Here is a 144,179-nt window from a genome sequence, read left to right as displayed (position 1 = left end):
GTAGGTTGAAGAAAGCCTTGTATGGCTTGAAGCAAGCACCCAGAGCATGGTCTGACAAGATAGGATAGTATCTTGTCACTATTGGCTTTCAGATTTCTAAGGCAGATTTCTCACTTTATGTGAGAAAAATAGAGAAAGGTATTATGTTGCCTATCATTTATGTTGATGATTTGATCATCACAAGTGATAGTGATGAAGATATCCTTCATGTGAAAATGCTATTGAAGCAGAAGTTTGAGATGAAGGATTTGGGAGAGCTGTGTTATTTCTTGGGCATTGAGGTGATTAGATCCACAAGTGGGATATGGCTCTTGCAGAGGCAGTATGGATTGGACATGCTGTTGAAATATGGGATGACAAGCTGTAAGCCTATTTCGGTTCCTTTGGAGCAGAATGTGAAGCTGAGCACAGATGCAGGTGAGCTTCTGAAAGACCCTACTATTTACAAATGCATAGTAGGAAGTTTGATTTATATGACTATTACCAAGCTAGATTTGAGCTATGCTGTTGGGTTGGTAAGTCAGTTTATGCAGGCTCCAAGGATGCATACTGAGGTATGTGAAGTCCACATTGCAGTATGGACTATTTTATAAGGGTAGATGCATACTGAGGTACGTGAAGTCCACAGTATGGACTATTTTATGAGACTGGGAATCAGATACATTTGCATGGATACACTGATGCTGATTGGGTGGGTAGTATTTTTGATAAACGATCTACCAATAGATATGTATTCTCTTTTGGGAGTGCTGCAATCACTTGGAGCAGCAAGAAACAGCCTACAATTGCCTTGTCGAGCATAGAGGCTAAGTACAGGGGTGCAGCAATGGTTGCATAAGCTACTTTATGATATGCATCAGTCTATAGATGGGCCAGTTGTCATTTATTGTGACAACATGAGCAGTATACACTTGGCAAATAACCCAGTCTATCATGCTAGAACAAAGCACATTGAGGTGCATTATCATTATTCATGAAGGCATTGGGTGCAGAGAAGCTACGCAATTGGGTGCAGAGAAGCTACGCAAGTTTAGAGACCTGCTTGGTGTGCAGGAATTGGGATTGAGCTCAAGGGGGAGTGTTGAGATATCGAGTTCCACTCATGATATGCCAGGGTGATCGTTGTGCATTTATGTCACCGACTTGTTAGCTGCAGATACGGTTGGTACACCACCCATGAATAATAGCTAGATGACAGCTATCTTTATGTACTCTAATTAGTGGCTCAATTAGTATGCCACCTTAGTTAGCTAAGTTTGGTTTGAGACCCACATATAGGGTTCACCTATTCCTTTTGTACTAAGAGAGAGTTCTTTTGGATTTCACAACTAAGAAGAGGAAAATTGTTTTTAGCCTCCACCTTTGTGTGTATTTCCCCCATTGTGTTCTCTCCCACTCTCTTCACACCCCTTCCCCCCCCCTTCCAATCTTTCCCTACCTCCCCCTCCTCCAACTCCACCCCCCCATCTCCACCCCCCATTCCCTCTTCCCCCCCATCTCGACCTCCACCCCCCATTCCTCCCCCCCCCTTTCCAATCTTCCCCCCCCTCCACCTCCACCCCCAATTCCCTCTTCCCCTCCATTTCCACCTCCACCCCCCATTCCCCCTCCCCCCTTTCCAATCTTCCCCCCCTCCACCTCCACCCCCCCATCTCCACCCCCAATTCCCTCTTCCCTCCCATCTCCATCTCCACCTCCACCCCCCATCCCCCCCCTCCCTCCTCTCTCTCTCTTTCTCTCCCTCGCTCCCTCTCTCTCTCTCTCTCTCTCTCTCTCTCTCTCTCTCTCTCTCTCTCTCTCCCCCCCTAACATTATATATAAGGCAAGATTCAAAGGCCTTAGCTTTGGTAGCATACGGGTGTCCAGTCTGTAGAGCCCACGCGCCACATGGTGATGCCCGCCAACAGCAACGGCGCCTGTGTGGTGCCCTAGCCACCCAAGGCCCTAAGGCCCTCCATCAACACTCCTCCCCCCCGGTCCTTTCACACCCCCTCTGCCTCCTACATCTCCAAAAACGACCCCCCCTCCACCGTCGCCCCCCCCTCTCTCCAAAAAAAAACAAAAACAAAAAAAAAGAATAAACTAACCCTAAACAAACTAATCGTTAGTTAGGTTAGTGGAACTTAGGTTAGGTTGGCTGACCAGTTGGTTGATTATAGGTTAGGTTAGCTATCCAAAGGGTTAGATTAATTTAATTGTGGATCAGTTAGTATTTAACTTTAGTTAGTTAGACTAACTATAGGCACACGAATTGATATAGTTAGATAAATTAGGTTAGGCTAAGGACCAGTTACAATAACTGAGTCCCAACTAACTAGCAGTTAACTCACAACCCTAGTTAGGTCAAAGGTCTAGGACCATTCACACTTGGACCTAAAGACAATAGGGCCCCTAAATTCCCCTAACTTTGAGGGTCCATAACTTGCTTATTTGGGGCCCGAATTGGACCCAGATTGAACCACAAATTCACAGACATAACCATTGAGCTATGAGAACTTTTTCCAACCAATCCCACTCCATTTAGGCATTCATAATACACGTCTATTTGTGCCCTCATGTGGGCCCCTTTTTCATACTATTTTGCTCATAAGATTCTGTCGTGACCTCCGATTGACAATCCATCAGCATCTGCATATTTTCCCACTCACGTGGGGCATTCCTAGGCACATTTTTAACACGAAGGTCCCTAGGACACTAACGCATCTCTAACCCCCCTAATAATTTTTACTCCTTTTTTGGGAGCCCATATCTTGGCCGTTGGAAGACCAAATCGCACCCAGTCTGATGCCAAGCTTCACTCACGCAACAACAATCTCAAACGATAATTTTCAAGTCTTTTTACCATCATTTTCAATCTCGATAGTCACCATTATGTAGGCACTATTTTTTGACTCATCGATTGCATATTTTTTGCCATTATCGAGCTACGAAGGTCAAAATCAAATGTGCATTTCAAAGTCAGAGGCACTCATTTAAAGGACACACTTAAGCATTGTGTATGCACCTCAGATATGGATGAAGACTAGGCCCTGCATACTTTCGTGAGCTCTCTTTGGCCCTCAATGCTCTTCAATAATTCAACCTCTCACCATCGACAAGCAGCATGGACATAATTATTGAAGAAGAAATAAGTAGCGGCGATCAAAATCCATCAGAGCACCTTAAAGAATAACCCAACCACAACAACAACAACAATGACCAGTCAAATGAAACCAAAGCCGCTTGGTTCTAGATGGCCCTAACCAATGAGGCTTTGGAATGGTACCTCGACCTTATCGTAGAGGAAAGAGCCACATGGGCACTGCTATCTGTGCAGTTCAGAAGAAGATTCCAAACAAAAACGCTGCAAGATGACCCAGCATTACAACTAGGCAATATAGATATGTGCAAGAAAGAAAAGGTTAGAACATACTTAGGAAGAATGAAAAGATTAATAGCAAAGTGTGATCCTCGTCCAGACGACAAGTACCTCATAGCATGGTTCATCTCTGGCCTGAAAAAATCCATTCGCAAGGACATGAAAAAAGTTAGCAACTATGCGCATTTTAGCGATGCTCATGAAGCTGCAATTGACATAGATGACCGCATGACAGATTCTGATAGCGACAGTGATAGCTATAAATCAAGTCAATGCGACAAGAAATCTTTGAAGAAGGGAACTTCCAACAAAGATTGCACCACCAAACACAGAGTGAAAGCAATGGCCCTAAGAGTAAAAGATGAAATGATGCAGGCCATTGAGCAAAAGCTACGTGTCTCTCAGCCACCACAGTTCCCACAAAGAGAAAATGTTTGGTGCCCACAGTGTATGGCCAACCATACAACCAATGAATGCCCAATCTTAAGGAATAAACTAAACCCACCAGAAGTGGCTCAGCCCCCATAGTTATGGTGTCCCATTTGCAATGTTGCAGGGCATGATGTAAATACTTATTTCTACAATATGAGGGTAGCACAACCCCGGCTCCAATAATACCAACAGCCACCAATCCCAGTGTATAGACAACCGGCACTGACACCTAATGCACAAGTGCCATGTCTCAACCCACTCTTGGGTGAGAGCACAAGTGCCTCAACTAATGAGGAATCCGAATCCTCCACAATATCCATGGGCTCCCAATCTTGCTCTAGTAGTTCTGGTGCAACAACTCCAACCTGAAGAGCTAGAACCTCACTATGAGTATGAAACAGAATACCCTATGTACTACATGTATGGTGCCGAAGGACTCATCCTGGTGTATGCTAATCAAGTAAGGCCCACCACATATCGAACACCCATCAAGTGTTTTAGTTGTGGAGAAAACCACCACATAGCAGAATGCCCACACAAGGGTAACCCCATTATATTCCAACCTATATGTAGGGAATGCAGAGTTGGGCATGCTTGCATCGATTGCCCACTAAGAACAAAGCCTCAACCAACCACAAAAGTAAAACCTAATGGACCCCTAGGAATGATAAGTGTGAAAAATCACATTGTGGCAACAAAGTGTGGCATCACAGCCAGTCTTGATCATAATAAGACAACAGAAAGAAGCGGCACGACAAAAACTCCTTTCCTCTCAAAAAGGAAAGAGCCCTCTAGCAAAACAAGCCATGCCAATCCCACAATACAATGAGACCATGCCTAGCACATCCATGGAAAGTGCCACCCAAGGAGCCAAGGAAGCATACCCCAATGCTGAAGCTGGAAAGACGCGTTACCAAGCCTTGAAGCAATGGGTACAACAAGAATAAGAAAATTTGAGGTAGACAGGATGGTAGCAGTAGAGGTCAGAGCACCATCAGCACCCAGCATTGACACAGTGATTGATTCCAACAACTTCCAATCGGTAATAGAGCAATGCAAAACATCCCTAATTGGATGGCACCGCACTAGCAAGCTTGATAAGCTGTCGAGTCACAATGCCAATTGGGACCTTATTAAGAAATTGCCCTATAATGTGGGAAAGTTTCAAGGGATGGATCTTCTCAATACTTCCCCCCACTTGAAGAAGCAGAAAAGGTAATTTCAGTAAAATTCGATGCTAAGGATGACATAAAAAAAGTAACCATCCCACTAGACCATAAAGCCTTTCATCAATACCCAGCAATAGTAGATGGCAGAGCCGGAGTAAACATTCTGGCAAGAGAGCTATATGAAGAATGGGGCATACCTCCAATGCAGAAGGCCACATTTAACATCTGCCTAGCTGACCACACGAAAATGAAGCCATTGGGTATCCTTGACAATGTGTCAATGAAAATTGCTGGAGTAAGATTCACGCTCTAGTTTACTATCTTGGATCTTCCCAAGGGTGCCACAACATACCAGATATTGTTGGGAAGACCATGGCTTCGAGAAGCATCGGTACTCCATGATTGGAGCACTGATAGGATCACTTTCTAAAATAGAGAATTGTCACGAAAAATCTAGGAACAGGGGAAATCAAACCCACTATTCCTAGAAATGTTGAAGACACTTCTTCCACTACAGCCACCAGTCATGCATCCCCTGTACCTACCAATGCACTAAGGCCCATAGAGGGGGATACACAAAGTGACATCAATAATTAAATACAGACGTTGGCTACAATAGATAATTGTAAAACAACACATCTAATGTTGCCATATGTTCAATCTCATAAATGAAACCAGCATCCAATAATTTTTCTAATTCTTCATAGAGACATGGGTGCCATACTTGGGATTTGTCCTGTAAGGTCAACATACCTTTGGTTTGGATCCTTCCTTTATTGGTATGGTATGTACTACAACTTCTAGGGAAATCCCTTTCATTTCTTTGTAGGACCAAGCCATGCAATCCCTATATTCCATTAGCAATGATTTCAATTCTTTTTCTTCTTCTAGATGAGTGTTTACCGATGTATACAGGCTTTTCTTCTTCTCCATCCAAGGCAAAATTCAGTTTCCTTGTCTTGGTTGGTCCATCTTCTCCGTCCAAGGCATGATTCAGCTTCCTTGTCTTGGTTGGTCCTTCATAAACTTGGGTATCCTCAATATTCTCTGTTTCTTTGAGCTTTGATTCCCTGACTGGCCTAGGCATTGCTATTGTTGCTTCTCAATAAAAGTTTCAAAGATGAAAATTTGAAAAAAATACCTGGAAGAAAGTTGAGATTGAAAAGTACGGCTGTCCTTGCTTTTACTCTTGCTCCTCCTGTTGCTTCTCCTCTTGCTCTTCCTTGTTGAAATGGGAGAAAGAATAAGAGGAGGAGGGTATATATGAGAAAAGCTAAGGTTTAAGTGCTCTCTCTCATTGGTCCCCTACATCTCATTCTCTGTTCTCCCATTGGCCTCATCACATTATCTCCTCTCCCATTGGCCCCTCCATCCAACTACCTCCTCTTCCATTGGTCTCTCCTATGCTCCCCTCCCGCACCCACTCCCACTCCCATTCCCACTCCCACTCCCACCTCCCACTCCCCCTCTCCCACTCCCACTCCCTCTCCCACTCCCACTCCCACCTCCCTTTCTCCCACTCCCACTCCCACCTCCCACTCCCATTCCCACTCTCCCACCTCCCCCTCTCCCTCTCCCTCTCCCTCTCCCACTCCCACTCCCACTCCCACTGCCACATCCCTCCCTTCCCACTCTCCTCTCTCTATCCCACATCACTTTGTTCCCTCTCCCTCTCCTCCTCCCATTCCCACATTCCCACTCCCACTCCCACTTATCAATCCGCATGAAAACAATTACTTAAATCAATGAAAACTATTACTTAAATCCCTATGCTTTTGTCCTATGTGCTTGTCATCGCATATGTATATGATACTTTGCACAAGCACTCATAGACTTATGATTTAGGGTTAAGGTTTAGGATTTAGGGGTTAGGATTTATGATTTACGATTAAGAGTTTAGGGCTTAGGGTTTAGGGTTTGGGATTTAGGGTTTGGGGGTTTGGGTTTAGGGTTTAGGGTTTGGGGGTTAGGGTTTAGGATTTAGGTTTAGAAGGCTAGGACTAGAGTTTGGGGTTTAGGAATTAGGGGTTAGGATTTAAGGGGTTAGGGTTTAAGGGGTTAGGGTTTAAGGGGTTAGGGTTTAAGGTTTAGAGTTTAGGGGTTAGGGTTTAGGGTTTAGGGTTGAAAGGGACAGGATTAGGGGTTAGGGTTTAGGGATTAGGGATTAGGGCTTAGGGCTTAGCGTTTACGATTTAGGGTTAGGGTTTAACAGTTAGGATTTAGGATTTAGGAGTTAAGGGTTTAGGGTTTAGGGGTTAGGGTTTAGGGTTCAAAGGTTAGGGTTTAGGGTTAGGGGTTAGGATTTAAGGTTTAAGAGTTAATGGTTTAGGGTTTAAGAGTTAAGGGTTTAGGGTTTAGGGGTTAGGGTTTAGAGGGCCAAGATTAGGGTTTACGGTTTTAGGATTAGGGGTTAGAGTTCAGGATTTAGGATTTAAGGTCTAGGGTTTAGAGTTTAGGATTTAGGGATTAGTGTTTAGGGTTTAGAGGTTAAGGATTAGGATTTAGGGTTTAGGGATTAGAGGTTAGGGTTTAGGGTTTAGGGGTTATGGTTTAGCGGTCAAGGTTTAGGGCGGTCAAGGTTTAGGGTGTACAGGTTAGGGTCTAGGGTTTAGAGAGCTTAGATTAGGGTTTAAGGTTTGAGGGTTTGGGTTAAGGATTTAGAGAGCCAGGATTAGTGTTTTGGGTTAGGGGGCTAGGATTAAGGCTTAGGGTTTAGGGGTTAAGGTTTAGTGTTTAGGGATAAGGTTTAGGGGTTTGGGATTAGGGTTTAGAGGTTAGGGTTTAGGGATTAGAGTTTATGATTTAGGGTTTAGAATTTAGGTTTCATGGCTTAGGCATAGGGTTTAGGGTTTAAAAGGCCAAGATTAGGGTTTTAGGTTTTAGGTTTTGGGTTTAGTTTAAGGGTTAGGGATTAGGGTTTAGGAATTAAGGGTTAGGGTTTATGGTTTAGAGGGCTAGGGTTAGGACCTAGGGTTGGGGGTTTAGGATTTATGATTTATGATTTACGATCAAGGGTTTAGGGTTTAGAGGTGTAGGGGATAGGGTTTACGATTAAAGGTTTAGGATTTAGGGATTAGGGTTAAGGGTTTATGATTTAGAGGGCCAGGGTTAGGATTTAGGGTTTATGGGTTAGGTTAAAGGTTAAAGGTTTTGGGTTTTGGGAATAGGGCTTAGGGTTTAGGGATTAGGGTTTATGGATTAGGATTTAGGGTTTAGGGGTTAGGTTTTAGGGTTTAGAGAGCCAAGATTAGGGTTTAGGGTCAATTTTTTAGGTTTAGAGGGTTTGGGTTTAGGAAATTACCAATTAATGAGTCTTAAATCCTTTATTAAAAACTCAGATTTCTAAATAAGACCACCCATATTTCTAAACAAGATCGAGATTTTTAAACAATTAATGAAGTAGATTTTTTAAAAGAGACAAATGTTCTTTATAGTGATTGTTACAGCTTACTTGCAAATGAAGCTCATAAAGGAGATGGGTACAAATTTTATCTCTGTCAAGCCTAATAGCATTAAATAGAGTGATTGGGATGACATGGATGAGCAAGCATGCTCTATCATCTAGTCATCACTCTCGAAGTCAGTCTACTTGCAGGTACAGGATGGTGTACAGGGTGTAGACTGCCATGCATATGAGTTCTATACTCATATATGCCAGATGTATGACCATGATAGTGTTATGTTATAGCATGATGGGTTGAAATGCCCTAATGTGCTGAAATACAGCCTTGATATGCACTCCAGAGGTAGATCTATTAGTAGAAACAAGTCATCTTCAAGGGGGAATTCCAAGAGCAAGTCTAGCTCTCGGACTTGTGTTAGATGTTTCTATTGTGGAAAGTATGGCCACATGAAAAAGTATTGCTCGAAATGGCTAAGAAAATGCAAGAAGAAGAGCAAGGTTAAGAATGACAGGAAGAAGGAGAAGAAGCATGTTGAGCTTCAAGGCGTGGTTGTTAGGGTTTCCATTGATAGTAGTAGTGATGAAGGCATTCTTTTATCTATGTCTGACACCTCCTTCTTGGCCACTGATGTACCCATTCTTGGTGATTAGATGTTAGATCCATGTGCTTCATGTCATATGACTCCTCATAGGTCATGGTTCAGTGCATATCAGGAATGCGTTGTGGAGAGTGGTTTGATGGGCATTGATCATTCTATGGATGTCTATGGTTATGTGGATATCCACCTTGTTATGCCTAGTGGCTCTATTCTTGTTCTACAAAGGGTTAGACATATACCAGGACTTGCTATGAGCAAGATCAGTACTGGACAGTTGGTTGAGGTAGGTTATCATGTCTCTTTGGGTGATCATGCATGGAAGATTGCTAGAGGCAATCTGGTTATGGCTAGGGGATCATAGGTTGGATTCTCTTATGCATTGCATGTATCAGGTGTCCAAGATAAGATGCTTATGATTAGTAAGGAGCCATCAGTTAGTTTATGGTATGCCAGACTTGGACATATGTCTACTGCAGGTATGGAAGCCCTTACAACATTGAGATACATTCCTGTTATGGATGTCTCTCAAATTTTATGTCATGATTGTGATGATGATTAGCAGTCAGGATCCTCTTTTGTGAGGAAGACAGCTAGTGAGAGGTATGTTGAGCCATTGCAGTTGGTTCACAGTGCAGTTTGTGGGCCTATGCCTACCGTTTCATTAGGTGGCGCCTCTTACTTTGTGACATTCATTGATGTTGCTACAAAGTACATATGGGTATATCCGATTCGGCAGAAGCATGATGTATATGATACATTTTAGCGCTTCTTGAGTAATGCTAAAAATCAGTCAGGAAAGAAGCTATTGAGCTTGATGACTGATGGTGATGCAGAGTTTACCTCTCCTAGATTTCAGCATCTATGTGATACACTTGGTATCAGGAGGGTGTTGACCACTCCTCATCTTTCTGCTCACGATGCCTTGGCAGAAGGCATAAATCGGATTCTATTGGACAGGATTAGTAGCATGCTACGATATGCAGGTCTTACCGAATGCTATTGGCCTAAGGCATGTAAGACAACTGCATACTTGCTTAACAGGTCACCTAGGAGATCTCTGAATGGTAGAGTACCATTTGACTTCTTGACAAGCAGGGCACCATGTTATGAGCATTTACGTGTGTTTGGCTACGAGGCTTATGCTCATGGTTCTCGATCAAGGAGGTGTATCTTCCTTGGATACAGTGAGTCCAGTAGGGACTACAGGTTATGGGATTCTTCAACTAGAGAGTTGATACGTAGCCATAATGTCTATTTCAGAGAGGATGCTATGTTTAGATAGCCCAGGACTGTGGATAGCAGGAGAGTGGTATTCCAGGAGGGTGTAAGTGCACTGATACCTCCGAATTCTTTGCAGGGGCAGCCCATATCCCTTGGAGTGGGAGGTTTTTCCCATGATGAGTAGGTTATAAAGTTGGGATAGCCACGATTACTTCCTGACTTTTCCCATGGTTATAAAGTCAGAGACGGTCAGATGTTTCTAGTATTCCACAGGTTTATACTCCTATGGAGATTGTTGATGCATCTTCTATGGGGACAGTTACAGTTTACTCCCAAGATGCAGAGTGCCTCTTGCAGATGAGGATGAGGCTATGCATGGTGAGGAGGACACCTTGGCTAATGATGCCCGGTATGATCCATTGGCTGGTTATGCCAGGATAGATGTGGTTTCTATAGTTATTGACTCGGGTCATATTGCGCATGGGTAGGAATCATTGATATGTTTGCTTCGTAAGTGCCTCCATGGCCAGAAGCAATCCCCTCGAGCTTGGCTTCATAGGTTTGATACCGTTATGGGAGCTCAGGATGTGATGCACAGTGAGACATGTTATGGTCTCAGTATTCAAGAGGTTACTATCCTTCTGAGGTTACTTGCCAAATGGTTCCTTATGGACAGGGATGCTTTGCAGTGGCAGCTGCATGGTCTTGATGATGTTTGTCAAATACTTAGTTGTTTCAGTATGGAGAGGGGGAAGTTACTGAGTACTCCATTGCCTGTATTGGCTCCATACTTGAAACACAACAGGTTTGACGATCACAGATCAGTTGAGCAGCAAGTTATGGTTGATATGGCAGCCATAGTACCTCATGCATCCATGACTGTGTTGAGACTTGGTTCTCACATGTTTGCCATTAGGGCTACACTTCCGGTTCTTGCTTCCATTGTAGTGGGAGTTGGTAGCATGATTATGGTAGATTTTGGCAGTAGGTAAGCGGTTGTGGACATTAAATCCTTATGCTTCCAGGAGCAGCATGCAGGTGATGCAGGTTGGGTAGACCATCAGAGGTCTATTGTAGGGCATGTGCTTATGGTCACAAGTGGTACAAAGACATTTTCTTTGCACAGTGACAGTTCGGGTGCTATGGACTTAGCACAGGAGCACGTGGTGGTGAGAGTTCACTCTCCCAGTGAGACCTGGCATGAGATCTTGGAGGCATCTACAACTTGTCATTTTCTATCCTGCAAACCTGATGTCTGCTAGCAGCTTATCCTCTATGCACTTTGCACATTGTAAAGTGCCGACGGGCATAGGATGACAGTCTAGTCATCTTGTTTTTCAACCTATGGCTGATTGTATTATATGTGTACTATACTCCCTTAAAGGCACACCGCCTTTAAGTGGGAGGTTGTTGGGGTAAAGGGCAGTGTGCCCACCCACTTGTACAGTGCCCATGTATACTCATATATATATGATAGAGGAATAAGTTGGAGTAGCTTTTGCTCCACCACTTTTGGTGTCTCCTCTTATCCCTTCCTGAGTGCTCCCTCTTCCCCCACATGAGATGCTTCAACCATGTTATTGAAGTCATTTGCTCCTCCTAATTGATCTCTTCCTGCTATAGCATGTCTCAATTGCTTGGTGAGTCCTTTGCAAAACTAGTCACCAAATTGTTCATCTATAGGCCTTTGTGGAGCAGCTAGCCTCTAATTTAGATTCCTGAATTTATGTGCATAGTCCTCCACCAATATGTCTTTATTCAGATTCTTGAATTTATGTGCATAATCCTCCACCAATATGTCTTTTTGTTTGATATTCCGAAGCTTCTTTAGAACTACTTTTGGTGATTTTTTATTTTCTAAATCTACTTAGGAATGAGACTTTCAAGGCATCATAATCTGCAAAATTTGCAAAACCATATTGCATAAAGTGTAGCTACAAATTGCTCTTTCTTTACTGCATCAAGTATAGCTCCAAATCCGCTAGCTTTCCAATGGGTCTCAAGCCGTCCGATATGACTATCTAGATCTTGTCATTTCTTCCCCTTGAACTTTGCTACTTTGACTAAGGGGTTCTACATCCTGATAGCTTGGAGAACATGTGCCTTCTTTTTTGGCTGAGGTGGCAAGGGATTGAAGTTGATTTGTCTTCTGGCTACAATGAATAAGCTTGCAGCTACACGTGTTCCCACGGTGGTTCTGAGGAATGTCTCACTAGGTGTTGAAAAAGCGACACCTCAAGTTCAGCTACAGCTTCTTGAATATCCGAGCTATGAGCCAAATTTGTTGCAGAACTCTCCCCACTTGGTATATAGTCAGGATCATGGAAGATGTTATCAAGATCTTGATCTAGCTGACTGTCCTCAACTCTAGCTCTAATCCTTGTGAAGTAGATGCCTTTGATCCGGTTTGGTGAAGGTGGGCGTTTAGTTGCTTCCGACATTCACTCAAAGTGCCTCCATGAACTATATAGAAGGAGTCGGAATGACTTTTCCTTCCGTCAGTTGTATTGATACCCCTGCTATTTGGAGATGACAATGGGAGTGTTGTTGTGTGGCCTTGATAGTGATTTGTTGGTGCTTATGGTCACCAACCTTCCTGAATTAGCATCCTTTCTTGCTTAAGATCTTGTGCTCCATTGTCAGTGACTACTATCTAGTCAGGCGTTGTTCCACCCGGTTGTAGCTTGTTGCTTGAAATAATTGCTCAGCACATCTCGTAACACATTTGTAGCTGTTTCAGCTTGTCCATCATGGTTTGGAAATGTTGCAGCAAGTTTCGTTAGCTTCGTGCTTGTTTCTTTTAGTGGCTTGGAGTCTTTGCTCATCTACTAATAGTGCCGACTATTGTCTGATTGCTTGTCAGATCTCTGTCGGATTTGCTCTTTCCTCTTCTTTTACTTGTCAGATCTCTGTCGGATTTGCTCTTTCCCCTTCTTTTGCTTGTTGATTATCGACTCGTCCACTTCTTGAGTCGTGTTGCTCTTTGGCTTGTTTGCGACTCTCTATGCGGCGGATGAAGTCGTATCTTTGTTTCTCTTTTTTGGTCTTGAGTTGGTGTTGTCATAGTACCACATTTCTTCTTCTTTCCATGCTTTCCTTGTCTTGTAGTTCTGCAATTTGTCATTCTCGTCTGTTTTTTGCTCATTTTTTGTGGTGAAGCTATCTTTAGTCACCTCGCTCTATGTTGAATTGGAATGTCGCCCGATTGTCGTCCGCTTCCTTTCCACACCAGTCTTCTCAAGTTCTGAGTTTGAATGTTGAGAGGACTTTGAGTAGGATTGCCAAATCTGTTCCCGATTAACTCACAATGCACAATACTTGACTAACTTTAATCAGAAGCAATACAATAGTACATAGTCGAAAGCATAGCAGATAACGAACTCAAAAGAAGACTACAAATAGATTTCCAGATATTCACAAGTACAAGAGAGCTAAACACAAAAGTTTCTCTTCTTGATATTTGCTTGAACAACAATTGAGCTCAGCTTAAGCCAAAAACAGACTAAAACCTCAGTTAGACTGGAGCTCGGGCTACATACATCATTGTAGAGACAAAATCCAAGAGAGTGCTTGGAAACAATTATAATTGCTTTTCAGTTACAAACTATATTCTATTCTTGGAAGTGGTGGCTTAGTGGGGTGGTGGAGTTGACCCTCAACAAAGATGTTCTATAGAGATGCATAATTTGGAAATGTGAGGCGTCTTGATAGCCTTGAATGCCCACCTCCACACCATGAATCATGGTTTCCAGACCTTTTTATCACTGCCCATTGGTAGAGACCACATGTTCGTGGGAACTAAGACTCTCTAGCAACTTCAACTTCTTAACTAATGAATAGTTTAAGAAACTATGTGTTATGTGTTGCGCTATCATCGACCATATCTCTTACTTTTTTCCCCTTAATCTTTCCATGCATCCTCATCAAATGATGAGGACCAAAGATGGGATGCCACATTACTGATGATAGCTAGCACATATGGGTGATGTCCTCATGATAAACCTCTACCTTCATGTACTTTTCAATACCATTAAGCGATAACACCTACACTGCATGTACTTGCTTTTGTGGAGGCTTATTTGGGGTTTAAGCTCTTGTTTGTTTGTTTCTAGGGAAGATCCAAGCAACATGATTTTTGCCCAAACATTTGAAGCAAAGATTTTCTTGCTTAACTTTTTCATAATCCTCCTTCTTCAAGAGGGGATATCTTTGTGTTTTAGGTTTCTTGGGCGGGGCCTAAGAAAGCTTCCTTCGTGAAGTGACCCTTCCTTTTTAGATTGGGAAATTTGTTGAACTTAGGAACAAAACCAGTTTGTTTTGAAGTTCCAACTTTGGATTTCCCCGTAGTGTTGTCATATATTTGTGCATATTTAATTGCTTCTTCAAAGGCCTTGGGAGAATTTCTTCTCACCTCAATCTTATAGGTGTCTTTCAGACCTCTCATGAAACCCCTTATCTTTTGGAATCCATTGAATCCCTTCAACTTAAGGACTACCTTCCTATAGTTCACTTTATACTGGACTAAAGTGTTCTTACCCATGCTACAATTGTTCCAAGCTTCCCAAGCTCTTTCGAGATCGTTTTTAGGTAAAAACTCTTTTAAGAAAGACTATTCAAATTCATCCCAATACCTAGGGATCCTATCATTTTCCTTGAGGCTCATCCACCATTTATAAGCCTTATTTCTAAGAGAAAGACTTGCTTCCATGACTTGATTTTCAGGAGGGGTGTTCCTAAGTTGGACGTCTTGCCATTTTTGCAAAAACGTATTTATCGCATCCTTGTTGCATGATTTTTCTTCCCCATTGAAAATTGGTGGTTTCAAGTCCTTAAAAATGTGAAAGGTTTCTTTAGGTCAAGACGTAGACCTCTCAACATGACTTGCAGGAGGCAATGATTTTGCCATAGGAGTTACCGATTAAGAATCAAATAACTTAGATATGGCTTGAGTTAGGGTCTTCAATGTATTATTAATCATCCCTAATTGCATTTTTATATTTTGTGTACGAGTTCTTCTTCGACAATAGCTTTTCCTTTTCTAGCCCCTATCTTATTTTCCCTAATCCTGTCATTCCTTTTTGAACTCATAATTTTTAAAATGAGAATTTTTGAGATATCAAAAAGCAAAAAGCTTTATAAGAGAGCGAAAGATACAGTGCCCACTTCCCTTATATTTGTTTGAGGCTGTGGATATATTTTTAAAGCCGGGTCGCTCCTTTGCTTTATGATCTCGCCTTTTAGTCCCACTTTATATTCGCCTCGATCTCCAGAATCTTGTTCTATGATCCTTTTACTTAAGGTTGGGAGTATAAAAGGTGAGAGCTTCAACTCTTGGAGCGAGGATGGCTTTAGGGACCTTTGGAAAAAAAGGAGCTTTAGAGAGGAATATAAAAGGCTATATTGACATGAATTTTTTTAATACAGAGTTCTTTGATCTTAGGGCAACATGGCAGTTCTCTTCTTTTTGTAATGATGTCAAGGAATCTTCTTCCTTCCACACAACCTTCATCTAAGATAACTATCATTCAAATTGTAGCCTCTGTGTAGCACCACACTGTGTAGATGATGCAACATTTTAGACACAGCTATGCCTTGGGTGACAATTGTTGAACAAGGTTACATGCCAAAGCATAAAAGAAAAAATGGCAGGAAGACAAGAAAAGAAACCAAACATGCTCCTCATAGATGCAAACAACCGTTCTCAGTACATATGGAAATCCTCAAGTACTACCACCCAATGTTGTATGTTGCTTTTGATAGGTGCTGTAAGGGTCCTTGGTTCGTGAAAGGCGTTGAGTGCAATTTTTCAAGTCTAACTATACAAGAGGAATTACTGCACAAGCAAAAGGTGAGGGGGCATAACCTTAGACAGAGAGAAACCCATCCAAAAAAGAAACCTATTCGAAGCTCTCTCAAGAACCCTCCCACCTTGTCCAATGCCTCCCTAATGCCCGCCATGTGGAGTCTTCATAGTGTGCCATGTGTTTTAAAGTGACCCTTTCATTAAAGCCCTCTCAAGGGCTATCTTACAATCAACCTCCTTGCCCATAGATTCCAACGCTTCACCCTCTAGCTCTCTTGTCTATCACGCCTTCCCTCAAACTCTATGGAGGGATGTGAAGCTCTCTCGAGAACCCTCCCACCTTGCCCAATGTTTGCCCAATGCCTGCCATGTGGACTCTTCATAGTGTGCCGTGTATCCTAAAGTGACCCTTTCATCAAACCCCTCTTAAGGGCACTCCAATTGCATCTTCTAATAAATGCCTAGGCTTAGGAATAGTCCTAGACCATAGCCCTTTACTCCACCTATGTAGCCATTGTCTAGTCCTCTTCATTTCCCACCTCATATCACAGCCTAGATATTATAGTTGACGTAATAGATTTGCTAGTTGCTGATGTGGTACAACTGGTTTTTGATCTAGATTGCATGATGTGCCAATCTGGTTTGTGATGATGAAACCTTACGTGATAGGATTAGTTTAGTTAGTAGTCTACAAGGACCAAGAGGGTCTGGTAGGTCCAGAGGATCTAGATAGGAAGCCTTGTTACAAGTAGGCTTGGAGTATCTAGAGATGCATAGGAATCTAGGTAAGAATCTTGATTGGCAATCTAGGGACAAATGAGGTGTTAAATCTGGTAATATGAATCCACATGAATGATGTAGTAATAGGAAATATTGGGGTTATCAAAGATGATCATGGGGAGGTACTAGCAAGACTAAGGATTTTGAGTTTTATTCCAATAACAAAGTAAAGGGGGATTTTGATGAATGAATGATGAAGGGAAATAAGGGGAGTGTTTATTTTCTATCCTAAATCAACAAATGAATTCATAAGACCTATGGGAATAGGATGGTGATACCCAACTTTATATCTCATCCATTAACCTACTGAATCCCTTAATCTAATGTATGGACCAAGGAGTGTCAAGGTAGCTTTGACAAGCTAGTAAAGCATGTGTATGCTTGGTATGTGTGCATGTTTCACTACAATGATGTTTGGTTTGATTCATCTCTATCGTGGATATACTTTTCCTCTCACAAGTCCCTAGGTGAGAACCCCAATTGAAGTGAGGCATGGGATGTGGTTATGTGAAACTTTCTCTATGTATTCATAGTGAAATTCATTTGGTAACAATTTGTATCTGAGAAATATAAGTATGCAAGTTATAAAACAACTAAACATCTAATCAAGGACAACCCAATGGAACATGTAGGGGTAATGTTGTTAACTCTCATCTTCTACAAGTAGGTGGCATCCTATGAATGAATAATATACAAGTAACTTCTCTCTCATAGATAGACACCTAACAAGATAAGGCATATAATCAAACCCATGTCCTAAATGCTCCTTATATGCATAGTTTGTTATTTCTTTGTCTCCCATAGAGCTTTTTACTAATCATGCAATGTTTCCTTGTGTATAAATCCTTCCATCTACATAGATATGACCACCATAGCTTGCTCCCTCTCCCTCTCCCTCTCTAAGCAATGCACAAATTATACATATGCCATGACACCTAACAAGATAAGGCATATAATCAAACCCATGTCCTAAATGCTCCTTATATGCATAGTTTGTTATTTCTTCGTCTCCCATAGAGCTTTTTACTAATCATGCAATGTTTCCTTGTGTATGAATCCTTCCATCTACATAGATATAACCACCATAGCTTGCTCCCTCTCCCTCTCCCTCTCTAAGCAATGCACAAATTATACATATGCCATAGGTCAATAAATTGAGAATATAAGTAGATAGAAGATGTCAATCACCCCCCATGAATACTAAAGGCCAAAAGACAATATTGATGTGACAACATGGTTACTCATATCATAACCTTCCTGCAAAATCTATAATCCTCAACTACTAGTACTTTGGTAGTAGATGGAGCTATCATGTACCGACAAGCCCAATAAGAGAACTCCTCATGCTCATAAGGGTGATCATACTATAGCCAAGTAGCATATGGTGTATGATCATAACTCTCAACAAATTCTTTTAGCTAAGAATGAAGTAAACAGTCATTAGAGATCTCAGCCACAACTTATCAATACTCATATATGAGTTGCCTCTACTAATGCCTCATTGTAGCATGCCAATAATACCACATTTTAGGCATGCAATTGCATGCCTACAATGAGTCATGGGTCCACTAGATCTGCTATGCACCTTATCATTATCACGTGATTTGTTTTTCCTCCTCAATTGTGATTAGAGATTGAATCATCTCTATAACCTAGAGTATCATCCATTTATATATGTTTCATAATTAAAAATCATATCAATAAAGAATGAAAAAAAGTAATATGTGGGAGATAAATATACCGTGGGTATTAGTGTAACATTTGTTTTGGGAAACCTAGCCATCTTCCTCTAAACATCCCATGCTCACCAAAACTTATGCTAGAGTAGGTCTTTGCAATCCACACACCAACAAAGTGCTCTCTTTCTCAAATCTATGCCAACTATTTCATGGACAATCCTCTAATGATGATGATCATTGTAACCAAGGGACATAGTCACTAGAGCATACATGTACTAGTGTTGTTGTTAGCATACCTTATGAATCACTCCCTAAATCTATCTCTTGTATAAGGGAAAAACACATGATTCTACTTATGTCACAACATAGGCTCAAAGTCAAATTCAACTCTAATAATATGGTACATGAGCCATGTCATGAGCTTTCTTAAAATTTCCTATTCACTTAATTATTATTGTATATTAAAGTTTTGTAACTTGAAATAATTATGAAAAACATATTGTTATACAGGTGAATGTCTTTTATGCAAAGTATTCTTCTTAGCCTTGTAGTATCGTAACAATTTATAAGTTTTCTATCATGAACAAATGCAAGAAAAAAGCATGTACAAAGATTCCCATGAGTATGAAAGGCCTTGTGGAGTATATTTCAAAAAATAGATCTAAAAAGGTAATTTAATATAGATTTACTTTTATTATTTTTCAACATAGCACATATGCATGTTGAAAGTCATATTATTTCCATAGATCATAGACATGTTTTTTCAAACTTCATCGTCATATTTGTCACATTAGCAAAAGTACAAACATGGACAATCCAAATGAATACAATACAAAAAGGCATGCAAAAGAGAGCAATGACACACTTGGGTGAAGGAGGAGGGCACACCTTCATTGTTCAATTCAGAAATATAAGTATTGTTTTATGTTTCTTATTTGATTGGATCATTTATATTAATTTGAAACTAATATATTTTGACATAAGTACAAACAAAAGACTATGGCTGAGACTCCTCCAAGAATGAGAGGAGCAATCTTACCCTCCTAAGATGTTCAGCTCTTTAGAGAGTCTATGAGAGAGAGGTGTGAATCCTTTAATGGAGGTATGTCTTATCTAGACCGATCATCATTTTGATTTGGTTTTATATATTGCTTTACATGAATTAGTTTATTCTATATTGGGCTTTTCAAGAAGTAGTATTTGATTTGTCATGCTTGAATATAACTAGATTTGTTAATGTCTATTCTCACTTTAGTAAAGATGATTCTTTAGTAAATATATGTATATTGGGGCTTAATATCTATGATGTGGATACATGAGGAGTAGAGAGGGATTAAAGGATGACCACAAAGACTCTAGTCATAGGAGTCACCATAGTGCTAGTAAATCAATTGGTGATCATTGGGACTACTATTGGAATATAGGACGAGCGGTTTGAGAATTGGGGAAACGGCACTCGTCGAGAGAAGATATGGATACAAATTTGTATTTGTGGAACAAGGATGGAGACGATTAATATTATTAGCTAGGTATAATGAAGAAGACATGAACAATCCAAATGATAGGAGATGAGAAAGGTTGGAGAATATCAAGGGAAATAAGGGAAATTAGGCTTGGGAAAGATATCATAGAGTTGCTCCTATTTGCTTGCATTAAAAATTGCTATAACTATCAGGAAAAACCAACCAACCACTTACATATCCAATAAAAAAGAATGTTGAAGGCACCTTTGAATGGTGATGGATCCAATATGACTCCCCAATAATGCATTTCTAGAATTAAACTATGCATATTTGCATAAAAATAGAGTCATTGCATGTGCCATTCTATAGTAGTGTTTGACTTTGAGCCATGGCTTGATTCATTCATCCCTTTGCTTAACTCATTGCCTCATTGCTGACACCTTCATTTTGGGATTCCACAAAATGCAAAAAAGAAGAAGAGCAGAACAACTCAAAGAATTTCCCAAAAAATCACACCTCAATTTGGGAATTTGAGATGTTAAGGGGTATGTAGAAAGAGGTGAGCAATTGTAACAATAAATTATAACCTCAAAATAGGCCACAAAACAGAGGACGGGGGAAGAGGGGCAATAAATTAAGTATAAACTCCCCTCACACTTGAGGGATGTAGTTGATGCTTAGAAAGGTCCATGTTGTCGTTGTTAGTGTACATGGGGTGTAAAGGATTGTCTTTTGAGACAAGAGTAATAATATTTTATTTTTTTGCACTAGAATTTGTACCAAATATGACCAAAGGTTCTCTTCGCAATTTCATTGTTAATGTGTTGTATCTCAAGTTATGTGGCCTTTAGATCATATATTCTTATAATATTGCATATTGTCCCATTTGGTGAGATTTCAAAAGTTAAATTTTAAGGTTCTTTATATCCTTAGACATCTTTCCTACAGAGTGATCCTCACAGGATCACCCATGTTTGATCATTAAAGAGAGAGAAGCTTCCTTTTAAGACAAGGATCCAAGAAATGTAAACATGTAAAATTGTGGACATGTGATTGGTACAAGGAGACCAAAGATATAGAAAGCCTTCTCATGGCACTAAAAAACCATTTGATGCATATACATGAAGACATGGATGCATGGATATGAACTACCACATGTAAAAGCATAAACAATGTCTTCAAAGTATTATCAAAGAAAGCGAAACATAAATATTGTCTATTAAACACAAAGATGATGTGTGGATGACTACGAAACTAAAGCACATGTGGATTTATTGAAAGGTGCGATATCACTATTTGCATGTGAAATCATTATTCATTGTGAGAAAATATCCGTTTCTTTTTCAAGGAAAATTTTTACATTTAGCCACAAGAGACATTTTCTAGCATTTTGAATCTAAAAAGATCAAAGTAAAGAAATGTAAGATGTTGAAAATCATCAAATAATCCATTCAAATGCTTAGGATTAATAATTGTTGACAATCAAATAAACTTTAATTCCTGGGTTCCATAAGTATCACTAAAGTGAAGCTATTTATGTGTCACTAAAGCATACTATGTAAGTATCACTAAAGTAACACATGTGCCATAAAGAAAGTTCATTGTTCACATTCTTTATAGTCATGTGTATTGATCCTAAGCTTTTAGTTATTCTTTTGTAAAATTCATAATTATGTAACTCTACAAATGTCATACCCAAAAGAAACCCAATGAATGCATGAGGCTTGAGCCTATCCATCAAATCCTCATGAAGGTCCTCATCAATTATGACCATGATACATGTACCTAGACTAGAAGGAAGGAGGAGATGATACTTTTGAATATTGCTGCTCTTAGAATGAGGTTCTCATGGATTTTCTTGTGAGCCTCATTTAGGTGTTGGCTTGTGCATCATGCACTTCATTCTTGCTATTAATCTCACCATTGGGTGCTTCTAGTGATGCAAAATCAATTTCTTGGGAATGGAAAGAGAGAGGAGCACATTTTGCATGGGTATTGGCTTTGTTTTCTCTTTAAGGCATTATTGTTAAATATGTGTGTTAAGCATGTAACGTCAAACATTTATGCATGTCATCATGTTGCCGTTTAGTGAATGTCCTCAAAAAGTTGTGTTATGCTTAAGGAAGGAATGATAAGGCCTAGGGGTTGTCACTCTTTAAATACTCATAAAACATATGCAAGGAAGCACACATTTAAAATACCCCTATATTTGAAAAAATGTAGTTTTTTGCATATTAATTTGTTTATGCCTCTTCCATATGTATACATATTGTAATTTTGACTTTAAACGTGCCCTCTATACATGTACATACCCTCCTATCTATAAATGGATCATTCCCCAAATTAAAAATCCCCTTCCATTCATGAACGCACTATGTTACATGCAATATAGAGTACACATCTTGAGTGATAATGTTGATATAGATATACAGTTCATGTCTAAAGTAAACTAATGGCCTTTGCTCCTTGTCTATTGAGTGCAATTATACAATGTATGAACTGAATAAAGTTGCATAATCTCTTTGACCGTGGCATTGCATAAAAGCCTTCCATGACATATAGAATCGTTATGGTTTCAATGATGTTGGTGACTCAATGGTGAATATGCATTATCACTAACATTATAATTACCTATTGTTTTAAACTTAACATGACATATAGAATCACTATGGTTTCAATGATGTTGGTGACTTAATGGTGAATATGCATTATCACTAACATTATAATTATCTATTGTTTTAAACTCAATAGGTAGCTCTAAAAGTATTGATACAAGTGGACATAGAATGAGTATAGTTTCAACAAAGTTTGTGACTCAACGGTGAATATGTATTATCACTAATGTTATAATTATCTACTATTTTAAACTCAATAGGTAGCTCTAAAATCAATGATGCACGTGCATGTACAAAGTTTATAGTTTAACAAATATCTTAAAATGAAGGATTTTTTTTGTTTAAGGAAGGAATGAGATATGGTTGGTATGGATACATCTTCATGTCTAGTGTAACATAATGGTTCAAGCTATAGGCTCTTTATCTCTCATTTAAAAGCCCATGCATCATAAAATGCCTCATTCACTCCAATCAAGACATTGTATCAATTTATTAATCATTACATGACACACAGAAAGACTATTTTCAACAACATTGATGACTCAGCTGTGAAGTGGATGTATATCTAAGTTTTTAGGCAATAAGCTTCATTGAGAGCATTTTACATTGAAGTTACATTGGGACAAGAGTGGGTCAATATCTTCCTATTCTTGAAAAGGTACCTATGTCCTTGTTTGTCTCAATCTCACAAAACATGTAAGTAGACTTGATCACAAACATCACGAAAGTAATAATTGCCTTTCTTTCCCATCAAATAATTAATTTATTATATCATTATGTATACATCCCAATCTAGAAAAATTTGCACACTTATTCCACATTCAAAAATAGATGTGATAATACAAATATAAAGGACTCTTCCAATGGGTGTAATATAATATAAATCCTCAAGAAACCTCTAGCATGGTAATCTACATTAAAGATTACGCCCCCAAATACTGAAAAAAAATTCAGCTATGATTTGAATGATGTTTTTTTAGTGGAATGTTTTGAGTGAAGGTATTGAATTAGTATCACCACTAACAAGGTTTACAATTGCACTAAGAATTGTTTAGAGCATTCCAATCCACCATAAATAGCACCTATAGACGAAGATACAACCATTTAGAGCATTCCAATCCACCATAAATAGCACCTATAGACGAAGATATAACCATTAGCAAGGTTTACATTTGCATTGAGGTAACTCGCTCATCCTTAAGGGCCTATGTCATGGAAGGGCAAACAGGGGGAGAAAGGATTGCTATTTTGCATGTTTTTGGTTGGAAGAGCATATTTTGGATGTTTTTCCTAGACATAACGATCCAAGGGAAAATGAGAGAGGGTGATAAAGAAATGTCACATGAATAGTAGAGAAGTGTCAAATCAAGAGTTCTCAAGGGTAGCGGCACCATGACGTCTAGAGCATGGGTGCTTTTTCTAATGGTCCCCTCTATTTCCTAGTATTTCTTGTGTATTTTGCCTCTATTTGGTTCTTAAGGGTAGGGGAAATAGCACCATGAGGTCTAGAGCTATTTCCCAGGTTCCCCTCTATTTCTTGAGCATTTCACCTCTATTTGGTTCTCAAGGCTAGGCGAAATAGCACCATAGTTCCCATGGTCCCCTGTATTTCCCCTCTCTCTATTTCTCGTGTATCTCCCCTCTATTTCCCCTCGTGCATTTGCACAATGTAAGAGGGCATTCCCACGGTTGCGAGGTCAACGTTCTTAACTTTTCGACTCTTACATTGGAATTCCCAATCCTTGTGCCATGGTTCTAGGAGGTGTCGTTAACATCAGATAATTTCTAGAGAATAAGCGCAGAATTCGGATTTCCTACATTTTTCATGACATCAGAATATCGCGCTTCACCTGAGAATTTGCTGCTACAATCCATTGAAGATAAACTATGCTACATTCGGAAGTCCCTTTCGAGAAGCATTGAGGCTGAGAACTCTCATGAAATGGCTCTAAGGGAAGTAGCTCTCTGGTTTTTGTAGGGAATGATGCAACAACCAAGGAAAATGATTATATATAAACCGTGCTGAAATGATGCCACGTGGCTGGAAAATAAACCATAGACACAAAGATCATTTAAACGTTTAAGTAGACACCTCCACCAGAAATACTTCTGTGGAGTGTAAGAACGAGCAAGATTGAGGCAAACACGACTGTGGAAACGCTTTCTGAAAGACTCAGGGAGATTGACAGAAGAAGTAGAGCTTATTACAAGCCTCAGAAGTGGCAGTGAATCATCTCCAGGGATCGAGAGATCACAGACCAACATTATTTCACATCCTATGTGGAATCAGCACGCCATTCTACATGATTTGATTTAGTCGCACGAGATCGGCGGCTTGGATGCTTGTTGATCACATTGCACCCGGCGGAATTGCGTGCATGCAGGTTGAAATGCTCGAGAGTTCAGAAGATCATTTTTGTAAGCGACGTTTTTCTGGCTGTGATTCAAGCATTTACTTCTTTTGTGATTCTTCTGCTGTAAGGCGATCGCTTGCCCCTTTTGCCAGCTCCTTCAACACACACAACAATGCTAAGATTCGCCAGCGCTCACGAGCAGTAGCTCCTTGCCTCAATGAACATTTTGGCTTCTTGTAAACCCAAATCTTCGAGCCGTTAGAGCAGCTTGAACGATCCTAGTCTCTTAGACTTACCTTTACAGATGGTCCAGAAAAGATAAAAACCAGGTAGAAATGAGCTCGGTAAGCTCCGTAGACAGATACCGGTCTTTCTTTTGGGTCGGGGAGAAGAGATGTGTTATATGTTTGATGTAGCTCGCGTTACCTTAAAGAGGTGGCTCAGCGGCTTATTACGTAGGCTGGATAATGTGCATCCTCTTTATCCATGCTTTCGTATCGCAGTCCTTTCGTCGAAAGGAAACAAGGGATGCTATATGGAAGGCTTCTGGCTGGTGGGACGAGCATACCGTCATCTTGTGACGGATATTTAACTTGAGAAGATGTCACATCGTCCAGAAAGATCGGACATAATCCCTTCATAAATACACCACCCCATTATGTTGAAACTCGAGTAAGTTGTCGCTACTCACTGAAATATATTGCAATGATACCTTGAGATGCAATTGTGCATGTTGAAGAGCTGAGATGACCTTTTGATGTTCTGTCTTCTTGAACTCTGAAGTAAAGCTTCTTCAATCTTGGCGTCACACGGTTGGGCATCTCCTCTCGTCGCAGGGCTTCTTAACTGGAGGCGTGATCTGTAGATAGTCGCCACCGCTTGATCAAACTGCTGGGCTTTCGTCTTATGTTGTTGCTTCTGGCTCTGATACCAGATTGACAAGAGCTTCTGGCTCTCTGTTGCCCTTAGTGACTCTTGAATAGCTCGTGCGTACAAGTGTTTCTCTTAACATAGTGACAACATCAAAGCTAATTAAGTACCATTTCATAGAATCAAATTGGAAGCAGAGACTCTCATTATGAACAAAACAATATTAAGGCACAAAGCTAAAATGGTTTTTTGATTCGATGGTGGGGAGAAAAGGGGGCTAGATGTGAGAAAGAGAGAGAGAGAGAGAGAGTTTATTAAAGTCTTTGGAAGACTGATGGGTCTATGAGACTGTGAGAAACCTCATACAACCCAGCTGAAAGGGTGGAGCTACTAATCGAGCATCCACACCCCCATAAAAGCAGAAACCATATCCTACATAGTCATATCAAAATAGTAGTCATGTACAACATCACTATCATCAACAGAGCGATTGTCATCATAATACAAAGTGAAGTGTGCTCCAAGCCCCCCCCTCATCAAGAGTGAGGGAGCGATAGCATGAAATCAGATCTAGAGTCCGTGGCTCCCTGTGGATGCAATCCTACGCTGTCTCCTGGTCATACGTCTAACAAGGGCGATAGTCACCCCAGTCGGTCGGGCTCCCACTCTGAACATGGAAGGAATGTCCCCAAGTGTAATCTATCCATCAACCGTTAGCCTGAGCTGTTGTGTCACCCGCTCTGAGTCCTGATCATGCCTAGGGCCTGTAGGAGGGGAGTCTATGTGGTCCGGCTTGAAGAACTCCGTGATCATGCTTTGAGAAGAGTCTACAGGGATACCATCCTCCTATCTCTGAGATCGGAGTAGGCGCTCACGATGCCTAATTGCCTCATGAATGAACGTGGCCAGGCACCTCCGATCTAGAAAGAGAAAAATCAGGATAACAACCCGGCGCTATCTCTGAATAGACAATAAAATCGTCTTCTGAACTCATAGTAAACCGGGCATTTGAAGATGAAATGTTCTTCCGAGCCTCGTGTAGGCCACACAAAGTGCATAGCGTGCTCCTTGGGTAGACCCTCTACATGACCACTCTCAATGTAGAGTCTATGTGAAGAGACCCAGAACTGCCCAATGGAGAGGATGCCACATAAAATAATGAGATAAGTGCTGACTTATATAGCTCCCTCCTACAGACCTCTTTTAGCCCTATCTCGCTAAAATACCCCTAGTACCAATAACGCTTACCTCCGTGAACTATGCATATTTCTACCCTCTATTACAGCCATTGATTCCCAAAGAAATTTGCTACAATGCTGAAATAGAGATCTCAGTCCGTGAAGTCTGCCCTTCAATCTGCTAAGAGGTGGGGGTGCTCCTACACAATGCTTTTGGCTGCTGGGATTTCTGCTTTGGTGGGAGGCCTTTCCATTTGACATGCTACTCTATGTAATTGTTGTTACGTAGGACCAGATCTCTGACTATGATTCACATATGGACGTAGAGATGTGATCCTCCTCATCTGGACGTAGTAGCTTAGAGAAGACTCGTAGATTCTCACCCCCCTGTGATTTAAGTAATGCCGTGTGAAAACATCATGAGGAAAATCAGCAGATCTCGAAAATCTGAAAGTCACTGCATGTCATATCCTCCAGAAGGGAAGGTCTGTCCACATGTGACTCAACTATAGTCTATAATGCAAATAGGGCACTGTGTCTCTAGTCAATGAGCTTTAATTGTACTTTCAGCCAAATCTTAAAAGTACTTGCTGTGTGTCAACATCCCCCTTTTGGGAGTTCTGCCTTGCTAAACTATAATGCATATAGGTCGGTGTTGGAGTAATATTGGAACATGTACATCTAGCTGAAGTACATCTAGTAACTCTTCCTGTCTCCAGATCAATACTTCCTGTGAGCATTCCTCAAGTTCAGATCATGAGTCTTGCAAGGTCATATCTGTAGTCTCCTTGTGCTCTCCCATCTCCAGCAAGAAGTCTTTGACAGAGTCTGCTTTGTAAATCTACAGCACATGTTAATTTTCAGAAGTCTAAGCTGCTACCTTTGCATTCCAAAGACTGGCATAGTCTATTATGGCCTGGGGATATCATTCCACCGACTCAGTTTGTTTTTCATCTTGGTTACCCTTTGGGGTGGGAACTCACTCGCCGACAACAAACTGATTGGGTTTTGGCTAAGCTTCGGAAAAAGCTTGAGTATTGGAAATTGGCAACCTGGCCTTTGCACGTTCATCTTCGAATAGTGCAATCCATCCTTGTGGCATATATTCAATTTTACTTGCCATTGATCATGTTCACTAAGGCAGATCTTACATCTTTCATGTTTGTCTTTATGGAACTCTTCTGGCGATCCAAACATGGCAGAAAGAGTCTCAAGCTGCTTTCGATGCATCACATTTGTTCTCCCAAGATGCATGGTGGATTGAACATCACGGATATTCATGTGCATATTCTTGCCCACAGGGGGAAAATGTTGTTGCAATTTTGGCAAGGTGATCAGCCTTGGGCTCTTATGATTAGGACTCTGGTCACTCATATCAGTATTTCTGCGTTTGGTCATTGGCAACTCGATCATTGGGATTTCTTTTTTGGCTGCACTGATGGCACTTTGCGTGGATGTCCTTTTGTCTCCCGCTTGCTTCTTGACTGGAAGCATGTTCTTTCTCATCTGGAATGGAATGGACGGCAATCTTTGCTTGGGAATTCTTTGAGAGCTGAAAGCATTCACTGGTCGAAAGTCTTTCAGCCTCCCTTGGCTTTACAGGAATCTCGACGTTCCTACTTTGTCTCGTTTAAAGGCATCACCTCGGTTGCTGATGTTATAGATGATGCTGGTACTGTGCTTCCCTTTTCTCTAGCAGCCACTACATATGGATTAGGCTCTCATTATCGTCCTTTGTGGCGACAAATTACTTCTATGCTTTCGTCCTTTGTTCCGATTCCTCCTTTGGAACTCCAGGACCGACTGGAAGATTGGACTTTGATTTCTCCAGGGTCCTCTTCTCGTCCTTTGAGGCTATCTCAGATTACTGTACGTGCATTGTATAAAATCCTTTTGCCTCAACCTTGGGTTTCAGAGGGAGGTGATTCTGTTTGGCGAATGCATCGCCCAGCCAAGTGGTGGAGGAAAAGATTACAGCAACTTTGGGCCTATAAAGTACCGCTTCAACAACAGGTTTTCTTTTGGCGAGTTCTTTTGGGAGTGTTTCCATTTGGACAGCTATTAGCTCATCGACACATTGCTCGTGCACTTTGCCATAGATGTTCTGCTCCTTCGGAGATTGTGCCTCACTTGTTTTGCATTATCCGTGCTCTCGTGAGTTTTTTGATCTGCTTCGACAGCACTTGCGAGCGAGATTCCCATCTGTTCCGTTTGGGAAGTTCTTCTGGCTATTTGGGTTTCATCCATCCAGATCGGAGTTTCATCTTTTCTTCGTTTGGGTTCGCTACTGGGCACTATGGACTTTATGGACATATAGGAATTGTAAAGTCTTTGGTGATCCTACTTTCTCTCTGTTTGGCTTTTGTAGGCGTTCTCTGCAGCAATCTTTCTTTGATTGCTTGCAAACCCGCTGCATAGATCATGAGGTCTTTTTAGCATATACTGAAATTTTCAGTTGATGTAATTGTAGCACCTTTCTTTGAGGTTGCTACTCATATAATATAATCAATCAATGATTTCACCAAAAAAAAGTATGTGTCACTTTTTACTTGGCTACCTCATGACTTTTGCTGTGAGGTTTTACTTGTCAAAACTTTTTCCTTGTACTTATTGGTGGGAAATATAAAGATTTCACTACAAAAAAAGTAAATCTACAGCATTGTGCAACTGGAACATTTTGGTTAGGCTTCTTTGACAACCATCTTTGTAAGCTCTGTGTCCTCCAAGGAGTCCACATCACCCACTCTCTCAATCATCATGCACAAGGCATCACATGCCTCTAGTCTGAAGCTACCCTCTCTGTTTGTCTGGCGGTCTCTTCCTGTCGAGAACTCTAGGACAACCAAACATTCCAGAATATCTTACTGAACTCATAACAGAATAATATGAATCCTTACCTGGATGAATATCATCATGTTGTTGCATGCTATTGCAGCAAGCATGGCACATTTCCTGAGTGCCATCCTTCTGAGTCATGCAACAGCCTTGGTCATCTAACCTTGAAATCTGCACTCTGTGTGTACACCTGCACCTACACCCTCAGTATTGAACTTCAAGACTCTAAGTTCATTTTCTCAAATATTACATAAGACTTACCAATTTAGTATCATTAATGATTGTTTGTGAAGTACTCCTTGGAGGCATTATCATCCGCATCTTCAAATGCTACTCCATCTGTACCTCCTCTGCATTAGCATTATCATTATTTCCCATCACTATTACCTCTTTTTCCTTCACCTCGGTCTCAAGCTTTATCTTTGAGTGACAAATGCTGTCCTCTATGAATTAGTGCACCAGAACTCAATGGTTGAAACATTCTTACAGTCATCTCACTGCAAATACTGTCTCTGGAGTGTTTGAGGCAACTGCCAAAAACAACTCCTTTTTCACCACATTGGTGGCTGGTTCATCCTTCTCAGGCTGGTCCTCTTTCCTCTTTAGTTGATTAGCGTTCTTCAATTTGCAATCTTTTGCTATGTATCTAGGCTTGTCACTGGAGAAGCGTTTTCTTTGTTTCTTCTTTCTCCCAATTTCTAAATGTTGGAATGGTCACCTCCCCATCTGTAAGCCCCCATATGAGGAGAGCGTGGGGGAGGGAGACCTAGGGCAGAAGATGCCCTGAGAAGAAAGAGGGAGGGGGCTGCCACATGGGCAGCACCTCACACAAAGAAAGGAGGGTACCTGGGAAGTCGTGGAGCTCCTGATGTACGGGGCAGACACGTGGACATCAGGGACCTGCAGCAGCCTGATTGCGCAGGGATTTCCAGCAAGGACAGACGGCGCTTCAGTACGGAGAAGGTACGGGATGCATACGTGGCTGTATGGGGCTGGTATAGACCTGGCAGGAGGCAAGGATGCTGCAGCAGAGAGGCACAACCATGGCGCTGCAAACAGGGCAGGCTGCCAGGCTGGAGCCTGCAGGAAGGCCCGCAATATGGCGCATATGGCCTGGGCCAGTGGCGCAGTGCCACGTGGCAAGGCGGGTACAGATGGGCCAGCAAGAGGGCCCTTGTAGGGCTGGTTGGGCTGAGCCAACAAGGTCGGTTGGCCAGCCAACCTAGCAGACCAGCCAGTCGGCCCATTTAGGGCTGGCTGGTCGGTTGGTTCAGGGGGGGCCTTTAGCCCTATAAAAGGAGAGGCTCTGGGCCTCATGTCACATCCAGCCTAGCAGCTTTGGGAGGAGCAGAAAGGAGCAGCATATTAACCATCTTTGGGCCTCTACACAGGAAGTGAAGGAGAGAGGTGTTGCTGCAGACTTAGCTCCAGGGAGAGGCTGAACCTAGACTGTCTGCTAGGGCAGAAGGTTGCTGAGATCATTATCTTCTGGAGCAGCCATTCAGAAGCAGGTTGGAGCAGTGGAAGAGCTATCTTGGGGTCTACATTCAGGAGGACCAAGGGGACCTGTGTGCTGCAGACAAAGCTTGGCAGGGGCTGCCCACCTAGGCTGATTCACAGGTAGTAAGGTGGAGGAGAACACACTAGACGGAAAGTCTACAGACGCTCGAGGTGGAGCACGCGGGCTCGAGTCTAGAGATAGCCAGCAGATAGGAGAAGTACCTGGTGGTAAGATCAGAGGACCACACCATTGGTGGGACTGTGGATCTATCTCTTTTGTATTGTGTCCATAGTTTTGGACGGAAATATATTATTTTGGTGGTTTCTCTATCTGGCTGGTTCATTGTCTATTGACGAGTCTGCACATCGATTTTATGCACATAAGTTAAGAAGTTTGTGATTCCACATCCCACACGCACACTGTGTGAGCTCCTGGGTATTACTATCAGTCTTCCGCTGTGCGTACCCTCTGTTGGGTCATTTCTATTGTCCTGTGTCTCTTTTGAAGAGTCACCATCAGTCTTGGGCTTACCTTGTCTTGGTTTGGCTTGTTTGCCTTTCGTTTGCTTGTTGTAAGCAGGGCCTTTTCCTGCATGCTGTCGTCCCTATATTTCTTCTCCTTGCATGAGCGTTGGGCCCAACTCCTCAAAACTGTGTGGTTTGGATTGCTCTGCAGCGGTTAGTGTTGTGATCAAACCTCTGGAGCTCTTTGGGAAGCATATCAAACACTAACAACACAAGTTGATTTGTGTCGACCCTTCTGACCTACAGTTGCCAGTTGATCTGTGACAACCTTGACTTTAATCAAATGCTCACATACAAGATCTTCCTCCATCTTCATTGTAAATAACTGATTTTGGAGCGTAAGAATCCGGCTAATGTTGTTTGTCTTTCAGTATGGTGTAGGCTTCCACTCAAGTATCCGTAAACTGAATGTGAGAAATCATTGCATTTGACATCGCGGGAATAAGAAGAGATAACGCCTCCGTGTCTCTCTTCTCCATTCTTTTACACTATATAGGTAAACATATTTCACCATCTCATCTGCGGGATCCACCAGATTCTCCGGTTTCGGATCTTCCTCTATGGTGGCTTTCCAACTCTTTCTAGCCACTATGTAAACTCCTTATCTTCACTTTCTAAATTGGGTAGTTGCTCCCATCCAGCTTGCCATTGTTCCCAAAGTTGGGTAATGGCATATTTGAAGTCTTGAAAGAAATTGGAACATAAACTAGCAGATAGTAAACTCTGATCACCATTTCCTTTTCTTGAAACACAACCTTTTGAGTTGATCTGAGCTCAAATCACCTTCCTTGGCTATCACACCTCTGAATCATTTTTGTTATGTACATGGATGCCAATCCTCGGATTAGGTTATTAGTGGACTCAATCCAGCAGGGTAGGGGGCCCAAGGATTAAGGGAAGTAGGGTAACGTGGGGCTAGATGACTTGGAACAATAGCAAAGGGCTTGTTGGTTATATTTACTAGGACTTATTATAGAAAGCAAGATGCTCTTCTTTATAAGAGTAGCCAATGTTATTGGGTTGGCATTTGGTGTTTTGACACCATGGGAAGGTTTGGTCTAGATCATGAGCCTAGACTCCTGCAGTTGGAATGGTGCCAGGTATGTGTGCTTGTAGTCAAAGAGTTTCTGCATGTTGCTGAAGTGTTTTGAAGGGTGAAACAGTGCGAATTTATGAAGTAGGATCTTGGGAACTGTTCGCAGTAGTTATTGTGCAAGAAACCCCAAAGGGGTGTTGGAGAGAGTTTGCAGCCGTTTGCCTTCCAAAATCAGGTACGTTAGCTTGCGTGTCAAATGAGGAGTCCAGCTGTGCGTTTCTTATTGGCAATAGGTGGGCCACATGGCCGGGCACTGGTATGCCGTCACTGCTGTGGACATCGTGTAGGAGGGAGAATTGCTGTTGGATCTTGTACTGTAGGGTGCAAATGATTACTGCCAGACTGGGTGCACTGTGAGATCTGCAAATGGTCTGTTCTCGTTGCTGCGGATGAAAGGGTTTTGGCAGGGACTGAAGTGAGGGGTGGTTAGTTGCAGATCCAACAACAGAAGGGTACAGCTGATCCTTACAGGGGTGATTGCTTGAGCCCTCACCGGCTGAAGGTCTCTGTAAAATCAGGGATTACTTTTTTGGGGCTTTTGAGAAAAGCTATCCAAAAGCAGGCTGCTTTAGGGAGCTTTTAGGAAAGTACTTTCAGAGGCAAAGAGCTGGGCTGGTCATCAAAAACCCCACTCTTTTTTTGTTATCAGCCCTTACCATTGTTGTAGCAGACCCAAACCAAAGAGACACTCCTACAATGATTTGCGAACCAAGAAGGGTGCTTAGCAGGTGGATTTCGACTTCGAATGCCTCCTTGGACAGCAGCGAACCAGCTTCCCTTCACTTCGAAGTTGAGCAGACAGGGGGACCTGTTTTGACAGCAAATGGCCTCTACGAAGCCATTCTCTTCCTCTCTTTTTTTTCTCAGCATCTGCCTCTGCGCAGCAAGCCAGATTGTTCTCTCTCTTCCCCCCCCCCCCCAGTTCTCTCATCCGCTTACGGAATTTGCCCCGGCCCCTCTTTCATATCTTCATATCCGTCTCTTACTATCCCATAATGGCTGAAGAAACTCTGCGCGCGTGAGGCCACAAGCAGTGTACCTCCTCTTGAAGAGCCTCAAGGAGAGGAAGGCGATGAGCTGGATTATGGAGCAGAAAGTATTGTAACTAAGGAGCAGCACAGAGAACTGAAGGTCCATTTCGATATGCAGTTGAAGGACTTAAAGGGCATGATGACAGATTAAACGCAAGATGGTTGTGTTCCTACAAGCCACAGTTATGGGCTTGCCAGCGGAGACTAGTGGGACAATTCCTGTGGTACCTTCCTTCACACCCACAGTTATGGGCTTGCCAGCGGAGACTAGTGGGACAATTCCTGTGGTGCCTTCCTTCACACCCGAGGCATTTTCAGAGGTGAGAAGAAGGGAAGAAGGTTGTTAAAAGTCTTCGAAGGACCGAAGGGTCTATGAGACTGAAGAGCCTGATACAACGAGTTGAAAGGGTGGAGCCTCTAAGCGGGCATCAACCCCAAGATGAACACAACGTATTTGTAATCATAGAGATATCAATACATAAGAAATCCCTCTGATCCCTTGGAGAGGCTGTGATGTGGCATCAATGTGATGATCATCCGGAAGCTGGCAGTGGGGGCAAGTCTTTGGTACCATGTTAGAACACACAGCGGAAAATCGAATCGCCCACAAGCTCACGCCTAGAACTCTATATCCTACTCAGGATGTGCACACGTACATGTAAATGTCAACCACGCTCAGATCTGGAATATACAACAAGATATGACAACCAATACAAGGATGTTGAAGAAAGGACACAGAATGTCTTACAAAATGGTGTACTCACAAACCACACTAAGGGTGTGCACACTAGTGTTGGATTTGTGTAGACTAGGGCAAGCAAGGGAAGCTCAAGGAATGAAGCAATGGAGTAAAAAACGAGCTGCTGTAGTGAATTGCTGCAATGATGAAAAGAGTACAAAGTACATCCTATATGATGAAACCCTAGGACAAGGTGTCCTAGTGATACTAACTGTACTAATGGGTACATGTGCTAACTGTACCAAGTGTCCTTGAAGCAATGGAGTGAAAAACGAGCTGCTGTAATGAATTATGAAAAGAGTACAAAGTATATCCTATATGATGAAACCCTAGGACAGGGTGTCCTAGTGATACTAATTGTAGTAACGGGTACATGTGCTAACTATACCAAGTGTCCTAACTGCACCTAACTAGGCCTACAAGGCACATACCAAGGAATGAGTGGCACCTATGGATAGCCCATAAAATGGCCTACAAACCCCCCTTCATGGTATGGGCTGAAGTATCCTGGACACATCTCAGAATATCTGAAGAACTAATGTTATGGTTGCGCATGTTCATCTTGTAGGATATAGATAGTGCATAACAAATCAAGTTACAAAAGGTACTAAGTTCAAAGCTTGCTGAAAAGCTTCAAACTTAGGTCGGGGAAGAGCCTTCGTAAAAAGATCTACCAAGTCGTCTTGAGTGGGAACATAAGACAACTGAATATCACCTATTGATAATCTCTCTCTGACATAGTGATAGTGAACCTCAATATGCTTTGTGCAGGAACGGAAAACTGAATTCTGTGCAACAGCCAAAGTACTTTGACTATCAGTGAAGATAACGGTAGGTACATGAAGATTTGTAAGTAACTTCTAGAGCCAAGCACACTCCACTGTAGCTGTAAAAGTTGCTTTGTACTCAGCCTTATAACTAGAAGTAGCGATTGTAGTTTGCTTCTTGCTGAACCAAGAGATGCATGAAGTACCAAGCATGAAATAGGTGCCACTATGTGACACACAGATGTCGGAAGAGCCAGCCCAATCACTATCAGTGAATCCATGCATGACTAGTGAAGAATTGGCCTCATAGAGAAGGCCCAAATGCTGAGCCCTTTGAGGTACTTGAAGACATGCTTCATGGCCTGCCAATGGTGTTTAGAGGGTTTGTGCATGTATCGGGTCTGGTATGGCATAAATACATCAAACAACCAACTTCCTGTTGATAGATAGTGACATCACATGCACCACTGCCATCCTCAGATGAGAAGTGAAAACATGCTCTAATGGTGTGGATACTGGCTTGCAATCCTCAAACTGAAAAAATTGGAAAAGTTGTCCAATATACTTGGATTGTGACATCAAAATACCCCCCTCACGCTAGCAAATTGAATGCCCATATAATAATGCAAAAGACCAAGATCGGACATAGCAAATGTCTTCTACAAGTCAAAAGCTGCAGTTTGCTCAGTATGTGTCCGAGTCACAAGCATGTCATCCACATAGATGACTAAAATCAGCAAATTTGTCCTACTCTGAAGACTCATAAAAAACATCCCTACGAACAAAAACCTTGCCCGTGTGGGGCTAGTAGAGCTTGTAGCCCTTGCTTTCTGAGCTATATCCAATAAAAATGCATTTGACAGCTTTATCATCCAACTTTGTTTGTGTTTGAGAAGGCACATGTGCATATGCCAAGCAACCAAAAGTCCTCATGTGAGAAATTCTGGGCTGATGACCTGTCCAAGCCTCATAGCCTTTGTGGGACATCTCTTCAAAATATAGTTTGCACACATAACAGCATGCAACCACAATTTGTTAGGCAAGTGCTTGCCTTTTATCATACACTTGGTCATCTACATGACCGAATCCATTCTTTCTCTCAGCCATGGGATTTTGCTGAGGAGTATAAGGCTCAGTGCATTGATGATGTATGCCACGTGAGACCCAAAAATGAGCAAATTCCTTTGATGTATATTCGCTCCCCTTGTCTGTATCGATGTGAGCTGTAGAAGCATTTCTATTAACACGGCTTTGTTCCTCCTATAATAAAAGGGCAACCAGCTGGTCAAAGGAGTGCTGCCGGCAACCAACCTCAAAGTAGTAGCAAAGCCGTGGTAGGAATCAGGCAATCCATCAAGTGTCATGGATACAAGCTGAGCATCAGAACTACCTCATCAATATTTGCCAAGTGCTCTTTCAAAGCCTTCACACTGGTAAGATAGGCATCCATATTACCACCCTCTTCAAGCTTTAAATCATTCAATTGCTTGCGAAGATAGGCAATTCTAGCCTCATTCCACACTTGATATAAGGAGGCAAGTTGATCCCATGCTTGCTTAGCTGTCTTGCGTGAACGGATATGAGGGATAATGACCCTTTTGATTGAAAGAGCAATCAAGGCATGCGCTTTGGCATCACATCCATCCCACTGAATTTGCTCCTCAGTAGGAGGCAAAGTACCTGTAGTGGAAGAGGCAGCTGCACATTAGACCCATCACCAGATGAGCCTGAGGCAGCACCAGATGTCCTAGAAGGAGCAGGTCTACTGGGTCTGACTTTAGTGCTTGTAATACAATAGATTCTTGGCAACCAAGACATGCCCCATCATATATGCCCACATGGGGTAATTTGTGCCATCAATTTTGTCCTTAGACCCAAGCATCCCAAACAAAATCATCCTTATTTCCAGCCATACTGCAAAAATGCAAGGCAAAAGCACCAACTGACAATGCAAATGAGAGGAGTGCAATCTCCCAAATCCAAAAGGCAAATTACTGCACAAGCTTCAAAGCTTTTCACTGCAAATGTGTGGCTGTCACAAGGTGTACGTACTGCAAAAAGACTACCAAAGGCAACATGGGGCCTTCCAAGGCAACACGGGACCTTTCCAAAATGCCAATAAAGCAAAGAAAGGACTGTTTTGCTGGAAATGAAAGGAATCAATGCAGTAGGAGCTTACCAAGTGATGTAGACCAGAATTACAGAAAGAAAATGGCTGCAAACTTGAGCACAGGTAATCGCCCTTGGAGGAGAGGTGAAATGGACAGCAAATGGCAATGAAGGGTGCCAAAAGAATGCTGGAAAATGGAATTACAGCAAGAGTGTGCTCCCACAAGCAAGAGAAGACCTTGAAATGAGTGCAGCAGCAACCAGAGGTAAGAAGCTCTCAACCCAAAGTGAAAAACCAGCAAATGAGAGCAAGGTGGCTGCAAGAGAGGTCTCTAGATGGCAGCAGCAAGCTCCAAAGGTCAAGTTGGTGGGTGTGGGCACTCCAAAATGCAGCAGTAGGCCTCCAAATCAGCAAGTCGGCTGATGTAGATGCTCTAGAAAGCTGACACAGTTTACACGTGTGAAGAGGCGGCTGTTTTAGGCCTTGAATCAGCTTGGGGTTGGCTGGAACAGCTCCGAAATGTGCAGGTCAGCCAAGTAGAGTATTGCCTACAGCTGTGTGGACCACACGTGTGAGAGACGGCTGTAATAAATGCTTCAAAATGCTGTAGTAGGGCAGAAATGCAGCACGAAGGTGGTTGCCTATGCAGCAACGGCCCCAAAAAGCGTTTTCCTGCGACAAAAGTCCTCCAAATGGTGTAAGGTGACCACATGTGTGAACACGCCTCGGGAAATGGGCCGACCAGCAAGAGAAATGAGCTGACCAGCAGTAGAACAGACCGCCAACAGCTCGGGGAAGCTGTCAACGGCTGAGGGGAAAGGTCCCTGACCTGCTCTGATACCACTGTAGACTAGGGCAAGCAATGGACGATCAAGGAATGAAGAAATGGAGTTATAAATGAGCTGCTGTAATGAATTGCTGCAATAGTACAACCTTTATGGTGAAACCCTAGGACAGGGTGTCCAAGTGGTACCAATTGTACTAATTGGTACATGTGCTAATTGTACCAAGTGTCCTAATTGCCCCTAACTAGGCCTACAAGGCACGTACCAAAGGAATGAGTGGCACCTATGGATAGCCCATAGAATGGCCTACAATTTGAGGCCACACAATGTTTCCCTAATATGTTGCTTGCTGCTCTTGCTGCATGCCTCTGTCAAGGATTTAAGTCGTCTATGATTTGTTCACCACCTAAGCTCCTCACAAGTGCTAGGGTGTGCTGCTAGTGACTTTGCTGTAATCCACTGCTGCTGTAGTCTGCAACCTCTCTAGTGCCTTTGGTGCACTTCTAAGGGTTGGATCTACTGGCAACATACAGCCTTTCTCTGCCTTCTCTAGTGCCTTTGTGCACTTATGGAGACCAGAGATGCAGCCTGCATCTGCCTGGAGTGAATGGCTTATGTCCCCCCAAGGGGGCCCTTTTATAGGGGCTGAAATGCCACCGATCCAGTCTGTAAATCTGGCTGACCCAGTTTGTGGAGTGGCTGACCAGGGCAGGCTTTGGGGACCTATAAAATCCACTCAGGCCTACTCAATTCCTGCCCATTGACTGAGCTGCATTCCTGCCTATATGCAGGCCTATGTACTGACTTACCTGCTGCTTGACAATGCCTATTTGTGGCTCAAGGGACGGCCAGCACCTGGCTGTCCTTTATGGGACAGGTCTGCCCTAAAGGGAGGGTTGTATGTAACTATAAAAAGGGATGTCTATATGTTGCCCATGTGGCAGCCTGTGTGCTGCTCACATGGCAGCCTCTTTCCTTGAATGTTCCACCCATCATTCCACAGGTCAATCCCCCATGCTTTCCTCATTTGGGAGCTTGCACAGGGGGAGTTGACCCTAATTCTGTGACAGTTGGTTCAATTCTGTGGTCAATTACCTTGCTGCAATTATTTGATTTTGTTTTGAAAGACCTTGCATTGCCATTGGCTTGCCTTTGAGTGAGGAGTACAGAATCAAAGTTAGCCTCTTGCAAATGAGTAATGATGTGTGAGTCGTCAAGGCATGCACAGTGTAATTGGCTGATTGTATGCTTTCCATTGGCAATCTAGACTCACAATCCTTGTGGCTGCAGGCCCCCACCCTCTCGAAGTCCTTGTGTTCTCCCACTGTTCACTAACATGTGAACAATCTTACCATTGGCTGTGTCCTAAGAGTCTGAATGTCTTGGTGATTGTATGCTTTCCGTTGGCAATCTCGACTCGCAATCCTTAGGACCAGTTCTGTACCACATGTAGACATGGAATTGACGAGCTTGAAGTCACTGGGGGGGCATGAATACAGACATACACAAAGGCACTTCTAGGGAGGTACCTGGCTTGCTCCAATGGCAGGCAACCTCAAATTGAGTTTCCAAGATATATATCCATAATGTGCATCATAGTAGATTGTTTTAGGTATTCTCGGTTGTATGGAGAATGAACGGAGAAAGCCTTTCATACAGAGATAGAGGGTTTTCTCATTGCGGAGGCTTTGATGCCGATTGCAAGATTATCCTTGAGATTAGTGACAAAGGCTTCAGCAAGTTCCAGTTGTTGATCAATGGAGATGATCATGAGGCTTCTTCAGGCAAGCCCACTTGCATGACACTGGAAGGACCAAATGAAGATCCTATGAAAGAATTTATGGTGGAGATGTGGAATCTGGAAGATCAAGGAGAGATGATCGTGCCCATGGAGGACCACTGGGTGTCAGTATTACTCCTGAGATGGCTGGAGGGGATCGAAATGTACCATCCACAAGGATCTCGTTGTGCACTGAATCAAGGACCAAGACGCAGATGGTGCTCAGAATCTTTGGTACCTTACAGGGTGTGGTCTGCTCCTATCCAAATAGTCAGCAGCATGAGACGCAGTGGGTTGAGGCTTCTGAGGGGGCTTGGACCTAGGTGGATCGAAAGAGCCTTCTCACTCCATTTTCTGCCGGCAGTTGGGGGTTTTGCCAGGGCACATTGCCACGGTCAATAGCTGAATTAGTGGGCTGGTTAGGGCCTGGTAAGAGGGTCCAGTTATTGCCTGGTTTAGGCCTGGTTAAGGGGCCGTTAGGGCTGGCTATTGCTAGCTGGGTTGGGGCCAACAGGCCTGCCAACCACCCTGACCAAGGTTGGGTAACCCGACCAGACCAGGTCTGGTCAGCCAACCAAGACAACCCAGACCTGGTTTGGTCAAGTTGGCCAGGTCAGCAGCATTTCCCCTCCTATAAATAGGGTCTTCTGGCCCTTGTATTTCAGAGTTTGTAGGCGCAGTGTCCAGCCTATGTCTGGTGTCTTCTGAGGTGCAGATGTATTTCATATTTCAGTCATCCAGAGGCACAGTTCAGTGCTTGGATTGTATTCATCAATTGGAGGTTTTCTCAGAAATAACACATGGTGTTTTCCCTGAATATCTCTTGCAATTCTTGCCCAGTAATCTTCTCTCTAGTTGTGAGTTCTTGTTATCCACTTTTCTTGGTGGCATGGCAAGACATACTTCTTGTTGTCCACTTTTCTTGCCCCAGTCATAAGCCTTAGTCACACCCTTGTGACTTGCTGTAGGGGAAACATGCAATATTTTTTGAATTTATTCTGGTCAAGATGGCATTTGTTTATGTTATGTCTACCATGTCAAAGTGCTGTTATTGCACTGGTTTTGTATTTAATAAGGTTTTCCTTTATTGTTTGTTTTATATGGACATGAAATTTGTATTGTTTGCATATATATTGTGGTTTCCTGACACTTATTTTTTTTTTCAGTTTGATAAGGTGGTTCATTCTGTAGAGCCCGTGTGTTTTTGTGGGCCTCAAATGGTCTTCCTGCTGCAGTATTATGTTTCTGGCAGTTTGATCAGGCAGCTGATCCTGTATGGTACATGTGTTTACCTGGTGTCAGAAAAGGAGGATAAACATGCATGGGAGAAGTGTATTTACCTCATATGATGTTGCTATCTCACCTGTATGATACAGTGATTGAGAAATGTGACTTCACCTCTTTATAAACATAGAACATTTCACTAGTCCTAATAGAATACAGGTTGTGTCAAAGATTTGAGCAAAGACATTAGATACTATTTCTGGTTAATATGGGCCATGAAATTCATACGGGGGTGTCTCCAGCACATAGAAGAAGTCAGAATCCAGTTTCACCGTCTGCATCAATCTTCAGGAGGTCGGCTAATTTCTTGCGGGACGAAACAGATCTTTCCTGGATAGCTGTGATAAAGCGGCACCGATTTCTCTTACTTACGCTAGTTCTGTTGACTTTCCTCTGTTCTATCTACCTGTATTTTGCAATCACATTTGGGGCAGATGAATGTTCTGGCTCAAGTGGGAAGGAAGAGACTTTGTGCCGTTTAAAAAGATCAAAGGCGAAAATTTCACATGGACACAGATCCACACGAGGGCTGCTTAGCATTCAACAGTCTATTGGGCCTTTCAGCCAGAATCACATAGGGCCAGAAGTAAGTTTCTTCTGTTTTATGGTGTTGCTTGGCTTCATTTTCATGTAATTTTGGACCTCTGCAGAGGCATGTCAGGTGTGTTCATTGAAGGTATCTGTTCTTTTGCAGAAACAGTGGATTGCTGCTTTATGGATGGAGTATCTGTCTGTAAATCATGAGATTCACAGAGTTCTGAGTCTAACCTGCAAGGAAGCAGAATTGACTGAAAGTATGGCAAGTTTTTTTGATCTTACCATGCCAGCTTTGGACTGCAGGGTGAGCCTAATGCTCTAAAATTGATTGCAGCTTTGGAAATTCGCTTCTTTTAAAAATTGATTTTCTGGTCTCTGAATTTCTAATAATTACATTTCGAATAACCTTACTGATGGGTTCATGGTTCTAATACAAGTTTTTTGAAGATGATGGTCTGTTGCCTTTGGTCTTAGTTGGAGAGAGAGAGAGAGAGTTTGTTAAAGTCTTCGGAAGACCGATGGGCCTATGAGACTATGAGAATCCTGATACAAACAAACTGTGAGGGTGGAGCTACTAAACGAGCATCCACACCAATGCAGAATGCAAAAAGCTAGTGCTAGGTACTACATAGTCATGTCAGAGTGATCGACTACACATCAGTAGCATCATCCTCCTCCTCCTCATCATCAGGTCATCCTGGTGGATGAAGCATGAAGTCGGCGATAGAGTGCTGTCAGTTGCTTACGGGCGTGGTCCTGTGTCGTCTCCTGGTCATAGCTCTACGCCTAACAAGGGCTACAGTGGCCCTTGTCAGATGAGCCCCGACTTTGAATAGAGAGGGGATATCCCAAAGTGTAATGTGTGCGTCAACCCTCTGTCTGAGCTGTCATGTCGCTGGCTTTTGATCCCAATCATGTCAAGGCCTCGTAGAGGTCTGCTCCTGTCTCTGTGATCACAGTAGACGCTCGCGGTGCCTAACAGCCTCATGGATGAAATCTGCCAAGCATCTCTGGTCTGGATAGGAGAGAAACCGAGACCACACCCCATAACAGTCTCTGAAGAGGCAGTAGAAGCATCCTCGGATTTCATAGTAAACTGGGCATCCTCGGATTTCATAGTAAACTGGCAGTAGAAGCATCCTCGGATTTCATAGTAAATTGGAGAGCGGTTGAGTCTTTGAGCTGAGTGGCTTTTTGTTGGAGTTGTGTGTGTGTGAGAGAGAGAGAGAGAGAGAGAGAGAGAGAGAGAGAGAGAGTTTATTAAACCTTTGAAAGACCGATGGGTCTATGAGATTGTGAGAATCGTGATACAAACAAACTGTGAGGGTGGAGCTACTAAACGAGCATCCACACCAATGCAGAATGCAAAAAGCTAGTGCTAAGTACTACATAGTTATGTGAGAGTGATAGACTACACATCAGTATCATCATCATCATCATCATTAGTTCATCCAGGTGGATGAGACAACAAAGCATGAAGTCGTGGATGAAAGCCGCCAAGCATCTTTGGTTTGGATCGGAGAGAAATCGAGACAACATCCCAAAACTTTCTTTGAAGAGGTAGTAGAAGCATTCTTGGATCTCATAGTAGACTGGGCACGTGAAAATGAATTGCTCCGTTGACTCGACCTCTTGTGTGTCACATAATGTGCATATGCACCTCTCCTGGGATAGACCCTCTGCCCTGCCACTCTCAATGTGTAGTCTATGTGAAGAGACCCGAAACTGCCCAATAGAGATCCTCAGTGAGTGGAGTATGTGGATCTGCGTGCATCCTGGTGGGTCAATGAAACCCTCCTTTGTGTGATATGTAAATATTGATCCCTGTAGAAGTTGAGCTTCACTGGAATCTCGCTCGGTCTCAACCAGGTCCGGAATGTGTGCAGCTCTAAAAGATCCTCGCGGATGAATTGGTTGACCTCGTGTGACAAGAGAGGAGAGAATGTCACGGCCATGCTGTACTAGAAGGGAGGGAGTCTGTCCATGTGGAGCCCCAATCACTCAAAGCATCTCTCTGTGCATGCATACCAACATCTCTGGTCACCTGATGCTGATAGTGCCATAGAAGATGATAATGCTAGCCATGGTAATCTGCTGCCCCTAGAAGTGCAATCCCCCTATAGGTAGGTGATAACTTGAAATACTGCATCTAGCTGTGGTGGGGATGACCCAAACTCAGCCTGAATAATCTGGTGAGGGACGGACGGCTTACCGCGGATCATCCGTGAGAGCATGAGAATCTGTAGTCGCTCCACACGGACCCACTCTATATCTGACAGATCCGGCTCCCAACAAGGGTTGCCGTACATCCCCGTTGGATGAACCAATGAGTCAAACAGCAATCCCTTGGTTTGCGGATCGTGAAAGTGTGAGCGGAAGCATTATCTTTTTAATCTGGCCAATGAAGCGAATCCCCTGCTCAGGCGTGCCTGCGTAGTGGGTCTCATAGTGAAGATAGGTCCAGAGAAGATAATCCCAAGGTATGTATATGACAAAACAATCTCAATAGGCGACCTGTTAAATGTGAATTGCTCCCGGTGAATAACGGCTCAAGATGTATTGAAGATCATGACCTTGGTTTTATCAAGGTTGACCTTCAAATCATGGGACTCATAAGAGGTCTGCAGTGTATCAAGGTGTCTTTGGAGGCCCTTCGCGGATGAAGACATAAGTGCCACGTCATTTGCTTATAGCAATATCCGGATCAACGTGCCAACTAGAGAGCACCCATCCCCCCAGTGTCTGCATCATGTGGCAACACACATGGCCTCAACTTGTGACTCACTCCTAGGACTTTTGGTTTACAATTGGAGGATTGGACAATGACTATGTATGAAAATACCCATGGGTCCAACAAGGTAAAAACTCAAACAAAGGACTAACAATTATTTAAGGGGGACATCCCATGGTAGAGAACCTTATTGACCACACACATAAACAACTTAGAAAACATATGGGTCATCACCCTTGTCAAGATTGACTTGGGTGGTGAAAGCAGTGAGAGCTTTAACATCCTTTGGTTCTTCTTCTTCTTTTTTTTCTTTCTCTGCTTCTGCTTCTTCTTTCTCTGCTTCTTCCACAAGGTTTGCTGAATATTTCTTCTTTGCATGGCACTCTTTCTCAAAATGTTCAGGTTTTCCTTAAAAGTTACACTTCATCTTGCTCTTGCTTGTGGATCCCTTGAAGTTGCTTTTAGCCAAGTATGCCCCATGTTCTTTGCAGTCATTCCTCTATTTGATTTTCCTTTCCTCTTTCAAGAGGGATGCCTCAATTTCCACCAAACTAATCTCTGGTATATTGGTGAGAGTAGTGACAATAGTGCTATATTCCTCAGTGAGGCTTTTGAGTAAGATAGCAATTATAATGTCATCATCAAGATTAAACTTGATGCTAGCTAACTGAGTTTAAATGTGAAGAGATGGATTCTCCTCTATGTTCATGGAGTTTAAATGTGAAGAGATGGATTCTCCTCTATCCAATTTCAGATCAAAGAATTTGATGAGCAAGCTAAACTTGGAACACTTCCCCTATGCTCCAAAGACAAGCTCAAGATGACTCCATGTAGCATGAGCAGTTTCACAGCCATCAATGTGGTTGATAAACGAATCACTTAATCCAAGAGCAATTATGGCTAGTGCCTTTTCATCCTTAGGGAGCCATAAAGCTTCTCCTTCCCTAGTGGTTGGTTTCTTTTCTTTTCCATTAGCCACATTCAAGATCCCCTTTTTCATGAGAATAAATTTCAGTTTGGTCTGCCAAGTATGAAAACCCTCTCCCTCAACTTATGTATCTTGGTTTTGGAGGCCATACGGAAGGTCTTACCACTGATGTGGCACTGTCTAGTTCCTTACAAAGATAGCATTCAATTCAAAATATATCATAAATGCATCATGAGCATTTACCAAAACTGTCAAACTACAAGACAGTGCTCCAAAGATCAGACTGAAAAATGCCTCAGATCACTTCCAATGGTCAAATATCTAAAATCCCAAAGATAACTGAGATAATGATGAAACTTTCTAGCATTTAACCATATTCAAGGCTCAATTAGAAGAAAATATCACTGTCACCCCCAAATTGAATAGTCTAAATTTGGAGGGTGCAATTGAAGCTGTAGAAGCAAGCAATGAAGGGGCTTTTACAATGGAATGAAAGCTCTTTTACCAGAGAAGAGCCCCTAGAGAAAAATTGCGCAATACAGTGCTAGGTCGTCAGAGAGAGATGTGCCATTTTCAATTGGTTTTTTCACCAATACGCCTCAATTACTGGAGCATTTGCCTTCTATGGATAGCTCTTGGTGTCTCCCAGCCTCCTCTAAGAGGAATTACAGAAATGTAACTCCAGCAGATCGCATTTCAAGAAATGGCGCGGATTGTAGATAGTGTCGGCACGGGCAGAGGAAGCTACTATTTCCTAATTCTTCCTAGTTAGGGATTCGCCCTAACATGAGGATGCTTCAGCTCAGAGGACATGGGAAATGGCTTAGAGAATGGAGAGAACAAGCCTAAGCAAATTTAGTGGAAGAGAATGAAGAAAAAAAACTTCATTTGGGGAAGATGATGACATGGCACTCAAGGAGGGCTCAAGGAGGGTGAACCAAGCTCTGATACCACATGATGGAACAGCATGAAGGATTCAGCAAATGGAACAAATAGAGTAGTTTATTCAAGAGAGGAGAGGTCCTTATAAGGGCAATTGATATAATGCATGTGCCCCAAAGGAGAGCATTTCCAGATCCACAAATCACTCCACTGATCTCTCAATCAAGCCCATGAATCTCTCAATCACACCTAATAGAACCTTCTACCACCTAACCTAGTCACACTAACCACCATTTGCTGACACACAAACTCACACAAACCTTGTACCCCTAGGTACACCCCATTACATCAATTTGTCCTTCAAAATCGGCATACAAAATTGTGCTGAGACCACTGCCCTATCTATGACATGTGGGAGATGGAACTATGCTGCGGAAATAGGACAGCCAAACATCGCACATATGCGGACTGGAAGTGTTGCTGGAGGCTGGGAGCTGAGTCCTTAACTGAGGAAGGCTGAATGAGTGAAAATGGGGGATCAAGGCCCCTTTTATAGGGCCGAGAACCAGCCAACCTTGGGCCAGCACAACCGACTGGCTGGTCGGTTTTGGCCAACCAGGTTGCTGTCCCTTGCCTATAAAACTAGGCCCTTTTGGGCCATTTCAGGAAGGCCTTGGGGCTGCGTATGCAGGGTGCCCCTCTTGCCCTCTGTCCACACTCTGTGTTGCCCTTGGGAAGCTCCAAAGCTTGCCAGATATGCTGCAATTTGCTGACTAGGCAGCCAGTTGTCACTGCCACTTGGGCTTGACCCTGGTTCATATGACACATCGACACCCATGTTGGATACAAATGAAAACCAAAAAGTCCTGAACATAGCGGCAACAGCATCTAGAAAGAGAAATCTCTGGGCTCTCGAAATGGCAGCCATTTGGGGCATCAACTTTGGGAGGAGGGCGTTGATGTGCAAGGCTGATTTTGATGGCATGTAACATGTGATAGGTCGCTGGTGACTCTCCACACGTGTGGTCCGCTGTGGTCTCCTGGCTATAGCCATGCGGCGGACAAGTGCCACTGTCACTCTTACGGGTCAGCCCCCTAGTCCGGTGAGCATGGAGGGTTGTTCTCCTAATGTGATCTGTGCCGCAGTGCACTGGCATATCTCTAACTTTGGCTTGGGTCCTCTAGGCCATTGTTTCTGTGGGTCGTGCTGGTCAATGCTGTTTGGCTGGAAAAACTCAATGATCGTGCTCTGAGTGGGGTCTTGCTGTGTGTCCAAGTGGGATCTGGATGTGTGTTAAAAAACTGAGAGAGTTTATTAATATCTATGAAAGATTGAAGGGTCTATGAGACTGAAAACAATCCAGATACAATGAAAGCTAAGGCATGGGACCACTAAACTGGCACCCACGCCCAAGGTTGGTGTTTGATACGAGAAAGTAAATACATCGCGAGAGAGAGAACCCCAAAGCAAAGGACAAAGAGGGAGATTTTGTACCATCATCCAATTACCCAAGAAACTCCGCAGGTCTTTAGAAATTTAGTAGTGATGACGACACAAGTGTTGCTTTGCTTGCTAAGTATGTCTTTCTTTTGTTTTTCATAAAAGTTTTTGTTTACCTCATTTTTCTTCTCTTTCATTTTCTCTTTTATTTTTTGTGTAGATTTTTGGTCTTTAGAACAACAAAAATTCTAAATTTGTATGATTGGACATATTCTAGTCTTACAAAGGTATATAAACTATCCATGTGAATGGTGGGACATGTGTATGCTGTTTGTGGAATCCATTCTATCGGTTGGTTGGGGATAGACAAGTTGAGCTCATCCATCCGTGGCTCTGGATTTGGGGAGGGTTTGGCATCATTGAGGAATGAATTTAGTAGTGCGACACTGATAGTGCTCAGCATGACCAGTCTGTCCAAGTCTCTCCCTCCTCTCTGGGAGGCAGCTTGTCGTCTAATACATGGGTAGCAAAGGAGGATGGGGTGGTGATGAGGGGAGGGCAGGAAGTGAGAGTGACTGCAGCACGGGGGGGGGGAGGGGCTGAGAGGGGGGAGAGAAGAGACTGGAATTATCTCGCCCTAGTTTTGATGTCAGAGCTGTGCACATCTAGGCGGTGATTGTTTGGAGAAATCGCTCGAGAGCATAAGGCTGCAAACACTTACAGATCAACTGACGATAGTAGAGCAGCTGTGATTGGTGTTTATTTGGGCATGCCAGCCTTGTTAACTGTTAGCATTATATGCATCTCCTGTCTACAGTGTACTTGTGTGCACACTGCTCTGAGTGAGGGCTTCTTTGTGGGTGTGCCCGCCCCTCGTGAGGTTCTTTCATTCCCGGTTCTACACTTGTATCTGACACTATTTTCCATCGGTCGGAGGCTATTCCTACACACAGAGGGGGCACCCACGAGACAGGGCCGAGGCTGGCCGACCAGCTCCCACGCAGCAGGGGGGCCAGAGGGGGTAGGCTGGCCGACCAGCCCCTGGCCGACCAGGCTCTGGCCGACCAGCTGGTCGGCCCAGTTGGCTGACCGACCAGGCTGGTCGGTCTAGGCCATCTGGCCGACCCCCTCCTGGCCTTCCCTATAAAAGGGTCTTCCCCCTTCCTCACCTCTGCAGATCTTCTGGTGCAGCTCCTTCAGCCTCCTCGCTCCAGGCTCCTTCAGCCTCCTCGTTCCTAGGCTCCAGCCTCCTTGTGCCCCTATCCTCTGCTCCAGTTCAGCCCCTTCTGCAGCTCCCGTTCAGGACTCCTTGTATTACAGTTGCTGCCCTGGTTTATGGGCTAAGTTACAGCAGATCTGTTTGTGGCACATCTTGTAGTCTCTAGTGTTCTCTGTGTGATTCTGTAGCTTCAGTTTGCTTACATCTTCCGCTGCCACTCTTGACATGGTATCAGAGCACTAGGTGCTCCCCATCCTCTTGGTTACTAAAGCATCCACCAACACCTGGGTGATTTCTTCTAGGCATCACTGCAGGCTTCTAGTTTGCTGGTCGGCATCTTCCTAGGCACATGTCTCTTGTTGGTCGGCAGTACCTCTTGTGCACCAATTTTGGTCGGCATCCATCCTGCCCCTGAATCCAGGTACATCTGTGACCTCGACAGCTTCTCTAGCATCTCCTACCCCGAAGCCAGGCACCAGTCGGCATCTTGAAAATCGGTTTTGTGAATTTATATTTTGAAATTTTGCTGCCGTACCCCGGACTATCAATAGCAGCCTACTGCTTCATCAAGAGCCTCTCCCCCCCTTCCTTCATCGCGCATCGGGTCGGCTCCCGTCTTCACCCATACGACTTTATTCAGGGGTTTCTGGCAGAACTTATTGGCTCTTGATCTTTGGGTTCGATTGCTCTCTGTTTGGTATTGAAACACATGGGGGGCCTCAGCCACTCAAGAAATCATCAGTCCTATCTAAAAAGTACGGATCTCCACACCCAGATACAGATCCCAATCCTTCCCCACTTCTCTGAAACTCAGAAGTTTGATGGTACTAACTATGACACGTGGAAGGATAACATCGTCGCAGTTTCAGAGGGGGACAGACATCCTCTTCTCCATTTACTCTCTCGTACAGGTTCCCATCTACCGGATTCTCTTCACCGACAAACCTTCCTCATTTGTACTACACTCCGAGTCTTGGTGTGTTTCTTTACATGGCCCCAACCGGGAACATACTCTCGAGGGGGACTCTCCCGTTCACCATCCTTCAACAGTCCGGCTCGTCATCGACAGTACCAGCTTCTTGCGGACTCACCCAGCTCCCTGCTTCTTCGACAGGAGCTGAGAGGGGGTGTTAGCATTATATGCATCTCCTGTCTACAGTGTACTTGTGTGCACACTGCTCTGAGTGAGGGCTTCTTTGTGGGTGTGCCCGCCCCTCGTGAGGTTCTTTCATTCCCGGTTCTACACTTGTATCTGACACTATTTTCCATCGGTCGGAGGCTATTCCTACACACAGAGGGGGCACCCACGAGACAGGGCCGAGGCTGGCCGACCAGCTCCCACGCAGCAGGGGGGCCAGAGGGGGTAGGCTGGCCGACCAGCCCCTGGCCGACCAGGATCTGGCCGACCAGCTGGTCGGCCCAGTTGGCTGACCGACCAGGCTGGTCGGTCTAGGCCATCTGGCCGACCCCCTCCTGGCCTTCCCTATAAAAGGGTCTTCCCCCTTCCTCACCTCTGCAGATCTTCTGGTGCAGCTCCTTCAGCCTCCTCGCTCCAGGCTCCTTCAGCCTCCTCGTTCCTAGGCTCCAGCCTCCTTGTGCCCCTATCCTCTGCTCCAGTTCAGCCCCTTCTGCAGCTCCTGTTCAGGACTCCTTGTATTACAGTTGCTGCCCTGGTTTATGGGCTAAGTTACAGCAGATCTGTTTGTGGCACATCTTGTAGTCTCTAGTGTTCTCTGTGTGATTCTGTAGCTTCAGTTTGCTTACATCTTCCGCTGCCACTCTTGACATTAACCTCCCTGTTTCACCACATAATTTATCCTCTATGGCTAGAGCAGGCCGAGCTAGTAATCGTACTCCGACGTTAGATTACTCCCTCATTGAATTGGAGAATGAGGCCATCTTGCAACTACGGCCTTGTGAGCCTGAAGTAATTATTCGGGAAATAATGCGCTTGCAGGACGAACTGAAGGCCTCCTTAGGGCTTCAAGCCTGAACTATTCCTACTTACTACCTATTTAATCAGCAGGAGTGATGATGACATGGAGGATGAGTTTAGGTCTTTTGGGTGGAGTGCTATGTCTGTAATTATGATTCTTTTGTCACTTAAATTAATTACAGCTTGCTGTCCATTATTTTATTTTCTATCATTTAATGTTCTCTTATGAATTCATGTTCAATATCTGACATTTTGTGAATGATTAGTTGTGACTTGACTAATCGACCATGGAAATGACTGGTTACATCACCTAGGTGATGGGGACCTGAATAGTGTGTGGTTGTCTAGCCTGTTAATTAAGAAATCTGGTGTGCTATCGTATAGTTGTGCAAACAGAGACTTGAACCTTCACTTGATGACATGGCTATGTCGTTCGGGTGAACCCTCAATCAGCTTGGTTGTTTTGGAGTGAGGACTCACTCGAACGACATAGCCATGGAGGGGGGAGAGAAGAGACTGGAATTGTCTCGACTAGTTTTGATGGCAGAGCTGTGCACGTCACCTTTAGGGTGGCTACTAGTATCGGACAGCCAGTCTAGGCAGTGATTGTTTGGAGAAATCGCTCGAGAGCATAAGGCTGCAAACACTTACAGATCAACTGACGATAGTAGAGCAGCTTGTGATTGGTGTTTATTTGGGCATGCCAGCCTTACTAACCTCCCTGTTTCACCACATAATTTATCCTCTATGGCTAGAGCAGGCTGAGCTAGTAATCGTACTCCAACTTTAGATTACTCCCTCATTAAATTGGAGAATTAGGCCATCTTGCGACTACGGCTTTGTGAGCCTGAAGTAATTATTCGGGAAATAACGCGCTTGCAGGACGAACTGAAGGCCTCCTTAGGGCTTCAAGCCCGAACTATTCCTGCTACCTATTTTATCAGCAGGAGTGATGATGACATGGAGGATGCGTTTACAAAATGGTTGAATGCAGAGGAGAAATCAGTTCAACCCAAGCCTAAATCTAAATAATGAGGTCTTGATGTAAAGTAACACCATTTTGTCTTTTGGGTGGAATGATACGTCTGTAATTATGATTCTTTTGCCACTTAAATTAATTACTGCTTGCTGTCCATTATTATTATTTCTATAATTTAATGTTCTCTTATGAATTCATGTTCAATATCTGACATTTTGTGAATGATTAGTCGTGACTTGACTAATCGACCATGGAAATGACTGGTTACATCACCTAGGTGATGGGGACCTGAATAGTGTGTGGTTGTCTAGCCTGTTGTTCAAGAAATCCAACTCCCCGAATAATGTGTGGTTGTCTAGCCTGTTGTTTAAGAAATCTGGTGTGCTATCGTATAGTTGTGCAAACAGAGACGTGAACCTTCACTTGATGACATGGCTATGTCGTTTGGGTGAATCCTCAATCAGCTTGGTTGTTTTAGAGTGAGGACTCACTCGAATGACATCTGAATTGTGAATGGAACTTCTTAAACTAAGCTCCTCTAGGGCTTTGGATTAAGCTCAGGATTGAAACAGGGATTACCATTGAACTATTAATTCTTGCATCCTTTGCCTGGATTTGGCAGGATGGATACATGGAGTTCTTGCTTCACAAAAAGTCAAGTAACCTTGTTTGGCTAGACATGGATATACTTCCCTATTGTAGAAGCAAGGTAAGAAGTAGACTCCCTGGTAAAGGATCCTCTCTAGTAGCAAAGAGGTAACTCTAGCAAGAAAAAACATTATGGAAAGAACCACTCATGTTTGAGGGGCATGAAGAAGTCGAGTTGCATACTTGACATAGCTTCTAGCCATGCCCCTCATGGCCATGGTATTTTGATCCAGGTTTGGGATCCCTTATCTCTAAGGGAGGGAGAGAAGAGAAAATCTGAAATGATTTTCTAAATCTAGTAATAGATTCATGGATCTTGGAAAGGATTTTTGTAGACCTTGATGTGAACTTGGATCCTACAAAGGTCTATACTTAATGATCCAAATAAGTCATCTCAAGGGATGGTCCGTAGTGGTATGGGGCACTACAGATACGATTTTTGGATGCATTAGAATTTTTGAGTGGCGAGAATTTAGACCATTACAAATGCGTGCTTGACATTAATAGTTTTGATAAAGGGTCAAGATCTGATAGCATTAATAAAGCTGATCACTTTACTAGAGGTAATGGAGTTCTGGGTGAGAATATCAGCTGCATGATATCTTGTAGTATCTTTCATTACTTTTGGTGATACACAATGGGCTATATTAACTCAAAGGATGTTTGGGTAAGGTGATTGATAACTTACCAAATGACTTTTGATAAGTCAGTCACATTTAACTTTTTGCAAAGAAAGTTATGTTAGTGATGTAATTTATTACATTATCTTCCAAGAGCACGAAATCTTCTCACTTACCTACGAGTATTTAGATGGATTCTTAGGGATGTCCGTACATATACTATCTTACAGATACTTTATAGAATCCAAATCTGAAAGAGGATTTAGTATATTTGGCATGACATTGCAAGACAACACTAAAACTGATTTTGGGGTGAATCAAAATCTGGATATATACATATTTTTTTGGGGGCAGACAAAATCTGAATATTCAATTGGATGTTAATGTAACTTACTCAAACCTCAGATGAGAATTGAGTAAGTCGGAATCGATTTCTGAGTTTACTCAGAAGATTCTAAAGCTGATACTTCCTTAAACAATTCTTGATTCCAAAATTTCTTTGAGAAGGATACCTCACATATACTATCTTTGGGATCGGACATTGGAATGAGAAGTATATTTTGTTGGACTGAGAAGTATATTTTGAGAATCATTGGTTCGCCTTTGCTATCTTGATTTATGCCTCCATAAATCTACTTTAAGGCTGGGAGAATGTTATGTCCGTAACAGGACTAACAAGGGCCTAGGCTTAACCAAATCCAAGGCCAGACTAACCTGGGATTTTGGTTAAGATGTAAAGTTAGAGCATGGTCCAACTCAGGGTTAGGAATGACCTAGGATTGTGACGAGCTAGCATGGATGAGGTTTAGATCCCATAGATTGAGCTAACCTGCGTAAGGCTTGGCTAGATAGAGCTAGCCTATGATTGGCATGGCTAATCTTAGCATGGCTGAGCTAAACTTGGCAAAACATGCCCCCCCCGCGTGAAGTTAAGTTACCTTGGGCATGCATGCTAAAGTTAAGGCTCATTGCTAAGGGTAGCTAGGGCCTGGCCTATAAGTATGGGCCGAGGGCTCTGTATCAGGGGTCCTGAAGAGTGCTCTCCTTAAGACATAGACTTGTTGGCCTTGGAGCAGTAGCTAGAAGAAGAAAGCGCATGTGGTATAGGACACATGTTTGGACTTCGAGGCTGGCTGGCTCTTTGCAGTCTAGACCTCAGGCATAGGGGTGGCTTGACGTGTTGAGTGTACGGCTGGGAGGTGAACTGCTAGCTCCAACCCTTATGGGTGTTTGCAGGTGTGTCATGGTTCTGTTGGCAAAGTAGTACCTTACCAGGGTTTGTCAATTGCAAGACCTGGTTAGTTGGATGTTTCAATCTGTATAAATGTTCCCAACTATTCCTTGCATATAGTTTTTTGAAGAGTTTTTCTTGGGTTTCCCTTCAGCTATTTGTCAGGTCTTCCAAATGTCTTCCTTTCACGAGCTCCTCTACTTTTTCCTAATCAGGCCATGTATGCATTTTCCTTTATTGGTTTTTCCTTTGTTATTGATGATTTCAATATTCTATCTCCTAGTGCCTTTGTACTGTGTGTTGTATCAACTCTTGTATGGCATCCCTTTGCTCGTGTCTTTGTTTCTTTTGAAACATGCAAAGCTATTTTATTTATATCGTTTTGCAATGGTTGATATCTCTATGCGATTTCACACATTCTCAAAGCTTGTTCCAACTTTGGTCTATACACGTCGGATTTACCGTAATCTAACTCCACTATGGGAATGCTTTGTTTATACTAATTTTGTTGGGGGCAAGAACACTTGATGTCAATTTTGAGCTCTTTCACATGGTAGGCTACATGTCAACTGATTAGAAGGTAGTCAAGTACAATAGATTTCTTTTGAGTCATGCATGAGTAAGACTTTGTGCTTCTTAAAATTTGAATGCTTAAACAATTGCAAAGAATGAGCAGTTGCCCATGGTGGTGATATTTTCAAAGACTATGCCATCGTTTTGCATCCGCATTATGAATGCCATGTGCCCATCCATGTGAATTCTTAACTTCCACTGTTATGGACCTTGTCTGAAACTTGTTCCAGTATTGAGAGCTCACAATGATAATTACACTTTATTTGGAGTTCCCTTTGAATGTCTTTTCCAAATGCAAAAGAAGATCTGCATTAGAATGTTCCCGTTGTTCTTGTAAAGTAGCAAATTAGGGACATGCAAAATAACAAGCCATGAGACCTCAACCTCTTTTGGATATTCTACCACAAATATTGCATGTTTGGATCCTTGTTAGTAACGGATATCGCCCTCTACTAATGTAACGAGCTATCTTGCTCAATCGTCTTCCCCCATGTAGTCCTTTTTTAATTCAAAATTCAGATTTTGGTGAAACCTTAAGGGTATGGGATCTCATTACCTTCTTTAGAGGTCATCTACTCCTATTTAGTTTTGGTTTGTCCCGAATCCCCAATCCCCTCATGTTATTATTTATTAGTAAATTTAAACTTCAAATAAATCAATATATAAAAAAGTAATGATAATAATTGTTTCCTTGTGTTTGTGTTGTTGTTTCGTTTGTTTTATTATATGTGCCTTGGTTTATTTATTTTTCCTTGTGTTAGCATTATTGTTTCTTTTGTTTTTGATATTTTACTGAATCTCTCTCTCTCTCTCTCTCTCTCTCCGCACGGCACCCCTTGACGGGCGCCAGCATCCAATCACTGGCTATGCACCAGCCAGGGTGACATGACATACGGAGGATTCCGCTCCGCTCAAGTCTTTTTCTTTTCATTGTTACATTGAGATGTATTTGATTATGTATGATCAGACCTAGGATTCAGCATAGGTGATGATGCTCATTTCAGTAGCTCCACCCTTACTGTGATTTGTATCAAGTTTTCTTTCAGTCTTATAGACCCATTGGTCTTCCGAAGACTCTAATAAAGTTTCTTTTTTTCATTCTTTCTCCCCTCCGCCCCCCCCACCCTCACACACATACACACGTTTTTTTGTAAAAGAAACTTTGCATTAAGAAGAATGTACATTCATAGCTGACCTAGAGTGGGACAGCTACTATTCAAAACTAAGTACACACATAAGGTGTCTCAAAGTGAGACAGCTACTACTCATATGCTAAAAAGATGAAAAGAAAACATATGATAGCTGCTCCAGTAAAGAATAGCTAGTACAGGAAAGCTAAAAGCAGTGAAAGAACACTTTCAGCTGGGCTGTAAGAAGATCTCGCATGAAATGCGTGTTCTAGAGGGAGCGATGCAGGGAGGAACAGAAGAAACACACACACATTTTCATGATAATTTTGCCTTTATATTATAAAGTCAGCATCCCAAAGCAGGATGTGCTGAAACGAACGCACGCACACACACGCACACACACATACACTTTTTTTGGTGAAATCTTTGATTGATTATATTATATGAGTAGCAACCTCAAAATAAGGTGCTACAATTACATCAACTGAAAATTTCAGTATATGTTAAAAAGACCTCATGATCTATGAAGCGGGTCTGCAAGCAATCAAAGAAAGATTGCTTCAGAGAACACCTAAAAAAGCCAAACAGAGAGAAAGTAGGATCACCAAAGACTTTACAATTCCTATATGTCCATAAAGTCCATAGTGCCCAGTGGCGAACCCAAATGAAGAAAAGATGAAACTCCGGTCTAGATCGATACGAGAGTCCTAATCATAAGAGCCCAAGGCTGATCACCTTGCAGAAATTGCAGCAACATTTTCCCCCTGTGGGCAAGAATATGCACATGAATATTTGTGATGTTCAATCCACCATGCATCTTGGGAGAACAAATGTGATGCATCGAAATCAGCCTGAGACTTTTTCAGCCATGTTTGGATCGCCAGAAGATTTCCATAAAGACAGACATGAAAGATGTAAGATTTGCCTTAGTGAACATGATCAATGGCAAGTAAAATTAAATATATGCCACAAGGATGGACTGCACTATTCGAAGACGAACGTACAAAGGCCAGGTTGCCAATACTTAAGCTTTTTCCGAAGCTTAGCCAAAACCCAATTAGTTTGTTGTCGGCGAGTGAGTTCCCACCCCAAAGGGTAACCAAGATGACGAACAAACTGAGTGGGTGGAATGATATCCCCAGGTCATAATAGACTATGCCAGGTCTTTGGAATGCAAAGGGAGCAACTTAGACTTCTGAAAATTAACATGAAGACCTGTTGCCAAACCATAAACAGAGAGGGCCTGCATCAAGGCACCAAGATCATGGGGCGTATTCTTTGGGGTAAAGAAAAAATCATCAGCATAAGCTTGAGCAACCATGTTGCGATTAGCATCCCAATTCCAAGCCATAAAGTGATCCTGTAGCCATAAGATGATCAATATATTGTAGCATAGGATGAGTAGCAATGGCATACAGTAAAGCACTGAGAGGGCATCCCTGGCGGACCGAACAACGAAGAGTCCACTCATCAGAGATATCCCCAGAAAGAATGCAAGCCGCATTGCTATCTCTGTAAAGCCAGTAAATAACTTGCTGCATTTTTGGTCCAAACCCCAAAGCTCGCATAGTTTGCGAGATGAAATCCCATTGAACTGTGTCAAATGCTTTTGCAATATCTACCTGCAAGAGTAGAACATCATGTTGCGTGTATTTGGCATATTCAATCCTAATATAAGCATTGGCAATGTTATTTGTGGTATGGCGACGTGGAACATAGTCATATTGGGAGGGATGCAACCCATTATGCAAATAACCTTTAATCCGATCAACCACCATTTTGGCAATGATCTTGTAAATGATTGGCATGAGCGTGATTGGCCTCCAATCACCAAGTGAATCACATAGCTGCTTTTTTGGAATCAGCTTGAGAAGACCCTTTTTCCATGACATAGGCATCTGCTGATTTCGCCATGCTGTATTTACCTTTTGCAGCAAGGTGAATTTAAGAAGATCCTAGAATGTAAGAAAAAATTCAATAGTGAGACCATCCCATCTTGGAGATTTCCATCTGCCACAGGATCTCAGTGCATCAGACAATTCCCTTTCAGTGAAGGGATGTTCAAGTTTCAAAGCTTGAGCATCAGACAGAATTGGATGAATATGCTGCAAAAGAAGCTGATGTGCAGACACGACCCGAGGAGAAAGAGTATCCACATGCCCAAAATGAGTGGAGAAGTGCTGCACACATAAATCAGCAAGCTCTGAACGAGATGTTGACCAAGAACCATCACGCATCTGGATTTGACAGATATTGGCAGATATTGGCAGCTTGTCTTTTGTAGTGTAAACTCTTAAAAAATTGCTTGGAAGAGCAGGCCTTATCCAAAAATGCCAGTTGTCTGGATCGAGTTTCCCATTTAGTAAGCTTTTTGCGATCATTGGATTGAAGAGAGAATTGAGCCTGACATAAGAGCATGCTTTCCTCTGAAGACAAAGGGCGAAGATGAGCAAGCTCAGTCAAACTTTGACAAGTAAATTTGGCATGTGCTACAGTTTCCCTTGTGGTTTGCATATAGGATTTGCCATAATCTCGAATAACTGCTTGCCTCCGAGCAACAAAAGCCTGCCAGGCATAATCCAAACCAATTTTATCTGGGGAGAGAGATTTAATCAACAAAAGCCTATTAGTGGGAAATTCATGTAAGAAAAGCCTCAACCAAAGAGGAGCATGATCCAAATGTGTGAAAGCATGATCAACCCAAATTTGACAAGTAAAGGCATCACAATGCTGTGGATCAATTTGATACCATCTGTCCAAGCGTGCCTGATAAGAAGATTGAGCATTATGCTGAAAGGTTTAGCCCGAAAGCATGGGTTGTAATTCATTCCAGAGATCAACCAGGCGCAACTGAAGCAAAAAATCAGACCATGCTTGTGTTTCAGAAGCCAACATATGAGTGTGGCCTGAGGTATCGTCACCCGATTGAGGGGCATTATTAAAGTCACCACAAATGAAGGCATGTTGTAGCCATGGATAAGTATGCATGGCAGCCGAGATCAAAGCTCTATCACAAGAAGATTGGGGGGCATAAACTAATGCAAATTCAAAAATTTCCCCTTGAACAAGGCATTGAACAATAATCCATGTACCATGGCGATCATTGAGAGCCGCAATAGGTTGAAGGTCGTGCTTTACCAAAAAAGCCACACCAAAAAAGGACTGCTCTCCAGCATAGAAGATATCATAACTAGCAAAATGGCCTATTTGACCAGCATACATATGCTGATTATGCTCTTGCAAAGCAACTATATCAGGCTGCAATTGCCTGATATACATCCAGACCAGTTTCCATTTGCGACCATCACACATTCCCTGTACATTGAGAGTAACACACTTCAGATGATCAAGCGTATTTACAATTATGGGACAGGTATGTACAGCAACTAACGGGTTGTCTACGTCTGCATTTCCACCTCAATGTCTGGGCCTCTGCCTTGGGATGAAGCATCAGCCTGAGGAGAGGAGAAAAGTGCAGCAACTTCTTCTTCAGGAAACAAAGGTCCGATTTGTAGTCACACCAGCCCAGGTCAAGCCAACACCAGAGTTTTCAGCAGGTGTTTTCCCATGAGAGGATGCACCACTCCAAGTCTGAGAAGGCAAAGGTCGCCTAGGGGGAGATCACTTTGCGAGGAGTTTGCCATCCATTAGTCAAAAAATTTCCCCCCTTCCCTTGAGGTGAAGAGGACAAAGGCACAGGAAAAGCAGCATTACCATTTGAGACAGCCGGGGCTTTGCCTTTGTCTTGAATAGAGAAAAACTGTTTGACCCCTTTGTTTTTGACCACAGAAGAGACATTTGCATCCTTATTCAAAGGCTGAACCATTTCAGCTTGCACTGGCATCCGTGGAGCTCGGGAAGGGCATTGTGAAGCCATGTGCCCAAATTGCTTGCATTCAAAGCAAGCACCTGCAAACAGCCCCCACTTGAGCTTGTAAAAGGCACTCCCCATGGAGACATTTGGGTCAAGTGCCTTTTACATGAGTAAAAGGCACTCCCCATTGTAAAAGTGCCAAGTAATTTGGGCATATGCCAACTTTGAATGCAAGCAATTTGGGCACATGGGCACAATGCGAATTTCCATTGGGTCGCAGTGGAAATACCACCTTACCAAGGGAAGCTGTAATTTGAGTAAAAGGCACTCCCCATTGTAAAAGTGCAAGTAATTTGGGCACATGCCAACTTTGAATGCAAGCAATTTGGGCACATGGGCACAATGCGAATTTCCATTGGGTCGCGGTGGACATACCACCTTACCAAGGGAAGCTGTAATTTTAGGTACAAGAGAAGACAAGCATTGAGGAAAATCCATGACTTCTACCCAAACAAGGCAACGATGTCGAATCAATGCCTGATAATCCCGAGTGGGAGACCAGGGCAGGACATGGACCATCTGCTGGCCATAGAAGAGAGGAGAGTGCTCCAGCAAAACCTGATGGTGCTCCTTATCAGCCATGATGATCTCAAAGCATAATGAACTTTTTTGACATAAGAACCACCTAGGGTTCGAGTCAACCAATTCCCAACATCTGCTGCAACAGGCATTCGTCCTGGGAAGAAAATTATAATGGCATGCTTTGCATATTCCTTAACTGGATCAAATATATCATCCACTTCCACCATAATGCCAGTGGTGGAAAGTGGGTCTTTCCAACCTTTGCGGGTGTCTTCAAACCCTTCGTGCAAACCTCATAAATAAGCTAAGCCTCAGTAGAGTGACGAGTCATGAAGGGAATCATCTGAATCCATTACCTGTTTTTGTTTCTTGTTGGAAACCGACTTGTCTTTGTGAAAGGTTTTCTCATAGGAATAATCCGCCATTCGAGTTAAGGAAAAGACTTGGAAGCAGCAACGCTTTACAAGGAGGAAAGCACAACAGGTACAAAATTGTACGGATTTTTCATGGCTGTAAGGACAAAATCGTACGGATTTTTGACAGGACGATTTTTTTTTTTTGACATCAAAACTGTATGGACTGTACGGACTTTTCTTGGCTGTATGGACAAAATCATACAGATTTTTGACAATACGAAAAAAAATTTTTCCTCCCGAAATTTTTGACAGAGCGTACGGACACAAAACGGGCATCAAATGGAACCTCAAGGGCGTCAAACTGAGGGAGAAACAAGCAGCTGCAGCGTGGGAGCACGAGGGCTAGCACGGGATCTCTCTCTCACACACCACTCTCTCACTCACACCTCACACGCACGCACACACACACACGTTTTTTAAAATAGGGAAAGTAGATATTTATATTTGCTTCCTCTCTCTCTCTCTCTCACACACACACACAAACCACGCGCGCACACTTTTTTTTTTGGGTGAAATCTTATATTTTTGTGTGGGAAACCCCAAAAAGGGCTAAAAACCCACCAATAAGTACAAAGTAAAAATTCACAAGTCAAGCCTCAGAGCAAAAGTCATGAGGCAGCCAAGTAAAAAGTTACAAGATTCAAATTGGAGGAGGATGAAAGACAACATCCTTTAGTTTCAGATTGTTGCTTTTTAAAAATTGATGCAGTGAAGAAACTGCACCATCAATAAAAACCACCTGTTTTTTGCCCTTGTGATTCTTCTTTATATAAGTTGGGAGCTTGAATTTTTGAATCACAGGGTCAAAAACCTGTTGCAACATAGGATGAAAAGACTCCAGAGAAAAAGAGACATTTGCATCCTGAGAAAGAGACTCTGGCATAGTCTTCACAAGCAAAGGAACTGGAGCAATGTCTGCACTCTCTGACGGAGGAGCTGCATCAGATAAATCAGGGCTGATCATATCAGCTTCACTTAGAGTATCAACCGGAGAAATAGCAAGCACATCATCTTGTATAATGCCCTCATCAATGGGCACATCCATATCCTGAGGAGGAGGTTGATGATGCTCAATAGGAGTCCGATCCTGAACTTTCGTAATAGCAGAAAGATTGGCCTGTGACTTATCTACCTTTCTCCAATAGTGCTTCGGAACAGTAAGAGAAGGCTTCTCCAGTGAAGCCATAGCAGAAAGCGGAGGAGAAGGGAGAGTAATCTTGACAGTTGAGGAAGGAGCAGGGGGAGTGGCCTTGGAAGCAGAAGAGCAATCACGTGCAAAGTGATGAGCCTGGTGGCACCGATAACATGCTGTAGGAAAAGAGGCGAAATGCAGCCTGATTCGCATCGGATGAGCAAATCCCAAATCAAGATCCAGAGTAGAAGGCACGAGTTGCATCATATCCCACAGAACACAAAGTCGAACATCCCGAGTAGCCTGTAGGAACTCCTATCCCGGAATATGCAGGGGCCTCCTCAAAAAAGCTGCAAGGGTAGGAAGATGCTGAAGAAGAGGCATAGGCAGCGCTTTGAGGGTAATCCAAACCGGACAATACGTCAAAAGGGAAGCAGCCGGATCAAAAAGTGGATCCTAGGGCATCACATAGGCAAAGAAACCTACACCAGGAACCTTAGCACGGCTAACGAGACTCTCCACCACCTCAGTTGTAGGACATTGGGCGTAATAAAACCCTTTGCCCATAAAGACAAAGGAAGAAATAATATTTGGGCCCACTGCAGCTTCAGCCTCTTGACGGAGTTGTGCTGCAGAAAGAATCCTACCCATAAAAAAGAGACAAACCCCAACCTGTTGAGCCTGTCGAAAACCGGAGACCAAAAGGGTAGAATCCAAAGACCGAACAAGAGGTGAACCCGAGGAGGGAACTTCTGCAACAGAAGCAGCACATAGCTGACGAAGAAGTTCCAACTGAAAGGGAGAAGAGGGACCATCTGCAATATCGAGTTTCGCTGACTTGAGCAAGCGCGAAGAAGCCAAACCACCATGCTTATGCCGAGTGAAGACACGCGCAGGAGAGGATAGGGCAGAAGGAGGGGCTGAAACTTTGAAGACAAAGGAACCATCAGATGAAGCAGTAGGAGGCTGCTGTTGCAAATCAGATACAAGCTGTTGTAGATCTGAAGTAGAAGACCGAGGTTGTACATAATGCTGCAGAGTAGGAGCAGTCGGTTGCTGGAGAGAAGGGATAGGTAGGGAAGAATGTACGGACGGAGAGGGCAAGGGTACGGATAGAGGTATGGTAGAGGCTGAGATGGGGAAAGGCAGTTGTATAGTAGCACAAAGAGGCTGTACGGAAAGGACCGTGGGCTGGACAGGAGGATATGGTTTCTGTACGGAATTGTACGGGAGCTGTACGGAGGCGCACGGGGAAGAGACCGAAGCCTGCACGATCGGTATGGACGCAAAGGCTGAGAAGAAGGGAACAGAAGGGGACGAGGGCCGTACAGGCATGCATGGGTAGGGAACAGAGGTCGACAAGGGTACAGACGAGGGAGGAGAAGCAGCATAGCTCTCCATCGCAGCTACACACCGTACCCCCCCCCCCCCCCCCACCCCCCCCCCCCCCCACACTCACACACGCATGCACCAAATTACACGCGCGCGCGCACACACACACACACACTTAAAAAAAAAAAAATAGTGAGATCTTTATATTTCTGTGTGGGAAACCTCAAAAGAGGTAAAAACCCACCAATAAGTACAAGAAAAAAGTTTTTACATGTAAAACCTCAGAGCAAAAGTCATGAGGTAGACACACACACACACACACTCTCTCTCTCTCTCTCTCTCTCTCGGGTGTTGTTTGGGTTGGGATTTTATAGCTTAGTAAGCTCTAGGTTTACCCAAGAGATTGAGGAATCTTTTGAAACCTAGATGACAGCGTATAGTCGGATATCTCAATGAGGACATAAGTGTAGCTTCTCTTACTAAGTTATTTTTATTTTTGTCTTTCTCATTTACTTTTAAGTTTATATAAAGTCGCTTACAAACTTCCTTGTTTCCTTTGTTCTTTCACTTGTTAATAAAAAATTTACTTTTTAAGATTGAACATATCTCATTATCTTCACGTTCTCATGATTGCGCTATGACATCAATTTGTGCAAGCCTCTTGTCTTTGTTAGTAGACCCTTCACATTCCCGTCCTGATCTTGAGAGTCCCAATTCCCGTATGCTTTGTCCTCCTTTTCTTTTTCTAAGTCATTATTATGTTTTCCTATCACTAACATAGGCCTCTTTTCTTTTCTTTTCTTTCTTTCTTTTTTGGGGTGGGGCCTGGACCTCAGCCCGCCTCTTGGAGTATTGAGTATCCTTATACCCAGGTTGAGTGCCCCTTATGCTTTGAAACCTTCATCCCAGCGTGGGAATCTTGGAATTGCAATCTCAGATGTCTTGGTTTTCAGCACTTCTTCCCACTCTAAAGACAGAGATGTGCATGGTGGCCAGAAGAGTCTCATTAATGTTCTTATTTTCCTTTTCTTCTAGATCGAGTATCTTGAGATTGAGGGATCCTCTATCCCATGCCGACTGTCCCTCCTAGCTCATTCATTCTTTGAGATTGCTTCTCCATTGGATCCCTAAACTTCCTTACCTCACATGAGCCATATTTTCTGGTATCTCAGATCCATGTTTTCTTGCTGGAGCTTTAATCGGCTTTGATTTGGTAAATGCTTTCCTGAATTATGTACATTTCTTGTAAGCATCATTTGTCTATGATTTCTTGTTATCATCTTTTTGCAATTCCGTATGTGTGAGAGAACCTCTGATTTTCTGCAGGGTTTAAAATCTTTGACTACTAACTCTTATTCATGCACACTTCTACAGTCTACTCAGCCTTTGTCAATTCAATTTCGCGCAGGTTTTAATGCCTTGTGGAGTGCATTCCTGTGTGATTCTCATTCCAACACTTTCTCTGTCATTTATATATTTACTATCTCAATAATGCAGTGTCCTGGCAAGACCATGCAGTCTTGGCTATTTGATATCTGATTTTATGCTGTTTTCCTTCAAGTGTATATCAAGTACAAGTGCTTAAATTATTCACTGCATGCATTGACCATCCCAGAAATGAGCTTCTGTATTCTTAGATGCTCTTTGGCGCTCAGGCTCTTAGGACCCTCAAGTCTAACCAAATGTGTTCCCTCCTTTCCTTTTAGTTGTCACTTTACTGCTTTATGATTTTGACAATCTTTTTGTCAGTTTCCTGTATGAATATGTATGTCGGCAGGTGCGTTGAGCATTTGTGCTCATGTAGCGTCCCGATGCATCAAATAATTGGCTGCTTGACTGCTGTGCATGCTTTAGCCTTAGTCTTCTGATATAAAAGCTTGGCATTATTTTTAGACTTGAGATCTTGCTGGATTTCTTTGCATGTGCAGCTGTACTCCCTTGCAGACTTGCATAATGACATTGACATATATTCTAGAAAAGGCTTCACTACCCATTCCTTATCTTTCCTAATCAGTTGGATGTCATGTGCCATAGACTATGTGTCTCCCAGTCTCTGCGTGGACAGTGTCTCCCCAATATGAGTTGGACTTATATAAACTTGATTCGCATGTTGGACCTGCATCATGTGTTGACCACACAGAAGTACGCACACGCATGTGCGTACACACACACACACACACACACATTTTTTGTGCGCTAAAAGTGAAATGCCATTCAGTAGGAATTTACATTCAAAGCTGTTCCAAAATGAAGCAGCTATTAGTCAAACTCAAAGCAATAGTGAAAAACTTCTAACTGGGTCAAAAAAAGGTCTCCAAGAGAATGCGCGTGCGCCTGCACATGCACACACACACACACACACACACACACACACACACACACACACACACATATATATAGACAGAGAGAGAGAGAGAGAGAGAGAGAGAGAGATCTTACTACCTCCTTGGTTTGACCAGGACAAAAAATTGCTGGACAAAGGACTTTCTGAATTGCACTTTGATTGTATTCAGAAGAGGCTTGGGCATCCAGTTGCTCTATTTGATTTGATTGTTTGTAATGACTGCAGTATGCTGGATCTGGCATTTGGTAAGATGTATTCTCATGCATGTTGCTTGACCCTAATGTGGCATGGGAGTGATGGTACTGTGATTTAAGTCTTGAAGGTCTGCTCATTTGGTAAATGAATATTTCCACATAGTACCTGCAACTTTGTGGGGCTTATCTTATTGAATACTTTGGTTTATAATACACATGAAATATGTTTGTTGGCATAATGTGTTTGTTCGTATAATAAGAGACTATGTGAGTCTTTAGAAACCCATTATAGCTGCTTATGCTTGGGCACTGGCACTGATGACAACATTAAGTGTTGCTTTGCTTGCTGAGTATGTCTTCCTTTCGTTTTTCAAAAAAGTTTTTGTTACCTCTTTGTTCTTCTCTTTCATTTTCTCTTTTATTTTCTGTGTAGATTTTTGGACTTTAGAACAACAAAAAATCTAAATTCGTACGATTGGATATATTCTAGTCTTACAAAGGTATATGTTTGTTGCATAACATGTTGATCAATAAATGTACGCAAAAAATGACATGGTTTTGCTGTTGATGTAGAATTTGAGGCCCCCATATCAGGAGAAGCCATAGAGCATTAGAATAAGTGAAGAACTCACCATACTTTGGCTGAGGTACGTGCATGGCATATTTCTAGGCGTTGGTGGAACCTGGAAGTGCCTAACACAAGCACTAAAAAGTGCTGTATACTGATACTATGTGAGGGGGTTAGAATTCCTGAGTAGTGGAATTTAAAACCTATACCAATAAATGATTGGGATCTGGCGGTTAACTTTTGATGTAATGAATCTCTGAATTTGAAAGTTTGTACTTTAGAGAGGCAAGAGTCTTATGACTGGCTTGCCTAATTGAGAAGAATAGATATTCTTGAAATCAGTTGGCCAGTGTTTTGTAAAGCTGATCACCTCACTAGGGCCACAACATAGTTTTACACTCTTGAGAGTGATTGAAGATGAACTCGACTGGTACAGACTTCTTATTAGGAAGTTTTCATGTATGGGAAACTTATCCTGAAGTCTTTCTGCAAATTACTCTTACAGTTCAAGTGAAAACGTACAATGTCTTTGTTTGCTTTCAGCAGCAAGTATTGCCAGTGATATGATTCTTGAGTTAGGGATACCAAAGGTAAACTGCCATAAGGGCATATTCTGGTAGTCATGCGTAATAGATCTATCTAGATTATATCTCTCTGGTATGGAACGGCAAGATATACGGTCTATGAAGGATATTGCTACATTAGCTATGAGATATGATCATGCATGGGTTCAGCCATCAATGATAATGTAAATTTCAAACTGATAATGTATAAGGATAAGTATCAGTTATGAGTGTACTAACACTTCAGTTTTGTACGTGGATTTGTGCAAATATTTTGAGTTCTGTTTCTTTTATTGTGTGGGAGTTAGGGTAAATTGGCTCTAGGATTGTGGGAAGCAGAATCAACAGTAGCTCAACCCCATTTGTCAAAGTGTGCTGAGCGGCAGTCGTCGTAAAAATGTGCTACTTGAATTGCCTCATGGTGCACCAAAATATGAGTTAGTAAAGCCATATGTTTTCAACATGACTTAGGTGGCAAATCTCCTTAATATAGTGGTGAAATGTTCCAAATTGGGATAATGAGAGTAGAGAAAATGTAGATTGTGTGACAATACAAGAGATTAAGCTAGAGGATCTTTTTAGTTTCAAATGTCTTATTCAAAATAAGGTATGTGGTAGGTCTCATTGTCCCCCTGAATTCATCCAAGCTCCACTTGGTACATTTATTTCCTATTAAACTAAAGACAGCTTCCATTCTCTACATTCATGGAGCCTTTTGCCATAGAGAGGATTTTCTCTACACAGATGATTTTGTTGCTTACTATCAAAGGGTCTTCATATATCACCCTTATTTTCCATGGTCCTTGGTTGATCGTACAAAACATGGTACTAGACAATAGAGATCATCAGATCCATTTGATTCCTTTGTTTGGTGACATCCCTCGGGAGGAGATCTAGCAGCCCTGGTTGGATCAGGGCATTCCGAAAGCCTCAAGGCATTGTCCAATGTACAACAAATCAAGTGTCTCATATGATGGTGAAAAAGAAGCACGGGCTTATGTAGAAAGTTAAGTGCGTCTGGAACACCCAGAGGACCTGGTGTGGAAGGATGTTCTTTTGTACGGATGGTGCTCTCCATTTTCATCTCAGGGAAAGGGTCTCTTTGGCGCATGCTCGTGGGTGGCCTCGCCATGGGTGACCAACTGCGCAAGCGGCGAATTGCTTTCGGTCATTGTGTGTTTTGTACTACGAACCTTGAAACTGTTGGGGTAAAGGCACATTGCCAACCCTTCATTATAAGATAGGACACCTATGACTGTCTTAAGACAGTCATAGGGTAAACCTAATCCTAATAAAACACAAGTGAGTTTAGTTGTTGGGGTAAAGGCACATTGCCAACCCTTCATTATAAGATAGGACACCTATGACTGTCTTAAGACAGTCATAGGGTAAACCTAATCCTAATAAAACACAAGTGAGTTTGTGGTGTGGCTCATCATTCTTCACACCCGCACTAGAGTGTCACTCTCTCTCACTCTCACTCTCTTGCTCCTCTTCCCTTTCACTCCCCCCTTTCAACTGGTATCAGAGCCTATCTAGCTTCTTCTTGCCTACCTAGCCTCCTCTCCCTAGCCTACCCTTTCCGTACGGACAGAGCCGTACGGCCGTACGTCGTTCGTACAACCGTACGCGGCCAGACCTGCGCAGGACGACGGATTGTGGCGGCGCGGCAGATCAGTGCGCACGGCGCAGCAGATCAGGGCGACGGTGAAGGCGCGGGCTGCAAGGTGAAGGCGCGGGCTGCAGGGCGACAGCGCGGGCGCGGGCGTCGTCGGGTTGCGGCTGTACAGCAGCTGCTGTACGCAACATTACGAAGCTGCATCAGGCAGCTGCATAGCTGCGCAGCGGCGCAGCTGCTTCGAGGCAGCCGTACTGACTGCCGTACAGTCGTATGGACTGTCGTACAACTGTGTACAACTGTACGGCGACTCACCTGCAGTCCTTCACCCACCTGCAGGTACAGAAAAGTACAGCAGTCGTCGCCATTTTTGCTGCAAAGACTCGACATTTTTTTTGGGGGGAAGCGTGCCTCTGCAGGGACAGAAAGTACAGCAGGTACTCTGCAGTACATGAAGCATTCCTGATGCATTCCTGAAGCCTTTCAATTGGTATCAGAGGGATATGCTGTTAAAGGGAAAGAACAGCTTGTGTGTAAGCTCAAGAGGAGCTTGTATGGACTCAAGCAGGCGCCAAGGGAATGGTACAAGAAGTTTGATGCCTTCATGCAGTCCCAAGGGTATCATCGGTGTGAGACCGATCATTGCTTGTACACCAAACGGGCAAAGGATGGCAGTTTGATGCTACTCATTCTATATGTGGATGACATGCTTATTGCCAGTAAGTCTCAGCATGAGATTAGTGCTTTGAAGAAACAACTTCATAAGTCTTTTGACATGAAAGACTTGGGTGATGCAAATCATATTCTTGGCATGCGTATTACTCGTGACAGGTCCAAGGGACTTTTGTTTCTGTCACAGGAAGAGTACATTGACAAAGTACTGCAGCGGTTTAAAATGGAGGGGGGGAAGTCCATTAGTACCCCGTTGCCTCCACATTTAAAACTCAGCAGTAAGGACAGCCCCAGATCAGATGATGATAAGGCTGAAATGGCCAAGGTTCCGTATGCGTCTGCAGTTGGATCTTTGATGTATGCCATGGTTGCCACTCGTCCGGATATTGCTTTTGCGGTGGGAGTCATCAGCAGGTATATGGCAAATCCAGGCAAGCGGCATTGGGAAGCAGTGAAAGGTGTCTTGAGGTATCTCAAGGGTACCAAAGACTTGTGCATATGCTATGGTAGGCAAGATGCATTGGTGCATGGTTTTATAGATTCAGACTATGCAGGGAATGCAGATAACCGGAAGTCTACTACCGGTTATATTTTCACATTTGCAGGAGGTGCTATATCATGGGTGTCTCGGTTGCAGAAATGCGTTGCACTGTCAACCACAGAAGCTGAATATGTTGCAGCCACTGAGGCCTGCAAGGAAGCAATATGGCTTACTCGGCTGGTGGGAGATTTGGGCATTACAGGAGATATGCCAGTTTTGCATTGTGATAGTCAGAGTGCTATCATGTTGGCAAAAAATCCGGTCTTTCATCAGAAGACCAAGCACATAGAGGTCAAATATCATTTCATCAGGGAGGTACTGGAAGACAAGCGACTTGAGCTTGTGAAAGTGCACACTGATGATAATCCTGCAGATTTGCTCACTAAGAGCCTGCCTACAGAGCGGTTTGCACATTGCCGCCACATCATGGGATTAGGATGAGACCATTCTTATTTTATGGTCTTGTATACAGTGACTGTATATTGCTGTAATTTTTATTCTTTTCTCCCCTTTAGGCACATTGGCCTTTAGGTGGGAGGTTGTTGGGATAAAGGCACATTGCCAACCCTTCATTATAAGATAGGACACCTATGACTGTCTTAAAGGACACCTATGACTGTCTTAAGACAGTCATAGGGTAAACCTAATCCTAATAAAACACAAGTGAGTTTGTGGTGTGGCTCATCATTCTTCACACCCGCACTAGAGTGTCACTCTCTCTCACTCTCACTCTCTTGCTCCTCTTCCCTTTCACTCCCCCCTTTCAGAAACTTTCCCACATCTTTTCATTTCTGCCCCCAATGGTACATTAGGTGTGGATTTCACTTCTCATGTATGGACTTTGTTCACCAATAGACACATAACGGTTAAAGATTGTGTTATTGGTAACTTTCCGCATGGGATAGATCACCTAGACTTTGCAGTCTTGTTTCATTTTTTAAGATGGACAAGTCTGTGGCATATTTGGTTAACACCAAATGCTTTCATTTTGGATGCAAAAGTTGGCATTAAATCTCACATAGGCTAGGTCATATCAAAGGGCTTCTATTGTGGCAAATCGCTTCCTTGAAGTCAATCCATTTTGTGGAGGAGGACATGGCTATACGTTGGTTGTGCGTCCTTCGTGCTACCCTAGTGGTTCGGAGTTCTTAGAGAGGGATAGCTTGATCATCCACCCAAGTGGCACAAAAGGTGTGGAGTTCACTTCTCGCATATGGACTCTTGACCAATAGACACATAATGGATAAAGAGTGTGCTTTTGTTTAGTTTCCGTATGGGATGGATCACCTAGACTTTGCAGTCTTGTTTCATTTTTTAAGATGGACAAGTCTATGGCATATCTGGTTGACACGGAATGCTTTCATATTGGATGCAAAAGTTTGGCATTAAATCTCACATAGGTCATATCAAAGGGCTCTTATTGTGGCAAATCTCTTCCTTGAAGTCAACCCATTTGGTGGACAAGGACATGGTTTACATTGGTCGTGCAACCTTTGAGCTACCCTAGTGGTTTGGAGTTCTCAGGGAGGAATAGCTTTGGGGTCATGTGGAGAGAGACAAAGAAAGAAAGATGTATCTACGTTTGCAGGAGGCCTCGCGGGCCTATGAGTCAAAGTACAAAACCAAAAGGTAACTCATACAAGCCGCTATGGGCTGAAACAAAGAGCTCACTAAGGCCCTTGCTGAAAGATAAAGTGCTAAACTAGTAAGCAAAATAGCAGAAGAGTATCAGGTGCTCAGAGCTAACTTTCCTAGTACACGCCCCGGATCCATATATCTGGGTACCCTGGTGACTCTCTGATGGGATGTGAGTAGCTCTCGTATCCGCGTCTGTCGAGCTGTAAACAACGCAGTGGAGGGCGTGGTCTCCTCGATCTTTGTATTCAATGGGCTACGTCCAGGGTGACACCTCGTCTTTGGCGGTTTCCTTTGAGGAGGGCTGAAATAGACCAGACCTCGATCGTGCATGCTGTGGTCACTCTCCGTGGAGCATGTGGAGTGTGTGCCTCTCATCTAGTAGCATTGTGGCGGAGACTGTCACTGCTAATCCATGATGCTCTCACTTCATCAAGCTCCTCTCCCTCAGCCTCCCTGATAATAGCTGACTCATATGCATAGAGATTTGTAACACGTGTTTGTGCGCTGTCGATCTCGGGGACCTGTGGCATCGCCCCTGTTGCTCTTTGGTCTGTCGCATCAGTATATCTCTCTTGTCGGCTCATCTCAATTCAGATAAAGACCAACATAAACCTAGTCGGGAAAATGGATCAACCGTGTAAGCGAGCCTCCCTGATAATAGCTGACTCATATGTCTGTAACATGTGTTTGTGCTCTGTCGATCTCGGGGACATGTGGCATCGCCCCCTGTTGCTCTCTGGTCTGTCGCATCAGTATATCTCTCTTGTCGTCTCATCTCAATTCAGATAAAGACCAACATAAACCTAGTCGGGAAAATGGATCAACCGTGTAAGCGGAGCAAAGCCATGCCCCTCTTGAAAGAGGCAATGATATCGCCCTCGGATCTCATAGTAGACTAGGCAGACACATAGAAAGTCCCCCATCTGGCATAGTCTGCAGATCCTCTACTCTTTGGGTATGCCTGTAGCTCTCCTTGCCTCAATCCTTAGCTGATGTGATGAGACTCGCAACTGCTTGATGGTGATCAGGGAATGTGAGACTCTCCTGTCCTCAAGGTACTGAGGTCTGATGATGAGACCATGCTTCGAGACCCTCAAGAAGTGGTCATGGTAGACTGGATCTTGGTGGGAAACTCCTCACCCCCCCAAGCCCTAGACGTATGGAGTTGGAGGAGGTCCAACCGTATGATATGGTTGATCTCATCTCGTGGGATCATCTTGGGTGGTGCATTCATGCTGTACTGAAAGGGGGGAAGTTTGTCTACCAAACCATGTGGATATCCGTGCGTACCATGCTATGTCAACACCGCTCTCTGCCAATCGCCTAGAAGACTCCATTGCTAGCCTCGGTAATCTCCACTGGGGTAAGGCCCATACTTTGTGGAGGAATACCACTGTCTGAAAGATGGCATTAACCTGGAGAGGAGTCATGGTGAACTCTACTTGTATAATGTGATGGCGCATCAAGGGCTTACTTTGAATCATCTTGGATCCCATAGTCATATGTATCTCTTCCATTCCGTCGATGAAATGTCACTCCCCCAGAAAGGTGTTGCACACATGGCAGCCGGTCTCACCAGGGTGTAAAAAAGCACCGCCTCTCTAGTCGGGCCGGGGCACCCCGTCCTCATGTGAGTCATGCTGTACCTACATAGATCATCGTGAAACCTGGTCCGGTCAACACTATCCCCAAATATGTGGAGGACTGCACTATCTCCACTGGCTCATCTCGGTACGTGAAGCTATGGCAACGGGACATTGCTCATGAGGTGTTGAAGATCATAACCTTGGTCCCAAGGTTAATTGTCAAGTGGCTCTCTCTGCAGAACATCTCTAGAGCCTCTAGATGTTTCTGCAATCCCTGTGCCGAGGATGATATGAGGACTATGTCATGTGCGTACAAATAGTATCTGTACCATCAGGTCAGCCAGAAGTGAACCCTTTGCGCCTAGGCAATCTACAAAGGATGTAATCTGATCGATATAGAGCCCAAAGAGAGTCGGTGAGAGGGGGCATCCCGAAGAGAGAGAGAGAGAGAGAGAGAGAGAGAGAGAGAGAGAGAGAGAAATAAATAAATATATACCTTTGTAAGACTGTAATATATCCAATCATAGTCTATGAAAGCCTGAAAGGCCTATGAGACGAAAGAAATTGTTTTGTTCTTTTTTGGGGGGCCCTTGGGTTGATGTTTAACAAAGGATTGTTGTAAGCCTCTTACGATAACTTGCTGCAAGCCTCTACAATTTTCTTCAAAAGCTTCATAGATTGATTTGGATGGATAAACCCTTCTTCAACATGAAGAGTTCATCAATTTTGGATCAGGGCTATGCAGTAAATAAAGGAGTATTTGTATAGAGATAGTTTGAAATGCTTGTAATAAAGATGTTATGTGGATCTTTATAGAAAAAAATTTGAGTTTAATGCAGGGAAGAAAATTGATTTGAAGGGACCTAAGAGTTTGAAACCCTAACGACTAATGTGAGGCCTTAAGTTTTTTTCCTAGTATTGTGGGCCATTCACTCATCTTACGATTTGGTGATCTTGCTTAAAAGTTTGTGCACTTAAAAAATGGTGTAAAGAGAACACTCTATTCCACGTGACCCTGAAAAAAGTCCTAGTGCAAGGGAAAGGCGGCCAAGAAAGACACTATTGTTATTAGAAATCTGTCAAGTAGAAGGATAGTCCAGAAGAAGTGCACCAAAGGAAGATTTAAGCATGCTTGGCACTAGTTTTTATGGGAATGATATGATGTTATAGGATGCTAAATTTTGCCTTCAATTAGTGTCATAAGAGAATAACATGAAGAAGGGAATAACATTTTATGCGCTTGCACACATATTTCATTGCTCTGCACATGAATAGGCTTGTAATAGCATTATCCATTTGGCAAATGTTCCTTGACATGTTTTTGGTGCTGTTTATGTATGATGCAATGATTGTTCTTTTTCCTCATTGTAGGTGGAAGCCACTTTTTGGAGATTAGTCAATTGCTTCGACTTGGGGGCTATGCGCTTTTTTTGGGGTCATTGGGTGGATTTGATGATCCAAGCCTACATCGTGCAACAACACAGATGTCTGGTTGGATTTGTTTAAGCAGGTTTGGATGCTGTGCACCTTTTCCATGGTCTTGATGCCTTGAAAAATGCAATACAAGATGCATCTTCTCCTTGCACTTTTGTGCGCTATCAATGCTATGAAATTGATTGGATATTGCTACTTTTATGTGAATGTGGTATGAGGTGCTCGATCCTTGTAGGAATGACTTGTTTCATGCAGGAATGCTCGATCCTAATTTAGTTGTTTGAGAACTAGGAGATGTTGGCTATCCTATGTGCCTTTAGAAAGTGGCATCACTATCACTATGGGAGCAAGATCATGGTCGAGGGTGACCATAGGATGCTTAGATAGGACATTCACTATACTTTTTACGTAGCCTAGGTGTCAGCCAAGCAAAAGACATGGTCTTTCACAAGGACATTTGGGTGTAGGCATGCTAACCATTAGCAAGGATGAGAGGTGCAGGAGCCCTTTGACCATAGGACGTTCAGATAGGACACTCATACTTTTACGTAGCCTTGGTCTTTAACTAAGGACATTTGGGTGTAGGCGTGCTAACCATTAGCAAGGATGAGAGTTGCCCTTGATAAGTACTTGCATTCATCATTGTTAGCCATCGAGTTGTTAGAATTATTGCCATAACTCTAGGTAGTGACCAATGTAATCCATAAGTGAGTTAGGGGCACTTTTCCCTCACTAGAGGTTTTTCACCCTAACCACAGCTAGTGGGTTAGTGTGGTTTTTTCACCCTAACCACAGCTAGTGGGTTAGTGAGGTTAGGTAGTGACCAATGTAATCCATAAGTGAGTTAGGGGCACTTTTCCCTCACTAGAGGTTTTTCACCCTAACCACAGCTAGTGGGTTAGTGTGGTTTTGCCACTTAGACAAAACCACCTCCACACTACTTTGTAGCTCATCTTATTTATTGCATCTTCAACGTTGTACTTAGGACTTAGTACTGCCATTTTGCATTTTTTTGCTTTTTGCATTGGTGTTGATGCTCGTTTAGTAGCTCCACTACCATAGCTCATTGTATCAGGTCTTTCACAGTCTCATAGACCCATTGGTCTTCCGAAGACTTTAATAAACTTTCTTTCTTTCTTTCTTTCTTCAACTCTAGTCTCTCTGCTTGTCTGCTCCCCTCTTCTTCTCAGATTTAGTATCAGAGCAGCAGCTTGTGGCCCTGGCTTTGCTTTCTGTTCATCCCTACTCTTGTTGCAGGAGGAGAAAACTAGGAAGAACATGGCCACACGGGCTAGAGAGCATGCCATGCTTTCAAAATTCAAGCCTAAAGGGAAAGGGCAGCAAAAGCAACATGCTAATCAGCCTACACATCAACAAAAAGCTGATTCCGGACAGCCCTGTCATAAGGCTAAAGGTATGCAGAGAAGCCAAAGAGGAAGGGTATTTGTCACTACAGCAAGAAGCCGGGTCACTATATTGGTGAATGCAAGAAGAGAATAGCAAAGGAAAAGAAATAGAAAAAGGATTCGGGTATGGCCGTCTCAGATGCATCAGTCTCTAATGCTACAGTCAACTTTGTGGAAGAAGATTATGCCTTTTTGTCTTGCATTTCAGATTTTCAAGTGGCTAGTTTGAAGGGGTGATGTGCAAAAGAGCAAGTACTGAAGTCGAGGGAGTTAAACCAGATTTGGCTTTTAAAGCATATACCCAGCAATATCTTGTGAAGTCATCAATGAGAGTCATGAAATATTTGTACCCCCCAATGGCATTTGTCCTCATTGGGCCACAGACATCACTGTGCACTAGCTGCAATTTCCTTTGTGAGAGTTTTGGACAATTCTTTTGAAAAGGAAACTGATGCATCTTACCCAAAAGACAACCCTCATACACATGTTTGGAAACTGTGTGAATTTGAGGTACATCATTTGCCATGTCCTGTGAATGTAACTTGGCAAGAGCTCTATAATTGAGATGACCCATTCCCTCATGCCAAAGATGAGTTTCAGCAAGCTGTGAATTTGAAATAGCAAATGCTTCAATAGAGAGTGCAGTTGAGTGATCATCAAGGTGATAAAGTCCCTTTTTCAAAGTGCTAGTGAGAACTATGGCATTGTCATCACGAAGATCATATACTAGGCATCTGTATCCATCAAAAATCACTCTGAAACCTGAAGTGGCAATTGCTGATATTGAAATCAAGTTGACTTCTATTCCAGGCACGAAAAGAACCTTAGTCAGAGTGACATGATGGCTTGAAACGGATGTGAGCAGCACATCTCCAATTCCTTTTACAGCATAGGAGGCATGGTTAGCACATGTGACAGTTCCCCCACGAGGTGCATTAGCTAAGGAATGAAAAAACTGTCTGCAAGATGTGACGTGCTTGGAAGCACCACTATCAAACTACCAAGATTGAGTATCATTAGCAGTAAACAATGCATCAACTTGGGAGGGATCAAAGGAGCAATGGACAGCCCATGCCCAATCATCCTGGAGAGCATGTGCATGTGAGGGGGCATCTGTTGGCGCGTGGGATTCAATTGCATGTGAGGCATTAACTGTCAATCCTGCTTTCTTTTTCTCCGAAGCAATGCGCTTCCTGCATTCTGAAATTTCATGCTCAGGCTTGCGACAATATTTGCATCTTTTCTTCTTTGACTTATCTGCTATATTTTTAGATGCATTGGAGGAATTGCCACTGTTAGGCCCATATTTAGGCTTGCCCATAGGCTTGGAAGCCTTGCCTCTTCCTGTCTACTGTGAAGCAAATGCATGATAAGGAATAATAGCTTGTCTATTAGCTCGACTTTGCTCTTCCTGCAAAAGCAAAGTGACTAGTTGATCAAAAGAGAAGTGCTCTGGATTACCCATGGCCACTAATCGAAGGGTTGTAGCAAACCCTTGATATGTATCGGGCAGTCCATTCAATGTGGTACTGACAAGCTGAGAATTTGGCACCACCTCATCAATATTGGCAAGTTGTTCCATGAGGTCCTTGACCTTTGTCAAGTATGCATCCATAGAGTCACCTTCATTCATACGGACTTTCTGCAATTGCCTTCTTAAATATGCAACACGTGCCTCATTGCGAATCTGATAAAGAGAAGCCAATTTGTCACAAGCATCCTTTGCTGTCCTGCAAGACCGGATGTGTGGAATAATGATTCTCTTGCATGATAAAGCAATATAGGAATGTGCATTTGCATCTCTTGCATCCCATCTTGATTGTTCCTGAGTTGGAGGAGCAGCAGCAGGGGTGCTAGAGGATAAGGCATCAGGAGGAGTACCCTCTGCAGAGGGACCAGCAGTAGGGGCAGCCACTGTAGCATTGCTGGCCTCAGATCCAATCCCAGAAACAATATTCAAAAAATGCCTTGCAACAAGAATATGTTTCATGAGATAAGACCACATCGGATAGTTGGTGCCATCCAACTTATCATCTTCACGAAGAATGCCAAATAGATCAAAGCCCCAAATTTAATGAGGGTAAATAGGCCAAAAAGAGGGCAAATACAGAAAAGCCCCAAATTTTGTTGAGATTTTTGCAAATGTGACCCAATGTATTGCAATCTGACCGAATGTCTTGCAAATGTGACTCAATGTCTTGCAATCTGACCCAATGTACTGCAATCTAGACAAGAAATTGCAGGCCAAATCCCAAAACTTTAATGTTCTTGCAAGAAATTGCAACCAAAGGAGGTGAAAAGAACCGAAAGCCCCAAATTTTCCAATGTCCTGCAAAAGCTCCCAAACTGCAAATGTCTATAGATGACCGCAGTGAGGCCCAAAAAAGGTATAGCAAGCAAGAACCAAGAACCTGGTTCACAGCCAATGCTAAAAACAAATACAGAACCTGTATATAGCTTCACACGTGCGAAACCTGTACAGAACTCCCAAAGCAAGTATGAGCTGTACGAACAGCTGATCTGTATGGACGGTATAGATACACTTGTACAGAGCAGGTACAACGTACGGCACATATACAACATACGGAGCAGGTACGTAGTTGTACGGGACGCAGGTATGTAGCGCAGTGTATAGAGCAGGTACGTGGCTGTACGGTGGCGCAGGTACATAGCACAGTGTACGGAGCAGGTACCACTGAAGGGGCGTGGTATTTGCAGGTTGTTTGAGAGGGTGTCCGTACAGTCGCACGGATTGTACGGCGCAGGTAGATCTAAGATCTGTATAGACTGTACGGATTGTTGGACTTGTTCCCTCGTCCCTGGACCTGTAACTCTGATACCACTGAAGGGGCGATGTGCAAAAGAGCAAGTACTGAAGTCGAGGGAGATAAACCATCACGTCAACTAGATTGAAATAAAATGAAAAGTACATAGTACTTGAAGGTAGACCCTAGGACTAAGTGTCCTAGGTGTCACATAGGACTAAATATCCTATGTGGCATAAAAGGCACTAAAACACTAAGTGCCTATAACTATGCCTACAAGGCACATACCATGGCCCATAGGGCATCACTAGAACTGGAAGAAGATGGCCTACATAGTTCAGATACTACAGCCACTCTTGAGGACGATTCTTATGCTTTCCTGACTTGCAGCTATGACCCTTCGAAGGATGCATGCACTTTCAGTGTCAATGAGACATTGAACACATGGTATTTTGATAGGGGTGCATCCAAGCACATCACTTCAAGGAAGAGTTTTTTTGCATCTTTGCATACACCATCCGTTGAAAAGAGGGTGACTTGTGCAAACAATTCTTCTTATTCAGTGTGTGGAGTGGGTGACACTATACTTACCTCCATGGATGGCACAAATTTCAGAAGTTTTGATGTTCTTTATGTGCGTGGTATCAAGAAGAATTTACTTTCAGTGTCCTCACTCAATCGAGGAGGATTTCAGGTAATCTTTGAAGATGTCAAGTATGCAGTCAGAGACAAAGAAAATAATTATGCTTTGATGTTGTTTGGTACTTTGTATCGGGGTCTTTTTCAGCTTGATGTTTATGAGAAAAGATCCGATCTTGCACTTGCGGCGGTAAATACTCTCATTGCTGCCATGCAGAATGCGGAGTTATGACATGCCAGATTTGGACACATGAGCTATGGCAGCTTGATGACACTTCAGAAGCATGCTATGGTTGATGCATTACCTCCTTTGAAGTCACCTCCTCCTCATGCTTGTGAAGGGTGCATCCTTGGTAAGATGCATAGATTTCCCTTTAAAAAGGATGGTACAGTACGAGCTGTCTGGAAATTACAGCTCATACATAATGATGTCTGTGGTCCCATGAGGATACCTGCTTTGGGTGGTTATCTGTATTATGTCACATTTATAGATGACTACACAAATTACACTTGGGTCTATGGCTTGAAGAAAAAATCAGATGTGTTTATGCATTTCAAACACTTTATGGGCCAAGGTTGGAAATGAGACAAGACTCAAGGTGCATATGTCTCATGAATTTGAGGCATTTTGAAGGAGAAAGGCATCACACATCAATTTATAGTGAGGCTTACCCCTCAGCAAAATGGCAAAGCTGAGCGGAAAAATAGAACTCTCATGGAGATGGATAGATACATGCTCACTAGCAAGAAGTTGCCTCACAGATTCTGACTCGAAGGGCTCATGTGTGCCAATTATGTTTTGAATCGGGCTCCCACAAAGGCTTTGAAGACAATCACTCCCTACAAGGGTTGGCATGGGAGAAAGCCTTTAGTGGATCGTTTTCGTGTCTTTGGATGTGTTGCATATGCCCACGTGTCTGTGGAGTTTTGACATAAGTTGTCAGATAAGGCACTAAAGTGTATCTTTGTTGGGTATAGTGCAGAAAGCAAAGGCTATTGTCTCTACAATCCTGCCACACGCAAGATTTTTGTGAGTAGAGATGTAAATTTTTCAGAGAATTTAGCTCATACACATGCTGATTTTACTATTCTAGCTTCTTCAGATGATGTTTTTGAGGGGTTCCTTCCTATTGCTTTTGGTTCCCCAACTGATGCTCATGCTGAAAATCAGCATTTACAGCAGCAGCCTCTTGCTCCACATGCCCTGATTCAGCCGCGTGCTGATTTTGTTCCTCCACAGGTAGTGGATGATGTTGTCAGGCAAGAGATTCAAGAGATACATGTAGCAAAAACAGTTCTGAACTGGTTGCTATAGACTCTCAGGGAGAGTCGACTTGAGGCACCTTTGCCTGGCAGGACTCGTAGTGCAGCAAGGCACGCAGGGGAGGCTCTTTCTGTTGAATCAGCTTATGTAGATACTCTTCTTGATGAAGAAGAAGTTGATACTTTCGAAGAAGCTAAGGATAATGTGCACTGGATGAATGCCATGCACAATGAATTGCAGATCATTGAGAAAAATCAGACTTGGGATGTTGTCGATCTACCACCAGGAAAACATGCGATTGGTACGAAATGGGTTTTCAAAGTGAAAAGAAAGCCAAATGGGTCCATTGATAGATACAAGGCACGGCTGGTTGCCAAAGGCTATGCTCAGAAAAAGGGCATAGATTATGAGGAGACTTTTACTCCTACATCTTGGATGACAACTATCAGATCAATTATTGCCATGGCTGCAACCTTTGTTTGGAATGTCCATCAGTTGGACATAAAAACAGCTTTCCTTAATGGGGACTTGTAGGAAGAGGTTTATGTCAAACAACCTTCTGGCTTTGAACTTTCGGGCAATGCACTTCAAGTTTGCAAGCTGAATAAAGCTTTACATGTGCATGGTATGCCAAGATTGATGCCTTCCTGGCAAGCAAGGGGTTACACAATAGTCCCATTAAGAGCACCCTCTACATCAAGAAGGATGGGGGGGATATTTTAGTCATCATTCTTTATGTAGATGACATGCTGCTCACAGGGTCAAATGAGGAAATAATTGCAAATTTCAAGGCTAAATTTGACATGACAGATTTGGGAACGTTAAATTTTTATTTGGGGATCCAGCCCATACAAGACAAGCGTGGCATTGTTATGTCTCAATCCAAGTATGTGCAAAAGCTCTTGGATAGATTCAACATGTAAGATTGTAAGCCTACAACCACTCCCATGGAGCTAGGGCTGAAGCTTACTATGTATGATACAGGCGAATCAGTGGATGCCACACTTTACAGCCATGCTGTTGGATGCCTTATTTATTTGTGCAATACACGGCCCGATATCCACTATGTAGTATCTCAGGTGAGTAGGTATATGCACAGCCCAAAGACAACACATTGGTAGGCTGTAAACGCATCTTTCGTTACCTGCAAGGCACAGCCTTATGGCTTGATGCTTCCCGGGGGGTCACTTGCAGATGCATGGTTACAGTGACTCAGATTGGGTTGGAGACTATGACACTAGGCAGTCCATAAGTGGTAATTGTTTCTTTTTGGGCAAAGCTTGCATTTCTTGGCTGAGCAAGAAACAATCTAGTGTCTAGTGTCCATAAGTGGTAATTCTTTCTTTTTGGGCAAAGCTTGCATTTCTTGGCTGAGCAAGAAACAATCTAGTGTGGCTACTTCCTCATGTGAAGATGAGTAAAGGGAAGCTTTCACAGCGACAATTGAATGTGTTTGGCTGCGTCGTTTGTTTGCTGATCTTTATCTCTCATTGGACGATCCTTCTTTGATTCTCACTGATAGTTAGAGTGCTATAGTAGTGGCAAAGAATCCTGGGTTTCATGCTCACACGAAGCACATTGAGGTTCATTATCATTATGTCAGAGATAAGTTGCATGCAGGGGAGATCAGTATGATCTATGTGTCAACACATGACAATGTTGCAGACATCTTCACCAAAGCACTTCCACGTGAGAAGTTTGAGGCCATTTCTCAGTGCCCTGAACTTATATCCTAACCACAGTTAGTGGGTTAGTGTGGTTTTGTCACTTAGACAAAACCCACCTCCACAGTACTTTGTAGCTATCTTATTTATTGCATCTTCAACGTTTGCTCTTCAACTCTAGTCTCTCTGCTTGTTTGCCTCCCTCTTCTTCTCACACAAGTTGCTTTGCATCTTTCAAATTTCTCACAGATAATGTGGACAGCTTTATTATGGCGAGCCACATGAAGATTTGAATTTGGCTAGTGGCAAAGGGATACAACTAGTTTGATGGTGTTGATTATTCAGAGACTTTTGCACCCGTGGCAAAACTCAGTACAATTAGAACTATATGTTCTATTGCTGCATAGAAGAGCTGGCCCATCTTGCAAATAAGATGCCAGATTTGCATTTCAAATGGTTACTTGGGAGAGTGAGGTGTATGTAGAACAGCCAGAAGGTTTTGTTTAAATGAGACAAAAACAACGTATATGGCTTAAAACAGACACCTAGAGCATGGTATCCCAATCTTTATTTTTTTAGAAAAGGAGAAAATCTGGTGCTTGTAATTGTGTATGCCATTATGATAAAATTAATACACTCATTTCTTTTCCCCAAAGAAAATAAACTTTTATTAGTGTTTGAGAAAAAGACAACCATACAAATCAGTGATCCATGTGGCGCTAATATAAAAGGTGCTGATTGTCGACGAGTCTGTTCCTAGATAACCCAACTCGCTGGCTAGGGAATCTTAGAAACAAGGGCCAACAATGAGGTAGGGGACTATACAACTAACGGATGCCTTGCTTCGTGATTGTGTAGAAAATGCCTGCAGGCCAAGCCTTGTAGAAAAGCATCTGCCTTTTTGGCAGCCATGTGAGAACCTGTCGTCCCTTGTTCCCATATCATGCCAAACGACAACGAAGGTGGCTGTCGGGGGTACCTGTTGGTCTCCTATTGCCAAACTGCAATGGCCGATCCAGATGTTCCAAGCAGTATTGCTGGCCACTGTTTCCCAAACACCGTCCTCCAGTGAAGGCATAGACCGCCGCTGGTGGGAAGGAGAAGTCACATCATGCACCTCAATTTGGAAGGCCCTCTGTCCAAAAAACCCTATAGGCTGGCAAAACCATCTCTATCAAAATGGCATGACTCCCTTTGTTAGCCAAGCTGCCCTGCTTGAAGTGAACTCCCGCTACATCTTTGCATATCTTAGCCACGATCTAGAGGCCCCCCTTACCAAATCTTTATGGTGCGACTTGCATTTGCTCCAACCATTGGGTAATGGACAATCTCCCATGAGCCACCATCTAGAAGAAATATGTAATCTTTTGTAGCCGGAGGCTAGTCATAGGCACAACTAAAATTTGGTAATGACCTCTAGGGGCACCAGTTGCTCTACTCAATGTCGATCTCTCGAATGTGTCTAGTGGTTGCTTAAGTTGACAATGATGATCGGTGCATGTAGTTTCCAAGAAAAAGGATACTTATGTATCTGTGCCAGAACCACTCACTTGGATCCCACTACACCTCTCATAGGAGGTGGCTCTCCCACAACCAAAGCTACCATTGCGACCGGACCTGCGTCAAAGTGATTGATGTTGGGTCAATGGACCATCCCTTACCAATATGATGCACCCTAATCTACTGCCACTCAAGCATATCTAGGGCCTCGTCCAACTTTGGGTCTCCTTATGTATTTGGCTGAAGAAGACCCCTTGGCCCCACTTTCAAGCATGGGGCAAAAAGCGCTGAGGACGCCATGCATGAAAAGGATCCTTGGAGGCACCCCTATCCTAGAGACTTGTCCATCCCAACTAGGGGAGGCTTTGTGCAGACCAACCCCTCCAAGACTTAGGGATGGCAAATTCTATCTCCAATTTCCTCGCACGTGCCTCCGTCTCTAGGGAAAGAAGACTCCATGCTCTAAAGCTAGCCTGGCCGCTGTCCCACTGTGCCCATTCAATGTGCATCTGCTAATCTCTTGTGATGGCACCGTGGGAGCTATGCCCTGAACCAATGAAAGGGTGGGCAAGGACTGTGATGAGGAAGATGAGCTTTGGTGAGAGTGCTTAGGCAAGGGTGGACGTTGTGAGGCAGGAGAAGCGAGTAGGATGAAGGAATGATTGGGGAGTGGGCTTGAGGGTGATCATCAAATGCTAGTACTACTGAGGCAGCAAGGGAGGATGGGATGGGTGGGCGGGGGAATCGAGGGTGGAGGCAGAGGTGGAGAAGAGAGAGGGCTTGGAGGCAGGGGTGGGATTGATGATGGTAAGGGAAGGAGTAGGAGGAGGAACCTCTCTGGCACTCGGCCTTGAGGTAGTCTCTTGTGCCGGCTAGGAACCCTGAGGTGCCATCATTTGCAAGGATAGAGGCTGTTGTAGGCCAGGACTAGCACGGTTCTGAAACAAGTTCCAATGGAAGATGAAATGGGACAATCCCCTTATTCTTGGGCTGATATGTTTGGCTGTTCTTTTTCTGAAAATGACCTCCCTTTTGCTGAAATTCACCCTTTCCTTGGGTGGCAAGTGCTTGGTCACCTTGATGGGAAGAATAGGAGGTCCTCTCCTCTTCCGGTAACAACCACCCAACTAGCTCATCAAATGAGAGAGGGGCTGCCCTGAGCATAATAGTCAAAGAGGTAACAAATGTGCCATAAGAGGGAGCCAAGTTGTTGAGAGTGATAGAGACTAATTTCTTGTCATCTATTTCCTCATCAACACTTGCTAACTGATCTCTGAGATCAGTGATCTTTGTAATGTGCTCTGTGATTGTCTGACCTTCTTGCATCTTCTGCTCCTTGAGCTTATTGGTCAATGGAATGATCCTTGCCTCATTCTTGACATCTGTGGAAGCCTTGGGAAGCGAGGCATCATTGGAAACGGTGGCACATGGTGTGTCGTCCCTGTGTTGTCAACTATGAAACCATGGTGCCTGTGTGTCAAGGAAAACAGGCTCCATAAGGGCCTGGGTAGTGGTGGGGAACTTAGCTAACTTGGCTTCTAGTGGCAGTGAGGCCTACAATGTGGCCCACCACTGCTCTGTCCTGCAGAGACTACAGCTATTTGTACCTATTGCTTGTCCTGGTAGAGGGAAATCCAACTGGCTGTGGGAGATGAGGGAGTTGCCATGAGAGAAGTACGATTTATTGTATTTTGGCACAGAAATGGGTCTTACCTTTTGCTCTACAAATCAACAGGTTGCTGATATCTTTACAAAGCCAGTGAGTGGTGATATGCTTGGGTTAGACCAGCCAGACATGCTTGGGTTGAGTGGTGTATAGACATGCTTTGGGGTTGCTGGATATCAAAGGGAGTGTTAGAGGCTACTAAATTTGATGTCTCTTTTAGACCAGCCAGTGGGTGTAGTTAAATTATCAGTTAAGCTCAGCTAGGGCAGCTTATGAATATAATATGTCAATTGCATTTTTTGACCTGCCATGGGCAGTGCCACATCATCAGGAGCCCTAAAAGTCCTATAGAGTATTTGTGTCTTCTTCTTACACACATCATTTACACTGTCCCTCTCCGATAATGAGAGTTTTATTCATATCGGCTGGCTGTTTTTTGGGTTCCCACTTGCTTCTTCTTGTCCCACAGTTTTGTGGAGATGGATCCATATAAACTTACGGTGATCCTGGAGTGGCCTGATTTGAAGATAATGCATTTGGTGAGGTTATTCTTAATTTTATATTCTTCTATCCATCGAGGCAGTTGCAAAGACCATTGCTTGTGAGGAATGCCTATGGAATCAGAAAAGGATATGTATGATATAAGATATGCAGCAAGATGGATGTCATATCTGTCCATATGCAAGACATCGAGATATGCATCTGATGCTGGGACAGCTTGAGACGTACTTTTATTGGCATCAGATTTGTGAAGATTTTGTCGGTATGTTTGTTCGTCTCCTATTTGTCAAAAGGCTAAATATGACTCTCTGAAACCGTAGGGGTTTATATAGGATTTACTAGTTCCAGAGGCATCATGGGAACACCTGGCTATTACACTATGTCAGTCTTAGTTCACTCATGCTTAGGTTGTATAGATGTGCCTGAAAGCTTGATGTTAAAGACGGAATTCTGGTCTTACCTTCCAAACACTAACATAGATTTCCATATGTACCATACAATCTATACAATTAAATCATAGCAGAAATTCACCTTAACAAACCATATATTCTTGGTTCTTTTGGTATATAAAATGCCTTCATTATCTGGGATGACACAAGAATCTATATACATCCAGATGATTTGTGGTTCTCAAAGAGTGGTTATGATGTAAAAGTTCTGTATTTTGTCACATTGGGCAGAAAGATGTGGCAAACGCTAACACAGATCCCCACTCATAAACCTTAAAATCCAGTCAAGATATGAGGCATAGATGTAGAGCTAAGCAAACCATATTGTCATGGTTCTTTTTTGTTGATGCACTAATATCCAATATGTTTTTTGGAGTAGCAAGAGAATATCCACCAGGGTTTTATTTAAATTGTTTTGTTTCTATGTGCAGGGCTGAAGGTGTGGCTCTTTGGCAAAGGGTGAAATGAGGATGAAATTAGGCCGTGCTGGCTATTAGTTGATTATTGTAAGCCTCTGTTTCAATGGCCTATGTTTTGCAGTTCACCATGTTGTGATTTTTGGGTCTGTGAAGATACTTGGGTACCTTTTGAGAACTATTGCTGCTCTGATTCATAAAAGACATGAGGGCAGTTGTGACGTTATTTCTAAGTAGTTCTAAATGGAGGAGTTTTGAGAAATCCAGTTAGGTAGCATGGCAATTACTGTGTATTGGCTTCCTATAGTCGGCATTTTCAGTTCAAACCCTCTGCTAACTTGTGTGACCGTAAACTAGAGTTTTCTGATTATCTAAAGTTATTGTTTTAGCCTATTTTAGTAGTAATCGAGCTGTTCATTTTAAACTTTCTTTGCATTTGTCTTGCTGGATGTGGGTGTATTATTAATAGGAGACAGGTGTACTCTTGCACTGAGTTTCTTGTCTGACTGGAAACAGAATCCTGGCTCCTTTTGCACTCCAAAAGTTAGAATTCTTCCAGTGTGTTTAAAGGGGTTGCATTTCAATTGTCTCTTTGAGATCCAACTGAGAAATACGGTGAATACTTGAGCGCAAGTTTGTAAAGAATTATTGAGGGAGAAGCTTTTTCTTTGCTTGTATTTGCCACAGTTTAGGGTAAGGCGTGGATTATTTTTTGCCTGCAGTTCTTGGACAAATCCATGTTGGGGTTTCTCACAGCTTCTGTTGTGTATTATCTTGCTAGAAGCTACTTTCCAAGAGGCTGCAATACTGCTACTCAGTCATGGATGGTATTGGTGGCTGGAAACAATGTTCATAATTAATCATAGGTTTGTGGAAAGGGGCTTACCCTAACACAGATGGAAGAGGACTAAATAATTGGATTTTGCAGTCTGGATGAACTAAGGCACCATGTGATAAATGACTATCAGGAGAAAGACTACTTGCTTTCTAATTGACCAATTTGTGCATGACTGATACATGAGAAGTGTCTGGGCTTCGTGAACAGAAAAGAAGTGGCTAGGCTTTAACATTTACATATACTCTTCACAGATAGATCAGGATTCAAAGAAGTGAAATGACTTTTGCTTGGAGTAAGAGCGAAAGATCTCTCTCTATTGGACCTAATTTTATTTTCAGCTTTGACGGTTCGCAAGGTTTGACCAAATGTGGACACAATGCTGGGCTATATTATACTTTGTTTGATAACACATTTATGATGTGTTTCTAAGTGCAAACTTTGTATATGAGGGGTTCGGTAAATTCCAAGCTGGTCTTAAGATGATGATCCTTCTAACCATTAGAAACACACCCACTAGTAGGCAGGCAAAAATGGCGTCACCAAAAGTAGCACCACCACCACCTTAACAAAGTAAACCCTTTTTCTTCTCCCGTGCTCCTAGATTTTCAATTCTCTTTTGGCTTAGTTAGCATGCTAAGTTCTTATGGAGCTTCTTCATGTGACTTGGGGGAAGCTCTTCTCAAAGGTGGTCCTTAGGTGTGGCCATATGAGCTCGAATTGCAGCATTCCCAATAGCCATTGCCATTTGGATCTATCTTCCCGAGAACAGCAGCATGAAATATATGAACTCTAGGATTGTGCAGTGGTGGGATGCATTGTGGGCTCACCTACTTGATGGCGAGCTTTGAGACTGGGTCTAGGCAAGCTTATCTCTAGACGGACATTAGATACAAGGGGTCACCATTTGCGGAAGAGGAGGCTTCTTCACCTCTCCTTGCTAGAGACTAGTAAGCCTCTGATAGAGAGGACTTTTGTGTACTTTGATATATAATTGTCTTCTTGTCTCGTAGCAGCACGATATCGCAATGGAGGACATGGGCTCGATACATCCTCGTGCACCCAGGTTCCCAGGCATTGCTATTTTCCAAGTCTTCCTTGGGAGGTACAGAGGGATTATCCATGGTTTTATCATCTCCCTTCTAGAGGAAGGGTGGACGCGAGCTCTCTGGTTGTGAACCTCTATCCTTACCTCCTTGTGGGAGAGGAAGGGTAGACGCGAGCTTTTTGGTTGTGAACCTCAATCCTCTCCCTCCTTGTGGCTTCTAGGAGTTTGAAAGAGAGGAGGATCATGACGGGGGTCAGTGGGGTGAGGGTTATGTATTGGAGGAGATGAAGGTAGCGGTGTTGGATCCTCTGGCTACTGTGAGGCTGGAGATGCTCTTTCAAACTCTCTTAGGGTTCCCTTGCACTCTCCTTACCTAGGGCCCATATACATTCTAGGGCAAACGATCTTTCTCTTGTCGACCTGCCTTTGAGCATTCTTCGTTGCATGCCTGCCTTTCTTCTTTCCCTTTGCCTGAGTCCACATCCCACGTGTTGGGGCCATCACAAGATGGGAAACCTATGCACGAGGACACTACGATCTTCCCACCTCCCCCTCAAAGAGCAAGTCAAAACATCGAGCGATTGTGTTCGAGCGAGCCTAGAGTTCGAGCGATGCTTGTGAGGAAGTTTGTCTAAACCTATAGTAGCAATAATTTTTTATTGAAAATGGTTGAATCTACATGACACTATCAGAGATTATTTTTACTTATTTTCACAAAGATAAAACTTACTATTGGATAACTCATAAATCCATGCCACTATTAGAGATTGTTTTTACTTATTTTTACAAAGATAAAACTTACTATTGGATAACTCATAAATCCATGCAAGTTAGCAATCATTCTATGAATAGAAATTCTTGGTAACATACAAAGAGAAAACATATAATTCGATAAATAAAAAATCCGTGCAAGCTAGCAATTATTCGATGGGTACAAAAGGAAAAATGTTGCAATGTCTACATCTCGAGTTGGTCACTCAAAATCATGTAAGATAGCACGTGAGTTGAAGGGGTTTCTTTGTTTTGTGGAGTTACATACAAACAACAATAGTCCCACCCATGATATAGAAGCTCCTCTTAGCAAAACCCATCACAAATAGCTATTTGTAGCTCATTGATTTTTATGCTACCCATATGATTTGATCCATTTTGTACGTGAAATGATCATATGAATAAAATGTTTAAACTATGGAACTAATAAATTATTGATTACCTTATGACCATGATGTTAACTAAATATAGATCACCTTCATATGTACATGACCATGTATACACCTCTTGGATGGAGGGAGGAAACCAAGGACTCGAACTCTATATGAGAAAAATCTATGGTCGGAAGAAAATATAGAGTTTGATAAGGTCTAGCTCTAATGAAACAAAGATATGTACAAACTTTCTAAATCTCTAGAAATTTGACACTTTAGCATGATAAATGGATTCATTCATATCTTTTCGATCATTGTGACTATAAACATGACCATATTTGGAGTCCGATTGACCAAGTTATGACCCAAATAAAATTGGCAGGAGGAGCCTCCCAAGAGGCCGCGATATCGAGGCCTTCTGGGAGGCTTCCCCTCCCATTAGTTTTTTCCTTGAAAATGGAAATTTCACAAGAAAAACACATACTTTGACCCCTTTCTTTCACCCCTCATTCTTCCTTGACCCTTGCAAAAACATAGCCAAACATTTTTAGAAATTGTTGTTTGTACGTAAGACAATTGATTACTCATGATATCATGGGTAGGACAACCACCGTAAAAGTAAGCAATGCATGATACTTTTTTAACATAAATCATCACACTAGAATGTCAAAATTTATGAAAGTCTTTGCTTGAACTGTCGCCTCGCTCGAACACAGTTGCTCGAATTCTCGTAATCCTCCCCCTCAAAGACCTGTTCCTAAGTAGTCCCTATCCATCTCTCTCTCATTACCTTTGTTACTAGACTTTCCTCCTCTTTGGCCCCTCGGTTGTCTTTTCTTGATGACATTTCCCGAGGTAGACGCTCTCGCTTACAGACAAAAGAGAGGTCCCTTTTCATGTCAACCCATAGGAAGCAACTCCAACAACTTGAAGTTTGTTGGTGACAAGCTTGGTTCACTAGATTGCAAGATAGCCTTGGATACATCTTTGACAAGTATTGACACGATCCGATATTAGAGCGAGGGGGGGGGGGGGGTAGGGGGGGAGGGAGGGAGGGAGATTTGATGTGACTTGGCTTCGTGTCCATTAGGAGGCATAGGGTGCAGCAGCCAAAGTTAATGTGGTTAGCAGACCAATATGATGTCATCTAACTCAAGCTAGAGGTTGTGGAGGCTAGGCATGCAGCGCTGATACCATTTCTCAAGGACCAAAGATGATGATGCAATTCTTTCAAATCATTGGCCTTAGATTAGTAGGAGCCCAACTCTCTATGTTCTATAAGACTTAGGCTAGATGCTTATTGATTCTCAAGAGATTTTGGAGATGACCACCTCTTGCTATAGTTAGTTGTTTTGGGTTGGTGAGCCTATGTCCCAGATCGCGCCTTCTAAGAGGAGGTTGGGGCCCATCATGTACCTTCGATTATCATATAGTCCATGATGAGTTGGATACAAATAGTGAGATGTATGAGGCCTTGAAGGCTCTTTTGGTGAAGAAATGCCTAGGAGAAGATAGTCTTTCTTTGATAGCTGTGGGACTTGATAGGCACCCCCCTCTGCTACACGTTTGATAATAATTTTGATTCAAAAGAGATGCTTGTCTCTTTCGCATAGATGGATATACTTGGCCTCCAAGTAGAGGGAATGAAGTTGATATTTGCCAAACACTCTCCTAAACATCATTTTCTGAAGAAAAAAATTAGGCTATAAATGGCTATTTAAATGCTTTTGAAATCATGACTATGGACTAAAGTTAAGAGTTGAGGATTTTAAGCATGGAGGCTCTCCAAATCCATATTCGAAGGTACATAAATTTTATTGAAGTACGAGGGAATAAAAGTGTAATTGTAAAAATTATACCTCTCTAAACATTCTTTAAGTGCAATATTAAAAAGAAAACTACTTTCGTGGTGTAGGGCTTAAATGCACATTCAAAAATGAACAGTTCTGCTAATGTGTATAAGGATGGCCTCAAAAACTAAGCAAGATGCAGCTGTAATCTTGATACAAATGTGGATACTAGGTAGAAGTGTGTACAACTAATCATGATATAGTTGGCTACTAACTACGCAAGTAGTTGATTGGCAAAGTAAGCTTTCGAAATTGCTTGCAACTTGTTGCAAACCATCATAAAAAGTAATGCAAAAGTTGAGCATGCAAGCTTATTCTAATGGAGCAAATAAGTTGATTTAAGTGGGCATTTTGAGTGATTTTAACAAGTATGCTAACTGAACATTCAAACTAGCTGGTTGCTATGCTAGGTAGAGTTGAATATTTTATTAGTCTTAAAAGTGGGCATGCAATATGTGTTGCTAGTTGGTTGCAGTGGCTACAAAACTTGAGCACAAGGACTGGCTACCTTAAACTTCACCACAATTGAGCACAAGAGCTGATTGTTAGGGTAGAAATTAAGCCGAAATGGAGCACAAAAGCTAACTATTAATAAATAGAGATTGAGCCACTTTTGAGCACAAGAGCTAATTGTTTGGTTAATCATTAGAACTGTAAAATGGCAAACTGTAGCAGGCTATATAACTAAGCACAAAGGCTAGAGTTACTTTGAGAATATAATTTCAAGGCATACAAAGCTAACCAAAAAACAAAGTACATAGAGGATATGGCATCTATTTTGGGTAAATGAATCAACATTTAGTCCATCAGCAATGACTTGACTAGTGGCATATTTGTTGCAATTTCCCTTGACAAGATTTGGGCAAAATTATAGTCCTCAGTAGTAGCCCGATTAACAACATATTAGTGCATAATTTCAAGAAAAAGACAAGACAACTCAACACCCATCTACTATGTTGAGGCTTAAATCATATGAATGCATGCTTCTATATCATCTCACAAAAAGAGTACATTCCTTTATGAAGACCCATTGGGTAGTTGGAGCCAAAATTTTAACAAACTTAGAGGCCAAAAAACTAAAATGTTGTTTGCAATTAGGGATAGAAGCCCAACTTGGAAGATTACGTAGAAGGGACAAAGAAAGCCCACGACTATCTTGTTTGAAAAGAAACGTGTAGGTGCATCGAAGACATATCCCCAATAGCTCCACTCAAGAGAAAACTTGGAATTAATACCCAAGCAACGCCACCCATGAGCTCGAGAAGTTCCAAAAGATGTAGCCCAAGCATTCTACTGCCCTCTAGTCCAACATCGATGTGCTACTGATCCATTAAAGTGGTCATGGGAGGGCTCAAGTTCAAAGGTGGGAAGACAAAATTCACCACCTGCTATACAACTATTATGGTTCTGTTGGCTAGAAACAATGGCCAAGGCAAAGGAGGACGAGAGTAGGAGTTTGTCACCCATTTCTTCTTTTGCGTGGTGGAGAAAACCTAACTTGTTTTAAATGTGACCTTGCCATCTCCACCATCCGATCTTCTTCATCCACCATGCGGCCCCCAAATCTCCAAATTTAAAAACACTTTTAGCACAGTAGTGTTCAAAGCTTGTGTGTGTGTGTACATATATACATATACATATACATATGCATACGTGTGTACATACATACATACATACATATACATATACATATGCATGTGCATATACATATACATATGCATATCCATATGCATATGCATACGCATATCCATATGCATGTCCATATCCATATCCATATCCATATACATATATACCCCAAATAGCATACATTGTCTTATATTGATGGTGAAAGAGTTCCAAGAATCACTACTTTTCACTGTTTGCAAAAATTTTTACTAGTCCCAATAACTCTTCTTAAAGGAGCCACAAGGCTTCGATCAGAGCCCTATGAATTTCTAAGCTTTCTCTAATGTATGGGATACAACCCTACAATGTTGGCTTTGGTAAGGTGAGCCATACATTGCCTTGTATTGAAAGAGAAGAGTTTCAATAGTCACTACTTTTCACTATTTGTAGAACTTGTCTAGAGAACCCTTCTTTAAGGAGCCAGAGAGCTCCAATAAGAGCTTTCTTGGTCCTTATAAGTTCTTTAAGTATGGGCTATAACACTAAAATTTGGGTTTTGGTATGATTTTGGTTGATTTCTATTTTATGAGTGAAACGTATTTGCCTTTGCAAAAGGAATGCTTTTGAAAAATAGTTTTCGGGTTGAACTACCAACATTTTGAGGTGCTTGTTTCATTTAATTCTAACTTTGAGACACTACCATTTTGAGGCGCTAATGGAAAAGTTGACTTCAATGGTTCTCGTTTGTGGTTTCCTTTCAATGGTGATAGGGAGAACAACCATAAGTTGGCATCAAAGCTAGGCTGTGTCTGAAGCATATGGATAAGCATAAATTCAATAATGGGAGAAAAAATATCCAATTCCTAAGGGAAATTTTGTCACTGCTAGAGTACCTCATGAAAACAAGAGTGGAGGAATCGACAATGCAAAAGCTTCATTATGGTTGGGTTTAGCTGCGTGTCATGTTTCTATGACGAATACCAATAGTAATTGGGACAATGACATCCCTTCCAGTCACAAATATTTATTAATTCTTTCCGGGAAGAAGTAGCTCTTGAACGACTTCAAGTGATAGAAGGGATACAACTCCACAACATGCATGAAATGTTATTTCGTCTTGTCATGATGTTGCCATGTGAGTCGGCTTACCTTCAATGCATGGATGATGCCAAATCAGATCAAAGCACTTTTGGTAGGGATAACAACCATAAGTCAGCATTGAAGCCCAACTTCCACATGTATGAAATGCTCTTTTGTCTTGTCATGATGGTGCTAGGTGGGTCGTCTTACCTTCAATGCATGGATGATGCCAAATAAGATTGAAGCACTTTTTCCACCATTTGTGATCAAAACACTATGACTTGAAATTTTGTTTTGTTGTACATTTCTATATTGATGTCATGGATAAATAATAGAAATGCACTACTTTGGATTGTGGTCCATTAACGATTGGAACTTGTTCAATTTATTGGGTAGTGCATTCTTTAGAGAAACGATGTTATGCATGTGAAAATCCTCATTCATTTTATGGAAAAGTGATAGTTATGGTTGCATGGTTCCTTTGATAACTACACCACCATGAAATGAAATTTGTAAGACTTAGCACTCAGCATAAGCACGATGAAGCTAGGTTATCCCACACATCATTTATTTTATTTGTCAAAGTTGAAATAACAACGAAAGGAATATTTTAAGTAGTTACGACCTTCTAGCTTGTGAGAAATTAAACCATACTTCAAAAATTATAGATTACAATGAACTTTGCCTTTAACTTTTTCCATGAGCTAGTGAGACTAATGTCTCAAGCATCCTTGCTCAAATAGTCAAATTTGCCATCTACTTGATAAACCAAAATTTTGTTTAAGGTGCCCAAATCACAACAATCAAATTTTGTATCCTAAAACTAGTAAGACATTACACTTGCAAGAATCAAGCATAGGTCATTACAATGGATTCAAGCATATTGCAAGAGACAAAGAAGAACAAGGAAATCCTAGAAAGTTAAATACTTCATCCAAATAAATCCATGCCTATGTACTTATCAATGCTAAACCATGTCATCATACTTATAGTTTTGGTGGATCATGTATGAACACTGCATGAATATTTAGTCAATCTAGAAAGACATATAGGCATCACTTGGTTAGTAACTTGCTCCTTGATGGGAGAAAACATGGGAATCTCCATGTTTTCGTCGTGTGGGAATAGATATGGAAGCGTGGAGGCTCTGCAAAGTTTGATTTCTTGTAGTTAGTTAACATACAAGGAGGGTAGAAGCTACTAAAGACAACAATGATGAGGGAGAAGCAAAGGAGAAGGCAGAAGGAGAATAATGATAAAAAGATATGTGACAAATTTGAAGCAACTACTTTTCTCGTTAACTATGAGAAGAGAGAGACTTCCGAAACTTTAAGGCTATAGAATACGGGTAAACTTATGAAGGGGCCTACATACTACCCCTTCAAGGTACTTGGCCTTATGCTTCATAGAGGTTCAATGCATGGGGGGTGTGTGTGTGTGTGTGTGTGTAGAGAGCCAACAAAATCACAACCTGTAAGGCAGGTCTATACACACCAACACACAAGGAGGACAACAACCCCATTTGTATGGGTGGGGACTGGTACCCTAGAGGTATAGAGGGTAAAATGGCTCCTCTTTAAATTTGTGCCGTAGTTATTTGCTATTGAGGTCCCAATGATAGAGTATAAAAGTGTAAAGCTGTAATGGGTCCATAATCCCAACCAATAAAATAAGTATAAGAGTGTAAAAGTGTGCTATCGATGCATGCCAATAAGGAGGGAATAATGACATCCATGTATACCTAGAGTCATGTACACATTAGTATCAAATACCCACATCACTAAGAGTAAAAGTAAGAGTGAGCTCTCTGCCATTAGGATACCATCCATAAAAGCAAGTGAGTTTACTATAATTAGTGTGCTTGATACCTCAGCCTACAACACTTATTTCATTAATTTTGGACTCATACGTCTACTTTTGGACTATTCCTTAAAATCCTTCCCAAATGAAAAGTTTACTTTATGAAAATGTCATTCGAGAATCAAAAGTTTACTTTCTGGCACTGTCATTTCCACATAATACATTTCAAAATATCTCTTTACAATGTTGCACTAATAATGCAAAAACTACTATTAAATCCTAATTTTGTATTTATTGTTTTTAGGAATCGTATTCTTAAATTAAAAAATCCCTTGAGTTATTAGTTTAAATCCATGAAAGTCCTTTCTGTCGTCACTTGTCGCTTGGGTGCCATCTTCATTCTCTCTCATCTGACCACCACCACCACCTTTACTCTTTCTTGATATTTGAATGGTGTTATCATGGGCATTCTTCATTTGTGCTATCTCCCACTTCCTCTTGGGTGAGCATCTTTATGAACTTTGTAATGTGCGAAATAATTGGTTGCGGTAATTTTATTTTGTCTTCTACATCATACTCCATGTGCTTCTTTGTTTTCTTCGTTCTTGATTTCCAAAGATACTATGACTATCTCTGTGGAAAGTTTTGAAATTGCATCATGGTTTGGAACCCATTCCTTTTTCAGACAACTACTATAGAATGTCTTGCTATCCTAGTTCTCCTTCCTACTCCTTGGCTCATACCATACGCTATAAATGTTGTAGCTCTTCCCCAGTCATCCATGCTCACATCCACTACTTTCGTGACCCAAAACTTTATGTTATCATGTTTATCATACGATGGTCGAACTGTAACAAAACAATGGACGTCTATGTCTATTTGTGGCATAAACTCAGACCACATGCTGGGCGCAAGTTGTTACCAACATTTGGCCAAAATAAAGGCCGTTCTACCTTAATATCAGCTTCTTGCAGTTTTGCAAGGTCCTTTATCAATTGGTAGGTATTGCTAATTACAAAAATAGTGTGTTCCTTCCAAGAGGGCTTTTAATCAGGGAATCTCCGGAGCATTTCCTCTTTGTATGTAATAAAAGATTTTAAGCCTTCTATTTCACCTTTGGATTTCTCGCTGAATTCTTTTATAGGAGCCCATGTTGGATGCATTTCTTTGCTCGGAATTGAAGTTAAGAGAGAGTAAGGTTCTTTAGGCTCCCATTTTGTATCAAGAGAATAGTGTTCCCACTGCATCACTGTTTTTTCATCCTTTAAGAAAAAGTGAAAATAGTGTGGAGCGCTATGATCTATCAGGGCATCACCACCTTTTTGTATGAAAGGTAGAATAAAGCTCTTCCAATCATACATCCTTTCAACCATTGAGCATATTGTTCCTTCCTTACGGCCACCAACTTACCTCCCATATTTTCTTATCAAGACATCTATCGTCTCCATGTCCTTGTGTTTTAGTTCTCTTGAAACCGTGCTAAATACCTGATCAATATCCTCATGTGTGTGCCCAACCAACAAAAACCCAACTTCAATCTCATTGAAGATTCTATGAGTGATTAGCATTGAGAAAAAACACAATTGTCTGCTTGCCCTCTCAAAGTTACTGGTAGGCGACCTTTTTCTGCATGTACATTGTGAATTGCCTTCATAACAGATGTTACAACTTGATTGCTATCATGTAGATACAAGGAATCAATCCATATGTTTGCAAAAAACTTAAATCCATGCACTAACACTCCACATAGATGTGTCTTTAAAAAGTATTTTCCTTGTAGCTTAGGTGGAGTGTTAATGAATCGAGGTAACGTTGTTGTATTTTGATCCATACCATCCACAATAACGAACATGTACTCATTTGGATGAGAATTAGCTTGCTCCTTCCAAATGCATATTTTACTCTAGGATGTCGAACAAGTCCATGATGAAATTCTCTCTTTTTTTTGTAAGCTTCTTTTTGTTCTGGAGATGTTGCACTCTCAAGTGCTCGCTTTAGATCATCACAGTCATTGCACTTTGATTTTTTTGCCTCTTTGGGATTTTAACATGTCCAAAGCTTTTTTTCCAAAGAGTATACAAAGTATGAAAAGATGCGTGGTGCATGCCCTCTTTGCCTCTGTGTTTCTCCAATAGAGTCAAATACTTCTTTTTTTGTCAAACCTATCAGAAGATGCATTTCTAATAGATGGGGTTGTAGTAAAGCATTTTCATGAATGTGATCTTTTAAAATTGATGCTACCGCAACCGTTGAGGCTCTTTTTTTGGGCCTTACTGTGTTTCCATGAATGTTAAATTTTGCTCCATACTTTGCTTTATTAGCCAAATTCCAATATGTGCCACGTGATAATCTTGTAATAATGCGATATACATTATTGCAAATACTTTTTGCATTTTATAAGAGGCCTTATATGTTGTCTTGAACTTCGCCTTCTCTTATCATTTACAAGAAAGCAAGATAGTCTCGTGAGTAGGTATTCATTTCTTCTGCTCCCTTTCCTTTGCCAGACATGTTCTCTATAGCCCTTGATGTCATGTAAGTTAATGGATTGCATACATCTACGCTTACAGCATGTAGATCGCATTGCTGTGAGCATAACATCTTCATTCATCACTCTTATTCTCTTTGGTACATTGCTTTTCTGGATCTGCCTGGACTCGCTTTTATTTCATGCATCTGTATGTCCATTTTGGGACCTTCTGTACATCCTTATGCAGTTCTCCTTGTAAAATTTATTTGTCACTTTGTTTTCATGGGATGTTGCATCCTTGATCTTATCACTCTGATAGTCAAATATTGAATAGTCCTTTGTTGATCTCATCCCTGCTTTTGATACATTCGTAGAACCATTTGTAACATTAACTGTTTCACAATCAAAGTCAAATACTAAATAGTCCTTTGTTGATCTCATCCCTACTTTTGATACAATCGTAGAACCACTTGTCACAGTGTCGATAGAGTGTTCATAATGATCTTCAAACTCATCTATTCCTAATAGAGTACCACTCATTGATGAACTTTCTATGGATTTAATAACTCCATAGTCTTGAAACTCCTCTACTCTTGAGAGAACATAATTCATTATATCATCCACCTCAGATAAGGCATCACTTGTGAAATCTTTTTCTTTCTCTCAGTACCAATGAGCTCATTGACTCCTGATAAGATGTCAATGCTATAGTTGAGTGCATTGGAATCATCCATCTATAAAGGAATAGAGGTTGGTACACTGGCATATTCTTTCAATTATTTGATGTTGTAGCATTCATTATGTTTATCATTAAAAACCACATGCCGAGTCTTTCCAATCTTTAAAAATTGCATGCTCCATCTCAAATCCTTACCTACCTCATAGTAGGGACCATCTAATGAGATTGAGTTATCATCTGTACCATCATCAGTAACTTTTTGAATTCTCATCTGCACAAATGTCCAGTGTTCCACTTGCTCAAATCCCAAGACTTGACCTTCTGCTATGTTCTCATTTGCAAATGATAACATTTGTAAAATATCTCCCACTCTAAAATCCAAAGATATGCACTTTGTATTCTTGATGACATGTGTTGGATAAGTCTCATCTCTGTCCCATGTAATAAATGCTTTGTTGGAAGTATTATAGAGCATAACATCTCAAAGGATTTCCATATTCCCACACTTATGCTTTAGCTCAACATGTGCACTAAGAATCTTTGATACAATAACTGCCACCTTATCTTCGCCAAGTCTTCTAAAGTGATAAACAGAATTTGGATCACTTTCATGGATTGTAGCAAATGCAACTACTTCTCTTTTGCAACATAGAATCACCTCGATCCTCGAAATAAATTTTGTAGCCATCTCCTTTATGAATTTCCTTTGCAAACAAGCTGTAACAGTTACTATTATACAGAACGTTGGTCTCTTCTCAATAATGTACTTTATTAATTATTTAGAAATCTAGATCTTGTTTAAAAAATATGGGAGGTCTTATTTAAAAATCCTTGTTTTCAATACAGGATTTAAGATTTAGCGATTAGCAATTTACTAAAAAATAAACCCTAAATCCTAAGTCCTTAACCGAAACAATCTAAACCCTAATCCTTGGTCTTTAAATCCTAAACTGTGATCTTACCTCCCTAAACCCTAAACCCTAACCCCTAATCCCAAACCCTAAACCCTAATTTTGACGCTCAAAACCATAAACCCTAAATCCTAACCCTAACCCCTTAAAACTTAACACCTAATCCCTAAACCCTAAGCCCTAAACCCTTAATACCTAAACCCTAAACCCTAAATCCTAAACCCTAACCTAGACTCCTAACCCCTAATCCCTAAACCATAAACCCTAATTCTAGCCCTTGAAACCATAAACCCTAAATCGTAACCCCTTAACCCTTAACCCTATCCCTAAACCTTAAACCTTAAACCCTAAACCCTAAATTCTAAACCCTAACCCCTAATTACCAAACCCTAAATCCTAATCCGAGCCCTCAAAACCCTAGATTCTATATCCTAACCCCTAATTCCTAAACCCTAACCGTTAAACCCTGAACCCTAAACCCTAAACTCTAATCCCTAAACCTAAATCCTAAACCCCTAAATCTTAATCCATAAACCCTAACCCCTAATCCCTAATCCTAAAATCCTGACCCTAAACCCCTAAACCCTAACCCCTAATTCCTAAACCCTGAATCCTAATCCTAGACCTCTTAACCCTAAATTCTAACCCTAAACCCTAAATATTAAACCCTAATCTTAGCCCCCTAATCCTTAAACCCTAAACTCAAACCCTTAAACCTTAAACCCTAATCTTAGCCCTCTAAACCCTAAACCCTAAACCCTAACCCCCAAACCTCTAACTCCCAAACCCTAACTCCCAAACCCCAACCCGTAAACCCTAACTCCTAATCCCTAAATCCTAGTCGCTAATCCCTAATCCCTAAATCTTAAACCCTAAACCCTAAACCCTAACTCCTAAACCCTAACCCCTCATCCCTAAACTGTAAATGTTAATCTTGACCCCCTAAACCCTAAAGAGAAATGCAGTTGTATATCTTGACAAATCGTTAATGAAAGTGATGAAATACTTGTAGAAAGACTTTGATGGAGGAAAAGGTCCACATTATATCTCAGTGTGAACAAGATCCAATAAAGCATATGACTGAGTTGAAGTAGATGCATGAAATGGTTTTTGATGATGCTTGCCAAGAGCGCAATATTCACAGAGGCCCATGTGAGGATGAGCTGGGAGATTCATACCATCCACAAGATCATGACGATTTATAGCGAGTAGCTTGGCAAAATCCGAATGAACAAAATGATGATGCCATAGCTTGTAGTCCAGATCACCAGGGGATGTAACCACATTAGCAATATCATCATTTAAGGAAAGTTGAAAGAGGTTACCATTCCGAGGAGCAACTGCTATGATATGTCCATCTTTTTCAATCCGATGCTATATGTGGTCAAAGCCAATAAAGAGACCAAGATCAACAAGTCATGCAATAGAAAGAAGATTTCTCTGAAGATCTGGAACATGGAGAATGCCTCACAAGACTCTTGTTGAAGAAAAAGTGCCAAGATATAAATCACCAATGCCCATGACTTGACAACTAGTGTCATTAGCAAGATAAACCAATTTCTTGTGAGGAAGAGCATGATAATTATGTAACTATTGAGATTGATATGTCATATTACCAGTAGCACCAGAATCAACAATAAAAGTGGAACCATCTCGAACATGAAGTATCCTTTCTAGAGAGACATTAGAATAGATATGATTTGCCTCTTGATGCGTATGGGCATCTTGTTGTTGAGCAGCATATGCTTGAGTACATTCATGATCATAACACCTCTTGTAACACCAAAAGGATGGATGATTTTTGCCACAATATTCGCAAGGAGAATTATTGGATAAGCGGGGTTGCTTAGTGGTAACAGCATGTTCCTCATCATATTGCCGAGCCCAACAATTAGAGATAACATGACCATGCTTATCACAGTAAGAACAATGTTTCTCAGGATATTTGAGATGAGAAGAATTGCCACCTCTATACAGATGACCACCATGTCCATATTTGGAGAAAGGACGCTTGTGAACAACACAAGCTGTCTCTGAATCTGCATCATCCATTGTTATCATGACAGATTCATGAGGGTCTTTACGACATTCACATCGTTGAGCGTACTCAATCAAAGAAACACATGTTTGATCAAAATCAATCTTGTTTTTGTTGGAAAGGATGGTAACAATATTATCATATAATGGATCCTGGACTATGTCGAGAAGATAGGTCACCAATTGATTTCATGGAATAGGTGCACCAGTAGCAACAAGTTGATTGACGATATTCTTGAATGAGTCAATATGAGTTGTCATAGGAGCTCCAACTTTGTATCGAGTCCTCAAAAGAAGATAAAGAATCTCTACGATAGATTTCTTCTCAAAAGTAGCAATAGGATATTCCCACATTGCATGAGAAGAAGGAATAGCAAATACATCCAGCATAAGAGAATCATGTAGAGCAAATAAAATATAGCGATGAGCTGCTTTATCATGAGAATGCCAATCAGCAGAGTCAAATCTCCATTGCTCAAAGAGAGGGCCTTGAGTCACAAGAGCATGATTCGGAGTTGCATCAATAGGTTGGGATGGACAAACGAGATCACCAAGAACAATATCTAAAAGATTATCACCTTCGAGTATCAATAACATCTTCACTTTCCAACCAGGAAAACCTTGTCCTTGAAACAGAGGAATAGATCGTTGGCCAGAAGGAAAGCCGTCGACGATTATAGACGTTGCCATCATACTTCGGGAGAATACATTTGTTAGAGCTCACATCAATGATTGAGAATACAATGGTCGCTCTAAAAATATAGAACTTGAGATACGCAAAAAAAGGATAGAACGTGAGATGGGAGTATACCAGAAATAGCATATATGCCAAGAAAGCGCTTTGAGCTTGTTGATCACGAAACCACGATATTTTTGGAGAAAAGTAGAACTTGTCGATCACAAAACGGAGATGTTTTTGGCAAAAAGCACTACGATCATGCCGATCATGAAACCAATACGTTTATCATGAAGCCATGAGATTCTTGGCAAAAAGCAGTGCAAGCATGCCGATCACGAAACCAATAAAAAAGTAGTCGGCATGAAAACTAATGTAACTTTTTGCTCCAAAGTCTGATTAGGGCGTTTAAGTGCTCAGAACGAAGAGCACGATGAGAGCTATGCTCCGCAAATTGATTTATGATCCATTTGCCACTAATAACTTTTTCAAATTCGCACCAAAAGACCTTCAAAAAACCACATCAAGTTAGACATGTCAAAATCGACAAGAGAAAATAAGCGATGAGATACTGAAAGTGCTATGTAATCAAATCAACAAATAATACTTCCTGTCTTTCTTCATTACAGTGAGCATACAATAGCAACACCTTTGTAGCTCTGATACCATGTTGAGAGAGAAGAAGAAGAGACAATGGACACACCAAATAGACTCCCAAAGATTGATTCATATTGATCACTAGTTACACACATATAAGTGAGACCTAGTTCAAGTTAGGGCAAGCTATATATATAGCTCTAACAGCATCTTGATAGATGCACATGGGAAGGACATCATGGCATTCATGCGCTCTGTAATTGCTAACAACTACAGAGATTGCTTTATTCACTACAAAGACCATCCAAAAAAGTTGGCTGATGAGTTCACAGATAAATGGGCCAAGTCAAAGATTGTTAGGATACTTGGCAATAAAAGATCTTCGCTTAAGAGGTAGGCACTAGCCAAGATTTCTAGGAGAGAGGGAGGTCAATCACCAAGGGTCTAGCCCCCCACTACTCACAAGCGTGAGTGGATGAAAGCAATGAAGGCAGCGAAGGTGGATCCCAATCTGCAGCACGTCAAGACACAAAGGATCCAAATGGAACAATATGAAAGCGTGCATTTTGGAGCAGGGGGTGTTGAATCATGGGAGGCCCTATTTGTAAGTATCGATCTCAAATTATATTGTTTATGTGGTTTATTAGGAGGTTGTTTCTTTGTACTAACCCCTCTGCAAATTGTGTCATCTTGTAGCGTGATATCGTGGGCAGGTACCCTACTCCTGTCAAGACAGCCTACCACTGCAGAGGAGATACATGGAGGCACTTCTATGATGACGGGTTGATTACTAAGGAGTAGTATATCCGAGCTATTGGAGCGCCCCCCAGGTATTTAAAAGTAATTAAATAATGTCAATATTATAAATAAAGATTTGATTTTTCATACATTGATACATGTTGTCCCTCGTTTACAGGGCCCTACGATTGATCAGGAAGAAGAAAATGAGGAAGAAGGGAGCCAGTATGCGGACAACTTAGATTAGTCGTAGAAGTAGTGCTAGCTACTCTTTTTTGTACTTAAAGCCACTGGCTTGGCTTCGTGCCTCTCTTGTATATACACTCCTCTTATTTTTTGTACTTGAAGCCATAGGACGTGGCTTGGCTTCGTGCTATATGTACATACAAGCACTTTTTGAGCTATGAATTAATATACACTCCTTTTATTTTTTGGCTTTCAATTTCCTTGTCCAACGTTCTATTAATAAATGCCTTGTGAACTTTACATTTTGGAGTTGTGACGTTTTATTCGGAATCGTAATCATTGGCTATAGACGTGCTTGCAATCGTGCTAATTAAAATGCGGTTGGCTGTAAGAATTGAATTGCACAATGTGGAAATGGGATTCTTTTAACTACATAGCATACACAACATACACAACATTCTGTTCAACCACACAAAATTTTGCTTTTATTAAAAAAAAAGATTTTGTAGAGCATCTATAAGCACGTTTATAAGTGCATCTATATACGCGTCTTTCTATTTTTCTTAAATTTTTACCAGAACATCTAAAAGCATGTCTATAGGGCGTCTGTCTATTATATAGAAATTGCACCTATAGATGTGAGTCTGTAGATGTGCCAATAGATGCGTAAATAGACATGGCCATCAGTTTTTTTAAAGTTAAGGAAAACCGTCTTTGTGCACGTCTGTGGGTGCTTTGTCTTGTTGTGTATCAAGAGATCATCCATTCCGCAAATGAAACTTCTCACTGTAGAAGCCATAGGTTAGATTGAAAAGGCATTTCCAACGAGTACCATGGACATCTAATTGCATTTGGTCGTGCACTTAATAGATGAATTGGCATATGCAGGCAATTTGCATAGCTGATGGATAATATTCTTGGAATGGTTTATGAAGGCATTAAAAGGGTATGCAAGACAAAAATCTAGACTAGAGGGAAGCATGGCAGAAGGTTGGTTGGTGCATGAATCAATGTTTTACATTAAGGAGTTTCATGTACAACTCATGCCAAACATATGTTGACTTTGGGATGATAGCGATGACCCACGTGTTGTAGGAGAGATTGGCAGACAAGGGAAGGGATAGCAAAAGAAAATGAATATCAGCTCAAGAAAAAGTGAACACCTTTTGTCTTTTCGATTGTGGAGAAATGGCTCAAACAATATGAAGAAGAAAGAGCTAAAAGAGAGTAGGAATATAGAAAAGCTTGAAGAAGGACCAATAGAGGTAGGAAGCATCCTCGGCGTTATTGAAAATGCCATCTAAATGCACCATTGATTGGTTACAAGATGCTCTTGAAGCTGCTAATCAAAGAGAGGAGATTATGACAGACAGGGAGGAGGAATTTGCACAAAATTGTGATCTATAGCTAATTCATCTACAACCTTTTTGTATAAGCTAACGAGGATCCATTACCTTTGTAGTACCATTCGTTCAACGCAATGTGGGCGTATGGTAATCATTATCAATTGGAGAAAATTGATATAAGGCACAACACATTTGATCGAGGAGTCATGGACAATTTTTGTAAGAGAGTAGATGGGTACAAATCTCATCATAGGCCAAATGGATTATGTTGGAATCATACAAGATATTCTGCAAGTGAACTTTAGGAAATTTTAAGTATTTTAATTTGATGTGAAATGGTTCAAAGTCATCTATAGAGGTGTTTAGGCTATGGCTAGGAAGGATCCAAGTGAAAATTTTGCCATTGACTTAATAAAAATCTGGGATGACGTTAATGACACATTTATGCTACCGATGCACTATGAGAAAATAAGCATTTCTTGTATGGATATCAATTGTTGTTCAACTTCATTAAAGATTGTATGAACATTTGATCATGGATTTTTGTTTTAGGTGGTCTTTCAACCCGATTAAGTGGTCAACCAGTGGAATTAGAGAATGAAATGGAAGATCAAGAAACAAATGGATTGAAAGATAACACTTCCAGTACCCCTTCTACTAGACTTTTGGAAAGTCGTAATGATAGTTTGAGCTCCTCAGAGAGTTTCCCAGACATGGATTTGGGAAACCTTGATCTACATGCTGAAGATGTGTGAGACCGGGCCATGGATGATCAAGAGGATGAGCATCAAGCTCACAATGGAGATTCTAGTGATGCTTCAATTGATAAAGAAATGGAGAACAACATTGTGACACTTCAATTGATTAAGAAATGGAGAACAACATTGGTCCAATATATTTTGCAATGTGAAAACATTTAAATTTGATTTGAATTTTGCAAGGTTTAGTATGGGTGAATATCGATGCTTTTTTTGATGCTATGTTTCTACAAAGTCATTTTTTATTGAAATATTGATGCTATTTCTAGCACATAACGCTAATATAGATGAATATATAAACAGTACAACTTTTTGGCTATAATATAGATGGAAAGCTTTTTGAAAAAAACTAAATAATAAGCATTGAAAAAAAGCATTGAAAAAGGAGCTAATGGTAGGTGGAGGAACGGTTCTTTTGGTTCGCTCTGAGATGAGACCAATTTGGTTGCTTTGCATGAACAAGTCTACTATGTACCTGTTGAAGTTACATTGGCTAGTTAGTAGATAAGTGTGGTATTGGTATATGTCCCTAGTTCATATGTGGATAACATACCAATTTAGAGGCGACTACAATAGGAATTTGCAAGATGGAAAGTAAATTTTATGGGTGACTAGAACATGGTAGTAAGCACAAGAGATTATTCCCATTCTAGTCTGGATCTTTCCAACAAAGAGAGGTAGGGTGGGTGGATAGGGTTCAATTTGACAATCTTAAGCACAACAATAGATTTACATGGCACAATAGACACAGGGACAACATGTGGTGAGTAACTTGTTTGGCTAGGTCTAATTTTTTGAAGAGGCCATGTGGATCAATTCACGTGTTGTCCACCTCTCCAGCATAGCATGTACAAATCTTGTCACCATACTTAGTATCTATGAATTTCAGGCATAGCATTTCAGGCTTGATGATCATGGATGGGAGGTCAGAGGGTACAATGCTATTTCTGATCTAATGGTTGGCCAGCTCTCCAGTATAGCATGTACAAGTCTTGTCACCATACTTAGTATCTATGAAGAGAATGTAGCTAAATTCCTAGATCCCACAATGGCCATTGTCTCTCTAAAAGAAGTATTACTACTCCAATAGCCATCCTCTGAGAATGAACTCCGGTTTGCAGGTTTTACGATGGAGATAGAAAAGGCACCTAGCCCTAATGGGATCCCTATATAGTTCTACTAGCACTTCTGGGGAACATGTGGAGCTAACCTCACAAAGCTCCTCAACTTTTGTTGCTCCAAGGGCTTCCTCCCGCGATCGGTAAAAAAAGGGGTAGTCAAGTTGATGTCAAAATCAATGAATAGGCTACTAACTAAGGATTGGTGGCCACTAACTATGCTTAACGGGCATATAAAGCCCTTGCTAAAGCCATGGCAAATTGTATCAAGTTTATCTTGGCGTGATTGCTTCAATTGTGTTAGTATGGATTTGTGTATGGGAGGAGCATAGATGATGCTATCCTCAACATGCTTCTTGCTATTGACTATGCACTTACATAGAACAAATGATTTATGCTTCTAAACCTTGATCTTGAAAAAGCCTATGACTACATTAGCTAGGTGTTCATTATCAAAACCAGGTAGTGACTCATCTTTGGGAAAGGTTTTTGTAAGATGACATAGAATCTCTTCTCTAATGCCACAACGACTGTCTCCATCAATGGATACCACTATGGCTCCTTGGGGGGTTCACCTCACAAAATTTTAGTGTACCATGTGCATTCAAAAGGAGGGGTATTTTAATTTATAGTTTTGAAAAATTTTAACAGGTTTAAAATAACAGGAGGGATTTTAAATTCAACTTTAAAAAAAAATCACTTAGTTCATAAGTAAAGAGGGGTGTTTTTATTGGGGGAAAACTTTAGTTGAGGGGTTTTTTAAATACCTCTTGAATGAATGTGATACATAGGGTTTCTAAGTAGAGCACCCCTCGAGTATGGCTCTTTTCCACTTCAACGATTGGTTTGACTAGGGTTCCCTCCTGCTCCTCTTTTATTCTCCATGGTCACACATCCTTTGTTACACCAGGTGGACTTGCAAATGACCAAAGAAACTCTTTGTGGCCCAACTCTACTAGATGTTTCCTCTTTCACATCCTAGTTTTTTGTAGATGACAGCACAAATGTGTTACTAGCTTCATAGGATAATGTGCAAACTCTTCTCAAGACTTACGATGACTTTGCAATCGTCTTTGATTCCAAGATAAATGCAAGCAATACCACAATGCCATTTCTTGCTTGGGAGGCACCGCCACAATGGTTTATGCAAATGGGGTTTCAGATAATTCTGAATGCAATAGTCTTCAAGTATTTGGGGTGTCCTTTGAGAGTGGGTGTCTCCATGGCATAGTGCTTATAATAAAGTACAAGCAAAGTCTCATAAATGGAGGGAGAGAAAGCTTTTTGATACTGACTCACTGTCCTCAAGCACGCTCTAGCCCCATGCTAGTTTACATGTCCATTGTCCTCCCATTTTTGCAAGCAAGTCTTCCTTTGCTTGAGGAATGTCAAGAGATTCTTTTGGCAAGATCAATGGCATGCTTTTCCATGGAGTGTTGTGGTTGCTCCAAGGTCATCATGCAGCTTTGGACTCAAATCAGCTAAGGGAAAAGGGGAATTATTATGCTATAAGTGGACTCTCTATCTCCCTTCTCTTCAAACGTGGACGATCATATCCTAGCAGCTCTTGATACAATAGAAGTGTGTTCTAGGGTTCTCCAATGGTAGTTGTTCATGGCAAGATGTATTACTCTTGCCTTTCCCTATAAAATTTAAAGAGTCGAAGCTACTCATTAAGCTTCTAGATGAGTGGTGTAAAAGATTCGAAGGTTGCCAATTAAGGGGCATGCAGAGATTACATGGTGACAGCTCCTTAACTTTCAACATATGAGTTAACACATGGTGGTTTGTTAACAAGGTGGCTCTAGCTCAGGGGAGCCCACGGCTTGCCAAGTGCTTAAATGCGTGGGAATATCTCAATGGATCGACCTTTGGGATCAGTCTAGGCATAGATGGTACACATTATATGAGATAAATGATCATTTTCAACTTATTGCCAAGGAGAAAGGATTCATCCAATCCACATTTTGTAGACTTTCTACTTTGTGGCCCTCTAGCCCCACCCTCATGGTGTCTTTCGGATATCATGGGTGGGTCCCTGCATCAGAGAAAGCAATTTCACAGATGACTTTGAGGCATCCTGCTTTCAAGGTTAGTGTTGACATCCACCATGCAAATAGGTAGCTTGGAAAAGATGGCCCCAATGGATTCACTAAGAGTATGGGAGAGGAGAATCACATGGGTTTGGATGTCCACACCTTCTCACCTCTGAACTTCTTTCTCTGGAGACTTACAGTGGCTAATTCTCAACAAAGGATCGTATTTGCAAATGGAAACATGTGTTGCCTGTCTGCATGTTTTGTAGAAGTAGTGTGGGAGGACCCACTTTTATTTCTTTTGGTACTGCATATTGAGGATGATGTGGAATAGGAGCAGGATCTGAGTGACAATGGTGGTGAGGACATGGAACATGACACGAGAGGGGAACAACGGCAAGGGCACCTCCAAGCAAGACACAAGAATAAAACCCAGAAGGAAACAATAGTAAGGGCACCTCGAGGAGCCAGAACACGAACAAACCTTGGAGGAGAACAATGAAAAGGGCACCTCCGAGGAACAGTTGGCACAAGAGTACGCCAAAGGGGAAAAGGGTAGTGAAATGCTTACGAAGCAAAGGGAAGAGGAGGCTGGGACCCAAGGAGCAAAGGGAGGAACCTGACAAGGTCTGAGCGTATTAGAGCATTGTCGAGGGTTGTGCGATAGTGGCTCACTAGAGCTCATATTGTCATTCAACCTAAGTGGAAATTGGCTCTTCTTGGTGATAAAGGGGTCTTAAATGACACACTATTCCAAGCTATGGGGAGTAATAAGAGGATTTGTGAGCAAGAATATTTGGATGTTCAGAAATAGAGTGGTCTTCCACTTTTGTAAACCCAATCACCATGTCTAACCGTGTGCCTAACCTTCGGCTTGCTGCCAAGGCTCTCAAAGATGCTCTTTAGAGGAATCTGACTAAGCTATTGTATCTTTCAAATTTTATTTCTAATAAATCTATTCTTCACGGAAATTATTTTTTTGATGAAGTTTGATCCTTTAAAACGAAATCTTTTATCTCATCTTCAACCAATAATGCTTCCTTCACGCGTACTTTATTCTTAGTGATCTCAACAATCCAAATGGGCACACGACATCTTTTATATGAAGCACACGAACACTTTTTAGAGATCTCTCATAACTACGTCAAAGATCGAATATAGTGATGGTTGCTCAATCTATGAAGCTTATCAAGCTTTCAACGCAGAAATCCACATACATCAAAGATTGTCAAAAATAGCGCGCCACTCCATAGCAAATGGAAATGCGAAGAAGGAAGAGGTTTGTTGAAGACAGCCTATTTAGCCTCATTCGATTGATTGGAAAGAGCTAGTCCGTACAAACACATGCATTTCTAGACAAGTCACGGAGTTAATGCACCTGTTAATGGAACGGAATTTGACAACCCCCAGAGTCTACGCTGGAGCAGGGTACTGATGTGTCCCCAATTCACTCGACTGTCGCTGGATTGTTCTTGTTACGTATTATAGCGAGGAACGTTATTTCATGGCCAACTCGAGTACACTGTCATTCGAGTTGTGTGTTCGGTGTTGATCAATTGTGCACAGATCAATGCCACACATAATTAAGGAAGTCTCATTCGTCAGCAAAAGGCATTGCGATTGGCTACAACAAAGGCTATAGCGGATTTTCTCGTTATAATGGAGTTGCCGCTGCAACCATTTGAAAAACGTAAATAAGGACTCAATAACTTGAGAAGAGAAAACTCAACGTCGCGGCCTGCAGTACTCCACTAGTGCACAGCCCGACTGGATACAACAGAGCAGAAGAATGGGAGGGAATATTGTCGGTAGCTGCAATATCATCTCGGACAAGCAGAAGTCTTACTGCATCATCCTGAAAGCGGAGATAAGGAGACCCTAAACAGTACCCAAGAACCTTTCAAAACATGGAAGAGCGCTTATGGAGGTCCTGAGTTGTCTCGTCTGAAAAAAGAAACGAAATTAGTGGATTGTCAGACAAAATATGAACGCACTGTTTGCATAAGGAGAGGCAGAAAAAGGGGCACGACCAATGTGTCTACATGCACGAATGTCTTCTATGTGAAGATTGTTTCGAGAGAAATGCGGCTCCTTGCCTGTTTTGTATAGGGTCGGGACTGCTGGGAACAACGTGGAAGACAAAGGCCCTTGTCATGAGGTTTTTCTTTGGCCTCTGGCCAAGCAGAAGAACACGCCTCTTTGAAGGACGAGATGAAGCCCCTTTACGAACTGGCTCTTCAGCTGTCAAGCTGGCGGCTCTTAGATCTCCAAAGAAAGCGCATAAAGGAGCTTGCAAGGCGAGAACGGCCTTAAGATCAGTGGTAGTTTGTAGCCAACACAGAAGATTGGTCGCTGCAGCTAAAGCAAGAAAGAGTATAAAGAGGAACCCGAGAATTTTAGATGACATATCGCAGGAGTCAGAGGCGCAAAAAGCCACTGGCCTCGCTCATGCGACTCGACGGTATAGCTACTTATTTGCACAAGTAATCATTTGCGATCATGGGTGCTGTCAGAAACAGCTGCAAGATGCATGTGTGCACTGTGCGGCTGTGCCTTTGACCTGTGACCAGGAAACAGACCTCCAATGACAAACCTGCAGATTACACCCTAATGGAGGTATTACGTAATACGATGCTGCGAATGCGCAGGTTCAATATTAAGGGGCAGTAGTTAGCTTAGCCATACATCACGGAGAAGCTGCAACTGGTTGTGCGTCAAAAACAAGCCGTAGAGGAAGGTTATCGCGATAAGAGAGGTTGTAGAGTGTAGTTGAACGTGCGCTTGCCGTCCCTTGAATGAAAGGGAGGATTTATGGGAGTTTTAGTACGTATAACCAGTTACGTGGAATTGAAGACATCGACGAAAGCGATGGTTGTCGGGGAACCTCAACAAGCAGCGCATGAATGACAACACAGAAGGGCGACAGTCATCCTTGATGCTGTTTCCAAAGCCATCTTCAACAGTTTTCGAGCAATAGAACAAAAATCCATCGTGATCAGACTAGTTAGCCAGCCTATGATATTTAGTATAATACCTGATGTGTTTTTGCCGATTGCTGAGAGCGTTTCTGGAGACATCCGGATTCTGGCTGCATGCATGTACGTACCGCCCTACATGCTTACATCAGTGCAAAAAATATTCCAATTGATAAAACAGGCTGCTGAATGCAGTCCAGGTGATGCACAGCTGTTATCCTTACGCTCGATACCCGCAATTTGCAGACAAAAGCTTGCCTTACCCTAATAAGCTCAGTTTGCTTATGGATTATGGAGAGCAGTCGGCGAATACGATTTTAAGGCGGCGTTGATCATAACTGGATGGAAATGTCGATGAGCAAAAGTTTGTTCTAGCTGCAGTTTGATGAATGACTGCCTAAGATCCATTAAAAAATAATATTATTACTTGCACGAGCCAAGTTTGATGAGCGATTGACTAAAATCCCTTTATATGTATCTTTGAATTCTTGACGATTAGTCAATAGCACGCTCCCATTGATTATGGATACTCCGTGAAGTGATGTGAAGATTAACGATCGATTACGTTAACCTAGCTAGCTGCACTTTATGAGCAACTTGATCACAAATGTTAATTGATTGGTTATCCTATGATAAATCATGATCACCCCATAAACGCCGTAACTAATTACAAAATGGTCGATAGAGTACGTGACTAATGATAGACTAATATTCAACAAAACTTTGTATTCTTATGTGAAGGACACCACGTTGCAAGGCGTAAGACATAAGTTAAATATGGTAATTGCCCACCTCGTGAATTGAGTATTCATGTAATTTTTAATTCAAGGTTCTAGGTATTTGGTTCATACTAACTTTTCCTTTGGCTCATACTTAGCCATTTCAATATGCATATATGTGAGCAAAGAGAAGAGTGGCTATGTCAATGGAATTGTATCGATTATGAGGGCTTCTCTTGTTCACCACTCAGCCCCTCGACTTCACAGAGTGACCCCTTCCTCTCTATTATGTGCCCTCCCTTGTTTCCAGCTTCTTTCCTTTTTGGAGCCTCTCTCTGGAAGTCTCCCTTGAACCCAGTGCTTGCCACTTGGATCCCACCTGAGTGCCACATGTCCATAAAGGACCTTAATCTTGCACTCCCCATTCTTACCTAGGCCTAGGACAGTTCCTAGTCCCCGACCCTCTAGGCTCCCATCAATTAAGCACTATTGAGCCCTTTGGGTAACCTCATAAACACAACACTCCAAAAATGGCTATTAAATTTGCTATCCCGGTCACTAACAATACCGGCTGGTAGCCTATACAATCTATAGATATGCTCCACAAATAGCCTAGCTAATTATGGAGTTTTAACATCTTCATGATAGGAATAAAAATGAGCCATCTTGGTCAACCGATCCAAAATTACTCACACAGAGTTATGCCCCCTCTGTGTCCTAGGTAATCCCATAATAAAATCCATGGAAATACTTTCCCATTTACCAGATGGAATCTCCAATGGGTGTAGGAGACCTCCTACCTTAAGGTGTTCAACCTTACTGACCTGGCATTTTTGGCACTTCTATACATAGTCTTGGGCGTCCTTACCTATTCTATGCCAAAAGAATTGTCTTTACAGAAGCTCATGTCTGCTAAATTCCCGGGTGTTCTGCAACACTCGGACTATCATGACATTCAAAAAGAATTTGGTGCCTAATGTTATTATTATCTGAGACACATACTCTACCCTTGTAGAGCAAGTAGAGAGCAAGTAACCATCTTCAATAGTATATTTTTTCCACTTGAGTCCTTTATCACAAACTTATGATGTGTCACCATTTCCATGTGACTCCTCAATGAAAGCATCTTGATTAGTTGGATCCCTATTTTTAATTGCTTTCCATATTTTAGAGAAGTGAGGATCAAACTCACATTTCCCTTTGAAGGACTCTAGGAAATCATTCTGAAATTGGGTTAAACTCAATCCATTAAAAATTGGCATTCGGCTAAGAGAGTTTGCTACCACATTGAGCTTCCCCTTCTGATATGTCAATTGTAGATCAAACTCTTGCATTAATTCAACCCATCTAGCTTTTCTACCTTTAATCTTTGGCTGATTGCAATTCCACTTAGTGCTATCTTGATCAAAGACATCTAGCTTTTCTACCTTTAAGCTTTGGCTGATTGCAAATCCACTTAGTGCTATCTTGATCAAAGATGATCTCGAATTTTGGACCATATAAATAGTGCCTCCACTTCTTTAAAGCACAGACTATAGCATCTAGTTTCTTCTTATACACCGAGTAATTCTGTTAGGCACGATCTAACTTTTTGCTTTCAAAAGCCACTGGTCGAACTTTTTGTAATAGTACTGCCCCAACAGTATCATCATTAGCATCTGTCTCAACCACGAATGGTTCATTGGGATCCACTACTTTTAAGACATGAGCTGCTGCTATAGCTACTTTAAATTTTTAAAAACTTCTCTTTTGAGGTTCATCCCATATGAAGGTACTTCCCTTTCCCTTAAGTTGGTTCGTCATCGGAACAACAATCTTAGCATAATCCTAGATGAATCTCCTATAGAATCCGGATAAACCTAAGAATATCTATCATTCTTCTAGGTTTGTAGAATGTGATCATTCCAATATGGTCCTTACTTTTGCAGGGTCTATACAAACGCCTTCTTGGGATGTTATATGTCCTAAGTATTTAACTTCTTTCACAAAGAATTCACATTTGGATTCTTTAGCAAATAGTGAGTTATCTCTAAGCAGCTGGAACACTTTTCACAAATGTTCCAAATGCTTTTTTCTCGTTTTACTATAAATAAGGATATCGTCAAAAAATACTATAGCAAAATTTCCTAAATATGGCCTTAAGACACTATTCATAAGTGTTATGAAAGTTGCTGGAGCATTTGTTAATCCAAATGGCATTACTTTAAATTGATAATGCCCATACCTAGTACGAAATGATGTCTTAGGGACATCCTCTTTCCTAATTTGTACTTGGTGATATCCTGATCTTAAATCAATTTTAGTAAAATATTTTGCCCCTTGCAATTGATCAAAGAGCTCATCAATGCGAGGCATAGGATACTAACTTTTTATAGTTATTTTATTTAGTGCTCGGTAATCTATGCATAAACGCATAGTACTATCCTTTTTCTTTACCAGTAAAACTAGTGCAGACCAAGATGATCTACTTGTTTGAATTTGGCCCTTCCTAAGGTATTCTATTAATTGTCTTTCAACCTGACATTCCTCCATTTGACTACTTGCCTATATGGGGGTTTGCAAACAAGGGTAGATCTAGGAATTAAATCTTTTTTATAATTTACTTCTCTCTCAGGGGGTAAACCATCAGGCAAATCAAACGGAAAAACATCTTTAAATTCAAACATTAAATCATTGAAAGAAGATTTATACTTTTTAGCATTATCAAAAACAATATTACTTCTTTCCAATGCAGAAGACATAAAATCACCAATAAAAGTAAGTTCACAGAGATATACCTTTCATTCTTCTTTGTGTAGCAGTAGTTCCAATTCCATCACACAAATAAGAGGAGAGTTGGGCAGTACATCATGTTCTCCTTGAATCTAAAAGAGTCTACCGTCTTTTTCAAAGATGATGGAGTTATTAAGATAACTCCGTTGTAAGCTATGCCCAAGACTATATAATCACTCTCGACCAAGCACTACATCTATTCGATCGAGATGCATGATTTGGAAATCCAAGGCATCCTCATAGCCTTGAATATTCACATGTACACCATATATCATGGTGTCCCAAACTTTTTTATCACTGCCCTTTGCCAAATAGACCACATAATTATGGGCACTTGGACTCTCAAGCAATTTTAATTTCTTAACTAACTAGTAGTTGAAGAAATTATGTGTTGCACTATCATCGACCATCACTCTTACCCTTTGATCCTTTATTTTGCCATTCATCCTTATTAAGTCATTAGGACCAAAGGTGGTTTGCCACCTTGCTGCCACATTGCCAATGATAGACAGCATATGTGGGTACAATCCTCATGATAGACCTCTACCTCAGTGTGCTTTTCAGTACCATTAAGCGGCAATACTTACACCGCATGTACTTGTTTTAATGGAGGTCAATTTGGGGATTTACCTCCCACTTGTTTATTTTTAGGGCAGTTCCAAGCAGCATGGTCTTTTCCTAAATAATTGAAGCAAAGATTTTCCTACCTGGGCGTTTCATATTCCTCTTTCTTCAAGAGAGGATAATTTTGTGTTTGAGGTTTTTTAGGTAGTGCCTAAGGAACCTCCTTCTTAAAGTGCCCCTTCCTTTTCAAATTGGGAAATTTGTTGAACTTAAAAACAAAACCTATTTCCTCTGAAGTTCCAACTTTGGATTCCCCCGTTGTATCACCGTATATCTGGGCATACTTAATTGCTTCCTCAAAGGTTTTATGAGAATTGCTTTTCATCTCAACCTTATAAGTGTCTTTGAGACCTCTCACAAAACCCCTTATCTTTTGTAATTCATCAATCCCTTCAGCTTAAGGACTGCCTCCCTATAGTTCGTACTGGACTAGAGTGTTTTTAGCCATTGTGCAACTGCTCCAAGCCTCCCACGCTCTTTCTAATTCATTTTCCGATAAAAACTCTTTTAAGAAGGCTTGTTCAAACTCAGCCCAATACTTAGGAATTCTATCATTTTCTCTGGGATTCATCCACCATTTATAGGCCTTGTTTCCAAGAGATAGACTTGCTTCCAGGACTTGATTCTCAGAAGGATTTGGCAGTTTCAAGTCCTTAAGGATGTTAGAGGTTTCTTTAGATCGAGAGGTGGACCTCTCAACTTGATTAGGAGGACTCGGTGATTTTTTTGTAGTTGTTACTGATTGGGAATCGGCTAACCTGGTTATAGCTTCAGCTAGGATTTTCAAGGTAGAACTAATAATTCCTGACTTTTCACGTTATCCTCTTGAGTTTCATTTTTTACCTCCTCGTGTGTTTCCTCTCCAGCTACAGCTTTTCCTTTCCAGCTAGCTCTTTCCTCACTCTCCCTAACCATTTCATCTCTTTCTGGGGTTGTCATTTTAAAAATCTATATTTTTCTAGAAATTATAAAGCAAGAAGCTTTAAACTAAAGAAAAATGGAATGCCTACTTCCCTGGACATATTTGTACAATGGTCTTGGATCCGTCTTCATGCTTTCTTTGACCCACAATATTGCCTTTTGATCCCGCTCTCCATTATACTTTATGCTTCGAATTGCTCGACCCGTTCTTCGATCTTCTTTAAATATGGCGAGGCTAAGAAATTTGGAAGAGTTAGGAAATATATATAAGGTGACTTTTTAAGTCCTTGGGAAATTAAAAAACTTAGAGAGAGAGGGTTAAAAAAAAAAACTATGGTGACATGGCCTTTTCCAACGGATAGAAACTTTGAATGACATGGCTTTGAGATTCTATAAAGCTTTGGAGACAAAAGGAAAAATGGCGAATCGGAAAATAGCGCTCAGGATCTCCTTCAATCAATCATCATGTGCTTTTTCTCTCACACAACGAAGACAGCCACTGCAGTGTCCATGAGCAGATCATCGAACTCATCTACAGACTCCTTGAGAGAGCTCTTGTCATGCAATTCGCCAACGTTATAGATAGCCTATAGAATGGTGATTGCACTCGATAATTCACGCGCAGGTTGACAAGCTTCTCTATCAAGCGCTATCACGAAATCTGCCACCCTGTCAGAATTCAGGAGGCTGAAGCTCTAGGTGTGCACAACGGCATGCCTTTTCCCATGTAGACATAGGGTAGACATGTTACACCTTTGCAAGCCACCCTTTCTTCCCAAACTTGAACTTCAATATACGGCTCTTCCACTCATGCAAAATATCACCTCTCTTGAGCTTGGGAAGTTTATATGCACCTTTGGCCAACCCTTTTATATATGATCTTGCTATCCAGTCATTCAAGCTATAGGTGGAAGGGATCCACTCATCCAATCATTTCTAGTGTTGTGGAACACACTAGGGGTCACAATATTGCATGGTCTTGTAGCCCTACTTCTCATCATGCTTGTAGAGGTTACAATAGCAAGAATGAGACTCCTACACATGGCAATGCAGCTCAAATTATAGAGGCATAAGAGAGGGAGAGGGAGAGGGATAGAGCAGCTCCAACAGAGGCACAAAAGAGGGAGAGGGGAGAGGGAGAGAGAGGGGGGACAGGGGGGAGGTACAAAGTAGCAATAAAAATGGAAGGAAGAGAGAGAGAGAGAGAGAGAGAGAGAGAGAGAGAGAGAGAGGAGCTGCAGTAAGCAGGCCAAAGCAAGAGGGAGCAGAGAAAGATGGGGAAGAGGGAAAATGCAAGCCTCAAAATTCAGAAATGGAGTGAATGGTAGGCTGGACCACAACAGTGGGTGTAGAGGACCTAGAAAAGGGGGGGAAGGGAAACTCTCCACAAAGGGCCCAGATGCTTATTCAAAGCACATTTAGGCTCATGTGGGGGAGGTGCACATGGGAGGAGGGTCAAACACGGGTTAAGGGAGGGAGGGATGGTTTGGGTGGTCCCTAGTTTAAGGGGAACAACCAATAGGGGCTCTCTGCAAGCCTATCCACCCTCCATCTCAACATACAATTCTTCTAGCACTCTCATTGGTATACCTCAAATCCCTCTTTAACCCTTGAAATTAGGAAACACTAATTGGAGGCCCTTTTGAGACCCCATTTCTCCCCTCACTCCTCCTTTGTTATGTGTTCCTCCCTTCCTCCTCCCTTCTTCTTTGCATTATATTAATCCAAAGACATTGTTATGTTACTTGTATAGGAATCTCAATATGTTTCTTGTCTATTACCATTAGGATTTCTCTTCATATTCTCTCTGCCCGTAGATGCATATTCTCTTTCTCACATACCTCTTTTGACTTACACAGGCTATGCTTTAGAGTCATATAGGTGTCGATAGCACCAACACCGATGTCATGAGTAGCAAAGAGAAATCCAAGCCACAAGGATAAGGATTACAGTAGAGTTAAGGCTAATGTTGACCTTGGAATTGATGTTTTAGGGATTCAACTAAGGCCACAAGGAAATGATTCGATCGAAGGATGAAGTGAACAAATTGAGCTCCCCATTGAGAAGTGAAGCGGCAAATCCTAAGGCAAAGTTGAAAGCAGCTCGTACCCACCTAGCAATGTAGTGTACCAAATGCCTCATCCCTTGTAGATAGAGTTATAAGACAAGCCAATGGTGCTACGTGACAAGGCAATGTGTTAGTAGGGCTAATATTTATAATTCTATATGGGGAAAGATTTGCCCATTGACCTACACTATCATAATCTTGTTCCCTCCTTAATTTTTACCTTGTTTGGAATGTTGACATTATCCATGTGAATTTCATAAAGGTTCTTGGTGGTAAGCATTCAGTGATCCATTATATTAAACGGTTGTAAGCCTTAGACCTTTTGGTCATTTTTTTGTGCACTTAGTGTGATGCTACATGCCTCCTCTAATCTTAGGAAGCTTCCGTTTTTAAGTGGTTAACTTTTTTCAAAGGAAAACTCATTCCATGACACATCTAAGTTGCCACTCCTCTTTGCTCATGTATATGCGGATTAAATGGGAAACACTATGTTTATGAGCCACATAAAAGTTAGTAGTGGAACCAATGCAACGACACTCAACCAAATACCTAGAATCTTGAATTAAGCTTTAAATCAATCTCAATTCACGAGCTGGATATTTTACGTATGTCTTATGCCTTGCAACGTGCTAAGAGAATGCATTTATCTGCAAATGTGATAGTAACAAAGGTTTGAACATTTGTGAGATTTGTAGTCAGGCGATCAATAGATAGTCACTTACTCTGATCGACCATTTCTTAATTAATTATGGCGTTAAATCGCAAAAGTTTGTTTGCAATATGATTCATCAGCATGCAACCAATCAACATTGTTTGAGGGTTGTGATCATGATCAAGTTGCTAGGCTAAAGTAATCGATCTGCGGACCACGTTGCTCTTCACAGCACTTCACGAAGAATCCATAATCAAAGGCAGCGTGCTAACAAATAATCCTTAAGAATCCAATTCGCAGTATATAAACGGATTTTAGTCAATCGCTCATCAAACTCGGCCAACAATAGTATCCTCAACACCTCATCAAACTAGGCGCTAGTATTGCGCATCATTTCCATCCCGTTATGATCAAACGCCGCCTCAAATTTGCATTAGCAAATCACGCTATAATCCGCCCGTATATAAACCAAGCTTATATTTAAGGTAGTCTCGTAATCAAGAGCAAGCTTCTATGTGCGAATTGAGGGTATTGAACGCGTAAGGATATAACCAGCTGTGTATCACTTGGAGTATTGCAATCAGCACCCTATTTTATCAATTGTAATATTTTTTGAACTCATGTAGAGCGGCACCTGCATAAAGCCGGATGTCTCTAGAAACCCTTTGAGCAATCAAAAAGCCGTTCCACAGGTCTTGTACTGATATATATTCATAGGCGGCCAGCCATGGCGCTTGACAGACCAAATATACACTAATGAAAATCATAAAAAATGCTCACAAAAGTCCCTGCCTGACTACTTTGATCACGATGGGATTTTGTATTCTTTTTGCTTGAGAACAGATGAAGATGGCAGACCAATATATACAATAATCAAAATCATTAAAAATGCTCACAAAAGTCCCTGCCTAACTACTTTGATCACGATGGATTTTTTAATTCTTTTTGCTTGAAAACAGATGAAGATGGATGCCTGTCTCCCTTTTGTGTTCCCCGACCACCATCACTGTCCTCGACTCAATTCCACGTAACTGCTTATATTTCCTAAAGTTGCCATCAAGCGTCCCTTTCATTCAAGGTACGGCAAGCTCAGGTTGTCCATCTACTCTCTCCAACCTTCTCTTATCTATACCCTTCCTCCACGATTTGTGCTTGATGCATGGCTAAGCTATTTTCTGTCTATATCGTTCAGATTTCTTCCACAAACACTTGCAAATTCTCCGTGCTGTAAGTTGTACATTCGAAACATCGCATGACCTTCATTGGGTTGCAGTCTGTAAGTTTCTTATTGGAGTTCTGTTACCCCGTCGCACGGCAAAGGCGCTGCACACATACAAGCTTTTAGGCGTTTCTGACAGCACCCATGCTCGCAAATGATTGCTTGTGCAAATAAGTAGCTAGACCGTCAAGGCGCATGAGCGTGGCCGGGGGCTTTTACTCCAGCTGCGATATGTCATCGAAAATTCTCGGGTTCCTCTTTATATTCTTCCTTGTTCTAGCTGCAGCGACAAATCTTTTATGTTTGCGACAAACTACCACTGATCTTAAAGCTGTTCTCGCCTGGCAAGCTCCTTTAAGCTCGTTCTTCGGAGATCAAAGAGCTTCCTTGGCAGCTGAATTCACAAGGAACTCTAAACCTATTACTATATAGGAAAGCACACTATAACTAGTAAAGTTTGCGTGATTTGCTACTTAGAAATAGCAAAATTTGGCTCTCTAACTAGCTAATTCATTTTCCTACGTACCATAAGGCTTCTATATAGAAACTTGTTTGTCTAACTAGCAAAATCCATGGTTTTTCTACATAGTAATTGTTGCGAATCTAGGAAATTCTAAGTTTTCCTATATAACAATCCCCTTCCAAGTTTTTAGATCTAGGAAATTCTTCTTTTTGCTATATAGTGGTCAAGTTTCAAACTTTTGCACCTAGAAAATTATGTTTTTCGCTATATAGTAATTTTTCTTTTGGAAGAGGGTCTAAGAAAATTTCTTTTTGCTATATAGTAGTCCTTTTGCAATCTTTTGCATCTAGGAGATTATTTTTTTTCTATATAGTAATTTTATGACTTTAGCAAATACATCCTTTTGCTATGTAGTCCAAAATTTTTAATCTTGGAAATCACATGTATATTAGCCAATGTTCCACTCATATCTACTAAATTCATGTTTTTGCTTTATATCAATCTTGTAATATATTGTGAATCACATTATCTATATGGTCTTTGTTCTCAATCTAAAAATTTTGGATTCAATGTAAGAAATTTCAAAAAGCGTTCAAGAGCTCTCTATCTAGGAATTTTGGGTTTATTCTTGGAGGTTTTTAACATGCTATTGGCATCATGGAAATTACCTCAATGCTAATGGAACATCCTATAATATTTTAAAATGGTTGCTTCATTTGTCAAAACTATCATTTTTGTAAAGCAATGTGTTTAATAGGGTGGTTGCAAGCCAAGGGTGTCCACTTTTGGTTCAGTGCCCGAACTTTGGGGGGGGGGGGGGGGAACAGGCCTTTTTGCACACAAATTTGGAAATCTAACCTACTTCTCTAGGGATTTAGTCAATACATCACACATGGTTTTTTGCACACAATGGTATGGTCTGATCGAAAATTGGAGATTCACAATGATAATTTTATTGTGGCGCAGTGCAGGTTCATAGGGGCCGTCACACTTTGTCACAAACAAACACCATCATATTAATTTCTTAATATCTCACTCATTATGCATCAGATGATAGTGAAACTTAATATGTATTCTCCTCACATAGTGTGAAACTTAAATTGATTTATTGGTAATTATTTGAATGCATTATATAATAATAATTATTTATTTATAAAATTTAAAGACCTAAAAAAGGCACATTTTGGTGCACACTATATTTTTTGAGTATTGTCAAAAAATTGGTCAAATCCAATTTGGTAGAGGGTTAGTACACACATAAGGATATGTGGCGCAAGCATCAAATCCCAAATCCAACGGTTAGATTTTGTGAGTTGTCAGATTTACTTTTACTTTTACTTGTTAGAGGATTAGTAAAGAAAATAAGAATTAATCTTGGTAATTTGTGCACATAAGTAAACATGCCAAAAATCACATATTTTGTAGTCCTCCACGTGATGAATAAGAAGACAAAATTTTGGTCAAATTTGAGTGAGGAAAGCATCAATTATGGCCTCCCTAGGTGAAATCCCCATGTTTTGGAAAAAAAGTGGCACCCTAGCCAAATACCAAGGCTAGATAGGCTTGGTATTAGGCTTGGAAGGGTAGGTTTGTGGCATCACCAAGCCTAGTGGTGGTAGCCATTAGGGCGTGGGCATCTTGCTCATGTGGATTGAACAACTCATTAATTTTGCCTCATCACCATGCCATGTGAGCCATCTTGACCATGTTTGACTTGCCACCTCACCCTATGCCACCTCCCACTCACCCCCACTCATGGTGCCACATCAACCACGTCTGCCACCTCATGAAGCCACATCAGAGACACCCTAGGTGCCACATCATCACTCAAGTGCCACCTCATACCACCACCTCATCATTGCCAACTCATCACCACCACCTCATGCTGCCACATCACCTTGCCACCTCACTTATCACTGCCACCTCATGCTGTCACATGAGGCTAGAGCATGAGACATCATCATCCCCATTGATGCCACATCATTAGCATGCTTGGTGTCACATTAGCCACGAGTTGCCACCATAATTAAAATGAAATAATAGCATTAGGATACGATATATGGTATATTGTTATGGCAAAACAAAAGTGAAATTATACATAAGAATATGTAACCACATTAGGTGATGCAGACATTATTGAACCAAATCATATTAACATTGGATTCCATAGTATATAATTTGATGTAAATTCAAGGGAACTACAAAAATTAGTCTAAAACAGAATGCCTTCAAATAAGAGGAGCCACTCATTCTATTCAAATCTCTACATGCACTCAATTTAATCAAATTGAATCCAATCAAAGCAAGGACATTGATATGTGACCTTATCCGATGGTTACCAAAATTGACAAGGGTCTTAAGGCAAGTGGGTTCCATGATCTTACCAAGTATGAAGTGCATCCGACATCGTATGTCCGGTCGAGAAGGTCAAATGCCCCAAATTCCATGTGCATGGTATGCACGTGAAGGAGAAATACGAATTGGCCTACGACATTGATATGTGAACTTGTTCGATTGGTACCAAACTTGACAAGGGTCTTAAGGCAAGTGGTGTCCATGATCTTGACAAGTATGAAGTTCATCCAAAATTGTATGTCTGGTCAGGAAGGTCAAATGCCCAAATTTCCATGTGCATGGTACGTACGTGAAGGAAAAATACGGATCGGCCTAAGACATTGGTATGTGAACTTATTTGATGGGTACCAAAAATGACAGGGGTCTTAAGGCAAGTGGTTTCCACGATCTTTCCAAGTATGAAGTTCATCCGGCACCGTATGTCTAGTCGGGAAGGTCAAATGCCCCAAATTCCATGTTCATAGTATACATCGTATGTCCGATTGGGAAGGTCAAATGCCCCAAATTCCATGTGCATGGTACATACCTGAAGGAAAAATATGGATCGGCCTAGGGTATTGATATGTGAACTTGTTTGATTTGTACCAAACTTGACAAGGGTCTTAAGTTAAGTGGTTTCCATGATCTTGATAAGTATGAAGTGCATCCAATGCCGTATGTCCGGTTGAGAAGGTCAAATGCCCAAATTTCCATGTGCATCGTATGTACGTGAAGGAAAAATGTGGATCAGCCAAGGACATTGGTATGTGAACTTGTTGAATGGGTACCAAACATGACTGGGGTCTTAAGGCAAGTGGTTTCCATGATCTTGCCAAGTATGAAGTTCATCCGACATCGTACATGTCTAGTCGGGAATGTCAAATGCCCCAAATTCCATGTGCATAGTATGTACGTGAAGGAAAAATACGGATCGGCCTACAACATTGATATGTGAACTTGTCCGATGGGTGCCAAACTTGACGGGCATCTTAAGGCAAGTGGTTTCCATAATATGGTCAAGTATAAAGTGCATCCGACACCGTATGTTTTGTCGGTAAGGTCAAATGCCCAAATTTCCATGTGCATGGTACGCACGTGAAGGAAAAGTATGCGTTGAGCAAGGACATTCGTATGTGACCTTATCCGATTGGTACAAAAATTAACAAGGGACTTTAGGCAAGTAGTTTGCATGATCCTTCCAAGTATGAAGTGCATCCGACACTGTATGTCTGGTGGAGAAGGTCAAATGTCCATTTTCCATTTGCATGGTACGTATGTGAAGGAAAATTACGGATGGGCCAAGGACATTGGTATGTGAACTTTTCCAATGGGTACCAAAATTGACAGGGGTCTTAAGGCAAGTGGTTTCGATGATCTTGCAAAGTATGAAGTTCATCTGATAGTGTATGTCCGATCGGTAAGGTCAAATGCCCAAATTTCTATGTGCATGGTACGTACGTGTAGGAAAAATATGGATCGGCCAAGGATATTGGTATGTGAACTTGTCCGATGGGTACCAAAAATGATAGGGGTCTTAAGGCAATCGGTTTCCTTGATATTTTCAAGTATGAAGTTCATCCAAAATCGTATGTCTAGTCAGTAAGGTCAAATGTCCCAAATTTCATGCACATAGTACATACGTGGAGGAAAAATACGGATTGGCCTATGACATTGATATGTGAACTTGTCCGATGGGTACAAAACTTGACTCCATGTGCATGGTATGCACATGAAGGAAAAATATACGTAAGTCAAGGACATTCATATGTGACTTTATCTGATTTGTACGAAACTTGACAAGGGTCTTAAGGCAAGTGTTTTCGATGATCTTGACAAGCATGAAGTTCATCAGACATTGTATGTCTGGTCGGGAAGGTCACATCCGATTTGTACCAAACTTGACAAGGGTCTTAAGGCAAGTGTTTTCGATGATCTTGACAAGTATGAAGTTCATCAGACATTGTATGTCTGGTCAAGAAGTTCATATAACTAATTGCATTGACATGTAGCATGTTGTGCAATTAGTTATATGTTTTGATACCACCATGCCATAGCTAGAGATCTCAAACATTTACACCTTTATGAGAGGGAGAGAGCGAGAGGAGGGGCGGGGGTCAAGAGGGGTGGAGATAAGGTTGATGGATAATCCATGCAAGCAACTAGAAAGGATGCAAATGGTCTTGGGTTGTCGGTTAGTCATGAAAGGAAATGGTTATCTCGAAGTTAGTCATGAAAGGGAACATGAAGATGTAAGGGGCAATCCATTTTCTTATGATAGAGGTTCTCAAACATTTACACCTTCATGAGACCAACTCCCTATTCAAGATGATCTATGATCGGATGCTCAGTTGTTAATTCTATAGGACTCTTCCTCTCTCATTGAAGGAAGCTCAGTGTGGTGTAGGGCTTAGTTCTAGCATGAAAAGTGTTTCTAGTTCTTACTTCAAATAGAGATACCTTCTACAATCAAAGTGACAGAGTGACGAAGAAATGCCCCTCTTGCAATTAGTCAATCCCCTCTGCCATCCATATGTTTTGAAGGTAATGCACACACCATCTAAAATATAGATGTCCCACAGGAAATACCATCACATATGTTTTGACGCCATCCATATTACTAAATGGCACATGAAGATGCAAGGGGAAATCCATTTTCTTATGATAGAGGTTCTCGAACATTTACATCTTCTTGAGAGAGAGAGATTCTCGAAAATTAAAACCCTCATGAGACCAACTTCCTAGTCAAGATGATTTGTGATCGGATGCTCACACCATAATTATCCACTTGCTTCAACACATTATTTCAAATATTAGAATGTAGCATGCAAACAATGCCTTGAATGATGTGATTGAGGCCGGTGCCCAATTGATTACATCATTCTTTTGGGATCTAAAACACACATTTAGGCTCTTTTAGACACATGGTTTAGAATATCCCCAACCTTTTCCATACCTTTTCACTCTTTTAAACTTGTATCCGTAGCATACTAAGCATTGGTATACATTGGATCGGCCAAGGACATTGGTATGTGAACTTGTCGAATGGGTACCAAACAAGTATGAAGTTCATCAGACAAGGGGTAAATCCATCATCATTTTGGATGTAAGAGAGATTTGGAAGGCACCCATGCCATAGCTACCATGTTATTTGTCCATTTGGGTGGCGGCAAAACTCCCGCCCTGCAACGGCTCTCTCATCGTGTCCTCGACTAGCTGCTGTCTTTGGTCTTTGCTCTCCCCTGCAACTTCCTACTCTTCACTCGATCCTCCCTAAGTATACCTTCCCCTTGCTCCCTGATCGTAAATCTACAGGAGGAAAGGCTCCCCGTAAGCAGCTCGCCACGCACCAAGGTATCCTCCTTCCTTCCCCTCTTTGAAAATCCTCGCAAATCGCCCCTCCACGCTTCCTTTCCTGCAAAAATCTGAAGCATCACGGAGGTTTCCTTTGTAGTTCGATCGCGTAGGCACTTGTTGCAAAGCTTTTCAAGCTCATAGGCAGGGAATTGCTCCTTCGATTCCAGAGGCTCCCTACTGAAGCACAGCCTGTCACCACATGACGTCCACCCAAGCCTCAAGACTCCTTCTCCTCTCCAAGGTCCCATTATCCCAAAGCTCCCCGCTCTCCCATAGTAGAGACACCCTCGGAGCACACCTCCTCCTGTGTGTGAGCCCACGATCGCTTAGTCGCAAACTCTCAACCCAAGAGGCTCTCCAAAGCAATGGTCCCCTTGACGGACCTCTCCCCTCCAGTAGCGATGCGTGCTCCACCTGCTCTCCAAGCTTCTTCTCCCATGAACGTCATTCCGCTCCGTCGCGTACTTCCTAGCCAAAGGCCTCTCGATGCAGCTTTCGTGATGTTCTCGTTGTTTCTTTCTGTGTTTATTCTGAAGGCTTCTGATTTGAAGAGAGACGTTCGACGCTGATATAGTTCCGACGCTGAAATTGCTAGCTGTGGAGCCCGGGCGCGCTCGTCATCCGTGTGCCTGCTACATGAGGTGCAAAGGGCGAAGCACGTTGTCGGATGCTTCTCACATCGCTACTGCATATGCTTCCATCACAGGAGAGGTACGTGAACCTTTGCATTGGCATCTCCAGATGTTTGAACGTATAGCCTATTGAATCGCCTATATGCTTCCAAAACTATTCGTTGTTGTAGGTAGGTTCTATGTTTAGAACTTTGTCACCTTCATGCCAATCAAGCGGTAGCTCCAAAACGTTTGATTCAGTCTTGAAGGTCATGGAAGAAGAAGGCAGAAGCCAAGCAATTCTTTTGTGCTTGTATTGCAGGGTATATCCTCATTCTATTGATTAGTGGTTGCGCTACGAGGACCACTCTATCTCGTTTGATCTACTAATCCTCCAGGTTGGACAAATGCTTTATCTCCTTACTTGCGTTGCAATGTAGATTTAATTTATTTCTTGATTATCTTGTAAAGATTTAATTTGTTTCTTGATTATCTCTAAAATAAATATGTATAGATCTTGTATTTTTTTGTTACCTTCTTGAAGAAAGAAACAAATTAGGGAGTATGAGTTGGTTCTTATATTATGCTATGATGTACTATTCTTAAGTTCTTCGCATTATGCTATGATTATGTTATAATTGTGTTCTTATATTACGCTTATATACTTGTGTTATATTATGCCATGCTATGTTACTTATCTATAAGTTTTTGCTATGTAGGTCAAATGCAAGTGGGGTTTAGGATTTTCTTTATGCTTGTATTATGTCTTACATATTGTATCATGTCTAAACACATTATCTATGTGTTAGCTGTGTTTCTTCCTCTAATGGTGTTTCATCCGTATGTTAGTCCTATGTATGTTAGCTAAGTTATATATCTTGGTCTCTACTCGATCTAAGTTAGCTCCATCATATACCTTGTGCCACATAAGCAAGAGTTGTCGATTGTTAATAGGTTATAGATGCTTGCATGGCTCATGCACTTCTACTCTATGCTTCAATGCTTACATATCCATGCTCTATTCTTCAATGTCATGCACTTTATATGTCATGGTGTTTCATCCTCTAATGGTGTTACATCCTTTGATTGAGTTTCAGATGGCAAGTTCCTCAAGCAATTTGAGAAGGTGTACTTGCAACTATAGGTGTGCCCATACCCCTCAAGGGTGGCAGCTTATTAGTAGAAGCACCTACTATGAGCATTGCAACCATGACTTATCTGGAAATGTGCATCCGATTCAGCAAAGAGAAGTTCAAATTGAGAGTGAAGAGCGGATGCCATCTCATGTAGAACAAGCAAGGGAGATGAATACGTCTTCTAGGGTGATGGAACGAAGAAGGGTTTTTTGTAGTTGTCTCGCATATTGTCAGGGTGGACGACATGTGGCTCCGTCAACTTATGTTTTACACCAACAATTGAGGCATAGATACGAAGGCTTGGGTACGCACTTGGGGTTCCTCGAACAAGGTGATACAAATGAAAATGTATCACAAGATCTTCATGATGAGACTAATGAAAATGAATTGCATGACCTCAATGATGAGCTGATTGACCCCCCTATAGCCTTTGCTAGTGTTGATGAATTGCAAGGACCCTCGCTATGCAATCAAATACTAGAGAAGATAATTGAGTTCCAAGATTTATGGGATGAGCATCAAATACCAATCAAGGCCCAAGATAAAATGCTTGAGCTCTTGTTTGGAGACATGGGTGGAAGAAGAGTAGGTAGAAGTGGAAAATGCAAGAAACCAAGCTTGAGTAAACTCTTGGTACAACTACCAAAATCATGGGATGGCACCCTTGATGGAATAAGAGTTCCTGCTTGTTGGGAGCAACTAAACTCTATGTTCAATGGACTTGGTATGATTCAATCTCAACGCTACAGACTATGTATCGGTCCAGATGATAATCGACATGATATTGAGCTTCTTCAACCTAGTGAAGAGGATGTGTATGCTGGAAATGCAATACTATGTTCTTGTCACGAGAATGCAAGGAAGAGAATCTTTAAACGTGATTGTTCTACATGTTGTGAGAAGTGTAAAAAATGTAATAAGCCAAGGAAGGATTTGCTAGCATTTGACTACTTGCCTATCGGTAAGCAACTAGAGCTCCTAGTCAAGAGTAAAACAAATTGTCATGATTTACTAAATATGTGGCGTAGAAAGGAAAGGTGGTTGGGAGAGGAAATAAATGCACAACCAGATAGTATATGTGAATTTTGGGACGGATCAAAATGTCGTGAGGTGCAAGACTTTTGGAATCCGAATGCTGAATATGAGCTGCCAATGGTTTGTGGAAACCCCAAATGCAACAAAGTGTATACCACATATCCAACATCATGTTTCTCAGAGGTTTTAAAAAGAGGATGGAATGAAGGGACACAAGAGTACGAGCTTGTATGTAAGCAGTGCCGCTTTTCCAACAAGTGCAAAAAGAAATCATGCAAGGTATACATTTCTTTATAAAACGAATATAACTTCTTCTCTTTGCTTTATAACTGTGCTCTCTTTGTCATATGTATTAAAAGATATTATATTAACAAGTATTTTAATCACAGGGTGATCCTCGAAACTTTGCACTTCTTCTCCATTGGGATGGTTTTCAAGCTTCTCGAACCACCCAAAAGGATTGTGGTGCTGTTGAAATTATGGTTTTAAATGGTGGAAAGAGCTCCATAATTGGAGTTCTACCAGTATTGTTTATACCATTTAGTTGCAAGAAAATAATTCGAAACTCAAGTGATACCTTTAGCACATTCTTGCGGCCTCTTATTGATGAACTAGAACAACTTTTCATCAAGGGGATTGATGTGTTTTACAACTATCCCGTGGAACAAATATTTGATGTTTCCTTTGGTAAGACTAAACTATGCAATCTTCGTGCAATGTTGATGATGGTCACTGGAGATCATCCAGCCCAGTGCAAGATAGGTTTATTCAAAGATGGTGGACAATCATTTTGTCGAAGGGATAAAGCTCAAGCCACTCTAGATGTTACTAATCCTTCATTTCAAGGGAGATATGTGTATGATGGTAACAGGTTTCAAGCTAGGTACCCACCTCCCAAACGCTCTTTGGCTGAAATGGTCGAGGCCTTGTCACAATCAAGAAAAGCCTTCACACAAGTAGAACGAGAAGGAATACTAAAGACTGCTGGATTATCTGGAGAGTCCATACTATGGAGGTTATATGATCTCTATGGTTTTAATTTATCATTGGACTTAGTATATGATGCAATGCATGTTTTTTCCTTGAATGTTTTTAGCAAATATATCACTTCACTCATGAGAGCATCAACCAATGAGACCAAAAGGGCGATAGACTCTTGTGTTGAGGTAGTAAGTAAGATTGCGCCTTCATCTATTCGGTATGGGCGATGGCCACATGTTCCAAGTAAGCATCATGAAAGCTTTAAGGCTGAGGAGAACCAAAAGTTTATGCAATGGTGCCTACCATATATCTTAAACAAAATAGAAGGTATTCCGAAGCACTTACATGACTTGGGTATTTTGTTGATTGATATTGCACATAGTTTCTATAATTATAGCCGTGACAATGGTTGGTCAAAGGAAACTATGAAAACAGTACGTGCTTTACTCCTTGCTTGGAGAGTAAAAAAAGAAGAGTCATTGGGAGCAAATTCTTCACCATTAGAGCATGTTGCAGGTTCGTATACCATCTTACTAGATGTAAACTTGTTGAACATTTGATGACTAGTGTTCCTTTTGTATCTTTGGTGTAGTCTAACCAAATTCTCTTATGTTTACAGGCAATGCGGAAATATTAGATGATGTTTATAGACATGGGATGCATGATGTATTTTGGTGCTATCTATTTGAACGCCTGGTTTCATCTTATGTGGGTGTCAATACCAATAATCGAAATAATGAAGTAACATATGCTCACTTCTATATGAGAACCCATTTTACTAAGGTTTTTAGTACCATGCAAGAAGAAATGGATGGTCTCATGCCACATGAAAGGTTGTTAATGGAGGTACATGGATCTATTTATCTCCCTGATGGTTATGAAACAACCAATCAAGAAAGTCCATCATGTCATTCAATACATGAGTTTGGACTTTTAGAGGTTTCTTCAATCATGAAAGCTAAGGATTTTTGGAGAGTTCTTGTCATGCATAATGGAAATCTTCCTTGCTGCAAAATGATGAAACTAAAAGGCATTCCAATAACAAGGAAGAGAAGAGTACATCGATTGCTCTCTCAAGAAGAACAAAAGTATCTTGAACAACTTTGGTCTACTGAAGTGGGTTTTCTTCAAGGACGTCATGTCACAATATATCAAAAGGTCTTTTATAATGGTGATATTTATAAGGTTGGAGATGATGTAGTGGTAAGAGTGGATGGAAACGATGCAACGGAAAGTGTAGGTCCAAAATGCCTCAACGATGCACAATGCAAACAAATAGTGGTGATGTATCTTTGCTAGAGATTCCTACTTATGATCAAATTTTTCGACCCCCAAAGTTGGCAGATCGTGAGTGTGGCATGCTCTATGGAAGGGATTTTTTACTACGCCATTGCAGGGATAACCAAAATGTGACTTACTGTAAAAACCATCGTACAGTGCAGTTGTGGGTCAAAAATAATGAGATTATTATGGATTTACGGCACAATAAAGATGAACAACAAAAAATCAAGGATTTTATTCAAGATAACTATGATCAAATTTTGCCACTTAAGTTTCCCGGAGCTACATACTTATGGAAGCAAGAAGATGTTTATATGTACTATGTTCGAACAATGCAAGCAAGCCGAAAGTACAAAAAAAGAAAAAGCATCACCTCTTCTGCGGGCTCTTCAGTGGGATCTTCTATGGTAATATCTTTCTTCATAATGCAAATTGTCTATTATGTTCTTCTTTTATATTTAAATAAATTCACTATATTATAATTATTGCAGGAAACAATTGGTGCATTATTTGAGAAAGAAGAACAAGTTTTGCAGGGATATGTAAGTTTGATGATTTATTTTCAAATTTGTATTTCCCTTCTATACGTTTAAGTCATTATACATGTGTTAATTCTTGAGCATTTTATTATAATGATGATAGGAGGAAGAACAACTTATAGTAGCTGCATCTATAGAGGATCATGCTCCATGTCAATATGACTTGGAACACGGTAGTGAAATGTTGGTTCAGGTTTGTATCACATATTTCATATACATTGTAATTTATACTTATTTTCTTGTGAATTTGTTTATAAGAATTATGTAATCTTTGTTAGGTAGGAGAAGGTGTTTATTGCCCAGAAATGCCACAAGAGTTAGCAACGACTGAAGATCATCATTTTTCAGCATCTAAATCTTTCATGGAGTTATTGCAAGAGACAGAACAGGTTGGAAAATTGATTATCGTTGCCATTTTATATTATATCAGTTGAGTTTAATATGGATATCTAATTAGTATTTTTTAATGATTTAGGTTGAGGATTTGAATCAAACTTGTGTTCATGAGACTTCGCTAAATCCTGAGGATATGTCAATTGCAAGAAAGAGCAAGCGCACACCAAAGGTATACATTATACCTCTTTATAACGGGTTTAATGTTAATTCTTATGCATCGTTTTTTTTCGTTTGTCTCACATGGGAATCTAGAACTTAATATTTATTCTTCTTTAAAGTGGAGTGAGAAGATGAAAAAAAACATGCAAAAAATGAAGGCAAGTAAAGCTGCTAAAAAGCAACAAAGACTGAAGGTATTTATTATTTTAGTTTTTCTACTTTAAATCATATATCTTACATGTAAAATCATGCATACATATTTGGTAGTTGGTTTCCATTTTACGTTATATAAAAGATTACTCTTTACTACTTGTTTTCCTTTCATAGGAGCTTAATGCCATCCATGTCGAGAAGGACCTCGATTTTTGTGTTGATATGTCTTCTCAAGTAAGCTCTTTTTTTAAATATGATGCATTCTTCTTTTTATAAATTAGTAAACAAGGATTATAATATATTTTTATTGCTTCTTTCAGGTTGATGAATTTTGTGAAGAGGAACAAGAGACAATTCTCTTGAAGTTTTTAGAGATACATACTATTAATGAAATGTATGCGTCTCTAAAGACTAACTACAACATTATCAAAAGAGACCCTACTTTCCATGGACACAAAACTGAGCATAGCTTGCCTGCAATGAGGAAAGCTATAGTGGATTGGCTAGTTTTAGAAAAAAAAGTTATTGTAAAGAAGCATGAAGACCACATTTTGAGTCTTGATGATGTACATGTATCGGAATGACATGTGTGCATTTAGAACAATTGGATGAACTCTATTTTTGGATGAACAATTGGATGCATTTTGAACAATTGGATGAATAATTCAGTCTTAATGATGTACATGTATCGGAATGATACATGTGCATTTTGAACAATTGGATGAACTCTATTTTTGTTTCTTGATGTCCAATAAGTATGCAAGTATTCATGTTGTTTAATATTTTTATAAAGTTTCTTAGTAACTAGTTGTTTCTTTCTTTCTTTGAAGATGAGTTTGCATTCTACATCTTGATTATGCAGTTATCTTTAATTCATTCTAAATGTCACTTTACATTTTTTAATACGATGTATATGGAAATTTAATTGTGTGAGTAAAAATTGATTTTGTAATATATAAAATTTATCAATCTCAGTTTTTACTACATAGATCAAGCCGCAAAATCGAGCCGACACCATAATGGACAAAAACTAAAATTTTTCAACCAACACCAAACTTTCCCAAAACCTTCAAAACATAAAAACCATCCTTTCTGAATACTATCTGTGATATATATTCCAAAATATTTCATATACAAAATTGGAGCGTCACACTCTTCGCCATGAACTTATCTATCTACACAAAAGAACATATGATTTTATTGAAGAAAACATTTTATATTCTTTATAAAATTAAAAACATATCTTTTATTGGAAATGCTTCAACAACCTCAGATGTTGGAGATCCTTGTCCATAAAATTCTCCTCCAATAGAAACTGAATTTCCAATAGACTGCCAATGAATTAAATAATCCAAGTAAGATGTCACATAAATTACACGAAAAAGTATAATTTTTTACTAAAAGTAGAGAACCATTCAAGGTATTAATATAAACATACCTTCTCTGAAATTGGATTACGTGGAGACTCGTTAATACAAGGAGTAGTTGCTTGAGGCTCCATATATCTCTAAAAAGTTTTAAATAGACATACAAAATTTTATTAATCTCTTATATATCATTTTGAAATCCAAAGGAATGAGAACTTAGTTCAATTGGTATACGATATTCTTAATTTTTCTTGAAAAAACATATCTTTCAAATGCATCAACAACCTGAGATGTTGAATATCCTTGTTCATGAAATTCCCCTCTAATAGAAATAGAATCTCCAATAGACTGCTAAAGAGTTAAATAATCCAAGTAATAAGTGGCACAAATTATGCAAATAAATACAAATTTTTACTTCATGCTAGAGAACCATTAAATGTATTGAACGTACCTTCTTTGAAATTGAACTATGTGGAGACTTGTCAATACAAGGACTAGTTGCTTCAAGCTCCAGATTTCTCTGAACTTTGCTCATTTTGACCTTTGAAACACAATAGAATACATTGACTAGATCATATCTATATTACAAATGTATAGTTTTATAAAATATCACATAATTAAAAGGCCAACTCACATTATTTACAAGGGTCCTCTTCTTCGAGTATTTCCTACTAGACTGCTTTGAGGAGATCCACCACCTGTATATATCTTCCTCTCTCCAGTTATATTCAACTCCACTAAACTTTAGAGGCACTATCTCATGATGATGCTCATGGATGATGCCTTTAATATGCTGTTGTTCTTCCTTTTTATGCCATAGATCTATAACAGTCTCGATTCCCTCGAACCACCTTTGTACATGACGGTAGTTTTCTAACAATAGAGAATGCTAGTCTCTAAAGCACTTCTCTAGGAGCTCTTTCCCATATAGCTTGTTCTTATCCCTACTATTCATTTTGGGTGGTTTAAACACCTCATCATATGTAGGTGTAAAACTTGCCCCTAAGATCGGAGGAACAGAAACTTGAGATTTATCTTGCAAAGAGAGACGCTCCTTGTTCTCTTTGAAGGACACATCCTTTGATGCATCTCCCATAGGCATTTTCCCTATATAAAAAACATACATGCCATATATTCAGCCCCTCTCTCATATCTAAATGCAAAAACATACATGCCATAAATTCAGCCCCCCCTCTTACATCCAAATGCAAAAACATAAATGCCAGAAATTCAGCCACCTTCTTTCTCTAAGTGCATAACACACGTGCCATAAAGTCAGCCACATGCATTCTCCAAATGGAAAACACACATGCCATAAATTAAACCCCCTTCTCCCATAAATTTAGCACCCTCCCTTACATCCAAATGCATAAACATACATGCCATAAATTCAGCCTCTTGCTCCCATAAATTCAGCCCCCTCCCTTACATCCAAAGGCAAAAACATACATGATATAAATTCAGCCACCTAGATTCTCCAAGTGCATAACATACATGCTTACAAATCAGCCCCTTCTTTCTCTAAATGCAATGAACACAGCCCATAAATTCATAAAACAGTTCTCTTTACCCAAAAATTCAGCCTTCTTTCTTAAATCCAAATGCGTAAATTCAGCCTTCTCCCTTAAATCCAAATGCATAAATTCAGCCCCCTCCCTTACATCCAAAAGCATAAACATACATTCAACCCCCTTCTCCCATATATTCAGCCCCCTTCTCCCTTATATTTAACCCCCTCCCTTACATCCAAAGGCAAAAACATACATGCTATAAATTCAGCCACCTTTTTTCTCCAAATGCATAACATACATGCTTACAAAATCAGCCCGTTCTTTCTCTAAATGCAGTGAATACATGCCATGCATTCATCAACCATGCATCATCTTCTCTATATGTTCAACCCCTTCTTTCTCCAAATACATAACATAAATCCAAGAAAAAATGACATACCTTTAATTGAACTAACCATGGAATCCATGAGTCCAAGGAAACTTGCATCTTCACTCATCATTTTCTTTAGTAGCGCCGCCATGTCCATGCTGTTGCTAGCCATCTTGATCATGCACAACATAAGCATAAAAGAGTATAGTTATTGTTAGTATCAAATAAAAACACACAAAATAGAAATAGATGTAAATCAAATACAAATACGTACTAAACCCATTTTCTAATTCCTTGAATGATGTTAACTTCATGTATCCTAGCTACATGCCTAAGATTGCCACATGATAGGAACGATCTTGGCTTTGCCCTGAACTACCATGTTCTTTATCGTGATAACTTTCCACGTCTTGTTGACAGACACACAAAACCACCAATCCTTCCATTCGTTGTCTTCCATTGAGACCTTCCATCTCTTTTCCTTAGCGTGAACTAGCTTTAGCCATGCTACTTTAACTTGATTTAGCGTGTGATCCACATCTCTGACAATGGCATACTTGTGATCATTTGGTGAGCATATTGTATCAAGATAATACTTCAATAAAACAATATCATTCTCCTCTAGTCGAGGAATACATCCAATGCAACCAAGCTGGATTAAACGTGTTCTCAATCCTAAATCTTTTGTCTCATATGCAATGATACCACCTCCATGCTGTAGAGGAGGAATAAACTTATGCAATAAAGAACTAATTGGCCTTATACAATTCCAGGTGTATGGCAAATATGCATTTTGTAGGACACTCATGCTAGTGGTGCCATCAACATCTAATCTTTCATATCCTCTTTCAACAACAATGCGTTGCCTATAGTAGTGTGCTCCAAAGAATAGTTTCATGTCACCATTATGCTGAAAGGAAAAAAACGATACTATACATGCTTTCCAGTGTCCCATACTAGAGACTAATGTTGCACTTTACGATAACCTTATCTTCAATCTTATAAACCTCACCCTTAAACATAATTTTCTTGTATTCTGTTACTCTCTCAATCCCGAATTGAAGATTTTGCTCTACATACTTTCTTTCCTCACTTGTTGCATATCTAACTTTTGGCTTCTTTCTTGCTGTTACAATACCCTTTTGGCCAATGTCTCTTTGGCAAGGATAGACTTTCGCATGCAATGTAGCTAAACTCCATAAATGTTTTGCTTTTTCAATGGATGATACATGTATCAATCCTAATGAATGCCATTGAGGACAATCATAACATCCATGTTTGTCCACTAAATATCCATCTAGGACTGAAAGAACTTCATGAAACTCTTTCAACATCCTTTGATGAGGAAACAACCTATCAGCATCTTCTTGAATATGTAGAAAGACCCATGTGAAAAATCTCCTTCGATGATAGTTTGCATATGGAATCTCATTGTCCTTATTGTTTGTTTTGATGCTAGCATATGTTGAGACCATATGCTCATATATGTAGCACCAAAACCCATCGTGGCTGCCATGTCACAAAATATCATCAAGAAATTCTCCAAAACCTGCAACATGCTCTAATGGAGCTGAGTTTCTTCCAATCCACTCTTCTGATCTTACTCTCCAAGAAGCAAGCAATACCCTCAGAGTATTTATGTCTTCTTGAGACTAGCCATTACTTCTAGTATAGTTATAAAAGGCATGAGCAATATCTATGATCAAGAGACACAAATCATAGAATTTCTTAGGAATACCTTGGACTTCACTCAGGACATAAGGAAGACACCATTGTACGAACTTTTGGGTTTCCTCTACCTTGTAACTCTCAAAATACTTGCTAGGAAACCTTGGCCATCGACCATATCAGATGGAATAAGGTGTGGCCCTTGTCATTCTATGAGTTGCTTCATCGATTTCTTTCTTCACTCTATTATCGATATCTCTCATTAAAGAACTCATGTACTTTGAAAACATATTCAATGCTAGTATATGCATACAATCATACGCAAGATCAAGAGATAAGTTGTACCCATAAAGATCATATAATCTCCATAGACATGATCTACCTGAAAGACCAGCCTCTTTGAGAATGTCTTCACGTTGCATTTGAGTGCTTGCTCGCTCTGCAAGAAGCAAGTCTCTCAACATATCTTTTGTGGACCTCTTGGCTGCTGGAGCATATCTGAATTGGAATCTATTTTGGTCATAAAGGTATCGACTCGATCCTTCACATTCCAAAGTAGCTATAGGTTTGTCTCTACAACAAAAAACTTGGCCACCATCTTTAAAAGCTCCAATCTTACATTGAGCTAGATGGTCACCAGTCACCATCATAAGCATAGCACATGCTTTGAAGGTTTGGAAAAAAGAGCTATCATGCCCAAAAATTAAAGGCATTGGATAATTGAAATCTATATCAATTCCATCTATGAACAAACTTTCTAATTCATCTATCAAAGGTTTCATAAAAACATGAAAGCGTTTGCTTGAGCTTCCTATAATTTTTTTGCAACTAAATGGAATAAACAAGACTGGTATTGCTCCAATTATGGACTTCTTTCCACAATTGAGAACCTTTATCTCAACGATGCCACAATTCTTCTGGGTTGTTCTTGATGTCTAGAACCCATCCCAGTGCAATAAGAGAGCAAAATTGCATGGATTTCCTTGTATATGTAAACAAAGACACATTTAGAGTACAACATTACGTGGAATCACTACTACACACGCATTCTATTGCGACGTTTACGTACTGACGATTAGCGCCCGCTTAGCGTTAATCGTCGGTATAAAAATTGGGTGTCGTAAATCGTCGCTATATAGCGACTTTTGCTAAATAGTCGCTATATAGCGACTTTTTCTAAAAGTCGCTATATAGCGACGTTAGTAAAAGTCGCTATATAGCGACTTTTAAAAGTCGCTATATAGTGACACTGAGACAAAATATTATAGCGACGTTTTACAGAGAGGTTTTTTTTTTTTTTTAGGCCTTAAAAATTATTTTTTTCCAATGACAAAATTTTTTAAATTTTCATACATGTTTGAGCTCATAGAGAATTAAAAAATGAGAGCATGTACATCAAGCTTTTGAAGCTCATATATTCATGTCCAAGTTTGAGATGAGAAAAATCAAATAAGAGCATTTACATCAACTGTTTCATCTTGAGCCAAGTCTAAGGCGCCAAGCAAGTCTATCTCCAACTCTATACCGAGTTGATCTCCTATATCATCATCGTACTCTAGTATCGTACGTTCACCTAAAAGTATTTGATCATCTTCTTCAATAAAGCTTAAGTGTGGTGATTGATCTTGATGATTGTTGTCTTCTTCGTCAATATCGTGATCTCCATCCTCCTCCCGTGCGATGTCATTATGCGCATCTTCCTCTTGCCTCATATGGTGATCTACATCTTCTTCGCTAGATTCATCAATTGGATCCGGCATTGGTAGTGGCATCTCCATATCCACATCTCGATCTTCAAATATTTGCTTACTTCGTGGTGCAACTTGGATCACGTACCACCATCTTGGATCAGAACGATCCGGATGAAAAACCACCTATATTGAAGATGGGTGCCAAATGTCGTCAATTATATATATATCAATGGACTTTAAAAATGAAAGCTTTGACTAATTAAATCATTAGTATGCACCTGCTCACAGTGCTCGGGAAGAACAAAAGTATCACTTTCATCGGTCCAATGTTTGGTGGAGTCTATTGCAAAGAGACCGCTACTATCTTTTCTCACTGTCGCATGGGGACCGTTGTAAGTAGTTCTAAACCATTTTACATCAAGAATGAAAATAGTAAATCGTCTGAAATCAATTTCATAGATGTCGCGTATGGTTCCACAATAATCCAACTGTGAGGAGAGAAGATTGGTATCCGAAGCACTTGCTCGGCTATCTTGTGTGAAGTTAGCCATGACTCCACAATCATACGTGACTCTCTTTGAATCGATGCGTTCCACGCGAAAATGTCGTCCATATGACCATAATGCACTGTACTTTTTGTACTGTAAAAGAGCATCATTAAATCAATGAAGATGCACCTATTTTATAGCATATATTGCCACAAATAATTACTTAATTACGTCAAGAGATAAGAAACTTACATGCACCATACATCCAGATGATAACTCCCGCTCGCGCTCGTTTATTGTCTCTCCATCACGTTCGGCTTTACGTACAGCTAGTTGTAGCCAATCAAGTGACATGTGAGTAGGGAGAAGAGCCAGATCTCGTGGATATGGTTGTGATCGCCTGTACATTACTCTGAATCTCGTCCTTGCATTTATTCTTTCTGCTTTGGCCACTTCATATCTCTCAATCCACTTCTGCATCTCAGGGCTATTGAGGATACAAAACTTATTGAATCTCTCCATTTGCTCTTCGCTCATCTTTCTTTCAATCCCTTTTCCTTGGGGGACCTTGCCAATGATGCGATCATCATCCTTGTTGTGCCAAGCTTGCGGCATATCAGGATCCGTGGATGCAAGAAACTCTGTGATATATACTAATGACTCTTGCACAAGCCATCCCTCTGCCATGCTTGCTTCTGGTCTTGCTCTTTGTCTTACAAACCCCTTTAAAGTTTTCATAAACCGCTCGAGAAAAAACATCCATCGATTATGAACGGTACCTGCTATAGCCACCTCATCAACTATGTGCACAAGCAAGTGGACTTGAGTTGTCATAATGCTTGAGGGAAAGTGCTTCTCAAGCAGGCATACGGCTTCGATGGATTCCACCCTAGCCTTCTCGATGCTCGATATAGAGATCTCTTTTTGAGATATCCACCTATTTCACATGTCCATGCATATGTAAGATATTTGAGATATCCACCTATTTCACATGTCCATGAAGAAAATACATAATGCGAATTGATAGTAAGCATACCTCACAATACCACAGATCTTGAATATAGCATTTCTAACATCTTCTTGTAAGCACCCTTTTATTGTAATTGGAAGGATGAACTATCAAAGCAACAATGAAATCATGTCAACAATATAACATAATAATAATTACGCTAATGCATCACTATTATCGGTACACTAATTCTACTTAGAATACCTGTAAGACCTTGTGCCAATCATGGGACTTGAGGCCACTAAGCTTATTGTCCTTTGAAAATGCTCCTTTCAAGCAACGCATGTACCCTGTCGGTGTTTGAAAAGAGGCAATGTCTGCCTTGATCGCTACCTCCTCCCTCGTAGAGAGGATCCACGTTGCTTTCGGGAGGACAACTTTTCCCGAAGCATGCACTTGGGGCCACAAACGAGACATCCTATTCATAGCACGCAAGTCTTCTCGCACTCCTCTCGAGTCCTTGGAACCAACCAAGTGTGCCCAAATGGTAGCCCCCACATTCTTAAAGATATGCATGGGATCCAAGAGATGATTGATTTGTAACTGACCCCAATAAGGAAGCTCGTGAAAGATCGATAGCCTCTTCATACCAGGAGGAGGTTCCTCTCCATTCTCCCTCCAAGCTTGAATCCAATCACTTGCTTTCAAATATGATGGTGGTGGATCAAGCTGACCTCCACGTGCGAGATGGTCGAGCAGAAGGTATCGAGCATGACCTTCATAAACATTTTTCCTCATATGTTTGGAGTAGCGTGCAAGCGATTTCAGAGCGGGTCCACAAACAGGACAAGCATGGTACCCACTTGTAACAAGTCCTGCACGCGTGCATGAATATGTTAGTACAAGACATGCATGCAAAAGAGAGTAAAAAAAGCATAATCCCTCATTGTACATGTAAAGACATAACCACGTACCTGCGCACTCTCCATATCCTGGGTAGTCATGCATGGTCCACATCAAGATACCCTTGACCAAAATATCATTGGTATGCCTAGGAGCTCTGGAAATATCAAAGACCTGCACTCCTCTCCATAATATCTGTAACTCCTCTATCAAAGGTGCCATGTACACGTCCATGTTTTTTGCCTTGTACTTTCCTGGCACAAGTAGTGCAAGCATGAGGTGTCCCTTTTTTATTGTTAGCCATGGTGGGATATTGTAATTCACCACGACTATGGGCCATGTCGACCAAGATGTCGAGCGTAACCCGAAAGGATTCACGCCGTCCATGGCTAGCCCAAGATGTAAGTTGCGTGGCTCCCTCGCAAAGTCCGGCCACTGATTATCTATGTGCTTCCAAGCTGCACAATCTGCGGGAATCCTCAATGTGTGATCAGTGGACCGATGAGATGCATGCCATGTCATCAACTCCGCTATGGATTTGCATCGAAACATGTGTTGTATTCTCGCATAAGCATAAGCATAAGCTCATGCTTATGCTCATGCATGAGCATGAGCTTATGCTTGTTTCCGCATGAGCTTATGCGAAAATAGAGAAAGGGAGAAGCTTATGCTTCTCTCATTCTCTTTTTCCGCATAAGCTCGTTCTCTTTTTCCGCATGAGCATAAGCATGAGCATGAGCTTATGCTTAAGCATAGGCATAAGCATAAGCTCATGCTTATGCTCATGTGGAAAAAGAGAAGGAGCTTATGCTCATGCGGAAAAAGAGAATGAGAGAAGCTTATGCTTCTCTCATTCTCTTTTTCCGCATAAGCTCTTTCCCTTTTTCCGCATGAGCATAAGCTCCTTCTCTTTTTCCGCATGAGCATAAGCATGAGCTTATGCTCATGCATGAGCATGAGCTTATGCTTGTTTCCGCATGAGCTTATGCG

At 41.4% G+C, this 144,179-nt stretch overlaps 1 protein-coding gene across 3 annotated transcripts; it reads left to right on the top strand.

Moving 5' to 3' along the window:
- Positions 1 to 24,629: 24,629 nt before the first annotated feature.
- Positions 24,630 to 87,313, top strand: LOC147900820 (uncharacterized). Of its 3 annotated transcripts, none has more exons than XM_087375918.1 (6): positions 24,630 to 24,940; positions 41,259 to 41,962; positions 42,077 to 42,217; positions 65,967 to 66,096; positions 74,603 to 74,741; positions 86,951 to 87,313. In XM_087375918.1, the coding sequence occupies exons 2-6, from the start codon at positions 41,585 to 41,587 to the stop codon at positions 86,985 to 86,987; spliced, it is 825 nt and encodes a 274-aa protein (XP_087232044.1). In that variant the 5' UTR covers positions 24,630 to 24,940; positions 41,259 to 41,584; the 3' UTR covers positions 86,988 to 87,313. The 3 variants fall into 3 exon arrangements, with proteins under 3 accessions (XP_087232044.1, XP_087232043.1, XP_087232042.1); XM_087375917.1 differs by having other exon boundaries at positions 24,630 to 24,906; positions 42,071 to 42,217; positions 86,951 to 87,310; XM_087375916.1 differs by having other exon boundaries at positions 42,071 to 42,217; positions 86,951 to 87,310.
- Positions 87,314 to 144,179: the final 56,866 nt, after the last annotated feature.

Source organism: Dipteris shenzhenensis, chromosome 6, assembly GCF_047967505.1.
Source record: "Dipteris shenzhenensis isolate YYH24624 ecotype China chromosome 6, Dip_SZ_1.0, whole genome shotgun sequence".
Classification (NCBI taxonomy): domain Eukaryota; kingdom Viridiplantae; phylum Streptophyta; class Polypodiopsida; order Gleicheniales; family Dipteridaceae; genus Dipteris; species Dipteris shenzhenensis.
This window is presented reverse-complemented; position numbering and strand designations above follow the sequence as displayed.

Bases quoted from the DNA above. Each gene is read 5' to 3' on its own strand.
- LOC147900820 (XM_087375917.1), top strand. From the start codon at position 41,585: ATGGGCCATGAAATTCATACGGGGGTGTCTCCAGCACATAGAAGAAGT. The intron at 41,963-42,070 runs GTAAGTTTCTTC...GTTCTTTTGCAG, and splicing joins AGAATCACATAGGGCCAGAA to AAACAGTGGATTGCTGCTTT. The intron at 74,742-86,950 runs GTTTGGATGCTG...TTCTATGTGCAG, and splicing joins GGTTGGATTTGTTTAAGCAG to GGCTGAAGGTGTGGCTCTTT.